General features: G+C 43.4%; 2 protein-coding genes across 4 annotated transcripts; one reads left to right on the top strand and one right to left on the bottom strand.

Moving 5' to 3' along the window:
- Positions 1 to 14,787: 14,787 nt before the first annotated feature.
- HMGCS2 (3-hydroxy-3-methylglutaryl-CoA synthase 2) lies at positions 14,788 to 36,849 on the top strand. Of its 2 annotated transcripts, XM_025389385.1 has the most exons (10): positions 14,788 to 15,166; positions 19,823 to 20,277; positions 24,862 to 24,987; positions 25,570 to 25,734; positions 27,427 to 27,592; positions 29,272 to 29,442; positions 31,462 to 31,568; positions 32,175 to 32,300; positions 33,939 to 34,050; positions 36,011 to 36,849. In XM_025389385.1, exons 1-9 carry the CDS (start codon positions 15,063 to 15,065, stop codon positions 34,043 to 34,045), a joined length of 1,527 nt encoding a protein of 508 aa, XP_025245170.1. In that variant the 5' UTR covers positions 14,788 to 15,062; the 3' UTR covers positions 34,046 to 34,050; positions 36,011 to 36,849. The 2 variants fall into 2 exon arrangements, with proteins under 2 accessions (XP_025245170.1, XP_025245172.1); XM_025389387.1 differs by lacking the exon at positions 24,862 to 24,987 and having other exon boundaries at positions 14,986 to 15,166.
- Positions 36,850 to 40,621: 3,772 nt separating this feature from the next.
- PHGDH (phosphoglycerate dehydrogenase) lies at positions 40,622 to 73,746 on the bottom strand. Of its 2 annotated transcripts, XM_025389377.1 has the most exons (13): positions 73,701 to 73,746; positions 70,538 to 70,958; positions 61,418 to 61,569; positions 59,307 to 59,372; positions 55,846 to 55,900; positions 55,649 to 55,747; positions 48,453 to 48,585; positions 47,776 to 47,924; positions 45,977 to 46,129; positions 44,327 to 44,459; positions 42,954 to 43,084; positions 41,799 to 42,036; positions 40,622 to 40,958 (listed from the first exon to the last, which is right to left on the bottom strand). In XM_025389377.1, exons 2-13 carry the CDS (start codon positions 70,673 to 70,675, stop codon positions 40,804 to 40,806), a joined length of 1,602 nt encoding a protein of 533 aa, XP_025245162.1. In that variant the 5' UTR covers positions 70,676 to 70,958; positions 73,701 to 73,746; the 3' UTR covers positions 40,622 to 40,803. The 2 variants fall into 2 exon arrangements, with proteins under 2 accessions (XP_025245162.1, XP_025245156.1); XM_025389371.1 differs by lacking the exon at positions 73,701 to 73,746 and having other exon boundaries at positions 70,538 to 71,164.
- Between the last annotated feature and the right edge of the window lie 61,886 nt (positions 73,747 to 135,632).

The raw sequence follows: 135,632 nt of genomic DNA, 5'->3' as shown, positions 1-135,632 counted from the left end.
CGGGGTCAGATTCAGCTGTTGCCCGGATCGCGAACGCACTCCGGCAACTCTGATCGCAATTTAAATCAGAAGAGAGCCAGGGGACGTCTCCCACTGGTCTCCACCGGCCGTCCTATAGCGCGTCCGCCAGGACTGTGCCAGCCTCAGTTTCAGACCTCGCGAGTCACAGATTCAGATTCAGAACAGACACTCAGACACAGACAGACAAACGGAGACGAGCCAGCTCACCTATCAGTAGATCGATCTCAGCAGATCCGTTGACCAGGGGTCTGGTGGGCTTGGGGAATCCCGGACGGGCCCCCAGATGTTATGCCCAGACTGTTTGTTCCCCAAAGAAGACCACCAGAGTCCAGAGTCAAAGCCAAGCGGCAAGGATCTTTACTGCAAGTTCGAACTCGGTCCCTCCTTTACACAGCATACAAGAGGGCCCCGAACAATGCGAGCGTTTGCTTTTTATAGCCCGAAAGTTGCAGGGGAACAAAGAAATTCTTTTGGCTCTCGCGCTTTCAGTAACCTTGAATGGCTGTCTCCTTATCGGAGACTTTCCAGGTGGTGTTTGTACTGGGCTCAGGGAGTTGGAGAGATATATGGCAGTATGTGATGGGATGGGAGGATGAGATGTGTTTGTACTAGGCTCAGGGAGTTTTGAGCCCGGGGCTGAGGAATGTGCCCAGCTCCTTTCAGTCTATTTGGGAGCTGATCCTAGGAAATGCCTGCAGGGCTGCAGGGGAATGGGAAATTGCGACAGTGAAGAGAGGCAGCTAAGAAAAGATGTGTTAATAAATTATAAACTGTGGACTTCTGGAGCTTTCATCCTTCTGGTAACTCAAGAAGCCCACACAATACACATGCATCAGAGTATTACCTGAGGGCTGGGGGCTGCAGTGTTTATCCCCCAGCAGCAGGTACTGAAAACAGTGGAACTGAGAGGATACAGGCAGAGGCCTGAGGGCGACTCCATGAGCACAAATATCACAAGGGCGATGACTAGACTATCAGCCCTGGTACTTAGCATGTAACTTTCTGGAGAGAAGGAAAATGAAGAAATGTGTTTGCACTGTAAGTCAGTGGACTACTAGGTCTCTTCTCCTAATCTATCCCATAGGGAGATAATTTTTGAATCCAAAATTGCAAATATTTTCAAATACTTTCCTCAGGTTGAAAACGTCATGAGATGGAGGACATTTCATTTACAAGATCTGTGGAAGAACCAGGGAAGCCAGAAGGCAGGGCAGGGCTGCCCTCCCACAGAGAAGCGGTTACAGCACAAGACTGCACCTGCCAGGGAGCTGTACAGAGCAGAGGTGGGCACACGTTTAAAGCAGGACCCCTGAGCATGAGGGGTGCAGTGGGGACACAGCTGACAGATGACAGCAGAAGCATCCCTGATTGGCCTGAGAGCCAAGGAGGCACTGTGGGAAGAGCAGGACTGTCAAAGTTGCTTTAACTTTTTATTGAGTATATAATACACAAACAGAAATGTGCACATATCATAAGTACACACCTGAATCAATTTTCACAGACAGGACACACCCATGGAACCAGACCCAGATCAAGAAGCAGAACCTGAGCAGCACCCCAGAAGCTGCCTTTGTGCCCCCTTCCACTCTTGATGCCTCCCCCCAAGAGGCAACCACTATCCTGACTCAGCACAACGTGGACTTGCTTTGCCTGTTTTCATATAGACAGAATCACATAACATATACTCGTTTTTGTCTGACAGTATTGTTTGTGACATCATCCTTGTCATTGCATAGTTCTAGAGCATTTATTTTCATGCTATGTAATATTTCATTCTGCAAATATATACATTTTAATTGTTCGTTCTATTGTTGGTGGGCATTGGGGTAGTTTCTTAATAGGATTTGAGTTTGGTCGAGTTTGTTTGCTCTGTGGCATACAATATAATCATTTTCTCTGTCTCAACACAAAATCTTTAATCAATGATGTGTGGCATGAGAGGATTTTGTAAAGTCAAAGCAAAGAAGTACCAAGTCGAGTGTCAGGGATAGTGTGGCATGGAACAGAAGCCATGTGCGAACCAGCCACATCAAGTTGATTTTAATTTCTTGAGTTACTTATTAGATTTCATTCAACAAAAGTGCATCAAGTTACCTAATCAGGCTGACTGGGACCAGGCAAATTTAGACAAATGCCTCCAGTGGACATCTTGTATAATTTTGCTTTTTTGCTTCCCTTCTTTTTTTTTTATTTTTTTATTTTTTTTATTTTTATTTTTATTTTTTTTGAGACTGAGTCTCGCTCTGTGGCCCAGACTGGAGTGCAGTGGCCGGATCTCAGCTCACTGCAAGCTCCGCCTCCCGGGTTCACGTCATTCTCCTGCCTCAGCCTCCCAAGTAGCTGGGACTACAGGCGCCCGCCACCTCGCCCGGCTAGTTTTTTTTGTATTTTTAGTATAGACGAGGTTTCACCGTGTTAGCCAGGATGGTCTCGATCTCCTGACCTCGTGATCCGCCCACCTCAGCCTCCCAAAGTGCTGGGATTACAGGCGTGAGCCACAGCGCCCGGCCTTTGCTTCCCTTCTTGAGAAATTCCATGTAGTCCAGAGCTGTTGATTATAAAATCCCACTTACATACCAAGAGAATGGACATGTGACCCAAAGTAGAACAATTAAAGTTTCGTTCTCAGAAATTTTAATTTTGCGTGTGTGACTTTCTTAGTTGTTTTGTTTGTTTATTTGTTTAACGAGACAGGAGGATCTCACGATGGTTTCGAGACTGGTCTTGAACTCCTGGGTGTAAGGGATATTCCCACATCAGCCTCTGGTGTAGTTGGGATTATAGTCATGTGCTACCACACCCAGGAATTTGAATCTTGAGAATCAAATGTTTTTGAACCTGAATTACCGAGTGCACACTCAGAGCAGATGGTTCTCGAATAACTGCTACTGCAATTCCCTGCCTGCCTGCCCTGGTTCCTGCCCCTCCTAAGAACATGAACAGCCCTTCTTTCTAGTCTGCCAAAGAACTGGAACTGTTGAAGCTCTTCTGACCCCAAATTTCTTCCCCATTACCCTAGCATAACCCTTTTTTAAAATCCCCACATTAGTGACTTCTTGAGAGTCATACAATGAAAACATACAATACTACAGCTATTGTATGAAAGTATTGGGGAAGGAAACTTTACTCAGCTAAAATTAATATTAGTTGTCATGATATCCCTGTGGCTGAAAATCGCTAGAAAACTGGGAGACAGTTAGGAGGATGTAGGGAGTTGAGTGGGTGGAAGGAGGCTGTTGAAGACAACAGCTGTCAATGTCATGGCTTTGGTTAGGTCAGTTTAACCTATTGTAGGTAGTCAGGAGTGTGGCCTCTTATCCACAATAAATGGCACAGAAAGAGTATTCTCTGTTTTCATTTTTGTTTCCAGTGATTCTCATGTGCTACAAGTCTGGGAACCATGGAGTTAAATGCTTTATAATAACTTCGCTTGGGATTTTACCTCGGTATATTGTTATGTAACATTATCTTTCCTGAACTTCTAGAAGGTGGGGTGGTTAGAGACCACTCATCCAACTTTGCAGAGCTCCCTGTTCTTTGTTTTTTGGGTAGTGTTGTGAAGCATGGCCGCTTGCTCTCTGAAATGCCCTAGCTCTGTTCCATCCCCACTTTTTATCTCAACCTTCTCTTCCCTTCATTGCTGTTGTCCTTATTCTTGCTCAGTTTTTATTTGACTCCCAAAGGTCCAGCCAGTCCTGGAAAAGAGCCCTGGCTCTTCCCAGAGTTCACAGCTGGCTCCAACCTTGCAAAAGTCAACTGTGTACAACACTTCCCAGCGTCGTGTTCATGTCAGTAACCTGCAATCGCCCATGATGAGAGTGTTTATATCATGGAAATCAGTAAACACTACAAATCAGTTTGTTCAACAGTTATCAACACACCACTGTTTATGCTGTGCCAGCGCTTCAGATCTTATGTGGGGTTGGAGAGTGGAGCTTAAACTCATCAGCATTGGGGTAGGCAAAACTACGTCTGATTTGAGCTACTGCTACTGAATCGGTCTGCCTGCTCTCCAGTGAATTCTCTGGCTATTCAGAAATTCAGATTCCTTAGACATATCATCGCTGCCCTCTGCTTCCTCCCTCTCAGATGCTGCTGCAGGTTTCATGACTGTTAGTTTATCCTCATCCTCTTGTTTTTGCGGGGCTTCTACTAACGAGACATGCTATCACTTAGCTTTATTGCAAATATTGATTTGCAAATTTTTGTTTTCTTGTGTTTTTATGTGGGGATTCAGAGATTTGAAAACCATGCCACCACCATCTTCCCACAATCTATAAGATGGATGACTTACAGATTCGTTCTAAGCTTTGTTCCCATTCTGAAATTGTCCAGATTCAAATCCCTGAAAACTCTTGCGAAACAGTGAGTTGGACTACAGCTGTAGCTGGCCTCTCCTGAGGCCCGCGAAGCCCTCCTGGGGGTTAGGGCTGGAGTACTAGTGATCTTTCATAGAAAAGGCCTTCTGTTAAATTTTTATAGAAGATACTTCCCCGTAGCTATCAGCTCTCTGGGGTCCTGCTGTTTCCACCATTCAACTTGATGCCCTTTTGCCTGCTTCACGCAGCCTCTGATGTTCTCTTGACTTTCTGGTCACTGTTTAACTCAGCAGATGCCAAAGTAATTTAAAACAAAAACAAAACAGGGTTTAAAGTCTTTACCTCCAGAACAACCATTTTTCTGGAATTGTCTCCTCCAAAAAAGAAGGTTCCAAGACTCATGGTCAGGAAATTTCTCCTCAGACTTAGTGTCAGTTTCTCACTTTGCAAATTAAAAAAAAAGTGGGGAAGGCGGGAGTGGGTTGTGCTAGAATTATGGTGTGTTTTGTTTGTTTATTTACATTTTTCTGAAATGAGTTTTGTCTTTAGATTGAGAAGGGAACAATCAAGGAAACTTTTGCTGTCCAGATGCTTTTGCTAAGAATTCCAGATATTTTACAATAATTTGCAGGCACAAGAGTTTTCACAAGAGTAGGAGTCCGGAGTCCTGGCACCACCACTTAACTAGCTACATGCACTTGTACAAAGCATTTCATTTTTCTGAGGCTGTGTGCTCTGTCCAATGGCTTTAATACCTGACTTTTCCTCCAGATCCCATCTCCCCATAACCAAACACGTCCTGATTTCAAAAGGAAGGGGAAAAGAAACGCCAATAAGCACACACAAAATGTATTCTTTATCACCATACTATCAAATCATACAGCCATGGATATAAACTTTATGTTTTTATGATTATTTATTTTTCCATTTCCAGTTCCCTCCCTGATCCCACTGTGGCAACTATCCTTATTTTTATCTGTTTTTGTGAAACGCATATGTTTGTTTTGTGGATCTTTATTTTAAACTTATATAAATGTTACTTTGTATTACTTTAGCATTGCCTTTAAGATGCATCCATGTCATCATTTGTACATTTAAAGTGCTTTTTCTATTTCATAGCACTCCGTGTCATACCTCCAACCACATTTTACCCATCTCTCCCCAAAGATGGACACCCAATTACCCCCATCTCCTTGTTTGAGCTCAATTTTAGTTTTCTTTACATCATTTATTAAATAATCCATTTAATTTTCTGCCAACTGACTTTGGGTACGATATTTGTCGTTAAAATGTCCGTCTATACATGAATTTCCTTTTGATCTCTCTGTTCTACTCCAGTGTTTGTGTGTGTGTGTGTGTGTGTGTGGAAGCGGGGACAAGGTCTGGCACTGTCTCCCAGGCTAGAGTGCAGTGGCTCTAACATAGCTCACTGCAACCTCCGACTCCTGGGTTCAAGCAATTCTTTTTTTTTTTTTTTTGAGACGGAGTCTCACTCTGTCGCCCAGGCTGGAGTGCAGTGGCCGGATCTCAGCTCACTGCAAGCTCCGCCTCCCGGGTTTACGCCATTCTCCTGCCTCAGCCTCCCGAGTAGCTGGGACTACAGGCGCCCGCCACCTCGCCCGGCTAGTTTTTTGTATTTTTTTTTAGTAGAGACGGGGTTTCACCGTGTTAGCCAGGATGGTCTCGATCTCCTGACCTCGTGATCCACCCGTCTCGGCCTCCCAAAGTGCTGGGATTACAGGCTTGAGCCACCGCGCCCGGCCGGGTTCAAGCAATTCTTATGCCTCAGCCTCCCAAGTAGCTGGGATTGCAGGCACCCACCACCACACTGGGCTAATTTTTGAATTTTTAGTAGAGCTAGGGTTTCTCCATGTTGGCAGGGCTGGTCTCGAACTCCTGGCCTCAAGCAATCCACCTGCCTGGGCCTCCAAAAGTCTGGGATTACAGGCATGAGCCACTGTACCTGGCCTAATGATATATTTTTTCTTGCACCAAAACCACACTGTTTCTATTACTAGAGATTTGTACTAAGTCATAGTGACTGGTAAAGGAAATCTCCCTCATTATTCCTATTTTTCAATTTTAACTTATTTCTGAATATTTATTATTTCTTTTCAGTGTAGTTCAGAATAATAACTCAAGTTCCTCAAAAAATCCAACTAGAATTTGTATGAGGATTGCATTGAATTTTTGGATTAATTCGGGAAGAACAAATACCTTTAAAATAGTAAATTGTGCCATCCAAGAGCACAGAATGTTTTTTAAACATTATTATTTTAAAATTAACTGGGCATGGTGGCTCATGCCTATAGTCCCAGCACTTTAGGAGGCCGAGGTGGGAGGATCGCTTTAGCCCAGGAATTCAAGACCAGCCTGGGCAACATAGGAAGACCCTTGTCTCTACAAATAAAATAAAATAAAATAAAATAAAATAAAATAAAATAAAATAAAATAAAATAAGTAAAATTATTTTCTATATTACTTGTTCGAGTTTTAAAAGTTTTTCATAGAGGTCTTTTAGAGCCTTGGTTAAAATAATTTCTAGACACCAGTTTTTGTTGTTATTGCGAATTGCTCTTGTTGGTTCATTTTTTCATCAAATTTTCTAGTTGATTAATGCAAATGTAAGGAAATCCTACGATTTTTATAAGTTGATGTTGTCTGTTGGAACTTTGCTGCATCAGCAATACATTTACCAAAGTATTTGATCACCCATGTTTTTTCTGTACTTAGTACTGCATCCTCCTGAATTTGTTTTTCTCTACAAATGTAAAGAGATTTAGCTTCTTCCTCCGATTCTGTTTCCATTATGAGTCTTTGAGTGCCTGAGGACATATTTGTTATGCCCCTATATTTGAATGACAATTTGGTGTGTCATCTTCATGAGTTCTTTAAATATATTACTTCATTGTCTAATTGAGTCCAGTGTTGCTGATGCGTAGTACAATGCCACTTGACTTTTTTCTTTTTAGATGATCTTTCTCTCTAGCAGCTTTTAGAATGTCCTCTTTGTCTTTGCGTCCATTTTCTCCTTAACTCTTGTTTGCTCCTTGATGAGTTTTTTTTTTTTTTTTTTTTTTTTTTTGACTGAGTCTTGTTCTATCACCCAGGCTGGAGTGCAGTGGTGTGATGTCGGCTCACTGCAACCTCCACCTCCCAGGTTCCAGTGATTCTCCTACCTCAACCTCCCAAGTAGCTGGGATTACAGGTGTGCCCCACAACACCCGGGTGTTTCTTGTATTTTTAGTAGAGCAGGGTTTCTCCATGTTGCCCACGCTTGTCTGGAACTCCTGGCCTCAAGTGATCTGCCCACCTTGGCCTCCCAAAGTGCTGGGATTACAAGCATGAGCCACTCCACCCAGGCTTTTTTTCATTTTTCTTTTTCTTTTCTTTCCTTTTTTTTTAAATGAGCTGTGTCATCATTCTTTAAAAATGGAAATACATCTTTATTAGTTCTAATTTTTCCCCTGTGGGGATCCCATTATTCAAATATTCCTGATACTTTTATATCTAGTCTCCCAACATCTTAGCACTTTTCTAAATGTTTTCTCTCTTTGCTCTTTCCTTTTCTGTAAGAGTTCCCCAATCAAATATGCCTCCTCACTAAAAATATGCCTCCTCACTAATTAGTTTTAGTTACCTCCATCCTGTAATATTTCTCATTTAGCATATTCTTTATTTCAACATTGTATTTAAGTATTTATACATGTAATTCTTAGTTATGATTTCTTTTTAGTGCATTATAGTAGGAAATCTTTCTTTGTGTCCTTGAGTATATGTACTAGATTATTCCACATTCTTGGTCTGTTTCAGGCGGTGCCTGTTGTTCAGGGTGCTGTCTTCCTTTTGCAATCCTCAGGCGTCTGATTATGTTGGTGTGTGAGTTCATGTTCCTTGGCGGTCATGGCTGGTGCTTCTGGGGAAGCACAGAAGGCCTGGTCCCAGCCTATGTCCCTCCAGGCATATTTAAGGTGAGGGACGGGGAGGAAACCCACAGTGGAGAGCCCTAGACACGGCAGAAGACCATGCCTGTTTGCTGCCTCTTCAGCTGGAGATTCCTGTGACCAAGGTTTCACATTTAAGCTGCTAGAAGGCAAGAGTACCAGGAGGAAATTATTGCTGGGACACCCATCTGGGGGTTGGACATGGAGGTTTGTTGGAGTGATTGTCAGAGTGTGATTGCTCAGTCCGCAACTCTTATCATCAACGAGGCCCCACTGTAGGGCTTTTACAATGTTCCTCCTCTCACTGTCACCCCCTGCCACCCCCAGCCATCCTCCACCTCAGGCTCCAGCCCTTCCTATTCCCAGCCCTGCCTCTGACCTTTACACATCCAACTCCTCAGAGATTTTGTGGCAAGTCAGGTCTCATTAACGCAGGTCTCAGTAACAACTGCTTCAGTACTGACGGAGTGGTTCAGTTAAATATTAAAAGCTGATTGAGCCAGTGCCCTTCTACAAAGGCTAGATTGTAACAAAAGCCCACCAAGAGTTTTGCCCAGGCCTCTCCTGGGCCTTGAAGCTTTGCAAGATAACCAAGGAATTCTTAACAGGACCCTTTTAGGATTAAACAAGTTTTATTGGGGGTCTGAAAAAATCTTCCCAGGCCTCCACAAACAAGTTTACTGGGGGTCTGAAGGAACTCCCCAAGTCTCCATGATTTAGCAGGAGACAAGGTAAGGCTAATCACCCTAGCACCTGGACCCATTTAGATTAAGTAAATTTACGAGGCTCCTGAGGAAGGTCTTCAGGACTCAGACCTACATTAGAAGTTAATCACTGATGTCTTTAGATGAATGCACACTTACACGTTGACATATAGCTTTGAAGGTATGTAAGCCCTGGAAAAGTTTGTAATTTTGAGCTGGTCTGGCAATATTTCCCAGGCCTTCTCCCTGTACCCGGTTACAGAAATAAACTCTCTTCTTTCCCAGTTCACCAGCATCTCGTTATTGGGCGGCAAGAATAAACAGCCCAACCTTCCGTTTGGTCCAGGAACAATTTCTCTCAGATTTTTAAATAAATTGTTTTTCAAATTAATACTTCCTTTTTTTTTTTAAGTGCCTTCCAGTTTGATTTTGGGAGAAGCACTACGCAGCCTATGACAGTTTGCCATATTGCCAGGTAGAAAAGTGATGACATGATAAAATGTTATGCAAATAGAAACTGTAAGAACTAGGACAAATACTTGATAATTATCTATCAATCAACTTCTAGAGCTCAAAAACAAAAAAAGAAAAGGAAGTTTGTTTTGGGTATCTTTGTGACATTATTTGTTTGACATGAAATGGCTGTGAGAACAGATTTTTTAAAAATTGTTTAAGTGTCTGTGAAGATGAAAGCTTGACAATAGACACCAATAGTCAGAAGGACTGACACGGGGCGATGCCAGGGTCAGGTCCTTGAGAGCCATGGGCAGCTGCACACTAGGTCACCCGATGCAAATACTTAATTCCCACTTGAGACTCCAATTAGCTTGTTAGGTTTGCTCTCTAGAAGATGCACACTAGGGAACACCTGGAAGGGTGAAACTTGAGAAGCATCAAAACGCCAGTACTCGTTGCTTTTGTTTGGGGAGATCCCATCAGACTCCATGCCCTTTCCCCTACTTTCCTCTGAACCTTTCACCTAATTAGCTAGGAATTTATATATACTAGTCACAGGGTTCAGGACTCCTCCCTCACCAAACTCTGCAGGCTTTGAAATCAAAGGTCTGAATGTCTCCCCAGGCAATCAGAAAAGGCAAGACCTGGCAAATAAGAGATTGTACTAACCAGTGACAAAATCACAGACAACATGTGCTCTTCCCCTTCCACAGACTCCACAAGTAGGTGCAGTGAAAGAGCCCTAGATCTGAAGCCAAGACCATCAAATGCCCTCCCAGCCATTGTCACTAATCACATATCCACAAGCCAGGTCACTTAATCTCTCAAAGCCTCAACGTCCATATCTTCCAAATGGGGCTAACAATTCAGGTTAACTCCATGGAACTTTCATGAGAAAAGACTGTATGCAAAAGCAACTGAAAACTGATAAAGCACCAGATATGCTAGTACCGCATTACTATCGTGAAATAAACGGGGCTCATTTCCAAAGGTACAAAGACCCGGCAAGTATAAAGACTTCTTCCTAGGTCTAGACTTTCCATAGAAATAGCTTTCCTATCCACTTTCTGATGCCGAGAATTTTGAAAGTTCTTTTCCCTTAGGTTGAGATGTAAAGGGCAAATCTGCATGGGAAAAGATTGCTTCAATTTATCAGTCATGGGAACCTAGGGTAAACGCATTTTCAGAGCATTTATTGAAAGGAGAAGAGTGGGCTTCTGAGGTAGAAGAGTTGCAATCTTTATATGGGCTAAAAGAGGCAAATCCAGGTGCCTGGGAACCTTGTTTATAGTTTTGCTCTCCTACACCAGCTCTTTTGTCAGAATTGCTTAAAAAACAAACATTGTTTTTGCAAGACCTCACCCTAGATGTCTAAACTTCTAAAATCCCTAACAATCAATTTTTCTGACTTTTAATGCTTATCTAGCAGGTAACAGGCATTTTAAATTAATCCTTGTATCAACACTTCAGCTGAAAAACTGAAGTCTGGGAGTTGAAGGACCCTAAAGTCTCAAAGCAAAAATAAATATACGTCTGTTTTCATTTAAGAAGTATCAAAATGTGGGTTTATTTAAGTATTTGGGAGGTAATGTCTTCTTCAGACACAAATGTTGTGTTCCATTTTTCTTCAACACTTTGAGCAATTAGTAGACAAACCAATTACTTGATTGTACTTGAATACAATTATTGACTAAGTCACATATATTTCCTTCAGTATGAAAAACTACCACCTAATGGTGTTTTACTATTATTTCCCTCAATTTATACTTTATATAATACATTCCTGGTGCTTCCTCAATCTACAAGTTCCCTTATCCCAAAAGATCAACTTAATATTAGATTGGCCATATAAAATTTCTGCCTTTCCAAGTCAAAAATGGTCATGATTGACTCAGGTTTTGTGTAGAGCCAGATTTCTGGATTCAAAGCCCATTCAAGCCATTTCCTAGGTCTAAAACCGCAAATGGTTATATGATTTTTCTGAACCTCAGTTTCCTCATCTGTAAAATGGGCTTAACAATAGTGCCAACTTCAGACAATTGTAAAAATTAAGTGAGATAATGAACGGAAAGTACTTAGTACAGTGCCTAGCACACAGTAATTACTTAGTACATGTCAGCTTAAAAGAGAGAAGGGAACGAAATTGATCCATCTATCTGTATTCCCAATGCTTATCACAGTGCCTAATTCGTTATATACACTAATTAAAATTTGTATTGGATTGGATGGTTTTGGTCTTCAATTCTATCAAACTGAGCCATGACGTATCCATAATCCCATGTGACGTTTGTGTAAGAGTTTAATGTTTCTAGTGTTGAAAGAAAATCCTTAAACAAATTAAATTTCGTTGAATTTATTTGAGCAAAGAAACCATTCATGAATAAGTCAGCACCCTGAATTAGTAAAGGTTTAGAGAGCTCCAATATAAATATTGGACTGTCAGTATTTAGAGACAAAAATAGCTTGATTGGTTACAGTTGGCATTTGCCTTTCAGGAACACGTTTTGGCAGTTTGCAGCCTGTGATTGACTGAAAGCATGGCTGCTATGATTGGTCAAGACTCAGTTACTTGTTACATGAATATACTCTCAGGTTAAGTTGCAGTTTGTTTATATATTAAGTTAAGTACCCTACCTACCTAGGCAGTTTTGGGCCACATTAAATTTACTTGAATGCTATTGAGTTGTATCCATTTTCTTAGTGGAATAACGAATATGTGGAGACTACCCAAGTAGTCCAAAATTTAGAGATCAGAAAGAGGGGAGCACCTGTGGGGAGTGACCAGGGATTTGGAGGAAAACCATGGGATTGTCAGGTCTAAGGGCAAAGTGAAAAAGGTGCTTTGAGAAGAAGGGCGAGCAGCCTTGCCATTTGCTGCTGAAGGTTCAAGACCAAACACTGCATTTGGCAATAAGGAAGCCACTGGTGACCTTGATGAGAGGGATTTCCTTGGAGCACTGGGGGCAAAAGCCTAAGTGGTCAATTAAAGACAGAATGAGAGGTAAGCATGTAAAACACCGAGAGCAGACATTTTAAATAAATTTCGCTATAGATGACAGCATACATTTGGTGGCATTCAGTAAGACATATAGGGTCAAGAGGAGGTATTTAAAGATGGAATTGTATAAGAACACTAAGAAGAATATAGTAGAAAGGGGAAATAGATTATGAGAAAGAGAGGGGAAAACTGCAGGAGCACAGCCTTATGTGAGAAACAAGCAGTACAACCAGTGCACAAGTGGTGGTGCTGGCCCCAAGGCCAGAGCAGGGACTGTTCCTCCACATGGTGGCAAGGCAGTGACAAGGCAGTGTGTGGGGTATAAAGGCAGGCAATCTGCCAAATTTGCTAATGGAAAATGGAGTTGTTCTTTTCTGATTGTTTCTATTTCTCAGTGAATTGAGAGTCAAAGTGATTAGCTGAGAATGAGTAGAAAGGGGCTATGGCAGAAGAGAAGTTGTGACTAGCCCTCTTGGGATGGGAGAACAAATGGACTGGGAAAAGGTAGTAGAGTTACCAGGCCATGGTGAGGGTCCACTTGAGATGCATGTTTGTACATTTAAAGCTAACAAGTTAGTACAAAGTTGTGTTTTTCTTCGTCTATGTTAGCTGCTCAGATGCAGGCATAGAGTAAATTAAGAGTTGGGTTTAACCAACATTGAAGGTTTGGTAGGCCAGTCCGACAGAGAGCACAAATGGCAAAGTGTGTGCAAGGGATTGCTTATGGTGAGGCACCATGGTTAATCTGAGCTGCGTAAGGAGAGAAAAGAGGTGATGAGGTGTAATAAATGGTAAAAACGTAGAGGAGTCAGTGGTGGTCTCAGTGGGAGAAAAAGGTGTGGGGGTACTTTAAACAGGAGCTGGGAAGATAGAAGTGGTTGTAAATTGCAATGCATGAAATTAAAATGTTGGAGGTGGCATAAACACTGTAATAACAAAGTCCACATTATGACTGTGGAGTGGGAGGCTAAAGTCATGTCCATCAACATGGACATGGACATGGGAGCTTCAGTGAGAGGCTAGGGCAGGTGGTTTATCTTATGTGGAGACTGACATCTCACATCCATTGTGATGTCTGATGGTGAAGAGGAAAGCGGTGATCTATGTGCTTAAATTTTATGAATGAGGGACAGTGGAACATGACAGTTAGTTGGCTGCAAGAATAAAGGGCACTGGGTGGCACAGACTGCAGCATGTGCTTTAAGACAGCAGGGTTTTTGAGAGGAGGAAGAGGAGATATACCCTGGAAGTAACAGTGTGAAGCAAAGAGGACACAGGCCTTGTGGTAAGCACTTAAAGTGTGTTGCACTGACAAGAAGCAACTGGTATTTCAGGGAAGAGATTGGAAATGAAGAATTTCACGGATGACAGAACTTTGCAAAAGGCTCAGTGTAAGAGCAGGAGGTGACAGAGCAAGGTAGGAGATTGAGTTAGAACACCACCGCACCAAGATATATGGAGATAAGAATTTAAAGATAAGATGGAAGACTTAGATATCCTGGACCGCTGGGGGCACCTAGACATTCTCTGTCTGTAGGAACATGAAGTCAACTATATCCTCCTAAAGCAGGAACCACTCCAGCTCTTTTCTGTGTTCTCTGCAGGCTCATATTAGACAGGGGGTTGGTGGTGGGGATAATTGAATGAACTAAGGAGTGAATGCATGATTCTTGTAAAAGGTAGAGGAAGATTGGTGCTGTGGGAGGAGTGGAGGGAGACATTCATTTGGAAAATCAGATGGCAAGAGCCTTTTTATTGAGTAATAGAAGAGCAAAGCAGAAAGACCAGAATCTGGAGTCAAAAGACATGGTTGAGTTCTCATTCTGCAGCTTCCTAGCTGTAGGTCTTTCGGAAAATGACTCCTTTATACATAACTCTGACCTCATCTATAAAGTAAACCTTTCCTCCTTAGGAGATTGAGCTTCAAACTGTCACCTCTTTGAGGCTCCTGTCCCTTTACTACAACAGTAATTGCATCCACTTGGAAACTGTGTAGAGCTGTACAAATAAAAGGGTGGACAATAAACAGAAGAAATATAGTAGGTTCCACATACTCTAATGCCCAGCCCTTGGCCTGTGTGCCAGCATTGACTCCCAACTCCTTGAAAAGCTACTATTAAAAGAGCTTCCCTTTGGTTTTGAAAGATGTTTCTTGTAATGCATAGCACTTTAAAATAATAACAACTAACACCACAGAGAGGAGTGTGGAACACGCAGTGAGAGTAATACAGATAAGGAGCCAGGGTCTAAAACAAGCCACATAGGATTACCTTGGGACGTGATACAACAGGGAACATCATAACCTCCCTGCTTAGATGGCAGGGCAGACACAAGGCTGCCACAGAGCCTGATGGAGTAGGAGGAACCACGCCCAGCCATTCCCACACATGCTCAAGAGCAGCGCAGCTATGTACATGTTGGAGAGATGCTGTTTGTCTTTGACTCGCCCATGTTCTGAGTGAGCCCTTTGGCCCAGTTTTAGAAGCAGACTGAGCCACGGTGAGCAGAGGCGGGGCTTAAGGAGGCAGGAGTCCTGGGGCTTTATAAAGCCCTGTTGGGCACTGCTGGGCATCTCTTTCAAGGTCTGTGAGCTGCTGGCTTTCTGCTTGCTCCTTTGGAGATGCAGCGTCTGTTGACTCCAGTGAAGCACATTCTGCAACTGACAAGAGTGATGCAGGAAGCCTCCCTCACACCTGCTCGCCTGCTCCCAGCAGCCCACCAAACGTGAGTCACTTTTTGATAAGCATCTTGTAACTAGTAAAAGAGACAGAGGGCCTGCTCTTGGGGAAAACTCACTAGAATCCCACTCAAAATTTGGCAAGGCTTGTGCACAGCAGCCTTAGACAAGCAAGTTAACTTTACAGGGTCTCAGTTAGCTCACCTCTAAACAGACAATCCCTTTCAGCTGTAGAATGAGAAGAACCTAAACCTCTGACACATGCTGTGTTTGTGAGCAATGGCATCTTTTACTCCACCAACTGCATGAAGCAGTAGAAATATCAGTACCAGGGCCACAGCTCTCCTCTCTCCACCACCATTCCAAACTTCACCCCTAGCCTCTGCCAAGACCCTCAGTACCCTGCGCCAACTGCAGTGTTAATAAAACCAGTGACTTTAAATCACTGCAACAGGATCAGAAATGGACCGAGGATAAGAAGCTATGTTTGTCTTGTGTTCCAATTTTATGAAAAGGGGAAATGTGTGTTTATGTGTGTATGTGTACATGTTCTTTGCAAGAACAGGCACACTCCTTTTCTTTGTAAATACTGCCTGAATGTGGCTCAAGTGCTTATGTTTTCCATAGTCAGCGATGATGGTAATACAGCTGTCGTTAGTGCCTCTGGCTCCCAGCCACCTATGTGTTGCTGTCTAGTCGCCAAACAATTCATTACACATTGGGACTAGTTTTATATTCTATGACTACCAAATATTTAGAAAAATGATTTTGATCTAGTGTCTTTCCTTGCCAAATACCCAGGGAACCTGGGTGTATAGATGTGCATGGTAGGGGCTGATACACGTAGCGTTCTTATATTCTTCATTGTGCTACCATCGCCTCACTCTCCCTATGCACTGCCAAACCCTGCACGTAGGTTAAATGTCCCAGCTCAGGATTTAACCTGTTTCTGTATTTGTGAAGAAGAGATTGATGTGGGTTTGCTTGTTTCGATAGCAATAGTTGGCCATCAGCCAAAAGACACACATCAATCCTCCCCGACATTCTGACTTCCTTGGTTCAAACTCTTGGAATCATTCACATTTCCCTTCTGGTGTATTTACAGTTCATCCCATTATGCATGGCTTGAACTAATATTGCTTTTCATGAGTCATCTTTTCTCTATATGGCTAATCGCCTTTAATCCAACCCACATTGGCTCTAACTCCAACCTAAAAGTGATTTCCATCTCAGCATCTGCTTTGCTGTCTTCAAAATTAAGCAAGACTTGTGCTCTCCACGTCCTGTATTTCTCACGTATTGTCTCCCTGCTCCCCTACACACCTGCATCTCCAGGGTTCCTTAGTTGTTCAGTCACCCCCTGCTGTGGCCACTGCCCCTTCATTCCCCTCCAGTTCTTCACTGGCAGAAGTCTGTCATCCATCAAGGTTTGCCTCAAATGCAGTCTCTTCCACGAAGCTTCCCTGATCCTCCAACCCACTGAAATCTCTGCTTCCTTTGAACACCTGTGGATTTTGCCCACATCCCTCTTGTGGCCCTGACCACATTCTGCCTTGAAGTTGGGTTATATGTGTGCTTATCATTCCTCACACTCGTCAAGGAGGTCTCAAGAACCTCGCCCTCTTCTTTTCTTTGTCCAACCTCTTTGTTCAACCCTCACAACCCCTTCCCAGCACAGTGCCTGAAATGTAGTAATAATTTTGAAACACAAGGGAAGGAGGCAAGATGGAATACAGAAGGAAAGATGTGGTACATGTTCTTGAAGTGGGCAACACCAGGAGAAAATGATTTAAAATTACACAAAGTGATCGTTCTTTAGAGAAAGCACAAGCTGAGAAGGATACTCTTAACTACGGTGGGCTGAAGCTTCCGAAGCCTCAACGTGTTAGTTTTCTTCAAGGCTTTATAATCCATTTCTAGAAATAGCTCCCCACCAAGACAGCTACAAAAGTTACCAACTGACCCGTTCTAAGCTTCTTCTTGCAAGCTTAGATTTCTAACTGGGAAGAAAGGGAGGGAGTCAGCCCAGAGAAGGCAGAGTGAGAACGAGGCTGAGAGAAAGGCAGCCAAGCTGGCAGTACAAGCACTGGCTAACCATTAGCTCCTAGGTACTGGGGAAGCTCCTCTGTAAATATTTGAGAGTACAAACTCCAGTTATTTGGAGGGCATCAAATAAACAGGGCAGATAAATAAACTCCAAACCTCTCCTGTCAGATATAATGTGTATTTATCACTTTGCTTCACTATCTTGTGATCATATGATCCACTTTTGCCTGACAGCTGTCCTTAAAAGTGACCTTCCTGCTGGGAGAATTGGGGTTACCAGAGACTCAGAATCCCAAAGGTGATTGATAGACACATTCAATCTGAGTTTCAGCTCCTGTAGAATGGAGCTAAATTTATAAGCCTGGCACCCAAGGCAGCGAAGGGACAGATTATTTCCAACACATGATAAACTATGAAGTTACCCTGAGTGCATCACTTTACCAGTGTGTGCCCTGGTTTCACTATCTATAAAATGAAGAATGTTGCTGAAGTGAACAGAAGGTAGGAAGTACTTTTGTATGGTAGCAGTACAGAGATCACCAAGTTCACCTCCCATATGCTCCCATACAAAAGGGAACACAGATTTTCACCAGGGATATTAAGAATCTGGGTTGAAGAAAAGTGGATGGTCCAGAAAAGAAATAGATCATCTCTCCCCTCTTTTTTTTTTTTTTTTTGAGACGGAGTTTTGCATTTTCACTAGGGATATTAAGAATCTGGTTGAAGAAAAGTGGATTGGTCCAGAAAAGAAATAGATCATCTCTCCCCTCTTTTTTTTTTTTTTTTTGACGGAGTTTTGCATTTTCACTAGGGATATTAAGAATCTGGTTGAAGAAAAGTGGATTGGTCCAGAAAAGAAATAGATCATCTCTCCCCTCTTTTTTTTTTTTTTTTTTGAGACGGAGTTTTGCTCTGTAGCCCGGGCTGGAGTGCAGTGGCCGGATCTCAGCTCACTGCAAGCTCCGCCTCCCGAGTTTACGCCATTCTCCTGCCTCAGCCTCGCGAGTAGCTGGGACTACAGGCACCCGCCACCTCGCCCGGCTAGTTTTTTGTATTTTTAGTAGAGACGGGGTTTCACCGTGTCAGCCAGGATGGTCTCGATCTCCTGACCTCGTGATCCACCCGTCTCGGCCTCCCAAAGTGCTGGGATTACAGGCTTGAGCCACCGCGCCCGGCCTTATCTCTCCCCTCTTCTGCTGACCCCTTTCCCCCGCCTTTTTTTTCCTCTGCTCTCATTTAGAATTGCTCTTTCTGCTCTCTGTGTTCCCTGTATATTTAGCTGTAAAAATGTCTGCCTCTATCACTGGGCTGTGCTCTCTTTATGGGCACAATGCATGTCTTATTCACTACTGTGTATTTGGACTAGAACTGTGTTGGGTGTGCTCAATAAACACTGGAAGGCCCAATCAGAAAAATCAGCTAGCAGAAAACTTACTTATAAGCAGGAAAACAGTGGGTATGTTCTTGTGTAGAAAAAAAGAAAGAAGAAAGAGAAAGGCATATAATTAGAGGTATACTTTAAAAATGAGTAAAGATTATATTTTTACTCATGGTGATGTTGAAAGATTTATACAAGCCCTATAAGGGCTTATAACACGTAGAAGTAAAGTATATGATAATAATAGTTCAAAAGGATGCAGAGAGTAAATAAAGGCAACCTAAAGTTTTTGCAGTGTTCCAAAAGTAAGAAGTATTAATTTAAGTAAGATTTCAACGAGCCAATTAAGCATGTTATAATCTTTAAGGTCATCAGTAAAAGGAAAAGAGGGTATAAGATGAATAATAAATATTTGCTTAATCAAAAAGGATATGGAAAAGGAGGAATAAAAGAACAAAGAACAAATGAGACCAATAGAAACAAATAAAAACATAGACTTAGTTCTGGGTCGTGGCTCATGCATGTAATCCCAGCATTTTGGGAGACCGAAGTGGGCTGATCACGAGGCCAGGAGATTGAGATCATCCTGGCTAACCGTCTCTACTAAAACTACAAAAAATTAGCTGGGCGTGTTGGCAGGCACCTGTAGTCCCAGCTACTTGGGAGGCTGAGGCAGGAGATTGGCATGAACCTAGGAGGCGGAGCTTGCAATAAGCAGAGATCACACCACTGCACTCCAGCCTGGGTGACAGAGTGAGACTCCTCTCAAAAAAAAAAAAAAAAGAAAAAAACAAAGACTTAGTTCCAACTATATCAGGAATTACAACAAATATAAATGGATGAAATACTCAAATTAAAACACCACTATTGTTAGACTTATTAAAATTTTTTTTAAAGGACTAAAAATATACACCGGTTACAAGAGACGTATGTTAAAGATAAAGACTTTAAGAAGTTGAAAGTAAAAAGGGACAGAAAAAGACATACCATGCAAACAGTAAGCAAAAAGCTAATGCAGCTATATCGATATCAGGAAAGGAAACTATGCCAAGAATATCACAAAGGCGAAAAGGGATATTTAACAAGGATAAATGATATCCTTTTATCATTAACAAGGATAAATGTCAATGAAAAGATATAACAATACTAAATTTGTAGTCATCTGATAACATAGCTTCAAAACATCTAGAAAATTAATTAAATGATTGCTATATTACTGTCTTTTGAGGAAACTATCTACAGACCATTAGTGGGAGTTTGATTGTTATCTCCATCACAGGTTTTCTACAGCCTCTGCTGTCCCCCTGGCCAAAACAGATACTTGGCCAAAAGACGTGGGCATCCTGGCCCTGGAGGTCTACTTCCCAGCCCAATATGTGGACCAAACTGACCTGGAGAAGTATAACAATGTGGAAGCAGGAAAGTATACAGTGGGCTTGGGCCAGACTCGTATGGGCTTCTGCTCAGTCCAAGAGGACATCAACTCCCTGTGCCTGACGGTGGTGCAACGGCTGATGGAGCGCATACAGCTCCCATGGGACTCAGTGGGCAGGCTGGAAGTAGGCACTGAGACCATCATTGACAAGTCCAAAGCTGTCAAAACAGTGCTCATGGAACTCTTCCAGGATTCAGGCAATACTGATATTGAGGGCATAGATACCACCAATGCCTGCTACGGTGGTACTGCCTCCCTCTTCAATGCTGCCAACTGGATGGAGTCTAGTTCCTGGGATGGTATGTACTGCCACGAGCCTTATGTAAGAAAGGTGCTGGGATTGGAGGCTGAATATTATCAGTTTTGCTTTTCAGTTCCCCAGGTGGCTTCATCTAGTGAAGGAAGGACAATATATTCACACAGCTGCTGCTATCATCCAACAATAACCACTTAGACTTATATAGCTTTACACAGTTAGGTAGCATGTTCACATAGCCATTCATTTAATTCTTACAACAGCCTAGGAAGTGTGTATTATACCAGATTTATAGATGAGAACATGGAAGATCTGATATCCTACACATAGTGAGTGGCAGAGGCAAAAATGCCAAACCACATCTGATGTATTTCCTATTTTACTGTACCTGTTTCTCTTAAACATGTCCTAAGTCTCTGAGAGAGAGATTGGTGATGTTGAAAGATTTATACAAGTTTAGATGTTCAGGAAAAAAACACCCTCATAGAAATAGGCCCAGAAAACCACAGGATAGACTGTGAATATTTCTCCTCTTTCTTCCTTAGCTGGCTCCTCGGATATTGTTTTTTGCTTAACATATTGACATTACCTTGTATCTTACTTATATCTTCTCCCAATGCTGTATTGAAGGACTAACCCCTGTTGTTATGGCAAGAAACAATTCAAGGGAAACAGTACAATATGAGAGTTTGAAGCCATAGCTCTATCAATAAACAATGATAAATTCCTTAACCTTTTGAGCCTCAGGATTCTTATATGCCTATCTGCCTCGCTTAACTCATAAGAGGATTGAATAAAATAATTCATAGAAATGTGAAATTTTCATAAAGATATAAAAAAGTATGTTGGCAGTAGTTAAGACACTCTATTTACTAAGTTTGAAACTAGGATTAAAAACCTTAGAAACCATGATGAGCATTAATTATAAAATTAATCAAAAAGCCTTAATATTGGCAGAGTCCTCAGAGATTATCTAATTCAATATCTTTTGCTTTAGAAAAAAGAGGTCAAGAGGAGTTTAACAGTTTATCTCTGTTCATGCAGCAAGACAGTGCAATTCCAAAAGTCCATTCCATGCTTTTCCAACTGCCCTACCTGGCTCCATCATTAACAATTCCACTGACATGGGATGGTCCAGTCTACATCATCAAGTCTGTTCTTAAAGTGCCTCTCCTACTTGATACTTGTATTACTACCTCTCTAGTAACCCCTACCACCATTACCACCAGATATGTCCAACCAATTATTTAGTTGAGGAGTAGAGATGAAAAATAAGGGGCATTCACTAGCCTTTAACCAAAAATCAAAGAGCCTATTCTTGAGATCATTGTCAGCCTTAAGCACGCCATTTCAAATGAGTAGATTCTTCTGACGGACTGGGTATTTCACAGATGGGGTTGCAAATGCATCTTTTAAAAAAAATATGGTATCTTGGTATAAAAGTAAAAATTTTAAAAATAAGTTATTGAAATGTGAATTTTTAGTTTGTATTTAAAACAAAAACACCTAAGCTTGAGCCCAGACACTCGGACTATATACCCCGCAGGTGACAGCAACCACCAGGACCAGAGGATGCCAGTGTGAATGAGAACTCTGCTTCTGACCTAACCAGTCATTCACCTGGGGACCCTCAGGTGGGAGGGAGTGGCTCTGAGACTCAGGGAGTTCTGAATCACTCCAGAGAAAAGAGGAGGGCATGAGGAAAGAGAAGAGTATTTCTGGCTCAGATTGGCTGGGAGTCCCCATGTGTTCTTGTCTTTTTTTAAAAAAATGAAAGTAATTAAAATTTGTATTTGGAAAAAAACATACCCATACACAAAAGTATATAAAGTGAAGAAAAACTCAGCCGGTCGCGGTGGCTCATGCCTGTAATCCCAGCACTTTGGGAGGCCAAGGCCGGGGAATCACGAGGTCAGGAGATCGAGACCATCCTGGCTAACACGGGGAAACCCCGTCTCTACTAAAAATATAAAAAATTAGCCGGGCATGGTGGCGGGTGCCTGTAGTCCCAGCTACTCAGGAGGCTGAGGCAGGAGAATGGCTTGAGCCCAGGAGGTGGAGCTTGCAGTGAGCCAAGATCACGCCACTGTACTCCAGCCTGGGCGACAGTGAGACTCCGTCTCAAAAAAAAAAAAAAAAAAAAATGATGAAGAAAAACTCCTCATTTGACCCCCCTGCCCCGTTACCACTTCCCAAAATTTAACACAAGTGGTTTCTTTGTATTCTTCCAATATTTTTTCTAGGTCCTGCAAGTATACACGTATTTATTCCATTTTAAACATTGTATAAAATATTCCTCATCTCTTAGATCTTAGAGGTAATTCTGTATCAACATATATAAGGTCCATCTGATTCTTTTTAAAACCACAATATTCTTTGATGGATATACCAAATTTTATTTAATTAGTCCCGTATTGTTGGATATTTAGTTTTTTTGCGATGATAAATAAGGTTTTAATGAACATTGTACAATAGCTTTGTATGCTTTTGGCATTGTATTATAAGAATAAATTCCTAGAAGTGGAATCTCAGGATAGGTTGATTTAAAAGTTTGATAAAGTGTGCCAAATTCTTCTCCAAAATGTTGTACTAACTTACATTACTACAATGTATATATTATCAAACTTTCCAATCTTTGTCAATTTAACAAGTAAAATTATAATATTTTTGATTTGCTTTTCTTTTATCATAAGAAATCTTGAATATTTCTATGTTGTTTATTGGCCATTTTTCTATTATGTAGTTTGCCTTTTTTTTAAAATTTTTTTATTTTTTTAGACAGAGTCTCGCTCTGTTGCCAGGCTGAAGTGCAGTGACAGTAATCTCCACTCACTGCAACCTCTGCCTCCCAGGTTCAAGAGATTCTCCTGCCTCAGCCTCCTGAGTAGCTGGGACTACAGGTGCCCACCACCGTGCCCGGCTCATTTTTTGTATTTTCAGTAGAGATAGGGTCTCACCGTGTTAGCCAGGATGGTCTTGATCTCCTGACCTCATGATCCTCCCGCCTTGGCCTCCCAAAGTGCTGGGATTACAGGCGTGAGCCACCATGCCCGGCCTAGCTTGTCTTTTTAGTGAAACTTTTATAAATGAAGATAAACTGCTTTTTGTTGGTTGTAAGTACTGTAAATACTTCCCCAATTTGTCTTTTGACTTTGTTTCTGATAGAAGGCTTTGATTTTTAGGTAATCCAATTTACTGGTCTTTTCCTAAATGGATTCTAAATACTTTTCTATCATTTCTAAAATTTTCAAAATGTGTGTGTGTGTGTGTGTGTGTGTGTATACAGGTAGAAAAAAGTATTGTTTTCCCTTAATTTTATGTATATAAAATTATATATACTTAAATATATATTTATATATATTAAATATACCATACATATACTAATATATTTATATATACTAAATATATATTTACATTTATATATTTTACACGAATTATTTTTTATACGTATTTTTATACATATTTTTATATGAATTATTATATATATTTATATATATACACACACATATGTATATACACACACGTGCACATAACATTGGGGAAGAAAACAATACTTTTTCATTGATGTTGGAGTTGGGATTATTATAATTCTTAAGAGAAGGTTCCTGGATTTCAGTGAATTTGGGTTGGAGTCCTGACTCTGAATCCTTATCCTACCATTTATTAGCTATGTGGTTTTTGGGCAAGTGGCTTAAATTCTTTAGGCCTCAGTTTCTTCATCTGTAGGATGGGGATAACTATATCTGCTATATAGATTTATCATGAGGATTAAATTATATGGAAATACGTCTCCCAAAGCAGTGCTGTGGGTGAATACTGGGAGCTTCCTCACAGGTCAGAATACTAAAATTACTACCATATCTCACCCATGAACTCGAGTTTTTGGGACAGCACTTCTGACAGATGAAAGTGGAACACATAATAGTCAAGACCACAATTATTTATTGAATACTAGTCTGATTATCATAAAGTTAGTGACTATGGATCATTTACTCTACATAAACTCTTTTCACACTGAAAGTAGTGCCATGCAATTCAAGGCACATGGCTCAGGATCCAGTCAGAACTGGGTTTGAATATCAAAATCCATATTAACTAGGTATGTGACCTTATACTAGTTACTCAGTCTCTCAGGAAGGCAATGTGTTTGCTTATGAATGTGGATGTTACCTACCTCATTGGATTGTTTGAAGAATTGTTTAAGGATAACTAGTGTCCTACTAGTGTTTTAAGTGTTAGTTTCCCTCCCTGTCCTTTACCTTCTATGATTTAGGATATAATTTCAGGATCATGGAGTGCTATAAGGAGATGAGTACAAACACAAACCTGAATTTTCTCCAAAAGTGTCAATTAACACATTTTTCACTGGAGTCAGAGATAGAATTCTGTATAAATGAGCATTTTACAGAGTGTCAGGATGCTAAATTTTGACTTTACATTTCAAATGTATTTTCAAATGTATCATGTATCATGAATTGCACTAGAACATAAGCTCCATAGGACTGGGATTTTTTATTTTGTTTATCACTCTATATCGAGGACCTAGAATTGTGCCTGGTACACAGTAGGCACTCAGTCTACTCCAGATTTCGTAGTGATGGTAATTATTTCTTGTTTCTCTTTACAGGTCGTTATGCCATGGTGGTCTGTGGAGACATCGCTGTCTATCCCAGTGGTAATGCTCGTCCCACAGGTGGGGCCGGAGCTGTGGCTATGCTGATTGGCCCCAAGGCCCCTCTGGCCCTGGAGCGAGGTTTGTAGTAAACCATTACCAAGAGGCTGTGCGTGGCATAGCCAAGAACATAGATCCTAATCCCACATTGGCACACCTGCTACTCAGGGCTGGGGTATGGGTTTGAGGATGGTATTGCTTGCCTCTAAAAAGGGCTGATCTGTGGAGCAGAGGGAGGAGAGGAGAAATAGGAGAGGGGAATCCGTGAGGTTTCCTCTCCTGTGTCATCAGGCATTGGGATAATGATGCATGAAATGAGTGGTGCAGATACTGGTGAGGAACCTTAGGGAACTCTTCTGGCAACTGAAGATTAAAATAGATAACTGGATATAAAGCACAAGTCTTTCCTTTGAGACTCTTGGCTTCTATTCCAGGTTTTGTTAAGCCCATGTAGGTGAGGAACGGGAAACGTACATCTCATTTGTGTAATACCAACAACCTGTCCAACTCCTTTTGAATATGCGAGGGATGTTGAATGGGCTCGAACTTGGACATGGGACACAGATAATGACCAGAAAGCTCTTTTTACATGGTTCTCTCTTCCTTTGTGCTCAAGGTAGGCTGCATTGGATGGTCTCTGAAACCCTCTGTGTGCCTTTCCAGGACTGAGGGGAACCCATATGGAGAATGTGTATGACTTCTACAAACCAAATTTGGCCTCGGAGTACCCAGTGGTGGATGGGAAGCTTTCCATCCAGTGCTACTTGCGGGCCTTGGATCGATGTTACACCTCATACCGTAAAAAAATCCAGAATCAGTGGAAGCAAGGTATGCGACTCAGAGGCCAGACAGTAGGGGCTCTATTCACATAGGCCAAGAGTTTGTACCCAAAGGCCATGGCAAGGTCTCTTCTCTCCTGCCTTGAAAATAATGTCAAGAGAATTGTTTCCTGTCCTCTTTCTTACACTCTTCCCTGGGTCTATGCTAAAATCCATTTGGATGTCATTCAAGGTCAGATGTAAAATGGCTTCTAACTTGAGCTAAATAAAAGAAAGTAAACAATCCAGGGCAAGGCCCCCAGTATGAAACCCAGGGATGTCAGCCACTCGGGGAGACGGCATTAAGAGGCCGGGCAACCACATTCCACAGTGGTTGGCATTTGTTTCTGGTTAAGTCAGGCATGGTTTGGTGCTTGGTTTGTAGTTTACCATCTTTTAAAGTCTGACGTTGGGAAATCGTACCTATATTTTCTATATGCTAAAGTGTTGTCAGTGATTTTTCTCTTTGTGGTGCTATTGCAGGTTGATTTTATTTTCACCTTTAGTTTTGAAATTTCCCTGCTGAGAAATATGTACTGCTTTCATAAGCAGAAAAGAAGCAAATAAGTCTTCCTTTTAAAATACAGAGAAGCAGGGAGTGGTGGTTCATCCCTGTAATCCCAGCACTTTGGGAAGCTGAGGCAGGAGGATCACTTGAATCCAGGAATTTGAGACCAATGTGGGCAACAAAGCAAGACCCTGTCTCTAAAAAAAAAAAAAAAAATAATACAAAAGTTAGCCAGGCATGGTGGCATGAGCCTGTAGTCCCAGCTACTCAGAAGGCTGAGATGGGGGTAATTGCTTGTAGAACAGGAGCCCATACAGTGAGCTATGATCAAGCGACTGCCCTCCAGCCTGGACTACAGAGTGAAACAAACCCTGTCTCTAAGAACATATGAATAAATAAAAATAAATACAGTTAAATCCACTTTAAAGAAATAAATAGTATTCTTGTCTGCTCAGGCATGACCAGATGGGCATCCGCAAAAGACAGATTGCAGTGTGGGAGAAGGCATGGATGCCTTGGGGGTGGCATAAAGAGCTACCTCTTGTCTCTTTCCACTGCAGTGGGTGGGGGACCACCTACCAGAGGTGAACCTTATGGGTAAGAAGTTGCCTTGGGCCTCTCTGCCTCTGTCTGTCTTCTGTAATTGGTTATTTGCTCTTAACTCCTCTGAATTCTTGTGGCATTTAAATTTTACTCCTTATTTGCATATATATTGTGACAGATGAGGCTTTGGATCCCAGCACTAAAATGTAATCTTTCCTAAGGGCAAAGATTGCATTGCACTCCTCTTCAGAGTGAGAGAGACAGTCCGTAGAGTCAGAGACATCTGAACCTGAATCCCAAACTAGCCTTTTAAAGTTGGGTTACCTTGGACAGATGACAATGTTTTGGACACTGGTTCCTCCTCTGGAAAATGAAGAAAATTATATAACACAAGGTTGATTTGAGATGAGTATCATAGAGACTGGTAATAGTAGACACAAAGACTTTGTTTCTTTCCCTTCTTTCCTTATTAGTAGAGAGTGCTTAGTAAGTGCATGTAAAATGAATAAATAAAGCTTATATGCGTTTGCAGGAGGTGGGAAGTAGTTCCCTGGGAGGTCTGGAGAAACTTGGCACAGTTAAATCTTAGGGAGGAGATCTAAATGGCTCGCCCCTCATGCCCCATCCTTGCCTTCACGCTTCCTCTTCCAGCTGGCAGTGATCGACCCTTCACCCTTGACGATTTACAGTACATGATCTTTCATACACCCTTTTGCAAGATGGTCCAGAAGTCTCTGGCTCGCCTGATGTTCAATGACTTCCTGTCAGCCAGCAGTGACACACAAACCAGCTTATACAAGGGGCTGGAGGCTTTCAGGTGAGTCCTCTTCTTGGGGATCCTAAAGGCTGGTGAGGGGTGAGCAAGAAGGAGGCTTCTTCATGCCTTGAGTCTGGACCACCAGCACCCCTGTGGGGGACAAATGGCAATCCTCCAGCAGAACAGGAACCATCCTAGGTCCTTCTGCGGGGCAATGGATTATTGGCTGGGTAGGGCCTTCCATGAGTTAATGCAGGGAAACACGGGGGATTTGGCAGCACTGCAGGATAAAGGGACAGTAAGAAACTGCAGAGAAGAAAGAAAGAAAGAGAGAAAGGCAGAAAGGGAGAAAAGGAGGAAGGGAGAAAGAAAGAATAGCTAAATCATTCAGTCAATAAACATTTTCTGAACATGTTATGTGCTAGACATCGTACTAACCTCTCAGGGTACCAAAATGAATGTGACTCCATGATCCCTGCCCTAGAGGATCTCACAGTCTAAACAGACACAAAAACATAGACGTAGATGATCACACTACAGGGTAGCAATTTGCGAAGTGTCAGGTCCCATTCTCACTTATCATTGTCTTAATTCATGTCCTGCTTTTTGCTTCACTTTCTTCCATCTATAAAATGGGGATATTCCAGCTCACCCCCTTAGATGTGAAAAAGCAGAAGGAATGCTGTTTATTGATTCACCACACTAATCACTAATATTTACAAAGAAATGTCTTCAATACAGTTTCCACTGGGAAAGGAATCTTTCCCTTTCTTCTTGGTACCTGTTTATTTCAAATTTCGGTCAATTTTATCAACCGTAGAATAGGCTACCAAGTGTAGCCCCTGTTACTAACTAGTACTCCTAACCCTGCCACTAACTAAAACATCAAAATTAGCACAAACACTGCTTGTAAGACCGGCCCTATTGAAACAAAAAGTATAACGTATACCAAATATACTAGCTTAATATCTTTAATATATAAATATATTATCAATAATAAAATAAATACCCTAATAGAAAAATGAGCAAACAACATGAACAGAAAATTTTCTCAAAGAAGAAATGTATATGATCACATTTTAAATGTGCATGTTCATTAGTAAAATGTTTACTCAAGTTACCATTTTCTCTAGATAGTCTTTTTAAAATGTGAATACCCAGAATTGTCAAGGCTATGGGAAAATGGGCAGTAGTGGATGTGTAAATGGATCAGGTGTTTTGAGGAGTAACAGAAGAGCATGAAGCCAAAGCCTTAAAGATGTGCAACCTTTGGGCTCAGTAATCCCACGTGTTTAAAAGAACACCTACCTATTCACTGTAGTGTTTTAACTAGCAAGGAACAGGAGCAGGAAGATAGGTTAACATGGGGTACATCCTGTCATGGACCATTCTTCAGCCTTTACAAATAATGTTATAGAATGTCATGGGAAAACACACGCACGCGCGCACACACACACACACACACACACAGAGTTAAGAAAGTATGCTAACCACAACACATAGCATGATTTTCTTTCTAATTTTCTAGTAAACTATAAAAGTAGGGATGGATTCCACCAGAAAAATATGAATGGTAAGTCCATTAGTGGTATGTTCTCCTTTGGGCTGTTCTGTATTTCCAAATATTGTAGAAAAGACATGCGCCAAAAGTCTTCTCTCCAGAAGCTGTTACTTTTCCTTCTTGCTCCCTCCCTCTCCTCCCCTGGCCTCTCACGTGGCTACCTCTGGTTGCCTCACAGGGGGCTAAAGCTGGAAGACACCTACACCAACAAGGACCTGGATAAAGCACTTCTAAAGGCCTCTCAGGACATATTCGACAAGAAAACCAAGGCCTCCCTTTACCTCTCCACGCACAATGGGAACATGTACACCTCATCCCTGTACGGGTGCCTGGCCTCACTTCTGTCCCAGTGAGTACTGTGTCTGGCTCTGTGTCTTACATGCACACCCCCAGCCTCCACCACCATGGTCTGTGGGGTCAAAAAAATTGGGTTTCTCTTCTGGCTCAGAAATTTAAAAGAAAGGAAGGGGACTAGTATGGTGGCTCATGCCTGTAATCTCAGCATTTGGGGAGGTTTAGGTGGGCAGATCACCTGAGCCTAGGAGTTCAAGACCCGCCTGGGCAAAGTGGTGAAACCTCATCTCTACAAAAATTAGCTGAGCATGGTTGTGTGCACGTGTGGTCCCAGCTGCTGGGGAGGCTGAAGTGGGAGTTTGAGCCCAGGAGTGGAAGGCTGCAGTGAGCCATGATTGTGCCATTGGATTCCAACCTGGATGACAGAATGAGACCCTGTCATAAATAAATAAATAAATATAAAAGAAAGGAGGGGAGGGAGAAGGCAGGAAAAGGAAGGAAGATGAAAGAAACTCGTACCAAAGGTGTATGTATAGGCGGATTTACAGTCTGTATCAGACAGTGGTCTCCAAAGTGAAGTACATGATGTCAAGGGATGGGCAAGATCTGCTCGGGTGCATGAAGAAAACAGTAGCTTTTGTATGCATATTTTTGTCTCATTTATTTAAAATCTCTATACGTAGTAGAGCATGGTGGTTAAATGGGTCTGACTTTAGAGCCCACAACGTGGGTTCAAATTTTTTTAACCACTTATTAGGGTTGACCTTGGACAATACTTAACCTCAATGCGCCTCACTTTCCCCATCTGTAGCATATGTGCAATCATGATACCTGTGTTCTACTGCTTTTATGAGCATTAAGTGTCTAAAACAATTAAAACAGCAGTGCTCAGCAGGTGCTCAAATGTTGGATGTTATTTCGATTCGTTTTCTGTTGTGTGGGTTTTATAAGGAAGTACTGCATATAACATAGGAAAGGGCTAGGTGAGGTGGCTCATGCCTGTAATCCCAGCGCTTTGGAAGGCTGAGGCAGGAGGATCTCTTGAGCTCAGGAGTTTGAGACCAGCCTTGGGAACACAGGGAGACCCCATCTCTACAAAATTTTTTAAAACAATTAGCCATGGATGTTTGCAGTGGCTCACGCCTGTGATACCAGCACTTTGGGAGGCCAAGGTGGGAAGATCATCTGAGGTCAGGAGTTTGAGACCAACCTGGCCAACACGGCAAAACCCCTTCTCTACTAAAAATACAAAAATTAGCCAGGCATGGTGGTTCGCGCCTGTAGTCCCAGCCATTCGAGAAGCTGAGGCATGAGAATTGCTTGGACCCGGGAGGCAGAGATTGCAGTGAGCTGAGATTGAGCTACTGCACTCTAGCCCAGGTGACAGAGTGAGACTCTGTCTCAAAAAAGAAAAAAATAGCTGGGTGTGGCGGCTTGCACCTGTAGTCCCAACTACTCAGGATCCTGAATCCTGAGGTGGGAGGATCACTTGAGCCCAGGAGGTAAAGGCTACAGTGAGCCATGATCACACCACTGCACTCCAGGCACTCCAGGCTGGGCAACAAAGCAAGACTCTGCTAAAAAAAAAAAAAAAAAAAAAAAAAAAAAAAGGCAGGAAAAAATGCTTATGGGTGAACTTGATCAAATTATTACTCACAGGGGATGATCAAAAAGTTATGACTGTTATGACTGCTGAACCATTACCAGTCAATATGTGAACCTGAAGGGTGAGTCCAGTGGTCTGATCTCCACTTGGAGGCACTTTCAGAAGGTGCTGAATTTATCCTGTCCTCATGAGAGGGTAGAAGCTCTATGTACACCAAAAATTATCTTGTTGTTTCTCTGCCTTATATAGCTGGGATATTAGCTGCTTTCCTTTTGGCAAGGTTTCCTACACATAGGCCTGTCCCTGAGGTCTACCAGAAGTCCCTCTTTATGTAGGGTGCCTGGAACCCATTTCTAGTTGTGTGAGGTAGACAGGGAGAAGATCGGGATGATAGGCTAGGCTGTTGTTCTATTTGCAGTGCAGAATATATTATATAATGTGTTTTTTATTTGATTTTTTTCCCCATAGCCACTCTGCCCAAGAACTGGCTGGCTCCAGGATTGGTGCCTTCTCTTATGGCTCTGGTTTAGCAGCAAGTTTCTTTTCATTTCGAGTGTCCCAGGATGCTTCTCCAGGTGAGTCTCATCTTTCTAGTAGGCATTCCTGACAAGATTCTTCTGGTAGAATAACCATCTTCTTCCCCACCATTGCCGAGGCTGCCATCTTGAGAGAGTTAATGTTATTATTAATAGCAAAGTAAATCACTGAAGGGATTTAAGCATGGAGTAAGTTGGTTTAATTTATGTGTTTAAAGCACTTCTTTAGCTACTACTTAGAGACTAGATTGAAAAGGAACAAAGGTGGATATGGGGAAACCACTTAGATTGTTCCAGTAAATAGTTCAGGCAAGAGGTAATGGTTGCTTGGTTGCAATTGATTAAAGAGAAGTTGATGGATTTGAGATACCTAATAAGAATTTATTGATTATTTTGTGATTGATGTGATTAAGGACATGCATCTAAGTACCATGTGGCATACACCTTGATCAAATCAGTGTGTCTGCCTGCCCGTTTTGCTAACAAGTATGTTTGCTTATCATTTCGTGGTATTCTAAGCCACACACACTGCACATTCCTCCAGGGTGTAACCTCCCACAGAACCTGACTCTCTGTTGGACTCGTGATTGGCCATAGTGATAATGACAATGAAGAAGGTATAACAATCTTGCTTTTGCTTACCAGGCTCTCCCCTGGACAAGTTGGTGTCCAGTACATCAGACCTGCCAAAGCGCCTAGCCTCCCGAAAGTGTATGTCTCCTGAGGAGTTCACAGAAATAATGAACCAAAGAGAGCAATTCTACCATAAGGGTAAGAAAAGGGGCAGGAAGAGAGGAAGAGAAGGTAACTCATCTCAGACCCCATTCCAGTAGCTGGGAGTCAGGGATTCCTCAGAAATCTAGAATGTGGTAGTCCAGGGTCAAGACTTCTATGAGATATGGTTGGGAGAAGATTTGCTAGAAGATCTGTTGTCCAAAGGGGCAAGAAGTAGTTGCGAAAACAGAGGATAGAGTTGGGAAGAGGGAGGCAGGATGCAGCTTCCCAGTATAGAATATAGCTAAACACCCAGAATGTGTAGTCCCATGGAAGCCAGAAGTATAGTCTTTGAAAATACTGTCTGCAACAGTTGACAGAGTGCAGACTTTAGAGCTAGATATCCAAATCTAACCCTGAGCTGTGCCACTCACTAGCTGTTTATCTTTGCAAAAGTTGTTAAACTTTTCTCAGTGGTCTTATTTCTAAAATCATACTGATTTTACAGGATTTCCAAACAAATTAAATGAATTACTCTACATAAATATGTTATCAACTAATATTACTGTCTCCTCCAAATTGCCCTCTTTCTCCACCAAACATAAAAACAAAATATTGCCCCAAAAGTGACAAATAAAAGAAAAATGAAACCCAAAGGTAATACTAGAGAGATTAGTTAGTGGTTTTAAAACCATGGTACTGCACAGTTTTACCATGGTTTCTATAGGTTTTATATATATTCTCAAGCAAAACTTGAGATACATGTTTGTAGCATGGTCTCAAAAGAAGACAGAATATATGGAATTGGAAACATTCCAGAAAACCTAGACCTAGTGGTCATTGATCTCTTCTGGACCAATGGATATGTTATAGCAAAGAAAGACAATGAGAATAAAAATAGACCCAGGCGCAGTGGCTCACGCCTGTAATGCTAGCCCTTTGGGAGGGAGAGGCAGGTGGATCACTTGAGGCCAGGAGTTCGAGACCAGTCTGGCCAACATGATGAAACCCCATCTCTACTAAAAATATAAAAAATATAAAAATATGAATATAATATGAAAAAATAAAAATTATATAAAAATTAGACGGACGTGGTAGCACATACCTGTAATCTCAGCTACTTGGGAGGCTGAAGAGAACTGCTTGAACCCAGGAGGCAGAGGCTGCAGTGAGCTGAGATCACATCACCACACTCTAGCCTGGGTGACAGAGCGAGACTCCGTCTCAAAACAAAAAAAAAGAAAGAAAGAAAAGAAAAACAGGACCTCTAAGACACATTAATGGACAAAGCACTGAAATACTGCAATGAATCAGAACCAGAAAATTTAGTTTAGAAGGAAGTGTCTGTTAGGAAACAGGAAGCTGGGAATTACATCTCAAAGTAGGAACTATTGGCAAAAGGATGGGATGAAGGTTGCAGTGGAGGAAGGCTATGCTTACTGTAGGAAAATTTTGTACTCTTATAATAAAAGTCTTAATAGCCTTTTATTAAGGCCTTAAGTGGTAGATTCAAGATGGCCGCTCCTCTGGTTCCGCGGGTCCAGTGTTCTATTTGGTGGACTGAGGGTGACCTTGCAGCCCCTTTCAGCACAGCCAAGAGAGCTTCACTGTGGAGGTGCAGACATCTTCATGACCATTTTCTCTTCCAAAAACTCATACAACTCTTTGTGAGTACTGCCTCTTCTCATTCCACAGCGAATTTCTCCCCCCCTGGTGACACAAACAGCCTTTTCCCAGGCACTTGGTACCTGGAGCGAGTGGACGAGCTGCATCGCCGGAAGTATGCCCGGCGTCCCATCTAAAGGTGGTGAGTGAGAGTTTGCAGAGTTGGTGGCATAAAACCCTAAAGTCTTCCTCTGGGTAACAACACAGAGAGAGAGGGTGGGGACATGTGCAGGGAGAAGAGAGTTTAATGGAAGAGGATTGGGGTGAGAGGAGAAATGGGAGCATTATTTGTGGTATTTTTAAAAGGAAAAGCAAGTATTCAGAATAGGAATCTTGTAGCTTGGGAACATTAACCAGGCGAGGGAGGGTATATAGCTTTCAAACTAATCAGAAGTGGAGATTTGCACCATAAAGACCAATTAAAACTCTTGAGGCTCTTTGCCTTGGAAGGCAAAAGCTTGGGGGGAGAAACATATTCTGAAATCTTGAATGTGAGAAATAAGAGTGGGATTTGTTTTCCTGATCTGCTGAAGATAGGAAGCTCTCCTAGAAGAAGCTTGACAGATTAGCATTCAGAGCATCCGTTGAGTGAACAGGCTATGAACCTGAACCTACAGAAATCATTACTCTAGGGGGATGAGATCAACAGATCTGATGAGCAACAGAACAACCAAGATGAGCAGCCCCAGAGCCTCAGAAATGGTACACACCAATGTGTGGGAGACAAATTCATAAGGAAATGGGTGGGTTGAAGAGTCCCTTAAAGCCAGGCACTTCCGCTGGAGGGAGTTTTAGGCTAAGGGTCGTGTAACAATTCTTATGTCATGGGATTCCTTCTGGGGAGAAGCAGTGAGGTTCAGGAAATTCATGGACACAAGGATAGGGAGAAGAGAGCAAAATGAAAGAGGATTGTGGGGAGAGGAGAAATGGGAGAATGCTGTATGATCGTTTTAAAAGGAAAGCAAACATTCAAAATAAGAATCTTGTATGAACCCAGGTAGCTGCCTTCAGTTGACCAAATAGGTAGGATAAACGGAAAGGTAGAGTGAGAAGAGATTTATTTTACAACCCGTACATTTTAATTAGTGCAGTCTCCATGCTCAAGTTTTTAAGATTTTCCCCTCCTTTTGGTAGATGGAGAGGGAAGAAGAAAAAGGTGTGCCGAGGCAGGGATGGAGCAGAGGAAGAGAGGGAAGAAGTCAGTGGGAGGCGGAGATGCACAGATACAGCCACCTCAGAGGAAGCAGAAGTGCAGCTGGAGGGATCCTGGGTTCATTCCTCACCGCTGGGATATTCGCAGGTGCTAGGCTGCTGCAGCCCAGGTGTTGTTAGGGCTAGGAGAGGTGGACAAGCGGGCTGAGGGCCGCAGGATGCCGTTGAGAAGGCGAGCTCAGTTAGCAGGCCCTGAAGACTGTGGTACTGCCTGGGAGCCTATGTGCGTGTTGGAAATACGTATCTTAAGGGCAGGTCAGTAGCAAAGAGGGGCTGTTAAATGTGTCGACTTAGTTCATTTATCAGAAGAAGAGTGGGAGAAATAGGGAGGGAGTGGGGAAAGGGAGGGAGAAAGGTTGGAGAGAGACTCAGAGGGAGGGGGAGAGAGAAAGAGAAATTTGGAATTTTTAAAGGAGAATTTCCACATCGGGCTCCTTCCCTCTCATAGTAGACAAGCTTCTCACAAGTGCTTAGGCAGCATTATACCTAAAAAGAAAAGCTGGAACTCTTGAACTTTTCTCATGTTGATTATTAATATGAGCAGTGAACTTCCAACAATGAGATTTTAGCAGAAATGAAGGGCTGCTGTTGATGCAGAGCTCGTGGTGGTGCTCTGCAGTTCTCTGCACTGCCCTAGCCTGCCCCTCCTGCTTTCCTATCACAGGCAGATGTGTGATGTGGGACCCTGCCTACCCCCAGCCTTGGCTCCAGTAGCATTGGGCACAGATCCCTCAGGTGTCCAGGCTTGGCACTGGGTACATAGTGGGAGCACCCTCAGGATACATTTAGGAGAGCCCCTCTGCACAGCCACACCTCGGGCAAGAAGCAGGCACTGGGGGCAGGGTGCCCAAGAGGAGACCCATGATTGAGTGACCTTTTGTTTATTTAAGTTCTATAGATCCGTGGAGAGCTTCCTGGGAAACGTATGCTAGCAGAGCTTCTGCCCGTGAATCATATTTTGAAGATCCCACTCTTAGCTGGTAAATGAATTTGAATCGACATAGTAGCCCCATAAGCATCAGCCCTGTAGAGTGAGGAGCCATCCCTAGCAGCCCCTTCATTCCTCTCCATGCTGTAATCACTGTCCTGGGCTTGTGGTGCTAAGGACTAGGGGTCCTTTGTGAAAGAGCAAGATGGAGCAATGGAGCAAAGATCTCTTCATGAATCACTGGCCTCCAGAAATGTGCATGCGGATCAGCTGTTGCCTTCAAGATCCAGATAAACTTTTCTGTCCTGTGTTATAACTTTATTATTATGAATATTGTTAAACTTCTGTGCCATTCCTGTGAATCTCCAAATTTTGTATCTTGTTCTAAGCTAATATATGGCAATTAAAAAGAGAGAAAGAGGAAATGATTCCTGTGTTTCTTGGAACCCAGAATACAAACCCAGCTAACAGGCAGCAAGCCTACTAGACCTCCTGGGTCAGAGGGCTGGGTCCTTGCCTCACAGGCTGCCTCTGTCCCCTCGCAATTCCATTCTATTTCTGCCACAATGCCAAGTACTATGACAGAGACAAGGCAAATAAGAATGGTAGAACACAGCTTCCCCCAGCCCTGATCTAAAGGCACTGCATAGACAGAGAGCAGCAGACAGGGGCCAGCAGGAGCTGTAGTTAAGATCTTCTTGGTCATTCCTTGCTGCTGTTATTTGAACAAATAAACACAGGGCAAAGGTTAACAAGTTTTTGCCTTCTACAGTCAAAAGTAAAAAACTAAATAAATGTTGATACCTGGCAGGAAATTATTCCATTACAGGATCTTTCCCCCTTTGGGGAGGGCACTGCTTCTTCTAGGGTCCTCTTATAAAATAGCAATGGTTCAGGGAGGTGGGGATTGAATTGAGGAAGGGAGTGGGAGGAGAGGGAAAGTATCAGGGTGTTGTCATCACTTCCTTTTAGAAAGTTTCCTCAGCCACCCCCGTGAGGAAAGGGCACCATGGAAAACAGAGAGGATCTTTTCTATTGGAGGGGAGCAGAACTGGTGGGGTCAGGGGAGGAGGCCTCAGGGAGCGCTTAAAAACGGCCCCACGGGAATAAGAAGCTGGATCTGTTCCCTTCACTGTTTTTCTCAAGGCTGGTCATGCCACAACAAATCCCGGATAAGCCCCAATTTGTTCAGCGAATCCAGCATCAGCTGACTGCCTTCCTAGGCCTCTCTCAAGGTGCCTGCAAAACTCTACTCATCACACCAGCTGCGGCCACCACTTAGCAGCCTCTCTTTGCTTCCCTCCTGCTGCCTGCACCTCCTCAGCAAGACGTTTAGGGGCCCTCAACCTGGTTGGCATCCCTAGCAGAATGACATGTGCCTTTCGGTGTCCGTGTGCAGGGGAGAAAAGCCAGCATTCATCTTAGCTCTGGAGACAAGAGGCCTGGGGCCTGGCCTTCTATCCACACAGGAGCTCACTGTGGGGTGTTGGTGCTGAAACTGGCTCCCTCAGCCTCAGTCAGCCTCAGCAACCAGAACTTCCCATACGTCCTGCATCAGAGGCCAGGCCTGTCTCCACTAGGGAAGCATTTGAGCACAAATAGGATATTAAACATACTCGACAACCAGGTTGTCAAGGGCTGACCAACTGAATGGACACTGCCCACACCCCGCACACCAGCTGGGCATCAGCACTGGTTCACCCGCAGGGCATTAGTCTTTGCCACCATTGCACGTGCAGAGGGCCCGGCTCCCTCCAACTTCCCTTATTCACCAACTTTTATACTGAGCCCGAGGCCTTCCTCTGGCAGCTCTGGGACACTGACGCCTGCCTGCTCTGAACAAAGCCCTCTCCCCCAGGTAAGGTCAGCACACGAGGGAATGAGCTGCCAATGACTCTGTCAACATTTTCACTCTAAAGTCTACAGATATCCTGCAAATAAAGACTTTGCCTGTGGGCAAAAATTCACGCAGGGTGACCTAGGGCAGGAGAGAGGATGGCAGATTGGGCAAGAATTGGGCTATGATACACTCATTCAAACGGGAATACTCAACATGTGATGTTAAAACTGATGCAAAGGATGGGCCCGCCACTGACTGTGAGACAAGCGCAGGCTCTAGGGGGACACACTGCACACTGATCACACCTTCAGGAGTCAGCACGCTGAGGCAGATTCTGCGTGTGGCCCAGCTTTTGCCCTGCCTCCACCCTGAGCTCACAACCAGCCTTCTGCTTCCCAGCCAGTGTGCACAAGAATGAACTTCTACTCTAAAGGGGCAGTGAAGAGATGCCGCATGCCACAGAGGGCACGAGGGAGTCCATGGCACCCTCCCTGTAGCACTAGCTGGATTTTTCAGAAATTTCATTCTATATATTTGAGAGTTAGAACATGATGTTGTAAGATACATATGTGTAGTAAAATGGTTACTGTAATGGAACAAATTAACATGTTCATTATTTTACAAAGTTAACCATCCCCACTGCCACCATGACAAAAGCAGCTGCAATCTACTAATTTAGGAAAAATCTTCAGTACGATACAATATTATTAACTATAGTCCTCATGTTGTACATTAGATCTTTTGACTTACTCACCTTATGTATTTTCTACTTTACATTCTTTGACCTATATCTCCCTAGACACCCCCCTCAACTGCTTTTCCAGTCCCTATGTCAATATATGTGACTTTTTTTTTTGATTCCACATATAAGTGAGTACGTGTAATAATTTTCTTTTTGTGTCTGGCCTATTTACTTAGTCATCAGGGAAATGCAAATCAAAACCATGGTGAGATACCACCTCATGTCTGTTAAGATGGCTATTACCAAAAAGACAAGAGATAGCAAGTGTTGGTAAAGGTGTGGGAAAAAGGAGAACCTTTCTGGACTGTTGGTGGGAATATAAATTGATGCAGCTGTTATGAAAAATATCACGGAGGTTCCTGAAGAAACCAGTTGAATTTTACAATGAATCCTGCCCTTTAAGTTTGGGAGAGGTCATGTGGACAGCCATGGGGCACGTGATACCATGAGATCGTCCCATACCCTCGTTCATGACCCAGTGTAGGAAGATATTTTGAGATGCTCAAGTAATCTGGGTTTCTAGTAGTGTTCCGACCACGTTAGTGCACAGAACATGATTTGTTTAGGGGCTGATGAGGAAGGAGGCTGAGAGGCTAAACAATGAGCTCAGTTTTTAACTGAATTTTTAACTTCATCAGTTTCAGCCTGTTTTTCTACCCATCATTGCACTCAAGTGACCTCGGCAGATACCATGTGAGGCACAGGTATTTTTCCAGTTGGAGAGAATGGGTTGTCTGATGTCAGGACACCCAGTGTCTAGATCTGACTGAACATAATTGTAATGAGGTCACGTAGAGAACTCTTTGGTTCATGGGGTTGGTTCTATGTAAGGAATTGAGACCTGCCTGTCTGCTCTCAGACTAGCATAGGACGAAGAAACCAACGTTCACCAAGTGCTCCTGGCACTTCCCATAAGTCACTGTTTAATCCAGTAAATTCTCATTGCAGTTCTGTGAGAGGCACCATTAGCCCTCCCACAGGTGAAGAAACAAAGGCTTAGGAGAATTAAACACTGAACTCATGGTCAGACAGCTTCCAAAGTTGACCGTGGCATTCACACCCAGGCCCATTCCCTTCAAAGTTAGCTACAGCAAGGACAATGCCTCTGAGCTCACTGCAGACTATAACACAGCCCTTAATGCTGGAGTTCTTACCGACGCCTAGCTCCATCACAAAACGAAGGAGGCCAGAGTGCTGGACTCGCCCCTGCCAGTGCCAAGCAACTGCCCCATGTTAAGCCTTCTTAGCCAGGCCAGGAATCTCAGAAACAGACACTACTGGGCACACACTAAGAATGGATCATCCCTTATTAATGGGGGAAAAAACTCCCTGAAGTGAATCTTTTGGGTAGAGTACTGTTTAGCTGTATTTTTCATGAAAATAATCTTTCAAAAAAAAGTGACATGTTCATCAACCCACACTGAACTTACTTTGTGAACTTGCCAAATATTCTCATATCCCCATGATTTTACACTTTCCTTCCCTTATGAAATCCTTCCGAGATACAAATATCCTTAGCTCAAATAACTTCCTCCTCTGGACTCAAGAGAATTTCCTATACGCCTCTGTTGTAGCATCACTCACCGCTTCCAGTGACCTCTGCATGCTCTGTCCCTCCCACCAGACTTCTATGGAAAAAGGGTCAGGTTTGAATTCTCCTCTTAAAGTAAAGCACCTAGCCCAGTGCCTGGTACATAATGCTGGGCTTGTATGTTGTATCTTACTTATTAATGTGCATGTACATTCCCAGATGGAAGGGATCTGAAATACCATAGCACTGTGAAATACATTGAGCTGTGTAAAAGTGCCTCTGAGTAGCCTTAGACAGACAAGAGAGAGATCATCTTCAAGGAACTCACAACTAAGCCATTTGCCCATCCCAGTCTTCCCCCACATCCACTACCCTCCTGCAGTCTAAACCAAACCCTACATCTGCCTTTGGACGCCCTCTGGTGGCTCTTTAGGATAATGACCACACAAAGATGCAGGAGGAGTTGGGGGTTGGCTCTTTATTAGGCAGTTATTGCTGTACCACAGGGTCAGAGTGCAGTGTAAGCAGTGTCAGAGGCCCGTGTTCAGCCCAAGAATGTGGATCTTCTCTCCCTGTTGATCACAGTGGGTAGGTTTCTTCAGAAAAGCCCCAGATGCGGGGACTAGTGAGTGAGCCCCAAGGTTAGAAGTGGAACTGGAAGGCCTCGGTCACGTGCGGCTTCCAAGCTTCCAGGCTGGGCAGCAAGGAGGAGATGCCCATGACGTGCCAGGTCTCCCCATCTGACACCAGTGATGTCTGGTAGGACAGCAGCCGCACGCCTGCTTCTGCCAGGAGGCCTGGAAATAGAAGAAACTCCTGGATGGCACAGGGCATAGGGGAAAAAGGAGCGAGGGATTGGGAGCAGAGTCAGAAGTTCTAAGCTTCTGTGATCAAAGGTGCAATGAGGGGACGATGGTCTCAGTCAAAGAGCTGAGATGGGAGAGCAAGAGGGCATCTGCCCAGCTTCCATGGATATTCCTGACTCTCTGGGAACACCGTGACCATCAGCTGTAGCTCTTGACTTCCTGATTGCCAGTTTTAGCCAGCCAACAGCAAGGGAGAAAAGCAGGAAAGTTCCCTTGGGCAGCCAGCAAGAATAGTGAAATTAGGCCCTTCAGGGTTTGAAGGCACACCCTCCACCAAACATGGATGTGCTCCAAAACGCCTACAGCCCAAGTCCCCGTGGACTGGGGCAGGTCCGAGATGCCCACCGTGGCTAGAAGCTTTGTAGGCTTTGCTGCAGCTGGGCTGGCCACCAGGGACGGCCATGGGGCCAGAAGGCAGGAGTAAGAAACCTGCTCTCAATGTCCCTGAACTCCTGGGCTATGGCTCCACAGGCAGGTCCAGTGTGCTTAACACGGCGAGCTGGGAACCCACAACTGGGCAGGAATAGAGGCTCTGGCCCCACCCCTGCCGTGCTGCTCTATGACCCTGGATAAGGCACTTTCCCTCTTTGAACTGAGTATCCACTCCCTGAATGTTCTGGAAACTGGCACGATAAACTCTCTGTATGGTGCAGATCCAGAGACACCCTGGTGCATGAAGAGGGGCTAAAGGACGGTGGGTAGGGTCCAATTCCAGGGCAGACTCCACCCCAGCCTCAAGGACACCAGCCAGCCCTACAAGGCCCTCCTCACCAATCATGGTAGGCAGCATTGCAGGGTCAGAGGTCTGAGTTCGGAATAGGAGTAGGGGCAGGCCCCTGCGGAGAGGCACTTCTGGCCTGAAGACAGCTCCATTGAGCCCCTGCAGTACAGGTGTAGTGCCCTGGACCAAGCCCACAGCCTGGTAAGGGGCGCCTGCCAGGGCCACGGCCAGGAGGCATTCCCCCAAGCCTTGCTCCCCTGGTGCAGCGGGGCTGTGAGAGGTGGTGACCTGTGTGGAGAAGGCGAGGCGACAGTTACTCCTCCTGGCTGCACCACGCCCACCCTCCTCTCTTGGCCGAATCACCCATTGGTAGGATGTAGGGCTCCAGCCTGGATAATGTGCTCAGTAATTCAGGACCAGAAGGAAGAGGGCAAATGGGCCAAGCTGTGTGCCCTTCGGCATCAGCTTCCTGGAACAGCCAATGATCTCCTTAAAGAGAGGGCAAAGTGATCTGCCAGGCACAGGCGAAGGCTTGGAGGGAAATAGGGAGGAAAGAAAAGGAGGGAGGCAGGGCCGTGAGGAGACTCCACTCTGGCCCCTCCTGCTCTGATACTGCTTCCTGCATAGCATCAGTGGCATGACTGGCATGCAGGAGTGGAGTGGAGCAGAGGGGTGAGGACGTGGAAGTTTTACTGCCTATCCCTTCTGCCAGCTCCCACTGGCTGAGCAACAGGCTTTGAAACAGACTTTGATCTAAACAGGGAACCAGAGGGGAAGGCGCCAATAGGAAGCTGTGCGAGGCAGTAGGACATGCTGCTTGCTCCCAGAGCTTGCAAGTGAATCAAGAACCCGGGTACTACGGCATGAGGAGCCCTGAGGGGAGTTAGGCAGAGTCAAACACGGCCTGGCAGCCATGTCGGGCAGAGGCAAACACACTGGCTCGTCATTTTCTTTGGCTGTGAAATGGGGACGCTGCTACTGCCTCCGTTCCCACAGCACTCATACACAAAGCAGTGCCATTAGCAACACTCGGGGCCAGGCAGTCTCCATTTTGCAGATGAAGAAACTGCAGCTACCCCTCACAGGTAGACAGGCCGATGCAAGGCTGGCACCTAGGCCTCCGCTCAGCGAATGGGCTCTGGAAATGTGGGGGAGAAGACTAGGGCTGACAGGGATGGGGAGGTAGCGTCGGGGAGGGGGCGCACATCGAGGCCAGCCTCTTTCACCAGCAGCTTGGCGTTAACCAAATTCACATCCGCCTGCTTGGAAGCCTCTTTCAGGAGGCCGACAATGACTGCGGGGCTTAGGCAGTTCCCAGCATTCTTCAGGGATGTTCCTGGGGACAGAGAGAAGCCACCATGAGGTCACTGTTTGTTGAGCACCACAGGAGGGGGGCAGGAAGCCACTGGCACCTAGCTCTGGACGATAGGCTCCTCGCTATCCTGGGGACCCCAAGGGCAGCCTGCCCCAGGCAGGTCCACTTGCCCTTCAGTGGGCTCAAAGGAGGCATAATCTGGGCCCAAGCCAGGAAACCCAGGATGTTTTAACCACCCTGAGAAACTCCTCTCCAAAATTCAGTCCAACTCCACTCCACTCCCCAACCCTGCACTTGGCTTGGCCATCCTGGCCTACCTCTTATTCTCCCAGGGGACACTGGCAAATTCCCTACTCTTACCCCTCCCTGACACTCAGAGCCTTGCCAGCCTCAGGAAATCGAAGCAGAAAGAAGCAACCGAAGCAACTGCTGCCCAGCTCCCGGCCTTGTTTCCTTCAGGGCTTGGACACCCAGGCCAGTGGGGATGCCCGGGCTCTGCCCTTCCCTGGTATTGTCAATGCCTGGGGTTTAGCTGCCCTCACCCTGCAATCTCTCCCCAAGGGTGAGACGCTCAACAGTCCGTGGGGAAAGACACACTTCTACAGGGTTAAGGAAACTGGAGCCCTCCTCGGTCACTCAACCACATCTGCACAGTACTGGATCCACCGCAAAGGGGACCACAGCCTGCTCAGCAGCCTGAGAGGTGGACAGAGGACACTGCTCTCATTCACACTCCACAGCTGAGCAAACACCCTCGAGGGCTGTCAGACGGCCCAAGGGACCACCTTGGTTAGTCACAGAGCACAAAGTGTCCTCCCGCCTTCTGGTTCATCTGCCCCTAACTCTCACTTTACAACTGAAGAATCCAAGCCTCAGAAGGCAGAGTCACACAGCAGGCAAGAGACAGGGCCCAAAACCAGAATCCAGCATCCTGTTGCTCAATGAGGGCCTCCCTCCAGCTATCCTACGCCCTCTCACACGAAACTCTATCTTTTGTAGAGGTCTCTCTTGTACCCAAAATATCTACGTCTTAAAAATGCTACATAAACATGATTTATGAATATTCAGTACATATTTCCAATGACTTTTTCTACCCCTCCCTTTACCACCCTCCCACCAGTAGTAAGGGAGCTATACTCAGGGCCCAAGCCACCCCCACTGCCTCTCACTAACGCTGTGTCCTGTAGCAGATACACCCAGCAGGGCAGATCCCACACCCCCTCATGCCCTCCTCCCTCTCCCTCTGCAAGGTCCCCAGCTCACCCTGTGTTATCACCTGGATGGTCCCTTTGGGGGACCCAGCCCAGGCTCGCATCAGTGTCCCCAGAGCTTCTGCCAGACCAATCCAAGGCTTGGTGTGTGGAGAGAAGGCACTGGTCAGTGCCTGGGCATTGACCTGCAGAGGATGGAGGAGTGGGGCTGTGGTCTGGAAGAGGCATGGCAGAGCCTGAATCAAGATCTGGCCGCCAAGACCCAGCTCCACCAGAAAGACAGTATAGAGTCACTCATGCTTGCTGCCTGGTGGGTGACAACTTCCACCAGTCACTAATAACAGGACAAGGACTTGTTCCTACAGATGAGGAGAGCTGTAGAGCCAGCAATGGACACAGAAGGCCACAACCACTCAAAATGGTTCCTTTCGCCGAACTGTGTCCGCCCCAGCCCCCTCCATGGAAGTGGTGGGGCGGTGGGGGCGGGGGGAGTCCATGGAAGTCAGCAGGGCTAGGACCAGCAGCATGCGAGGAGGCCAGCAAAGGCTCCGAGCTGTCTGCATCCTCTGTCCTCTCTGCTGTGCGGGCTTCCTCAGGATGGAGGAGGCAGAGAGGCCTGGAGGGCTGGGCTCTCAATCCAGAGGTGGGAGGACAGAACCAAAATCCCCACCTCTCCTGCCACAGTGCTGTCCTCACCGGCAAAAACTGCCCAGCTGAGGGTCAGCCAGGACAGCTGAGAATACCCAGCCCATCTCCCTGACTCTGACTCCATGGCCTGGGCCCACCCACACAAGCTGCAGAGAGGCTTGCGTCACGTTTTTCTGTCCTCAGGGAACTTAGAATTTAGGTTAAGTAGGAAGATTAGGAAAAAAACAAAACAAAACAAAACAAAAAACAAGCACACACCCCATGGGACTGAACCTTAATAACAAGAAAGAACGTGGTTCTCAGAATTGAGAAGGAGCTGGAAAGGCCAAGCAAGACTGCAAAAGGAGGCAGCAAGCCCCTGGAAGGAGAGCTATGCCTCCCTCATGCACCTGCGTCTCCCAAGAGCTATGACAACGTCTGGTACCCAGTGAAACTTAAGGAATATCCACAGACTGAATGAATGAGGCAGGACTTGAAGTGTAGGTCAGGTTAAGCTCGTAGGAGACGCACATGCCAGGAAGCGCTTGACGAAAGCAAAGACAAGAAGTGGTGATCTTATGCCATGATTTGGGGAAAACAAGGGGGTCAGCCAGCATGGCGGGTTCATTTGGGAGTAGGAAGGGCAGGCTGTCAAGGCAGGGTCTGGGGAGCTTACAGGGTGCAAATTTTCTACACAGGCCACCCCCTCAACCACGTCCCCACCTGCTGCGTCCAGCTGGCACCTAAACAGCACTCCTTCATTCCCAAGGCATGTGGAGAACAAAGGAGCCTTTCTCTAGAGGCTGGGCCTGGGAAGGGCCACAATCTCTGCAGCAAGACTACGATATAACAGGCCTGAGCCGGGCTCTCTGCTGCCAAGGCCTCTGCTATCAAGGCTGGAGACGGGAGGCTCCCGCCCACCCACTGCGGAGAGTGCTGACTCAAGCAGATTTCCCTTATCTTTAGCTCCCAGGGCTGAATCTGTTCACCCATGCTGCCACCAGCCCCTACAAGATGCCTTCCTTCCTCTCCTTCCTCTGACTCCTGGCCCCCAGCCCCAGGTGGTGATACTTACAACCCCCGTGAGAGATTTCCCCTTCACCATGTCCACGAACTGCACAGCTATCTCCTCCCCACAGCGGCTCTGTGCCTCCTTGGTGCTGGCACCCAGGTGGGGACAGCTGATAACATTCTCATGGTCCACCAAGGCCCGGTCCCGTGGTGGCTCCTGTCCAGAAAGAGATGCTTCTAGGCTGGCTGCCATGGACTTGTCACACCCTCTTGGACCACCCCAGGGAACAGGGAAGATTGGAGGGAAGGCAGTCAGGAGTGCCAGTGCCTTCCACTTCTATTTTGTCAGAGTGGTCACTGGACTCAATAGTGGGTTTCCTCATGAATGTTCCATCTCAGCAGAGTGGACAGAGCAGAAAGTGTGAACCAGATTCAAATCTCACCTTCACCACTTAACCACCTAGGTGCCTTGGGGGTGAACCTTGATCTAAGCTTCAGTTTCTTTGTCTGTGACATGGGTTGATCCTATCTCCCTCATAACATTACTGTGGGGATTATGCATGTTTAACATGGGAGGTTGTCAACCCATGGGAGCTACTGTTGTTGTTACTGGGCTTTTCCCTGAAACTCACCCCCCTGCATCCATGCAGCACTTGCTGTCGATGTGCGTTGCTGGACTTTTAGCACAGTGTCCTGCTCTTCCAAGACACTCCACGTAGGTAACTGCATCTTGGCTCTCATCAGAACAGGTTGTCCATCTGTGGCACCTCCACCCCACCCTCCAGGGTCTTTTCCACCCTTTTGCTCACTGAGAAGATTGCCCTTGGGAATGTTATTTAGGCATCTTCTGGCCATTCTCCTCAGGGCTCTGTTGGTCCCATTGAATTTTGACCATTTAACCCTGTGAGTCCTGGCCACCTGTAACCATGTAACCCTGTGAGTCCTGTACCACCAGCAAATGGTACAAGGATGCTGAAGAGAGCAGGAGGAGATGCTATATTAGGGAGGATGGCGATACAAAGATGGACAAGGCTTGCCCTGCCTTCAGGGAGCTTATGATCTAAGAGTTGAGAAAGATGACCAATGTTACAAACCAAAAGGCACTGTGTGCCCTGGGCTGGGAATACACGATGAGTGCTACAGGGGCTCAGAGAGGGCCAGTGACCTTCCAAGGACACACAGCTAGTAACCTGCAAACCACAACTACCTAATCCAAAGTCCATGCCCTTTCCCCTTCCTCACCGGGGGAAGATCCAATGTTGGGGGCAGGATCTTTCAGGAGAGGAGCCAACAGGATTCAAGTGCAAATGCACTCTTCCCTACTGGATCTGGCGTGAGGCCGAGCCTCTGCTCCCGCTGGGAGAGCAGCCCACCCCGAGGACCCTGGGGGAATACTGCCAGTATCCTTGGGCTTCTGTCCACCCAGGAAGAGAAGAAGGAAAAAGGAGTGCCCATGGACACTGAAAAGGACATCTTGGCAATGGGACTGCATATCCATCAGTGTCCCTCAACTATACACTAAAGCCCCCTCTCTCCCTGCTCCAGACCCTCAACCTCAGAACTGATTTGTGGCTCTATCTTTGTCAATATGTTAGCAGTCTGAGAAGCCTGGAACCAGGAATTGGGTCCCCTTTAAAACCTGAGTTTTGCAGAAAACCACATAGCTGCCTCCATACGAGGCTCTGCAAGGACTCCTCAAACCACAAAGGTGTGTTTTCGGCAACACAGTTTTCACCTGTTTACCATGGATGAAAGAGACTATAAGCTAGAGGCCTTCTGTAAAACGCCAGGCTTTCCCTGCCATGGGCCTCTCTGCTCCCTATCTCTCCCCTCCTCCTGACTCTGAGGCTGCCAGGCACTTACTTCCGTAAACACGTCCAGTGCAGCCCCGGCACACTGGCCAGACTGCAGGGCCCGGAGCAGGGCGCCTTCATCCACGATTCCTCCACGGGCACAGTTCACCACACGCACCCCCTTCTTGCACTGGGCAAAGGTGTTGTCATTCAGCAAGCCTGGAAGAAAGCGAAGCATCTTCCTGCTGGGGCAGCACTAGGATCCCCACACTCATCCCTGGCTGCCAGAGGTCGTCCCTTTCCTCGAGCCAGCTCTTTCTCAGAGCCTCTCTCCTGTAGGATGGCAGCTTCTTTGATCTCATCTCTTCCTCCTCAGATGCTCTGGGGCAGGAGTCCCTGTTAAGGATCTGGGCCAGACTCAGTTTAGAAACATCTTAGAAATTCTTGAGATATTACCGTTTCAAGTGGGTCTGGGAATCAGAAAGCCCTGCAGGGGCTGCAGAAAGCATCCATGGGGGTCACTGGTCGTCCCTGTGCTCAGCTCACCTAGACCCCAAGCACTTCTAGCTGGCTCGCTCTCCCCTATCCGATGCAGGGGTGTCTAACAAAGAATCAGGCTCTGCAGGACCCAGGTGGACCTCTCCCCGCAGCTCATTACCACTGTCTGGAGAAGGCTGAGATGGACGGCCCATTTGTTAACTGGTCTGTGGCTTCTGTGACCAATCCACAATGTAAGGACACACCTACCTGTGGTGGAGGGCAGGAGAGGAGTGTGCACAGTGATGAAATCACAGAGAGGCCAGATCTCCTCCAGGGGCAGCTGCTGAACACCAAAGGAGGCCGAGACCTCTGGGGAAATGATGGGGTCATACCCTATAGTCTGGTAGGAAGTAAGAGAGAGGGAGAGTGCCATTCTTAATTATTAGTAGTGTTATTATTAAGAATGGCAAACATTTTTTGAGCATTTACCATATACTAAGTACCATGCTCAGCTTAATTAATTCTCCAGTTAATTTACCATACACTAAGTACCATGCTCCATATACTAAGCACCATCTGCCATATACTAAGTACCATGCTCAGCTTAATTAATTCTCATGACAACACAATGATGCTGGGACTGTTCTTGTCTGCTTGAGAGCTGAGGGAAGCAGGGCTTCCACAGTGAGGAGGTGCACAACCAGAGCTCAAAAGAAGGTGCATCTGCCTCCATGCTCTGACCACCCACAGATGCAACAATAGCGCATGTACGTCTGGACAAGTTGGAGCTTGGAAGTCCTTAGAAAGCGGGGAGCCCTGAGGGAGGGAGGGCAGTCATGTGGGGAGTGGACAGCCAGGAAAGGGAGGAGGAGAAATGGCAGCTGCAGCTGGAGGGTCCAGTCCAGAAAACAGACAGGTGCATCAGGTACTAAAACAAAGTGAGCAGAGGTGAAGGAGGAGGGCAACAGGGGTACAAGGCAGGACCCGGAGTGGGAGTGAGACTGCATGTCCTCTAAACCAGGAAGCCTGGCCTGTGTCCTCCCCCAGTCACTGCCCACTGTGTGGAAAGGTACAGGTCAGTTCCCCTGGACCTGGGTCGTCAATCCTAAATGAAGGAGCTGGGCGGATCATTGCAGCCATCCCTCACCCTCACGTGCAATCACTGGGAATTATTTGAAGAAAAATCCCCCTTAACCCCGAGAGAGAATACAAAGAGTGAGCCCAGGATTAGACAAAAACAAAGAACACACAGCATAGTACTTTCACAGCGGTTGTCTCTGGGTAGTGGAATTATTTTTCTCCTTTATACTTTCCTGTGGTTTTAAGTTCTCTACTACATTATTCATAAATTACTTTTGAAATTAGGGATACAGAATAGATACTTTAGAACATAATGGGAAAGCTGGGTGCTATGGCTCATGCACTTTGGGAGGCTGAGGCAGGAGGATCATTTGACCCCAGGAGTCGGAGACTAGCTGGGGCAACATAGTGAGATCCCACCTCTACAAAAATTTTTAAAAAATTAGCCAAGTGTGGTGGCACGCACCTGTGCCACTCAGAAGGCTGAGGCAGGAGGATCACTTGGGCCTAGGAGGTTGAGGCTGCAGTGAGCCAAGATTGTGCCACTGCACTCTAGCCTGGGTGACAGAACAAGATGTCTCAGAAAAAAATAAAATAAAATGAAATAAAAAAGAACATAATAGGAAAGAGGACTTCAAATTCAGTAATTCTAAGGCAGAAGCTAAAATGGTTATGACTAAGGTGAAGCCTCTGGATCCTTTTCTTCATCATTAGCCTTGTGGAATAAGGAAAGCCAAGTGGCCCCACACCAGCCTCCAGCTCAGAACGCTGGTGGTCTTTTTCAGACACTGCGGCTCCCCTCAGCTCTAAGCTACTCATTTCTGGTGGGAGGAGACAGTGTCCAGGGGAGGAGACGGGATCCCTGCCATCTCCTGCCATCATTGTCACAAGTCTTCTTTGTCTGCTGGTCCTGAGGCTGGCCCGAACAATGGCCCTGTTCATCTCTAATCCAGATGTATTTTTTTTTTTTTCTCATATGGAGCGGGGAGAGGAAGGGAGCACCAATAGAGATCACAAGGTCCAGGCTGACTGATGTCTACTCCATGCTCAGGAGCCAAGAACAACCTGGGGGCTGGCAGGAGGAAGGAGCCTGCAGGCTGAGCCTGACCTCCCCCACAGACAGGTGCCTGGGGCTGGAGGGAGGGGGCTGGGGAGAGGAGCAGGTGAGCATCTTCCTCCGTGGTCAGCGAAGCACTGACCCAGCTTCCTTCTTTCACAGAGAGTATCTCATTTATCTGCAGATGACTGCAGGGAAGGAATCTGGCTGAGCAAACCTCTGTTCTCATTTTCCACTTGAGATAACCAGGACAGAGAAGAGCTGAACTCAGCTGGGGGTTGGGGTTCTGATACTAGGAGACAATGTTGAGGGGATGGAAAGGGTGACAACAGGCCCAGGACACACGTGCCTGCCAGGGTCCTGATGTGTGCTGGAAAGGGTCAGATGTCCTAATATACAGACATTGGAGCACCTCTGGGTACACACGATTCAAAGACTACTCCCGGAGAGAAGCCTTGGGGAGAAACATGAAGGAGTCCCCTCACCTCAATCCCAGCCCCAGGCCAGACTCCTGATGTTGAGGCAACAGAGGAAGCCTCATATTCTAAGCAGGACTCCAGGGCAGCTGGTGGCTCCTACCTGCCTGAGGCCACAGAAGGCAGCCCTGAGAGGCTGGTATGCTGGCTGCAGGGCCTTGCTGGCTTAGCAGAGCAAAGAGGAGAGCAAGGAGGCCTCCCAGTTAAAGAGGCTCTGAAGAAGAATCCTCACCGTCACCTGCTCTCTCTGCCCCATAGCTGAATTTTCGGTTTAGCATGGGAACCCTCCCTACCAGGGCAATGAAATCTTAAACAGAGACCCAAATATACAAACAGGTCAGTTCAAAGCTGCAGAGGTGAAGGCTCACAGTGCCACCACCTGCTGTCTCCCTGGGCCCCTCCTGGCTCCCACCTGTGTCCTGAAGGCACCTTGCCAGAACCTGAGGCTCTGAGTTTGAGAATCACTGCTCTGGGCAGTAAGCATTCCAGGTAACACACTGAGATAGGAGCTGCCTATCCTGAGAGTGTCTGTCCTTGGAATAGCTAAGCATACTGGCACGGCACAGCGACTGTTTACCTACAATGGATCAAGAATAAAGTCAAGTGGTACTGGGCAAAGAACGCCAGCCTGGAAGGCTGAGCCAGAATTCACCAGTTAGTAGTCGCATTATCTTCAGCATATCATAGAACCTTCCTGGGCCTCAGTTTCTTTATCTATAACCCTGGGATAATAATTCTGACCCCGCAGAGTCATTTCAAGCACAGGAACTGACACAGCAGACCTCAGCAAACATTAGCTGGACCTGAAAGAATCTGTGATAACTGGTGCCTCACGTTCAACATCCATCCCTCTGGGCTAAAGCTGGATTCATCACAATGCTGGCTACAAAGAAACTGTTAAAGAGATGCTTGTCTGTTCCCTCTCCAAAAACCTTGATAAGAAAGCACAAGGCTCGCTTCTTGATTGGTTTGTGCCTCTTAACACATTCTAAGGAAAAAGTCTCACGCAGACAGAACAGTCTAGAGCGTAAGACCTGTATGACTCAGACCACAGGCAGGCTGCAGGCTGATCAGGCCAGAGCGTGAGGAACGTCACTTCCCTTGCTCCGGGAGCCATACTTCTTTTAATGCTGCCAAATGTCAGGTTACCTTTTCTATCAGCTATGCCGCTGATAACCACACTGCTCTTTTGTAAACCAAAGTCCTGCTCCCCTAGAAAAGCTTTTGACAAGTGCTTCTACACCTCAAACTTGTCTAGCTGCTTTTTGGACCCACAAGTAGGGTGCAGAAGTGCATTCTAGCTAAATTTCCTGTGAGAGTGCCCACCCATTCTAGCCTTCACAGGTCTTTTCGGACCTGATTCTGCACCCTTAAGTATTAACTACCTCTCCTTGCTTCCTGCCATCCACAAATGACACATGGTTCAAGCTGTTGATGAGAACGGTGGGCAAGGCAGAGCCTGGCACTATCGCATACAATCTCCCTCCAAACTGAGGTGGCCCATTCCACAAAGCACCAAGCACTAATCCCTTCAATAGCACCAAGCTCAAGGGGCTCCATCTGAACCCCGAGGGAATCATGAAAGATGTCTTACCGAAGTCCACATCTATAAACAAGCTAAATGCCCATGATTGAGAGACTGGCCAAATAAAAAGCAATTTATCTGCGCAACAAAATTCCACACAACTGTTTAAAAACATGCTAGATTTAGTTGTTCTGAGATAAACATGTTTTTTTTCTTAACATCACCAAACAATATTCTATTCTTTGCAGCCATAGAATCCTTCCACGGGCATGGAACTGTACGCATTCTGTGCAAATGCATAGAAAAGTCCGGGACGCTAAACTGATGTTTACCGTTCAGGTGGTAATCAAGTATAGCCTTGTCTATGTTTTAATTTATATGAGAATGCACTCGTTTATTGCATGATTAAAATATAATTTTAAATAGTCCAGGTATATGACACCTACGGATTTCCATACCTTACCAGTTTAATAATGGTTTCCAAAGGCAGAATGAGGTTAGTTTGAAATAACTTGTGTTTAATAAACACTTATCCTCTTTTCCTGTCTGGATGCTTATACGTCTCTTTCACAATATGTTCAAGAATCTTCCTTTCCCTTTAGAAAATCTTGTTCTCCAAGACCACTAGAACTGGTGAGCTCTCCGCCCTGAGACAAAATTCATCCAGACTCAAAAGTATGATAATGACGTGGTCGAGGTAAGCAGCTGAGCATGAGGAGAGGCCACTTAGACCCTCCGGAATGATGAGGTCCAGGCAGCCCCGGAGGGGCTGAGGTGGGAGGCAGAATGATCCCAGCCATGTTTCCGGGCTTTACAAAGAGCATGTTCTGGAAGCAAGACAGTTAAGAATGACCCTCCAGAGACATCTGGACAGAAGAAATGCAAAGCGAAGGCACCGGCACCCTCCACACCGTGCTGGGAATGGGAATTAAACATTCAGTGGGTCACCTGCCCTGAGGCACAGATTAACACTGAAATAAGCAAGCCTTAGACATCTCTTTCAATCAAACACATGCCTGAGAGGTGTCAGACATTTCCTGACACTGATGCTCAAGGTCCCAGATACCCCTGCACCTCTCGGAAGCAGCCCAGGGTAGAGAGTTGGGCAGTGCCAGATGGACAGACAAGCTTACCTATCACCTCAATCATTCAGGAATGAGGTGGGGCTTTTCATTTGGTTTAAGTCACTGCCGAAGTCTCCATGATGAAGAATGTTGCTGAGCCAGGAATTTGATGTGTAGTGGTGCCATGGAGAAGGAAGGCCCGGGAAGAGGAGTCATGGGGAAGAGGACCCCCTGGGGAAGGGGGCAGGAGCCTTGGAACGGCCACTGGTTTGGAGCCTGTCTCCAAGTTACTGCTTCATCAATGAAATGCTCACCCATTTGGCTATGAGTGCTCTTAGTTTTACTTAACCCCTGACCTCTGCCTTTTAGATCAAAACTCTCCATGGGCTAAACCTTGACCCTTGATCTCTTACAAAAGAGGATGGAGGAGGGAGTGCTCTTTGTGGCTGATGGCATCCCACCATCCCTGCACAGAGGGCAAGGCTGTGGTTTGTTTACATGATCAATGATCCTGCTGGGCTACATCTGCCTCTCTCAGGAGTCCAGGGGTCAAGAATACACCTGGCCCTTCTCAGTGCAGAGGCTTAGGAAACATATCTTGCTGACTTAAATGAATAAGGTGGGGAGTGGAGGCAGGAGGGAGGGGATAATATTCAATGTGTACAATACGATGCGCACCAGGCTCTAGGCTACTGTCCATTTGCTATGAGTCCTTAGGCATAAGCTTACAAATTCTAGATGTCAGTGTAAAATTAAAGGTTAATCTATTAAGATCCCTTCTAACTCTAAGAAGGTAGGAGGGATGTAGAAAAAGGGAGAGTTCCATAGCAGTTCCATGTACACTTTTCTAGATCTGACATGATCTGGTTGTCAAAACTAATTTCCCAATGTTTAAATAAAGACTCCGTGGCTGCCGTTTGACCCCATAATCCCTGTAATTCCCTAAAACAGAAAGTGAACAGAGAGATGTCCGATAGCAGCCTTAGTGGGTTCATCTCTTTGGCCTATCTGGGAAGCCCTGCAGATCTCCTCTCTTAGCTGAATTGCCTCTCTCATTTGCAGGGGCTGCTGGATTAGCCCACGTGGATGGTACTGCTACCAACTGCAACCCTCCCTTAGCCAGAAGCCTACTGAGCTCCCAGAGTAGGAAAAGGAAGAGGCCTGGGGGAAGACAGGAGTCAGGTGTGATTTCTGAGACAGGTGTGAGGTCTTCCAGCCACCATAGGCTCTACAATCATATCACAGTGTACATACAAGCATTTTAAAATCTTTTCTGAAATATGGAGGGAAACTGGAAGGACAGATGGACAATGGATGTAAGGCTCTACTGTGAGGCCATAAACCTGTTCCTGTTTTCTGAATTATCACAGGAAAGCAGACACAACAAAACCAGGAAGGAAAGAAAGAATGGGCAGGACACAAGCACCCTGCCTGTGATGTAGGATAGGTAATCACGGAAGTGCAGCAACCTTGGTAATCCTATAGTCAACACAATAAGCCTTGGAATTCATATTATAACTGAGCTCATTCAAGCAAAGCGGTCTTCAGTAGGGAACTTCCCATCTAGACAGTCTGTGCACTTTGATTTTTCCTGTCCTCAAACTGACCCCTGCTCATTCTAATAGTAAAAAACACACTCCTGGGTGGAGATTTAAGATGCTGATAAGACATGCGCCAAATGAACAAGCACGTACAGCTACTACTCATGTGCACCTAGAGGACCACCCGAAACATGATTCCTAGTAACAGCTCTTCCCACCTCCTTATGAATAATCATGTAAAACTCCCATAAAGGGAGTTTCTCCAGCAATAATCAACACTGCCTCATTCTTATGAGCAGCCCACCCTAAATTCTCTCTCTCTCAAGAGGTACTGTCTGCTCTGCACTGAACTTTCAAAATATTCTTTTTCCTTTGCAATAAACTCCTCAATGCTGCACTGCATCTCTTGTTTAAATTCTTTTAAACTAAGAAGACAAGAACCAAGGTCTCAAAACTGCTATCAACATCTGGTTCACTGGGACTCAGGGCTATTCATTCATCAGAGAGCTAAAGGACCCCCACCAAGTATTCCCAGTTTTTGAGTCCAGATCAGCAGGTCAGTGTTCCCTCCCTCCTTGGCTTTAACGCTTATTTAGATGGGGGCTCCAAGGGAGGGTCAGACCCTCCAAGAACAAAGCTTCTGACTTCTGCCCAGACATGCTGCCTTTTCCAAAATTGCTGCAGAAAGTTCCACATCACAGGGTTCCAGCAACATCCTACCTTCATCCCAAAGGACTGCATCCGGGTAGCCACCTCTCTCCCAATCCTGCCCAGGCCAAGAATTCCCAGGGTCTTTCCATTCAGCTCTGTTCCCATGAACTGCAACCAAACAGGCAAAAGGAAAGAAGCTGAAGTCAGCAACATGAGTGGACCCTGGGCCCTGAGCCCAGGTGGGGCGAGTCAAGGCCGCTGCTCACCTTCTTCCGCTCCCATTTGCCATCCTTCATCGAAGCCGTTGCCTGGGGAATCTGCCTGCAAGGATAGACACAGGTTCAGAGGGTCCACCTGGACTCCCGCCAGCCCAGGAAGGAGACACAACAACTGGTTTGAGCAGTCACTGTCCGTAACAGCCACTCCCCCAAGAACTGGGTCTGGGGGTTCAGATTCAGGAACATTGATATAGGGTAAAGGGAAAACAGAAGAGAGAAACCCTTGGCAAGATCTGACTTAGAAAGCCTGGGATTTCTGTGACCAGTCAGGCGTCTGGGAGGAGGTACGGATTCCACCTCAGCCACTGAGGCATCAATCAGAATGAGTTTTTTACTTTAAGCGATTGCCAATCCTCCAGGGTCTGTAGGGATAACTGAGTGGGGTACTGGGCAACTCTGATGACATCGAGTACTCCAGAAGCTCAAGGAATTATTTTCATCTTCCAATCTCATCCAGCACCATAACCTACAACGTCTACTATTATTATGAAGAGAACACCTAATGACCTATGCTTCCTTGAGAGTTTCTTAACTCTGAGGGCCTTAGACTAGTCTGGAGTGGGTGGGTGGATGCCAAAGCTTAGACACTTCCATTCTGTCCTGAACGCGTGGTCCCAACATTTTTAAACATCCACACCACCTTCCTGTCCCACCACCACCAAAACACACACACACAGACACACACACACACACACACACACACGCTTCACAGCCTGTCTCCTCCTATTAGTTCAGATGGAAGTCTGTGTTTCTGGAGGAGACAGAGGAAGTGGCAATTAGGGCAACGTTAGAGGTGAAAGGGCGATATGTGTCCTGTGGGCATGGGTCATCAACACATCTCTGGAGGCCAAAAAGGAAGAAATGAGGAACAATGTTTAAGGAGCACTTTCTCTATTTTAGACATCCTAAAATAAATGTTTAGACACACATTAACTCCTCTAATATTCACAGCTGCACGGAGGGAGGCACTGGGCGTTAAACAACTCACCCCAGATCACCCAACTGGAGGCACTTGAACAGATTCAAAGCCAGCAAAGTCAAGCCCAGCACGGCCAGCCTCCTGAGTACTTAAATGTAGGCCTTTAACCTCCTGCCAAAAACCTCGGAGTGAGCGAGCATGCGAAAAGAGAAATCTCAAGACGCTACTTCTGTGCTTTCACTTCACTAACTTTTAACACAAAAACATTCTCTCATCTCTACACATCACTAGGACATCCATCTCCCTCTGAGGGTAAGGCTGAAGGTGGAGTCTGTCCTCCTCAATCACAGAGGCGCACCATCTTATGGGTAAACTCAGAAGAACTTCAGTACCAAGCCACATGGGGGACAAGCTGCATTCACCTCACTGCTCTGACCCACCAGGCGGGTAATAAGGACAGGGACTTGCCTTGAGGAACTGTTCACTTCTTGGGAAAGCTTGCCTGATAAAATGCCTTTGACCTAGTGAGACAGAGCCCCTGCCTGGCCCCTCTCTCCTCTCCCTCACATTCTGTTTTCTTCCCACCAGACTCCACAGTGCTATCTAAGATGTATGCACGCGACACCACAGAACACAAGAAGTCCCTAAACCCTTTCTCTGGCTGCTGCCCCCAGTTGATCATGGAGCCTCTCCAGGTTTCAACACTTTGGAATCCTTATCAGGCCAGACTGGAGAGGACTCTAATGTGGACGAGGGGCCTCACAACAATTAAATGGTTGCTGGCCTGACTTACTAGAGGAAGAGACGGTAAAGCAGGCAAAAATGGTGAAACCTACATTTGTTGATTCTCTCCTTCCTTCTTTTCTGTGTGCTGTTCTTCTGCACCTCAGGAGCCTCCTCCATCAGCTCAAAGTCCCCACTGTGGGGCCCGGCCACGCCTGCTCTCCGCCCACATTGCCCAACCCTGTACAGTCTACATATAGCATCCACTCTCTCCTACAGTCCCCCCTGCTAGGAACAGCCTGATGGAACGAACGTATTCCTTCCCAACAGGGTGTGTGCATTTCCTAGTTTCGATGCATCTTTGATGAGTGAGGGCATGGGAAGCCGTTGACAATGGGGAGCTTCTTTTAAACCACAGCACTTCACCGATTCCTTTAAACAAAGCTCGTCCTGGAAAAGGAGGGAAAAGTATTGCTGCCTCCCAATCCTTTCCTTCCAACTCCAGAAAAAAAGTGAGGTAATTAATTAGAAAGCCACATTGAGATCTTTTCCCTTACTCAAAAAAAAAAAAAAAAAAAAAAAAAAAAAAATCACTGAAGGTAATAGCTACAGTGAAACCAGGGCACCAGGCTTCTATACTTCTCCAGGGGGAGAGACGCTCAGCCTAGATGTTCTGGCAGAACCAGGCTGCCAGCTTGGGAGCCCCTTCTAGGCTGAGACCCTACTGCTGTGTAAGCTATCCCTGTTTCTCCTTTCCCCACACTGCCTCCCTTCATCTACCAGTGAATATCAGTGAATACCAGACAGCTCAGATGGAAACTGTGGGGGAGTTAGAGCAGAGGTAAACTCCTCCAGATCCTCCTCCAGCAGGAGGGAAAGCAGGTCTTGCTGTGGGAAAAGTAATTTCTTGGTCCCGGAAAGTTTCAGGACCGGGGAGAGAAACAAGGAGTGCTTGATGCCTATGTCCCCTGGTGGTGGGAATCCATGGAGCTTCAAAGGGACCTAGAACAGCTTCCTCCCCTGTTTAGTGGGAGGCTTGTTCTTCCCCTTGACCACATAAATGCTTGAATTGCCTGTTCAACAGAAGTGCTCCATGCAATCAGTTTTGCCAAATTACTAACTGACATACTGAGATTCAAGTACATTCTGTGCCATATCCATTTGATTTCTAGGCTGCCCCATCCACTCAAGAGGCCTGGGACTCCTGCTAGAAGAGCAAGAGTCTTGCCCATTTGAGTTCCATTGCGTTATGAACCCACAGGAACACACAGGGACCCTGAAGCAGGTTCTTATTCCAGTCTATTACAATACAGATTTGTAAGGGCAGTGGCAGAGATAAGCCCTGAGGGCCAGGGGAATCAGAGAGGGACATAGTCTAGCTGGGGAAGCCAGAGAGCTTCTTGGATAAATTAACACTGAAGCTTAATCTTGAAAAGTAAGCAGAGGGTACCTAGAAGTTGTCCATACCCTGCTGCCTGGAGCATCCTTCCTTGTTATCTCCAGGCAGCAGGGTACGGAGAACATTTGCAAGAGTTGGAGGCTAGAGAAGGCAGAGTGTCTGCCGCATGGAGAATAGAACACGAGTAAAGAGAAGTGCACCTTTGTGCACTAGGGAACCTGTGTAATGAATGTTGAATAGAGGACCTGATGGTCTTAAAGGTTCTTTGCAGTCTGCATGTCATCTTCTCAGCAGTCCGCATGTCGCTGAGATGAAATGTTTCTAAGTTTTTCTGGGTCCGTTTGCTTGGCAAATGGTAATAATTGGCAGATTGGAGAGACTAGCTTTGCTGAGAAGTCAGGGACTTACCTGGCCAGACACATGATCATCCCACAAGTGAGTTCTGCGGCACTGAGGCTGTTCCCATTGGGGGTGCTAAAAATAAAAAAAAGGGGGACATCAATAGGCACAGACCCAGTATTCCCACTCCTGCCCCAAGAGAAAGCCTTGAGTGCAGGCTGTGCTCGTTCTCTCCTGCTCCATGAGCTGACCACGCCACTGTCCAGAGTTCTCTGATGTACTCTTGCCCTAAGCAAAGGGCTGGAAAGAAACCCCCTTTCCCTGGGTTTATGTTTCCTTGCAGAGGGACCTCCATTAGAGAAACATATCTGGCTTCTCTCTACCCAAACACTCACTTCTCCCAAGGCAGAGAAGTGTCTTACATGATCAGATTTGCGTGTGGTTCAGCCCTTTTCTTTCTCCTATTTCAGGATTTACCTGCCTCCAGAAAGCACAAATTCCCTGCTGCTCTTACCATTGATCTTACCAAGGCCGAGTCTCTCAAATTCAGGGCTCAGCCCATTGCCTGCATATCTTCATCAAGTTACCCAACCTTTTTTTTTTTTTTTTTTTTGACAGGGCCTCGCTCTGTCACCCAGGCTGGAGTGCACTGGCATGATCACAGCTCACTGCAGTCTTGACTTCCCAGGGCTCAAGCGATCCTTCCAGCTCAGCCTTCTTAGTAGCTGAGACTACAGGCTGGTGCCAACATACCTAGCTAATTTTTTTTTTATTTTTATTTTTGTAGAGATGGGGGCGGGTCTCACTTTGTTGCCCAGGCTGGGTTTCGAACTTCTGGGCCCAAGTGATCCTCCCACCTTGGCCTTCCAAAGTGCTGGGATTACAGGTGTGAGCCCCTGCACCCAGCCCCAACCTAGCTTTTATTAGTAATCTCCGCCTGTCTGACTACTCTTTCTATCTCTCAACAAGTTCTGAACTGAGAAAGCCTCCTCATACCCTAAGTCACAGGGCAGTGCAGACTCTGCCCATTTTATAGAAAAAAGAATAGAGGTGGCAACCCACAGAACTATTTTTCTTTTCTCAAAGGCTTTTTAGGTTTTTGAAAGAATTTCATATACGTGTTCACCCTGATTATTCTCCTACTGAGTCTGTCTTTTTCATCTCCAGAATGAAGGTTAATAAGGTTACAAGAAGAAAAAGTCAAGAGATCCTGTATAAGATAAAGGGACTCTCAGAGTCATCTGTTTGCAAAACCATCTGGTTTCTTATCCTCCCACAGCAGACAGGCTGTATGGGGGAGCAAGTAGAGGCGCAGAGGCTGGGGCCTGGCTGCCTCTGGGTCCAAGGCAAGAATGTGGGATGGGTTACCGTTTAACATTTCTACTGTTGAATATTGACCTCAGTCAGGTGACCAATTAACCTCTACCCTACAGGGGGAAGTGCAGCGCAGGGGAGGGGAAAGGTCTTAAGGACAATGAAGTCCACAGGAGAAGAGAAAAGTCTTAAGGACAAAGAAGGCTGCGGATGGCCTTGCCATACCATCTAAGTGACAGAACAGGTACAGTACAGCACTGGCGTGCTGATGACCTCTGCCCCTTGCTTTTGCTGAAACAGCTTTAAAGGGGACCCTTCTCCTCTTGCCCTAGAGCACTGAAAGAGAAACTAGTGTCTTAGCTCCAGAAGGTGGCAGGGAAGTAGGGAGGGCAAGGATTCTAGTCACTAGTCTACTAGCAAAGGTTGTGCCTCTGTACAAGCACAGTAAAGTAGAGCTGACAAAAACCTGCCACAAACAGCATTAATAGAGGCAGAGGGGGCTGGATGGGAGCAGGAAATGCAGATAAATTCACTGACCTTCCGATTCCTGAACCAGGTCGCAGAGGTGCAAGCACTGCGCATGGAGTGGGTCCGTGAAACATTTTGAGATTACGCAGGGACTCTCAATTTCAAAAACTCTGGAACCCCCTGATGGTATTGGTGACGTAGTGGTGAGCATAGCTGCCTTCCAAAAACCTTGGAATCACTATGCTGTGTGTGTTGACCATGCAGGCCCCAGAGCAGGCATCCTCCTGGAAGCCCTTCCAATGGACTCAGCTTTCTCTCAAGTGAGTTTTTTCTCCTGTGGTGCGGTCAGTCTCCTCACTCACCACCGCTCCCCGCCCCCCGCAGCTTCCATGACTTACTTCATAACCAAGACGCCCTTCCTTGTTGCAGCCTCCAGATCCACATTGTCCACACCTGTGCCAGCCCTGCCCACCACCTGGAGTTTCTCAGCTGCGTTGATGACATCAGCGGTCACCTTGGTGGCAGAGCGAACAATAAGGCCTTCACAGTCCTGAAGCGGAAGAAACATGTGGGTCCAGAAAGTCATTCTGTGAGAACTCCTAAAACCTCAGGCACATCGTTGCTTACTCCTGAGTAAGAGATGCATTCCCAGAACCTTAGGAAGTCACTGATGACTGCCAGCTCATAGACATCTTTGGTATACTCACTAGGGAAATGTGGGCTAGGACTCATGCTGATTTTTACTTAGAGTGGAGGAGACTGTGCCTCTAACACACCAAGTGCTTTGTTTGGCATGCTCAGGAAAGGGCAGCGTTGGCCCATGGGCTCTGGGCACCTGGCTCATCTCTCTAGACAGCACCATGATGCCTGTAGCCTGGATGTCCATCAGACACATGCTGGAAGTCAGGGGCCATTTCCTGTGCCTCTCTGTATACCCTATCATTCCTGCATACTGCTTGCTCAAAATGGGGGTTCCTATAAGCTGACTGATTTTGACATATCCAAAGAAAGAAAGGCAATGTCATCAGTGCACACATCTGATAGGTTCTGCCATTGGTCAGGCCTGGGTTCATATCCAAGGCCCCTGCCTTCCCAGCTATGAATCAGCTTCGGCCTCCTCAAGTGTGTGAGGAGGAAGCAAGAGAGAACAGGCACAGCACCTAGCACAGTATCTGGCCGTGCTTAATGAACACCACTGCTTCCATTAGACACTGAGCTACTGAAGGGCAGAGGTGGGATCAAATTCTACCTTGTAAGTCCCTGTCTCTGACACAGGGAAGGCACTCAATAAATGTTGGTTGGCTGAATGAGTAAATAATGAATGAAATGAAATGTTGAAAGAAAAACATTTCCTAAAAAAGAGACCAAAGGAAGAGGGGCAGGGGAAGAAGGAGAGCAATTAAATTCATCTAGGCTTGCTCAGACACTCAGGCAATATTAGACTAAAAATATACATATGCAAAAAATAAGACACTGAATTCATCACAGCCACTATACGTGAGCAAAGTTAGATCCCCAAGACCATCTTCCTTATGTTCACCCAGAATCCTGTGGTATGTGGTTCCTTCCAGAATAAGAATATTCTTGCTCAAACACAGAATGAGAATCCCTAGGAAACGGAGCAGGTGAGCAAGTCCACACTCTGTCCCAAAGTGGCAGACCCCAGGCCGGTGAGAAAGCAGTAAGTGTACTTGCAAAAGCACCAAGCTAGGAATCAGGAAAACAGAGTTCTAATCCTAAGTCTGCCAACAATGAGTGGCTCACTGTGGTAATTCACCTCCTTCTATACCCCTACTCTCTATCTGTAAAATAAAAGAAATGGCTCCTCAGATCCATTTTCCCCATAGAGCTCTCCGCTGGATCCCATGAAAACCTTCTTTTCCCTTCATTCCCACTGCATGGATTCTGGAGACAGGGAAAGGCCATGAGAAGTTGGCTCCTAGGGTAAGGGCCCACATTGTGTTTGTCGTGCAGAAGCCTAGAGCACAGGAGCAAATATGGACACAGTAAATGTAAGGAGAGCAGTGGGTAATTTTATCTCCACTGAGAAGAGAAGAGGAATGATGCTTAGGTCGCTGCATAGAATATTTAAGCCTTAAGAGCGTCTAAATACTGGAATAATTGTTCAAGGGCAATAGTAGAACGATTCCTCCGGAGATGTTTATGCATCGCGTATCCTCACTGCTTGGGGGCTGTGCCTACCAGCAGAGAGAAACATGCAGGCTGCCTGGAAGACACTCCAAGCCCTTTTATGTCTGAGGTTCTGAACTAGAACCTCAGAGTGGGAGATTCGAAGAAATGTTCCCCAGCATCTGGTCCAACCCCATTGTACAGCAGAAACACTGAAGCCCAACAGAGTTAAGCCCGCCCACTTCCCCTTCCCCTCCCCTGTACTTCTCTTTCTTCATTTTATTGGATGCCTGCCATGTATGTATCTGGCATTATGCTAAACTGATGATGATCTAGGTTTATACAAGTCACACGGGCACCCAGGGCTTAGAGGAAGCAAACAGAAGCCACCTCAGTGCTGACTGCCCCAATGCTGAGGCCAACACCAGGTGAGCATCTGGAGGTACTCTGATTTCCCCCGATAGCAGCCTAGTTAAGTATCAGCCAAGCCAGGCAGAAAACGGGATACTGACATCTTTTTCACATTCAGGTCCACCACACAGGCTCCAAAGAAAAGGATTTCCCTGCCTGGACACACTTTACTGACTTTTCAAGGCACAATAAAGTTATCTTTCAGGAAACATTTGCCAACGACCCTGAACTAACTGTCACTGCCCCTACACCCCACCATTTTTGTTGTGATCACCAATATAATATGTTTCGTATCAGTTGTCCTCTCTTAGACCTGCAGTTTGGTCTCCTTAGTTATATTGTCTATGCCTAATGCAGGGATTTTGTATTAAAACTTTACCTACTCTATACCATATATCCATAGTACCAGCCTCACCAGCACATAAACCATTTATCGAGCCCCTGCTGGGTACCAGGCATTACACCATTGCTTTACATTATTCTCTCCACAACTCCAAGGAGAAGGGGTATAATTATCCCCACTTTCCAGATGAAGAAACAGAGGCTTTGAGAGGTAACCTGCCCAAGGCCACTCTTACAGATCAAAAACCAGCCAAGAACTGGAAAGTCATTGCCACTGGCTAACTCTGAGTCTGTAACTGAAGAAGAGTGGGTGGACCTGCCAAGATGTCAAGAAGATAAGGCCAGAGCCAAGGCAATGGCCAGTTAGGTGCAAAAACCAAACCATAAAATCCGTTGGAGAGATTTACTAGTAACAATAGCTACCATTTTTTGAGCAAGTACTTTACGTCCAGCACTGTGCTTCACAACAATCCTAGGACAGATGTTACAATTATCCCTATAGTACAGACAAGCAAATTGACAAAGACTTTAGAGAACTTGCTGAAGTCATATAGCTAGCATATGGCAGAAGCTGGAATCAAGTCCAAATCTGTTGAGTACCAAAGTCCAAGTTCCAACTACCTTCCAAAAACAGCATTGAGACACCTAAACCAGGAGAGACACTGCCAGAAATCATGTGGCTTCTCCAAGATGGCGGAAGCTCCCTAACAAAGGTCCCTGGATCTTCTGGTGACCTGCTCCTCCCAGCCAGCCTGCCTACCGAGGGATAATAGAAATAGGCACAAATGCCTCTGTCGAGAAGAGCAAGTTGCCTGTGGCCTGTAGGCAAGCTCACAGTTGGTACTTCACAATGAAGTGTTTTATACACTTCCATTGAATAAATGAATTCAGTGACGAGAGGCCCATAGAAATCACCCTCATCAGTCCCCCATCCTCACACCTTCACCCTCCTTCCCAAATAACTTTAACACTTTACATGCCTGAATATCGCCGCTCAGAAATCCCTTCCTTTGACGGCGATAAGGAAGCATAAGTTCTATTTCCAAGAGTGCTCAAGGATTTTCAAAAATCTTATTAAAAGAAGCTGAAGAAAAGCAGGAAAAACATGTTCAGAAATTGACAAATCAGTCAACAGAACTAAACAGACACTAGACAGAATACGTGAGAATTTAGAAAATAAAAAGTAGAACTCAAAGTGATGGGGAAAGGAAGAACTAAACAAGAAATAGTGTTATGAAAATTCAGGAAGAAAAATAATAGATGGCTACCTCACTTCAGATTTTTAAAAATCCAGATGAATTAAAGAATTTTTTAAAATACAAGCATTAGAAGAAAATGTCAGGGGATATTTTTATGACTGGGATTGGGAAAACCTTTCATAAACAAGGCACAAATCCCAGAAACACTGGAAGAAAATATTGACAAATTCAGTTACATTCAAATTTTAAACTTCTGCATGGAAAAAGATCCCATAAACAAAGGCAAGTAGTGGTCCTGATATGCAGAGAAAACGCCTTTCACCATATGTAACAGAACAAGGATTCATTGCCATAAGTGAAGGAATTCCTACAAATCAACCTTTTTTTTTTTTTTTTTTTTTTTTTTTTGAGACAGAGTTTCGCTCTTATTGCCCAGGCTGGAGTGCAATGGCGCGATCTCGGCTCACTGCAACCTCCGCCTCCCAAGTTCAAGCGATTCTCCTGCTTCAGCCTCCTGGGTAGTTGGGATTATAGGCATGCGCCACAAATCAACTTTTTTAAAGGATAAAGAACACAATAAAAAAATAGGTAAATATATAAATAGGCAATGCACAGAAGAACTACAAAGTGGTCACTCGTTTCACTAGTTTACAGACTCCTCAACACTAGATATCAAGGCAATATAAATTTTTAAATGTGATATTTTCAGGCATTGTTTTGGCAAAAAGAAAATGAATAATATTCGACATTGGTGAGCATGGAGGGAAACAGGAGTGTACACCGCACGGCCTTTTTGGAGGGCACCTGGACAGTGAGTGGGTATGCACATTTTAATGGGCATTTCTTTGCAGCCAGCAATGACACCTTAGATAATTGGTAACACACTGAGGAAACACAACCTCCTTTCAAGTGGTGAGCCAGGACCAAAAGTCAACCGACAAGAAGCAGGCATGGCGCAAGAGGAGAAGGGACCACCCAGAGTCATCTATCTTATCATCTTTGTCTCTTTAGCATCAAGTTCCGGAGCCCACATCTCAGGCCCAGTCCTGCTCCAGAGGCTCTACCCAATCATTCCATTGGGCCTTAAGGGTCCAGCCTTCTTCAATGCTCTCTCCAAAGCTGCCACAATGCTCCTCAAACCTTGCAAACCTACTCCACACAGACAACACTAGCTGGAGAGCATGCAGATTCCTCAAAGTCCACCCGCTCTTGTAGCCCCTGAACAAGCACAGAAACAGCACTATTTTTCCTTTCATGAGCACGGCCTCTCTGGGTGGATCTCCCTTGTGAAGATTTACGCTGTAGTCTCTGGACTTTTCCCTCAAACCAGCTTTCTTTGGTGCCAGGGAATCTAAGAGTCCCCAGTCAGACTCCTACAGATGAGCATCAGGTCTCACCTGTCCCAAGGGCAGAAACTGTCACTCAGGAGACCTTGGTCCCACATGAGAACCAGATATCCCACACCAGTCAGAGTTAATGAGCTCCCAAGGCCTCTTACAACTTCAACTACCCACTCTATCCACTCATTCAATCAGCACATATTCACAGACAGCCTGAATCCAACCTACCTCCTGCTGAACCCTCAAACCCCCTGCACCCAGGCCCCTTCCCTCCTCAGGCCACAACTCACCCCCAAGCTGCCTGCTCCTGTCCTCTACTTATGCAAACTACAGCCCTAACCAAATGCACACATCCGCTCACATCCTCTGCAGTTTGCGATTAAAACTTCTCCAGCGCCCAGAGATCCTTCCTCCTCTTTGTCAGTTCCCTGGGTGAGGAAGCAAGTCTCTCTCTACACAGCACCAAATTCTGATGTTCACTGCCCTCTGCGTGTGGCTTCTGTGCCTGCACTGTGGCTGGAACAGGCACTTCCCACACCTCCTACAGGTCCTCCCTGTTCTTAGCTGCTGTTCAGCTAGAAAACTGCTTGATTTATGGCTGTTCCAGACAAACTGCTAACTCAGCAGTGGGAACCCATTCCCGTTCCTCAAGTTCACACATGCTTCCTTTCCCAAGAGGACAAGCTTGGCCTAGGAGGTAAATCTAGCACGGCTGTGCCTCCGACTTAAATCACAGGACAAGACAATGAAACTATCCAGGTCATGTTCCCCAGCTATAGGGGAGGCAGGTCTACCCTGTTCTGCACAAGATGTGTGATCCTGATTAATTTGGTGGTTATTTAACTTTTGCAAACTAAATCCTTGTGTAAAGTCTGGGAACTTGCTATTTTAAGGAGGCTTTGAAAAGAAATCTTGCATGGAAAGATTTACTCCCTTCTTAATCTTTCTTAAAGTTCTGATATGAAGATATGGATGTGCTTCAGTAAATTAAATACCATTACCAGTGTTTAGTTTAGTGGTCCTGACCAGCAATGCTACTTAATGAAACAGAAGAAAATACCAGAATGCATCATATGTAAAAAGAGTAAGTATTTCATAAAATGTGTGTGTGTCTGTGTGTACATATATGTATGAGTGTTTAAGTTATGACATAAAACAAATTTCTTATTGTGGGCCACAGTCAAAGTTTAAAAGCTACTGATACATGGTAATATTATTTAAATATTTTCCTGCATATTAGGTATATTTAAGATGTGAGTTCCAAACAAGATGCTTTATTATTTTAAGCCAACGTTTTCCAAACTTTTTCACTGAGACTCATTGTAAGAAACACATCTTTTTTGGTGGAGGGACAGGACAGGGTCTAGTTCTGTTGCCCAGGATGGACTGCATGGCGAGATCATGGCTCACTGCAGCCTCAACCTCCTATGCTCAAGCGATCCTGCCACCAAAGCACCAGGTTGGGAAGAGTGACAGCAACCAGGGCCTCAGCCCTCCACCCTGCTCCCCAGTAGCTGAGACTACAGTCTTGTGGCAGGTTGCTTAGCTAATGTTTGTATTTGTGTAGAGACAGGGTTTTGCCATGTTACGTTGTCTGATCTCAACCTCCTCGGTTCAAATGACCTGCCTCCTTTGGCCCCCACAAAGCATTGGGATTACAGGTGTGGGCCACCATGCCCGGCCAAGAAACACATTTTTAAGTTGTAATTTCATACTCACATACCACACACATACAACTACACACATAATTGAAACAAAATTCATGAAACAATACTTATGGCCTTACTATCTGCATTGCTGTCTGATATTTCCTACTTTGTTTTTTAAAATGCTAGTCATGACCCATTAAACTGAACTATGACTTGCTTCAAGTCTGAAAAGCACCACTGAAAGGGCAGGGAGGAATGATTATACTTCCTGACCAGGGGGTGAGTGAGAGGAGACTGCCTGCCCAGAATACAAGGCAGTGGGAACCAACGCCAGGCCGAGTTCTAGCAATGGGGCCAAAGCTTCCTTCAGCATTAAAGAGATTTCAGTGGGGGAGGGCAGGAGACACTATGCCAGACACCTCTTCATGCAGAATAAAAAGGCATAGTGTAGAAATGAGGGCCCTTCAGTGGGCTGACCAAGGAGATTAATTGGCATTCTGAACCAAATGTGTTGCAAAGACAGACACTAAGCTGAGCCCTCCCACCAAACAGTCCAACAATGCCCAGCAGTCAAGTTCGCCAACAAACACCCCTCCTCTCCTGCCAAGAGTTTTCAGTGCCTTTAAAATGTTCTCCAAGTTTCAGCACCAGATTCCCAGCATCCACCCAGCTGATTCCTGACTTCGTAGAACAATCCCTCATAGAACAATCCCTCATTACGGAAGAGGCCTCCCATTTCTCTCAATTCTGCCCTCCTCCCTCCCTATCCCCACCCCCTCATTGGGGTATCAGGTTTCTAATTTCCTTTAGAGAGGTGAAAGCCCTTGATTGCCACCCTCTCCCCAACTTGGAGCTCTGGTGGAGGTGAGAGTCAGAGGCTGTTCTGGAGGACACCTCACTGTCTTTCCTGGTCGTTCCCCAGAGCCACTGATAGCTTTTCACACAAGAAATGAGGTGACAGATGTGAGGAGTCTGCCTACTGAGGTCCTGAGCTCTTGCCCACCAATTCGGTGCATGATGATCGGCCCCTTCTCTCCCTTTTCCAGCAAGGGAGCAGGCAGAGGTTAGGGAGCTGGATGGTCTAATTCGGGGCTATGCTCTGTGTCATCTGCTCAACTGTCTCCTGCGTGTTAGCCACACTCCCTAACCAGGCTACAAACTTCTTGAAGGCAGGGACCAAACTCTTCTGAGTACAGGGCAGGACTGGATACTTGGATATAGTGCCATGCCATGGTGACAGCATCCATGCCAGCAGATACAAAGGCAGACAAAGAGAGTCAGGCAGTTTCCAGGACCACGTGGTTGTGGCACAGCTAAAGCAAAAGCAGCAGCCTCTGCAGTCTAAGGGGTCCTCGGAGGAGGAGATGGCTGAAGGTGGTGGACAGAGCTGAGGCTGGCAGAAGGCGGCTGTGCGATTTGGAGGGTGGGGGAGAATATACCGGATGAGGTGAGGTAGAGACTGGGCAGCTGGGTCGACTACAGAGGTCGAAAGTGCAGGCACTGGAGTGAAGAGTTCACAAAATAAATATCCTGAACAAGGCCACTAAGCGCAGCAGGCCTTTTCAAACACGGTAGATAAAAATTTGAAGTAGATTAATTATATATCACAACAAACGGAGATAAAAATTTGCTAAGACTATAAATCATCTGGGAGCGTTTGGGATCGGATTCTAGTCGAGTCTGGTCACTCCCAACCAGCGATAAACCAAAGGTGGGGAGGAGGCTAAATCTGGATCCCAGCGCTCCCCGCCCGTCCCCCTTTCCTCCGAAGGCTCCCAGGAGGCAGAGGCGCGGCGAAAGCACGGAGCAGTCTTGCATCAGACGAGGGGCGGGTACGTGTTTGCTGCTTTACTAGGGCTGCCTTCCCCTGCAGCTGCCCCAGCAGCCACGAGACTGGCTGGGACTCTGCCAGCGTTCCCCCGTCCCCCGACTCCCCCGCCGCCAAGGAAGGCTGGAATCGGCGGGGTCGCCCAGAACTTGGCTGGGAAGAATCGCCAGTCCCTGGGTTCTCCGCAAGGAAGCCACTTTGGCCCCCCTCTCCCGATCCCCTCTCGAGGAGGCGGTTGGGGGGGGGGTGGGGAGAAGAGGCAGCCCGAGGCTGCCAGAACAACTGCGTGCGAAGGCACAGGGGCGCCGCGCTGGCATCCGCGAGCAGCCTGCAGGACCAGTTGGAGCAGCCTGAACTTCGCAGTGCTAGCGGGGGCATGCCAACGTGAAAGACGCGGTTGCAAGCTAAAAGCAAAGTTTGCTTCTCGCCGCCGTTTGTTCTTCCCTCTTTCTGCCTCCCCCCCCCCCCCCGCCCCCGTTCCCCACTATCCCCCAATCTCAGGAGGCCCCAGAACTAACTGATACAGGGGCTCGTGAGGGGGGCGCCATGGCCAGGGCGCAGTCAGCCTTTTCCCGTGGAGGTTGCCCTGGAGACCTCAATTTTCTCTCGCTCGCCTTACCTGCAGCTCGGCTATCAGCTCCTCTTTGCTAAGGTTCTGCTTTTCCACCACCTGCAGCCCTCCATCTTGCAAGATTTTCCGGCAGCAAGGGTCCAGGCTGTCACTGATGAGCACTTTCCGCAGATTTGCAAAAGCCATTGCTGTAGTTGGCCTCGGAATCTGCCGCTGTGAGTAGAAGTACCTAAGTCAAGAAGTTGCGGTTCGGCCTGGCGAGCTAGAGTAACTGGGCAGTATTCTTGAGCTCCCGCTCCCCCGTCATCTCCCCCTCCTCCTCCTCCAGTCTCCTTTTGATTGGACGGAAATACTCAAACTCTCCGCGACTCCGCCTCCTCCTGGCGGCTCTGAGCTTGCCAAATCCCCTCCCGCTTTATTATCCTCCCGCGATGAATTTCTCCATCTCAGCCAAAGCTCTTACCTACACCTGGTGAGCGTATAAAAAGCACAATTTACGCTGACTAGCTGATGCATATCTGAAAGGAACGGAGAAATACACCTTCTCATCGTGAGAGAAAACCTTCATTTTCACTTTTCCTCCTAGGGATTCATTTATTCCTTAAGAAGCATTTTTTTTTTTTTTTGAGTGGGTAAATGTGCAAGGCACTATGCTAGACGTTGAAGGGAATTCGACTATCAAAAAAATATATCCTCTTTCTTCTGGTGGCCTAACATTCTAGAGTATCAAGCACACAGACGTGGAAAGTTACGTAGTGAAAAGCAATAGGAAGCTTTCTGAGACACCACGGAGCTGTGATTAATTTCAAATTAGTGATGCAATGAGAATTATGAGTTTATAAAAAGAGCGGGGATCCGGTACATTTAAACTAGGCATACTTTGTTAAAGTTATTTATTTCCTTTCCCTCCACTTCCTCTCTAATTATGAAAAAGAAGAAAAGGAAAATGGGATGTCAGTGTGGTTTAATTGACCAAGGAGGCACTTCTCAGTTGCCCTGGAGAAGCAAACTTTGCTTTTAGTTTAAACCCCATAACCGACGTGCTCTCTCATGCCCCATTTTACAGAAATGTCAGAAAATTCAATTTGGGATTAAAGTCACCTAGAATCAGAAGCAGAATCAGAGATGCTCATAGTTGAAATAGAATTCAGCTTTATGGACATATCCAGTCCAACTAACCACTGTATGTTGTGTCATCCTGAGCTATTCATAACTCAAGTGCTAGATCCTTATCCTACATAACTATGCAATATCAATTCAATAAAATAATGAAAATTCTATACTGATAATCCCTAGGCACAAATCAGATTTTTAGACCCCATGTTCCCAATGGGGGAAAAATTGTCTATCTTGTTTACTTGTTCAGATGAATTGTTATTCCTACATTCCAAGACTCATGAGTATTCAAATTATCTGCCTCCCTTGAAGTGCCCAGCAGTACCCTGGGGTCTAGGGACAGACAGGAGACCTATCCCAGGAGGCTTAATGGAGGGCCTTGAGAAGCATCCATTTTTGTAACCGCTTTCCTTCAACTCCTCCTGGGGCTCACTGCCTGCTTCCTTTCTATGTAGAATCTAAACCCTGCTATCTCTAACATGTAATCCCACCCCTTCACACCAAGTCAAACTTCTTGGATACTGTCTGAATGCACAACCCAGAGGGCCTCCTAAGCCTGATCACCCATTTTCTTTATTTATTATTTATGACCCACCTACTTTTAAAACAGATCCAAGACACACAATAAAAGACACTTCTAAACAATTAAGAAAATAATTAACAGATAAGAGTCCGTTTCCAAGTGAAAAGGAGGGTGTGTGATAATTGTTACATAAGTCAGAAATGTTCTCTCCTTTTAAATTTCTGTAGAATTAACTTCGAGTTATCTCACAGTGCCCTAAGAAATATATTTATGGACTTTTCATGTTTTGTTCCCCATGGACTCTCATTTCCTTAAGATCAGAGACATGACTTTGTATACCCCCAGTAGTACCTAGCACCATGCCTTCCACATCACAAAGGCTCAGAAGAGGTTTGATTCAAAACTTAATTTATCCAGTGCCTCCTATGTGCTAGGCCCTGTGACACATAAGACACAAACTCTTTCCTCAAAAAGAAAAAAGAACATTTTAAGAAGAGTACCCCAGCATGGTGGCACACTGCTACAGTCCTATCTACTTGGGAAGCTGAGGCAGGAGGATTGCTTAAGCCCAGGAGTTCGAGGCTGCAGTGAGCCATGATTGTGCCACTGCTCTCCAACCTGGGCAACAGAGTGAGACCTGTCTCTAAAATAATAATAATAATACAATTAAAAAGGTATAGTTTAAGAATTATAAATAGAGGTGTGCTGGAGTGCTTTGGGAGCAAGGAGGAGAACCACCTCCTGAGGTGCCAGGAAGATTTCCAAGCAAGGTTGCCTTTCAGCTAACCTTCTGAAACTCATTCAAGGCAGCTACTTTGAGAGGCTCAAGGATACAGAGATTGGTAAAACATAACCTGCCTCGAAGCTGCTCATGGTTAACTGCCTAATCTTGAGAGCTGAATATGAATTAGCCAGGGGAAGAAGAAATGACATTTCCAAAGGCTTAGAGTTGTGAGGAGTTGCAACATGTTCATGTCTTCTCTACCATGGCTGATGGGGGATGTCAGTGGGACACCAGGAGGTGAGACTGCAGAGGGGCCAAGGGTTGCTCACGAAGTGCCTTGCCCTGAGGAAGAGTTTAAACTTGACTCCAAAGTTAGTACAGAGGTACCGAGTGATTTTTAGAAGCGATATCATTAATTGTGTTGCTGGCCAGGCTGAGACCTGATACTGCCAATACAGATATATCCCTCACCACTACATCCCAGAATCTCCAACATCAATTGCAAACTAAGGGTTTTTCTTCGCTAATTGAGGGTTGGAGTTGGGGAAATTTCTCCCTCTCCCCGTGTTATTGCATCCACCCATTAAACAGGAACTTTGGCCCACTTGGAAGTATTAGGAAAACAATTCTGCCCTTCTCCTCACACCCCTCCTTCTCTCCCTTCCTCTGGCCCCAACCCCTTGGGAAGAGAAAACCATTCTGATTAGTGAAGTCTGGGGAAAAGTTCCTAGTGCGTGCCCAGGCCAGCCCCTTTTGGCTCTCTCTTTCAAAGCTGGAAGCCTAAGATAATGTGCACGCTCCTGCTTCCTTGTGTGTAGTGAATCTGTGAAGGCAGGACCTACCCCTACCTAAGGTTGCAAGCTGTCCAGCTGCTCTGCCTGTAACTCTGAGGATAAAGTTAATGGGGTTAAGGGGAGGAGAGTAGGAGCTCTGTTTTTCTACTTGGAGACCAGCTATGATATCCAAACTCAAATCATGAGAAATAAAACATATTTTAAGATGTAGAAAATGAACTGTCATTCACAAAGCAGGCATATCTTGATTTGAATTTCAGCTTCTCAAGTTATGAACAATGTGATTTTGGGCAAATTACATTGCCCCTCTAAGACTTAGTTTTCTCCTCTGTAATATGGAATGAGTAGTATGATAGTGCTTCCTTCATAAGGCTTTTGTAGGGATTAAATAAGGCAAAGCATGCAAGTGAGTGTAATCTCTAGTGCTTGACTTTCCTTCACTCATTCACTCAATCAGTGTATATTTATTGAAACCGTAATATATCAGGCACTGCTGAGGGGGTTGGAAATGAAGCTTTGATTAAGACCGTCTCTGCTCTCGGGGAGCTTACATTGTGTTTGAGGATAGAAAATAAATAAATAAACAAAAAAATTGAACTGGATAATCTCAGGGCATATATAATGAATAATGTAAAACCAGATGATGTGAGAGACAGGATCGGGGAGAGGAATCATAGACTTTATGATCAGGAAAGGCCTTCCTGAAAAGGTGGAGCTTGGGTTGAGACTGAAATAAGAAGAAACTGGCTATGCAAAGAATTAAAGAAAAAGAATTCTAAGCAGAAGGAAAAGCAGAACAAGTGTGGCACATTCAAGAAGCCTGCCCAAATATTTCTGTAGTACTTACTATGTGCCAGGCACTGGAATAACAATGCTGAACAAGTCACGTGTAGTCCCTGCCCAGAGGGAACTTGCAGTCTAGTGTGTGAGCATGTATGTGCTATGTGTGTAGTCTGTGACAGAAAAGCCTCGGAGAAGGTAACGCTTCGGCAGAGATCTGAAGGTGACGACAGGCAGTGAAGACCATTTAGAGGAAAGAGAACAATAAGAACAAAGTCCCTTGGGTAGGAAAGTACATGGATTTTTCTAGGAACTGACAGAAGTCAGAACAGCAATGATATAGAGAACATGGGGGAACGTGGCAGAAGACGAGGTGGGAGACATCAGCAGGGGCCACACCACTGGACTTCGGGAGATGCTAGTATCAGAAACCCAATGTAAACTGGTTCAAGGAAAAAAGGGAATGTATTGGCTCAGGTGTCCAAAAAGATCAAGTGTGGACAAAAACATGCCCAGATAGTGTCATTGGCAATCCACGTCTCACTCACCTGTCTGTTTTCCTCTGGCTTGCTTCACTTCCAGAAAGGCAAAATGTGGCAAGAATGTCACAAGTTAGTAAAGAACATAAAATTCAGCCATATTAGTCTAGCAGTTTAGCAATCCTAAAAGATTGCACTGGTTTTCTAATAATTGCCACAAAATGTCCAGACCTTATCCTCATCAGACTCCCCTGGGCCACATATCTGTCCTTGGATTAGTCACAGTGCCCAGGAGGATGGATATGCGATTTGTCAGTCCTGAATAAAGCAACCATTTCAGATCTGAGGAAAGAATTCATTCTATCTGGAGTATACACTAAAATTGTAAGAAAAGTGGGTCCCCAGAGGAAAATTCAGGGTGCTGAGCTGAAAGAAAGGAAATGGGGATTAGAGGACAAGCTAGGAACACCAACAGTGACTACTCCACCATGGTTAAGAAGTTTAGATTTAATTCTGAGTAGACAAGAAACAATTGATGCGTTAGTTTTAAGGAGGGGACTAATACTAAGTTTTTTAAAGAGCACTCTACATTAACACAGAAGCTACATTTCACAGTGTTTTCGTTATCACAATGACAATGATGATGATGGTGAGCAGGGAGGTGATTCCCTTGTGGGGCACATGAAGGGACAGGATAAGGCACACCTATAACTTGAAAAGGCAACTCTCTGATAGTGAAAACTAAGAATCAATGAATCGTGAAGGAAGTTAACCATCCAAGAAAGTCACCTATCCTGAGAGAAGGCAGATGCAGGAAAAGGGATTGAGGAGACACCAGATCAAAAGAGACTGTTTCATTAAAATATAATTGAACATTAAAAAAAAAAAAAGCAACCCTGTAACATAATGAATTATAATTTTTCTGTGGAAAGAATATACTAATAGAAAGGGCTAGTTAGCATATTCAACAAAAATGAGCCAACGAAAGTCTTGGCTTTTACTGAGAACTGTTCTGAGAGAAAGAAGAAGATCGTGCGTGTGGCAGACGGGGGTCCTGTGGTCATTAGTGAGTTGTACTTTGATGTGGTACAGAGGGAATTCATCAGATGTACAAAAACATGCCTTCTGATTCTACAACTCCCTTTCTTTGCCACGCTTCTGAGTGGTTATTTTGTTTTCCAGATATTCTGATGCCAGTAAAGAGCTGCTGGGTGATCTGTTTCCCACCAGTTCCCGTTGTCTTCAAGTCTTGTGGCAAAAGGAGAAAACAGGCAGAGCTACAAGATGGTTTAAGGGCTCCCTGTCTGCAGGGAAATGCTGCTCAGGTACCCCGGCCAGCCAGTACGGGAGAGGGGAACTGGTAGCATGGTCACAGGATGGGCAAGCTCCACCCTCACACCACTGAACATGGTGGCTTTTTTGGTTTGTATACGAATCTCATGTGAGTTAGTCTGAAACTCTGCTCAACACGAAGGGCTCTGATAGGATCACATTCTTAAATTTATTGATCTGAGGATGAAGCCTGAGCTGTTGCCTTGGAAGTCTCATAATCAGAGAGCTTTCCTCTGATATCTCAAGTTGAAGTTCTTCCCTTCAACTATTGTGCCTCCAAACCTGTTACGGTCACTGAATCCAACAGGAATCTAATGAAAGCTACAAACCTTCTCACCTTCTAAGCTGTGCACTCAGTTTTGAGGATACATATACCTCCTGAAACCTGCTCATGGGCCTCCTAGGATCCCATGAACCTTTTATTGGAATTCCATATGTGATATGGTTTAGGCATGGTAACAAATGCAAAGTAGGCCTAATAATATGTAAACCAAAAAGTATCTGAGACAGTTCTCAATCAATTTGGAAGATTATTTTGCCAAGGTTAAGAACATGTCCGGAAGACAAGAACACGGAAACAAAGAAACAGTCTGTAGTTTGTGCCTTTCTCCCAAAATTATTTTGAGGGCTTTGATATTTAGCCAGGAAAAGTGGACCGGAAGGGAAAGAGGGAGGGTATGGTAATCCACACGCTGCAAGAGAAAAGGAGCAGAGAGGGGAAGAGTCAATTCTGTTTACATCTGGCACCCAGTAAATGCACAACAGGCAGCACAAATCCTTGATTTCTGTCTGTCATTAATATGACATTCAAGCCTTTTTGTTTCTAAACTTAATATAATAGTTTAGAGATTGAAGGATTTTAGATTACATTTTGAAAGATTCAAAGGACAACAACACAATTAGAAGCACTTTCTTAACATGATGGCAGGAGAGAGACAGAGAGAGTGAAGGGGAAAGGGCTACACACTTTTAAACAACCAGCTCTTGTGAGAAGTAATTCACTATCATGAGAACAGCAAGGGGGAAGTCCACCCCATGATTCAGTCATCTCCCACCAGGCCTCTCCTCCAACACATGGGGATTACAATTCGACATGAATCTTGGTGGGGGCACAAAGCCAAACCATATCATCCTGCCCCTGGCCCCTCCCAAATCTTATGTCCTTCTCACATTTCAAAACAGAATCATGCCTTCCCAACAGTTGCCCAAAGTCTTAACTCATTCCAGCATTAATTCAAAAATCCAAGTCCAAAGTCTCATCTCAGACAAGGCAAGTTCCTTCTGCCTATGAGCCTGTAAAATCAAAAACAAGTTACTTACTTTCAAGATACAATGGGGATACAGGCATTGCATAAATGCTCCCATTCCAAATTGGGGAAATTGCACAAAACAAAGGGGTTACAGGCCCCCTGTAAATCCAAAATCCAGCAGGACAGTCATTAAATCTTAAATTATCTCCTTTGACTTCACGTCTCACATCCAGGCCACAATGACACAAGGGGTGGGCTCCCAAGGCCTTGGGCAGCTAGCTCTACACCTGTTGCTCTGCAGGATACAGCCCTAGTGGCAATTTGCACAGGCTGTCATTGAGTGTCTGTGACTTTTCCAGGAGCATGGTGCAAGCTGTTGGTGGATCTACCACTCTGGGGTCTGGAGGACAATGGCCTGCTTCTCAAAGCTCCAGTAGGCAGTGCCCAGTGGGGACTCTGTGTGGAAGGTCCAACCCCACATTTCCCTTCTGCATTGCTCTAGCAGAGGTTCTCCAAGAGGGCTCTGCCTTTGCAGCAAACTTCTGCCTAAACATCCAGGCATTTCCATACATCCTCTGAAATCTAGGTGGACATTCCTAAACCTCAACTCTTGACTTCTGTGTACCTACAGACACAACATCCTGTGGAAGCTGCCAAAGTTTGGGGCTTGCACCCTCTGAAGTCATGGCCTGAGATGTACCTTGGTCCCTTTTAGCCATGGCTGAGACACAGGGCACCAAGTCCCAAGATCGCACAAAGTAGCAAGGCCCTGGTGCCCTGTGTCCTAGGCCTTTGGTTTTTGGATGGGAGGGGCTGCTGTGAAGACCTCTGACATACCCTGGAGACATTTTTCCCATTGTCTTGGCAATTAACATTTAGTTCTTCATTACTTGTGAAATTTCTGGAGTCAGCTTGAATTTCTCCTCAGAAAATTGGTTTTTCTTTTCTATCACATTGTTGGGCTGCAAATTTTTGGAACTTTTATGCTCTGTTTCCCTTTTAAATATAAGTTCCAAATCCAAACCATGTATCTGTGAATACATAAAACAGAATGCTTTTAACAGCAGTCAAGTCACCTCTTGAATGCTTTGGTGCTTAGAAATTTCTTCCACCAGATACCCTAAATCATTTCTCCCAAGTTCAAAATTCCATATATCTCTAGGCTGGGGGCAAAATGCCTTCAGTCTCTTTGCTAAAACATAGAAGGGTTGTCTTTATTCCAGTTCCCAACAAGGTCCTCATCTCCATCTGAGATCACCTCAGCCTGGACTTCATTATCCATATCACTATCAGCATTTTGGTCAAAATTATTCAACAAGTCTCTAGGACGTTCCAAACTTTCCCACATCTTCTCGTCTTCTTTGAGCCCTCCAAACTGTTCCAACCTCTGCCTCTTACCAAGTTCCAAAGTCTTTTCCACATTTTCAGGTATCTTTATAGCAGTGTCCCACTCCTGGTACCAATTTACTGTAGTAGTCCACTTTCACACTGCTATAAAGAACTACCTGAGACTGGATGATTTATAAAGAAAAGAGGCTTAATGACTCATAGTTTTGCATGCTTAACAGGAAGCATGACTGGGAGGCCTCAGGAAACTTACAATCATGGTGGAAGGTGAAAGGGAGGCAAACACCTTCACATGATGTCAGGAAAGAGAATGAAGAAGAAAGCACTGCACACTTTTAAACAACCAGCTCTCGTGAGAACTAATTCACTATCTTGAGAAAAGCAAGGGGTAAGTCTGCCCCCATGATTCAATTACCTCCCACCAGGCCCCTCCTCCAACACATGGGGATTGCAGTTTGACATGAGATTTGGGCAGGGGCACAGAGCCAAACCATATCATCAAGTATCTATTTCCTGGAATGATTAACTGATTAAGCATGCCTGAGGCCAAAGTTGAGCAAGATAGAAAATGTTTCCTATTCTCCAACCAGTTCAAGGGGCTGGAATTTTAGTCTTTGGAGCTTGGTACTATAGGCAAAAAATTTGAAAGAGCTATTTAAGGAGGTGCCCCTGAGACACAGGGAAAGCTGCTTAGGTGCACCTAGGTAGTAGAGAGGAGAGAGGTGAGGGGATGCATTGTCCCCACTCTTCTATTCATTCTTTCCACCGGAGGGAAGTTCAGATTTTCCCTCTGAATGTTCTAGTCTAAGTCTGTTGAAGTTAATTGACAATAGATGGAGTAACAGGGAAAAAAGGCATACAATCTTATTAACAAAGCACAGTGAAAAAGCAGGAAAATAATAATAATAATTATTATTATAATTTATTTATATTTTTTGAGATGGAGTCTCGCTCTGTCACCCAGGCTGGAGTGCAGTGGCCGGATCTCAGCTCACCGCAAGCTCCGTCTCCCAGGTTTATGCCATTCTCCTGCCTCAGCCTCCCAAGTAGCTGGGACTGCAGGCGCCCACCACCTCGCCCAGATAGTTTTTTTTTTTTTTTTTTTTTTTGTATTTTTTAGTAGAGACGGGGTTTCACTGTGTTAGCCAGGATGGTCTCAATCTCCTGACCTCATGATCTGCCCATCTCGGCCTCCCAAACTGCTGGGATTACAGGCTTGAGCCACCGCGCCCGGCAAGCAGGAAAATTATTATCCAATAACCTAATGGGAAGAGACGGAGGATGTAGGCAATTCTTCTGAGGTACAGTAAATGATTATTAGAGAGAATGAATGGACCCAGGAAACAGAAATTAACTTGTAGAATGCGAATGAGCCTGAGAGACAGATTAAAGTGAAATTAATCAAATAATCACACAAATGAGAATATATTTATAGCCTAGGATAAATGTACTATAGAATTGGTTCTTTTAGAGTTTTTAACAAAAGAACTTAATCAAGACTTGTGGAAGAAGGAGGAAGAAGAGAATTGAGGTTTCTTTGAGGGAATGAAGATCCAGATGATATCTGAAGAAAGCTGAGATATAAACTAGCCCTCTGAATCTTTCATGGGGAAGAGACACAAAGGGGGAAAGAGTGCTCCAGGCAGAGGAAACAGAGTGAATGCAAATACTTTGGGGTGGGAGAATGGGAAGTGATCATGGAATGTTCATGAAACTGAAAGAAGGCCAGTGTGGCCAGAGTCCAGAGAGCAGGGTATGCATAGGTATGCACAGACTGTCATTCTATTATCTCCAGGACTGGTGACTGTGTCACTGACAGAGATCGTTGTATCATCACTGTGATCATCAGCAGAGGAGCAGAAAGGAGGCAAACTCAGTTGTGTAGGCAAGTGGGGCAAGAACCTGGAAATTCAGACTTTCACTGTTAATATAATGTAAGAACGTGGAAGTTATATCCAAATGAAAGGATCTTCTGCAGTTTGAGGTGTAGTCCTCTATCACAGCATTGAAGACTCAATCATTGTCATCAATGCGTAGAGAAGATGCAGTCTGATCTCTTGATGCCACTAGAATCTTAGGCAGGACTGGGTTGGAAGAGGGCCCTGGCACTGTCACTCTTTTGATAATTGCCATGCACATAGAAAGTGGAATTCAAGACAAAATGAGCATCTCTAAGAAGACACCAGCCAGAAAGTTTCTTCCCATTCCATTTCTGCCGTTCCTCAAGATGAATCAGAAAGACCTATGGAGAACAGAGGTACTTGCAGCAAAATGTACTTTCCTGAAAAACCTTTACCATCCCACGCCCCCACCCCCAAAAATTCCAGGCTCTAAAGTCAGATTTCCTCAACACATATCAAGTCCAAGATACTTCTATAGCTCAGTACACATGAGATTTCAGAATACAAATATATATATACAAATATTATATATATGGATGAAATTAGTTATAAATTCATAGTCCCCATTTATTGTATGCATTGATTGTACTGGAGGCATTAATCTTTCTTTTTTCCAAGTTCTTCTAGTTTTACTGCTTTTCCAGACAGCAAACTCTCTTCTTCATTCCTTATCTTGATCTTGGAATTACTCTTCTCTCTTTTTAGGTTGCCTTCTCATACCTTCAGGCCACAGTTGCCCTCTCTCTAAGCCTTCATGTCCTCAAAGAGGCAGCATTCTTTTCTAACCAGGCTCCATGTCCTGTTCAGTGACTTCTGATAAAACATTTAACATTACATTTTAGGGCAATCTGGAATAATTCTTTGACCAACCTACTATCATCTAGGCTCATTCTTCTGTATTGGAGCCCTAATCTCTTACTTGTATTTTGGGGAGTGAAAAGGCCTGGGGCAAAAATGGGTAGCTACCTGCAGTTCTACTACCAACTTTGAATCTGTTTCAGTAAAAGCTCTGACTAACACATTCTTACTAAAGTACAAATGACTGATACAATTTTAATATAACTTCTCTCACACTTACTTGTATGCACATTCCATTTATTCAAATAAGATCCTATATTTATGTATGAATTATATATTTCACAAAATAACAATAACTTGGTAATGTAGAACAGAGTGATATTATCAGCACCATTTTCAAAATGAGAAAATTGGGGCACAAAGAAACTGCTTAGGACTTCTGCTTCCAGCCAAATAGAGTAACAGAGTCCAGGTTTACCCTCCTACCTGAAACAACTGAAACAATGGACAAAATGCATGAAGCAGTGGTCTTTGGAGATACTGGTCATTGGGTGACAAAAGACAGTGATCTCTGAGACACAAGAAATACACAGGGTATATCCTATGATTGCCCGAGCTTACTGTATAGAGAGAGTAGGTTACAGGGCAGGTATGAGGAAACCTGGTGGAGTCCAGTGGTCTCCCTGACTTAAGGAAATCAAGCTGTGTGACAGAGAATGTTGCAGAGAAGAGAGGTAAAAGTTGAGATAATTCTGGAGATCAGCAGAGGAGTCCCTAAGAATTTTTAGCTGAGACTAGCCATGGCATGCATGTGTTAACACTACTGGAGGAAAAGGAAAAACCTGCAAGGATTAGAGGGAGCAATCTCTAAAGCTCACACAGGCCAGGAATCATTCCTATTCTCACCAGCCAGACTGAAAACTAAAACCTTCATAATTTATGGGCCGCTGGGCCTTGCCTCAGTAAAAGGGAAAAATTAGCTCCAAACTAAGCATGGCTTACTTCCCGTCTAAAAAAGCTTAAAAGAAATTCCTGAAAGGATCAAATTGTTCCCAATTAACTTGACCATGTCCCAGAACAACTTGAGAATAGAAAAAAATATATATATACACACACACACACACACAATGAAAGCCAGCATGCAACAAGGTAAAATTCTCAATATATAGAATTCAATTTTTAAAATTACCAAACATGAAGTTCCAAGATGCCCAAATAGGAACAGCTCCAGTCTGCAGCTCCCAGTGTGATTGACCCAGAAGATGGGTGATTTTTGCGTTTCCAACTGAGGTACCTGGTTCATCTCATTGGGACTGGTTGGACAGTGGGTGCAGCCCATGGAGGGTGAGCTGAAGCAGGGCTGGGTGTTGCCTCACCTGGGAAGTGCAAGGGGTCAGGGGATTTCTCTTTCCTAGCCAAGGGAAGCTGTGACAGATCGTACCTGGAAAAACAGAACACTCCCACCCAAATACTGTGCTTTCCCCAAGGTCTTAGCAACTAGCAGACAAGGAAATTCTCTCCTATGCCCATCTCAGTGGGTCGCCAGACCACGGAGCCTTGCTCACTGCTATCTCAGCAAACTGAGATCCTACTGCGAGGTGGCAGCCTGGCTGGGGGAGGGGTATCCAACATTGCTGAGGCTTGAGTAAGTAAACAAAGCAGCCAGGAAGCTCGAACAGGGTGGAGCCCACTGCAGCTCAGCAAGACCTACTGCCTCTAGACTCCACCTCTGCGGGCAGGGCTTAGCTGAAAAAAAGGCAGCAGACAACTTCTGCAGATGTAAATGTCCCTGTCTAACAGCTCTGAAGAGAGCAGTGGTTCTCCCAGCATGGCGTTTGAGCTCTGAGAACGGACAGACTGCCTTCTTAAGTGGGTCCCTGACCCCCGTGTAGCTTAACTGGGAGACATCTCCCAGTAAGGGCCAACAGACTCCTCATATAGGACAGTGACCCTCTAGGATGAAGCTTCCAGAGGAAGGATCAGGCAGCAATATTTGCTGTTCTGCAGCCTATGCTGGTGATACCCAGGCAAACGGGGTCTAGAGTGGACCTCCAGCAAATTCCAACAGACCTGTAGCTGAGAGACCTGAATGTTAGAAGGAAAACTAACAAACAGAAAGGAATAGCATCAACAAGCTGGATGGAGAATAACTTTGACAAGTTGACAGTACTAGGCTTCAGAAGGTCGGTAATCACAAACTTCTCTGAGCTAAAGGAGCATGTTCGAATCCATGACAAGGAAGCTAACAAACCTTGAAAAAAGGTTAGACGAATGACTAACTAGAATAAACAGTGCAGAGAAGACCTTAAATGACCTGATGGAGCTGAAAACCATGGCATGAGAACTTCATGACACATGCACAAGCTTCAATAGCTGATTAGATCAAGTGGAAGAAAGGGTATCAGTGATTGAAGATAAAATTAATGAAATAAAGTGAGAAGACAAGGTTAGAGAAAAAAGAGTAAAAAGAAACGAAGAAAGCCTCCAAGAAGTATGGGACTATGTGAAAAGACCAAATCTATGTTTGATTGGTGTACCTGAAAGTGATGGGGAGAATGGAACCAAGTTGGAAAACACTCTTCAGGATATTATACAGGAAAACTTCCCCAGCCTAGCAAGACAGGCTAACATTCAAATTCAGGAAATACAGAGAACACCACAAAGATACTCCTCGAGAAGAGCAACCCCAAGACACATAACTGTTAGATTCAACAAGGTTGAAATGAAGGAAAAAATGTTAAGGGCAGCCAGACAGAAAGGTTGAGTTACCCAAAAAGAGAAGCCCATCAGACTAACAGCAGATTTCTCAGCAGAAACCCTACAAGCCAGAAGAGAGTGGGGGCCAATATTCAACATTCTTAAAGAAAAGAATATTTAACCTAGAATTCCATATCCAGCCAAACTAAGCTTCATAAGTGAAGGAGAAATAAAATCCTTTACAGATAAGCAAATGCTAAGAGATTCTGTCACCAGCAGGCCTGCCTTACAAGAGCTCCTGAAGGAAGCACTAAACATGGAAAGGAAAAACCAGTACCAGACACTGCAAAAACATGCAAAATTGTAAAGACCATCAATTCTATGAAGAAACTGCATCAATTAATGGGCAAAACAACCAGCTAACATCATAATGACAAGATCAAATTCGCACATAACAATATTAACCTTAAATGTAAATAGGCTAAATGTCCCTCTTAGAAGACACAGACTGGCAAATTGGATAAAGAGTCAAGACCCATCAGTGTGCTATATTCAGGCAACCCATCTCATGTGCAAAGACACACATAGGCTCAAAATAAAGAGATGGAGGAAGATCTACCAAGAAAATGGAAAGCAAAAATAAAGCAGGGGTTGCAGTCCTAGTCTCTGATAAAACAGACTTTAAACCAACAAAGATAGAAAGAGACAAAGAAGGCCATTACATAACAGTAAAGGGATCAATTCAACAAGAAGAGCCAACTGTCCTAAATATATATGCACCCAGTACAGGAGCACCCAGATTCATAAAGCAAGTCCTTAGAGGCTTACAAAGAGACTTAGACTCCCACACAATAATAATGGGAGACTTTAACACCTCACTGTCAATATTAGGCAGATCAATAAGACAGAAGATTAACAAGGATATCCAAGACTTGAACCCAACTCTGCACCAAGCAGACCTAACAGACATCTATAGAACTCTCTACTCCAAATCAACAGAATATACATTCTTCTCAGCACCACATCACACTTATTCTAACATTGACCACATAATTGGAAGTAAAGCACTCCTCAGCAAATGTAAAAGAACAGAAATCACAACAAACTGTCTCTCAATCAAATTAGAACTCAGGATTAAGAAACTCACTCAAAACCACACAACTACATGGAAACTGAACAACTTGCTCCTGAATGACTACTGGGTAAATAACGAAATGAAGGCAGAAATAAAGATGTTCTTTGAAACCAATGAGAACAAAGACACAACATACCAAAATCTCTGGGACACATTTAAGGCAGTGTGTAGAGGGAAATTTATAGCACTAAATGCCCCCAAGAGAAAGCAGGAAAGATCTAAAATCAACATCCTAACATCACAATTAAAAGAACTAGAGAAGCAAGAGCAAACAAATTCAAAAGCTAGCAGAAGGCAAGAAATAACTAAGATTAGAGCAGAACTGAAAGAGATAGAGACACAAAAGACCCTTCAAAAAATCAATGAATCCAGGAGCTGTTTTTTTGAAAAGATCAACAAAATTAATAGACTGCTAGGAAGACTAATAGAGAAGAAAACAGAAAACAATCAAATAGATGCAATAAAAAATGATAAAGGGGATATCACCACCAATCCCACAGAAATACAAACTACTATCAGAAAATACTATAAACACCTCTACGCAAATAAACTAGAAAATCTAGAAGAAATGGACAAATTCGCCAGGCGCGGTGGCTCAAGCCTGTAATCCCAGCACTTTGGGGGGCCGAGATGGGCAGATTACGAGGTCAGGAGATCGAGACCATCCTGGCTAACACGATGAAACCCCATCTCTACTAAAAGAATACAAACAATTAGCCGGGCGTGGTGGCGGGTGCCTGTAGTCCCAGCTACTCGGGAGGCTGAGGCAGGAGAATGGCATAAACCCGGGAGGCGGAGCTTGCAGTGAGCTGTGATCCGGCCATTGCACTCCAGCCTGGGTGACAGAGCGAGACTCTGTCTCAAAAAAAAAAAAAAAAAAAGAATAATTTCCTGGACACATACACCCTCCTAAGGCTAAACCAGGAAGAAGTTGAATCTCTGAATAGGCCAATAACAGGCTCTGAAATTAAGGCAATAACTAATAGCCTATCAACCAACAAAGGGCCAGGACCAGATGGATTCACAGCTGCATTCTATCAGAGGTACAAAGAGGAGTTGGTATGATTCCTTCTGAAACTATTCCAATCAAAAGAAAAAGAAGGAATCCTCCCTAACTCATTGTATGAGGCCAACTTCATCCTGATACCAAAGCCTGGTAGAGACACAACAAAAAAAGAGAATTTTAGACCAATATCCCTGATGAACATCAATGTGAAAATCCTCAATAAAATACTGGCAAACCGAATCCAGCAGCACATCAAAAAGCTTATCCACTACGATCAAGTCAGCTTAATCTCTGGGATGCAAGGCTGGTTCAACATACACAAATCAATAAACAAAATCCATCACATAAACAGAAACAATGACAAAAACCACATGATTATCTCAATAGATGCAGAAAAGGCCTTCAACAAAATTCAACAGCCCTTCATGTTAAAAACTCTCAATAAACTAGGTATTGATGGAACATATCTCAAAATAATAAGAGCTATTTATGACAAACCCACAGCCAATATCATACTGAATGGGCAAAAGCTGGAAGCATTCCCTTTGAAAACTGGCACAAGACAAGGATGCCCTCACTCACCACTCCTATTCAACATAGAATTGGAAGTTCTGGCCAGGGCAATCAGGAAAGAGAAAGAAATAAAGGGTATTCAATTCGGAAAAGAGGAAGTCAAATTGTTTCTGTTTGCAGATGACATGATTGTATATTTAGTAAACCCCATCCTCTCAGCCCAAAATCTCCTTAAGCTGATAAGCAACTTCAGCAAAGTGATACAAGATCAATGTGCAAAAATCACAAGCATTCCTATACACCAATAACAGACAAACAGAGAGCCAAATCATGAATGAACTCCCATTCACAATTGCTACAAAGAGAATAAAATACCTAGGAATCCAACTTACAAGGGATATGAAGGACTTCTTCAAGGAGAACTACAAACGACTGCTCAACAAAATAAAACAGGACATAAACAAATAGAAGAACGTTCCATACTCACAGACTGGAAGACTCAATCTCGTGAAAATAGCCATACTTCCTGAGGTAATTTATAGATTCAATGCCATCCCCATCAAGCTACCAATGATTTTCTTCACAGAATTGGAAAAAACTACTTTAAAGTTCATATGGAACCGAAAAAGAGCCCGCATTGCCAAGACAATCTTAAGCCAAAAGAACAAAGCTGGAGGCATCATGCTACCTAACTTCAAACTATACTACAAGGCTACAATAACCAAAACAGCATGGTACCGGTACCAAAATGGAGATATAGACCAAGGGAACAGAACAGAGGCCTCAGAAATAACACCACACATCTACAATCATGTGATTTTTCACAAACCTGACAAAAACAAGAAATGGGGAAAGGATTCCCTACTTAATAAACAGTGTGAGGAAAACTGGCTAGCCATATGTAGAAAGCTGCAACTGGATCCCTTCCTTACACCTTATACAAAAATTAATTCAGGATTAAAGACTTAAATGTTAGACCTAAAACCATTAAAAACCCTAGAAGAAAACCTAGGCAATACCATTCAGGACATAAGCATGAGCAAGCACTTCATGACTAAAACACCAAAGCAATGGCAACAAAAGCCAAAATAGACAAATGGGATCTAATTAAACTAAAGAGCCTCTGCACAGCAAAAGGAACTATCATCAGAGTGAACAGGCAAAGTACAGAATGGGAGAAAATCTTTGCAATCTACCCATCTGACAAAGGGCTAATATCCAGAGTCTACAAGGAACTCAAACAAATTTACAGGAAAAAAACAAACAACCCCATCAAAAAGTGGGCAAATTATATGAACAGACACTTCTCAAAAGAAGACATCTGTGCAGCCAACAGACACATGAAAAAATGCTCATCATCACTGGCCATCAGAGAAATGCAAATCAAAACCACAATGAGATCGTGTCTCACATCAGTTGGAATGGCAATCATTAAAGAGTCAGGAAACAACAGATGCTGGAGAGGACGTGGAGAAATAGGAACTCTTTTACACTGTTGGTGGGAGTGTAAATAAGTTCAACCATTGTGGAAGACAGTGTGGCAATCCCTCAAGGATCTAGAACTAAAAATACCATTTGACCCAGCAATCCCATTACTGAATATATACCCAAAGGATTATAAATCATGCTACTATAAAGACACATACCTTCATATGTTTATTGATGTTTATTGCAACACTATTCACAATAGCAAAGACTTGGAACCAACCCAAATGCCCATCAATGATGGACTGGATGAAGAAAATGTGGCACATATATACCATGGAATACTATGCAGCCATAAAAAAGGATGAGTTCATGTCCTTTGCAGGGACATGGATGAAGCTGGAAACCATCATTCTCAGCAAACTATCACAAGGACAGAAAACCAAACACCGCATGTTCTCACTCATAGGTGGGAATTGAACAATGAGATCACTTGGACACAGGGTAGGGAACATCACACACTGGGGCCTGTCGGTGGGGTGGGGGCCTGGGGGAGGGATAGCATTAGAAGAAATACCTAATGTAAATGACGAGTTGATGGGTGCAGCAAACCAACATGGCACATGTATACCTATGTAACAAACCTGCACGTTGTGCACCACATGTACCCTAGAATTTAAAGTATAATAATAATAATAATAATAATAATAATAAATTTACCAAACATGCAAAGAAGCAGGAACATGTGACCCATAATGAAGAGAAAAAAATCAATAGATGGAAATCAACCCAGAACTTGACACAGATGACAGAATGAGTAGGCAAGAACATAAAAACTATTATGATAACCATATTTCATATATTTAAAATACTAAAAGGAATATTGGGCCAGGCGCAGTGGCTCAGGCCTGTAATCCCAGCACTTTGGGAAGCCGAGGCGTGTGGATCATATGAGGTCAGGGGTTTGAGACCAGCCTAGCCAACTTGGCAAAACTCCATCTCTACTAAAAATACAAAAAATTAGCCGGTTGTGGTGTTGGGCGCCTGTAATCCCAGCTACTTGGGGGGCTGAGGCTGGAGAATCACTTGAACCTGGGAGGCGGAGGTTGCAGTAAGCCAAGATTGCACCACTGCACTCCAGCTCCAGCCTGGGCGACAAGAGCAGAAGAACTCTGTCTCAAAAAAAAAAAAAAGAAAAGAAAAGAAAAAAAAAGAAAAGAAAAAGAAATATTGAACATGTTAAGTACAGACATGAAAGATATATAAAAGACTCAAACTTCTAGAGATGGAAGTAACAATGCCTGTGATGAAAAAAATCACTGGATGGGGGATAACAGCAGATTAGACATTATGGAAGAAAAGGCTGGTGAACTTTAAGATATATTAATATAAATGACCCAAAATGAAACACTTCGAAAAAATGATGAGAAAAGTAAATAGAGGATCAGTGAGTTGCTGGAAAATATCAAGTGGCCTAATATCAATGCAATTGGAATCCCCAAAAGAGGTCAGGGGACAAAGTAGGAGAAAAAAAATTTGAAGTAACAATAGCCAAAAGCTTTTCAAGTTTGTTGAAAATTGTAAATCAACAAATTCAGAATCTCAGTAAACCCCGAGCATAAAATATAGGAAAAAAGACACCAAGTATCACATAATAAAATTGCTAAAAACAAAAAAAAAATTCAAACAGGGACAAAGAAAAAATCTTAAAAGCAGTCAGGGACCAAAAACAAAACAAAACAAAAAAACGTGCTAAATATAGAAGAATAAAGATAAGAATGATTGCAGATTTCTCATCAATGCAAGCCAGAGGAAAGTGGAGCAACATCCTTAAAGTACTGAAAAGGGAAAAAAATCTATCAACAAGTATTCTATAACCAGCAAAAACACCTTTCAAAAATAAAGATAACTTTTTCAAACTACAAATACTGAAGGAATTAATCACCAGCATACTTTCACTATTTAAAAAAATCTTAAAGGAAGCCCTTCAGCAAAGTAAAATAATACCAAATGGAGATCTAGATCCACACAAAGAAATGAAGAGTCCCAGGAATGCTATCTATGTGAGCAAATACAAAGATGACTTGCCCAAAGTCAGAAAGTGGTAGAGCTGGGACTTGAGTGCAGGGCTTTTGACACCAAGGTCAATCTTAACCCACTACACTGCAGCTGCGTGTAACTCTGCCATGAATTTAAATTAACAAACACTGATTACATTCTTATTCTATACAAAGTTGGTACAACATTGGTAGTGTTGCGGGGGAAATCTAAGAGTAAATGAAGTAAATGCTCTGCTCTCAAAGGAGCTTGTCTTCTATTTGGAGAATCAGAGATAAAAAGGAAAGGGAAGTTTAGGGAAGAGTGTGGGAAGGTCTGAATATGTCCTGAGAGTGCAACTCTACCATCAAAATTAGAATGCTGATAAAGTGAGTCCACTTTCAAATCGAGAGCAGGGTCATGTCATCCATTAAGGATTACAGGTCCAAGAGCCCAAGATCTGTGATGATCTTAAAACACTACTCATTGACAGTTGAAGCTGATTCTGGCATTAGAATATTTAAATAAAAACACAATACCTGTTCTTTCATTTGACAGACATTTATTGCCATGGGCTGTAAAGAATGCTGAGAATGTAAAAACTGGAACAAGGCACAGTGTTACTACGATCAGTATTATCAAGCATCAACAAAGTGGAATGGGCCACATGTCAGCTGGTTAGTTCAGAGGAGGGCTAGATCACTGGGGGCTAGCATTCCTGGAAGCCTCTATGAGCTAAGCCTTAAGAAGGATAGACTAGAATAGGCAGTGAAGCGGGATGAACCGGTCCAGGGGGTTCTGAGCACAGGTGTGGAAGCAACAATGTGCATAGGAGGTTGGTGGAAGTGAAGAGAAGGACCCTAGTGTGCCTGTTGAAAAAGGAAAGAAAGGAGAGTAGTTTGAAAGAGTAGGCTATGGAGAAGCTTTTAATGTAGAGATTGACAGGGGGCTCAGGCTATTAATAGGCAAAGAAAAGACAAACTAATGGGTAAATTCTAGAATCAAATCCAAGATTACATATTCATTGGTAACTTGCTTCAACTATAACCAGTTATTAGACAACGTATAATCTATATAGTAAGCAATATGTTTTTTATTCTGCAGAGGGCAAACAGGTACTCTAAGGAAATTAGATTGGCAGGTAAGGTATAAATTAGCAATCTAGTAATCAGAAGCCATCCCAATGACTCGACTCCATGTTGACTTACAGACTGAGATGTTATCCATTCAGTTAGGCCACAGTGGCTATATGATCTTTGATCAATCGCTTCTCCTCTATGTGTCTCAATGTCTTCATCTGAAAAATAGAGTTGTTGTAAACATGTCCTGAAAAAAAAAAATGGATGTGAAAATGCTTTGAAAACATAGTTCCTAAACAACTGTTATTTGTTATTATTATACAGTAATGAGGACTAAGAGACATGATTCCACACCCATTCATCATTTATTCTTCTGTATAAGTTTGAAGAGTATATGCTTGATATAAAGAAGGCAAACATACTCAAAGATGACCATTTTTTCTATTATTATACACCATTGTCATTGAACCTGTTTTTCTTGCAGTCATTTTATGTATTGATCTTTCCTTTGCTACAGTGTCGCTTCTTGCTTCGTCCAGCTATACAAGATTATAAAATATACATTGAATGCAAGTCAAACAAACGAAAGAGTTGAAGTGTGTGGTATGAACATTTATTTAACTATTTGTTTATTCACACTAATTGTTCAATTGAAATAGTCCAGAAATTATGCAAATAAGAAAAAAAATCTACATCCTTAAGGAGCTCACAGTAGGAGGGTCACATAGTCATGTAAATAAACACTATCACAAAAGAATGTAAAAGGGCTTTGGAGGAGGGTGCTCCCAGATGCTCTAACAGAAATCAGATTGGCTGGGAGGCAGGGCTGGGCTGAGGAAGCTGCCAAAGCCAGGGACCACTGGAGCAATCTAGTAAGTAAATCAGGCTTTGTGCAGAGGGAATGAGATGCCTAAAAGGATCAAAACATGACAAGCCATAACATATCCAGGAAACTGCAATAAGATTAGTAATTTCAGAGTATAGGTTATAAGGGAGTAGTGATGATGTCCATACAGGATAATGGACATCAGCCTGGTCAAGAAGAGCTGTGCAAAGGAGTATGCACAATCAAGGGGAAAAAAAGTGCAGCAGTGAAGGAATAGATTGTACAATAAGGTGGTGAGGTTTCATCTATGATATGTAAGAGAGATTCCAGGTGTGGATGTGTTTACAGTCATTCGATTATTATATATTGAGGAACTTTTTATCCTATTTGTATTGTGTGGTCCTTTTACTTCTCTTACTGGCCATCCCTACTGAACGTCTTTTGACCATTTCAATGTCAATTACCTTTGTAACAAGAGTAGGATGGGGAAAAAGATCAATTAACTTTGAACATATTACTCTAATAAGCATGTGAACAAGTGAAATAGCTCTACCACTGGTCCTCCAAATGAATCATGTGAGGGGGTAGACCAAATAGAATTATGTACGTGAAGGCAATTTGTGTGCACCAGTGCCCAACAAGGGCTAGCTGTTATTATGTATGTTTTGTGTCTAGCTGCTTTCAACAGAGAAATGATAACATAGGCAGCATTTTCAATCCACTTAATACTCAAAGAACTATTACCAATAAATCTAGCAGCACCATTTAGGGAAGTAGGAAATTCACTAAAAAATCAGAAGCATTGGTTTGTGAATGGCTCTAGAATGGAATGGTGTAAATAGTCATGAGTTTGGTGTAGAAGCAGAGCAGAGGCAAAGAGAGAGCTTGCAAGTTAGCATCTTACCCAAACCCTGGAGTCCATAAATAATTACCCAGAGAGTGGAAAAACTGGTTTGTTGAAGTTTGGAGGACATCAGTAATGCTCTGTTTCTCCAGTGATCCCTTCCCTCAGGGGAACTGGCAGTGCTTGGCAAGCAGCCTCATTACTCACAACCCTGCTTCTGCTGGGCTGGCAAGATCTGGAGATATCATTAAACACATATAGCGGGTAGTCTTCCCCAGGCCACTCCAAGAAATCAGGTCCATTCAACAGTCAGTAAACATTTATAGAGTCTATATATGCTTCACACATAGTAAGTGCTCAATAAATGCTAGCCTTAGTTATTATGGCTCAGTGTCTAGCATATGATAGGTACCATGATTGTTTATCATGGAAGGGATCTAGAAATAGTTACCATGTCCCTGGGCCAAAACTTCTGCCACTCCATGTTCCTTCTAGGTCCTTCTAGGCCCTGCTAGATTCCTTCTAGCTGATAGTGCTGGCTGATCACTAACCCTGTTCCTCTCCAGGGCACACTACCCTGTGGGCACAGATAGATCACATTTTCTACCCTTCCTTGGTGTTAGGTATTGTCACATGACTAAATTCTAGCCAATAGGGTGTAAGCAGAACTGATGAGGGCCAGTTCTAGTCCTGGCTCTTAAAACCTCTGTCATAGTTTACATTTCCTGTAATGATACACTAAGATTCTGCAAGACCAACTCCTTCATACAAAACACCTATCAAATCTGGACATAAGGCAAAAAGCAATAATGAATGTACTGGAAAGTACTAGATAGAGAAGAGTACACTCTTTGCTCATATCCAAAATATTTAAAGAACTCTTACAACTCAGTAATAAGACAGACAACCCTATTTTTGAAATGGGCAAAATATTTGAACAGGCATGTCACAGAATAAAATATACAAATAGCCAATAAACATGTGAAAAGATGCTCACCTCACTAGTTAGGATCATGCAAATGAGAAATAAGATTCTACTACACATACAGTGATATGGCTAAAATTAACAACACTGACAATGCCAAGCATTGACAAAATTTGGAACAACTGGAACTCCCAGATATTGCTGGTGACAGTGCAAGATGGTCAGCAATTTTGGTAAATAGTAAGGCAGTATCTTACAAAGTTAAACATCCACTTGTCATACAACCCAGTAATTCCACTTGTAGATATGAGAGAAGTTAAAGTATATGTACACAAAAGGGCATATATGCAAATCATAGCACCATTATTCATAATAGCTAATACCTAGGGCTTATCCAAACATCAAAAAACAGTGAATGAATAAACAAATCATTGTGTATCCATACGATGAAATAATACACAGCAACAAAAATCAATGAAGAACTAATACAATAATCAACATGGATTATGCTAAACAAAGGAAGCATAACACAAAATAATACATCTTGTGTTCCATTTGTATAAGATTAGAGAACAGGCAAAGTTTATCTGTATTGACAGAAAGTTGCCTGGGGCTAGGGGTTTGTAAGAGGGGATCAGATGTAAAAAGGCAACAGGAAATTTTTAGGATGTTAGAAAGCCTATATTTTTATTTTCACGGTGGTTATACAACTATACACAATTAGCAAAAGTAAATCAAACTGTACCATTAAAATCGGTGAATTTAACTTAAAAAACTCTCACACAAACCCGTCTCTCCTACTCATCTGGTGGCTGATTATGGTGCCCGGAGAAACCTTGAAAACCGTGTGCTGATGATGGTGGCTCCCCCATCCCCTGGGTCTCTTAATGAATGTGTGGGGCAGAGCTCTCCCCAACATTGCTGATAAAAAGCCCCACACCGGACTGGTATATGGCTGAGAAATAAATGGTTAGAGTTTTGTGCTCTTGAAATCTGGGAGGTTACAGAACCAAGAATTCCCTTAACTAATATATATGTCTCCAAAATAAAACACACAATCAAGACCACCTAATTTGTCCTTGCTCAACTCACATTATTTAACTAGAGATAAATCAGTGATAACATAAATGTCCAAATTAAGAGAACAATTAGGTAAATTATGGCATATCCATCCTATATAATATTTATTATATAACCATTTACTTAATAATTATGAGAACTCTCTAGTGACCTGCAAACACACTCACAATGTGAAATGAACAAAGCAAAACTCAGAATTCTATCTTTGCTATTGTATTAGGATGCCCAGACACCTCAAACTGCATTCACACAAGACTTTGAGCATATTTAGGCCTGTCTGAAGAGACCTACCTGGCATATGTTTGCAGGTGGTAATGAGGAACCTATTGAGCAAAAATTCATTATAAGGAAAAGAGAATCAAGTATTATAAGCTCAGCTTAGGAATAGAATCAGCAAAAAAAAAAAGAATAGGTGGTCCTAAAAAGACTGTCAGCCATTTAATTTTCTCTCCCTCAAACTGTGGACTCACAGATGCTCAAAGGAGTATGGGCTGCAGTAAAAAGCCTGTAAAAACCACAAGGGCAGTTCCATTAAAATCTCCACGTTTGCACTGCTTGATAGCCCATGTCCCTGATTCCAACACAGTGGACTTGCTGATCACAAGCAAGCTAACCAAGGAGTCAAACCAGCCTTTGCTGGCTGCTGGAAGAAGAATGGAAGAGGGCATAACACTAGGGCAGAGGAACTGGGCAGCTTTTGAAGTTTCTGCAGCAGCACCAGCAACAGGAGACATGCTGAAAGGGAGATGCTAAAAAGGAGAGGAAAATCAGAAATGACACATGATAGCTGAGAGGATTAGTTCCTGAGAATTCAAAAACTAGTTAGGAAGGATGTGAGGAGAACTGGAATTTCTGCAGAATGAGTAGGGCTAGAATCAGAGAAACATTGTCTGATTATTGCTAGTGTGACCTGATGTCTACCCCTAGGCTGGCCTAGCCCATATACACATAAAATCTGTCTGTGCTGTTTTGCGTGCATGAGTTCTTTTCATTATGTGTTTGAAAAATACAGACAAACATATAAAGCGTAAAACAGACCATATAAAAATTAAAACAGGCCAGGTGCAGTAGCTCATGCCTATAATCCCAACATTTTGGAAGGACAGACTGGAGGACTGCTTGAGGCCAGGAGCTCAAGACCAGCCTGCACAACATAGTGAGACCTCATCTGCAAAAAATAAAAAAGTTAGCCAGTATGTGAGCATGAGCCTATAGTCCCAGCTACTCGGGAAGCTGAGGCAAGAGGATCATTTGAACCCAGGAGACTGTGGCTGCAGTGAGCTGTGATTGTACCATTGCACTCCAGCTTGGGTGAAAGAGTGAAACGCTGTCTTGAAGAAAAAAATTTAAAACATTGTAAGATGGTAGCATTATAGATAATTTTTTCTTTTGTTTTGATTTCTGTACATGTTATCATTACTTTTTGCAGCTCACTGCAGCTTCGACCTCCAGCGCTCAAGTAAGCCTCCTGAGTAGCTGGGACCACAGAGGTGCACCACCATGCCCAGCTAATTTTTTAAGGTTTTTTTTTTTTTTTTTTGTAGAGACAGAGTTTCACCATGTTGCCCAGACTGGTCTTGAATTTTTGTGCTCCAGGGATCCTCCTGCCTCTGCCTCCCAGGATTATAGGTGTGAGCCACCGTGCCCAGCCTCATTGTTTTAATAGAACCAAATGTGATACAGAATTCAATCCTCCAGTTATTTGTTCTATAATTACTGAATAATTGATTCCTTCTGTTTTCTGCTCTCATAGCATAGGCATTACAAGAACAGGAAGAATAAGACATTGGGATCTCTTATGTTCTACAATAAACATAGATCTATTACAAAGAATATTTTGGGGTTCAACAAAGGCTTATTTTTATATTTTTTTGTATCCTGTATATCATCTCAGCAGCAATTTACCATTCTCCTGGAGTTTGATTATGGCCCTTTTTATAGAAATAAATCTGATGCATCGAATAAAGGAAACTTTTCATTGGCCAGCAGGGACATTGTGAGTAAGCAAAGCTTAGAATTTATTACATATCATTTCCAGTGTGTATTGAAGCCCTGGCTCACCAGTGACTTACCTTGATGAACAACTAACGTGAATCTCTTCACTCAGAGGGAAGGAAAGGCTCTCACAACCTTTAGAGATGCCATATGTTTATAGCCAATCCTATTTAGATGAAGTCTCAGAAAAGAATTCCCTGACCATTCATTCATTCATTGGGCATTTATTCATTCATTCATCCAACCCATATTTCTGGGCCTGACATTCTGTTAGATGCTGGGGATAAACAGCTCCACAAAGTAAATGTTCTGAGGAAACATACAGAAATAACTAGGTATCCAAAGTATTTCATGTGTGTTGTGGAACATAGTTGAGAGAGACATTAACTTTCCCTAGGGGAAAACAAAGGACAGTGGTCTGTCTTCCACAAGGCTCACCAGTTTTCTGGGCTACAATATCTGTTCTTATTGCCCATCCCTGACTGCTAGGATGATGCTATATATTTAAGGTCATTTTATGGCTGCATCCATGTCTAGGTATCAGTGGTTTATATTATTTACTAATCAAATATAGTACTTAAAAAATTGGAGTCAGGCACGGTGGCTCACGCCTGTAATCCCAGCACTTTGGGAGACCGAGGTGGGTGGATCACAAGGTCAGGAGATCGAGACCATCCTGGCTAACACAGTGAAACCCTGTCTCTACTAAAAATACAAAAAATTAGCCAGGCATGGTGGTGGGCGCCTGTAGTCCCAGCTACTCAGGAGGCTGAGGCAGGAGAATGGCGTGAACCCGGGAGGTGGAGCTTGCAGTGAGCCAAGATTGCACCACTGCACTCCAGCCAAGGCGATAGAGCGAGACTCTGTCTCAAAACAAATAAATAAATAAATAGATAATAATAATAAAATTGAAGATTTTTTCTTACACATACAGTGATCTCGCCACAAGCAGTCTTAAGTTGGTAGGCAGCCCTACTCCATGAGGTAATACAAGACTCATGTCTTTCCACCTTACTGTTGCACCGTCTCCTTTAGTACCACCGTTACTTTTATAATTAAAATTGCTTTTGCTGGAAGAATTTATTGTTCTTTCCCAAACAATACCCATTTTTTCCAACACAAATACACTAAAAGCATATGTTAGAAAAGAACAGTGGAGGCAGGCACAGTGGTGTGCACTTGTAACCCCAGCTACTTGAGAGGCTAAGGCAGGAGGATCACTCGAGCCGAGGAGTTTGAGGCTACAGTGAGCTTTGATCATGCCATGGTACTATAGCCTGGACAACAGAGTGAGACCCCTATCTCTAAAATAAAATAGGAAAGAACAGTGGAAAGATACTAAACGTGTTTATTTTCCTTCAAAATAAGGGTATAAGAACAATAGATTATTTTTGATCTTAAAGGGGACTTAGAGTCTGTGATGGTTCATTCTTTGTGTTAACTTGGAGGATGTTATTGGATGAGATTAACATTTAAAACCTGGAGTGTGTTTATGGATAAGATTAACATTTACATCTGTGAATTTTTGAGTAAGCGCATTGCCCTCTGTAATGTGGATGAGCCTCATCCAATCAGTTGAAGCCAAATAGAACACAAAGGCTGGCCTCCCTGAGCAAGCAAGAATTCCCCAGCACACTGCCTTCCAGCTTCATCTGTACCACCGGCTCTCCTGGGTCTCTACCTTGTCAGCCACTCTGCAGATTTTGGACTTGCCAGTCTCTATAATCACATGAGCAATTCCTTATAATAATCTCTTTCTATATGTATATATTCACATCTTATTGGTTCTGCTTCTCTGGAGAACCTTGACTAATACCAAATCCAATGCTATTCTGTTTAACAACATGCTATTTAACACAGAATCATTGAATCAAAGTCCTTTTCTTATTGACAGGGAATACAAACAGGAACTGAACATTGTTCTAGACCTGGAGATACTGAGATCAAGTGGGATTAAATGGTATTTGGATAAATCTGGTGTTTCTTTTTTGCAGGTCTAAAATGTGGCAGGTCCAAGTGGATTGTACTGCGTGAGATAAATAGCATTAATTCCATTACCTTATGAATTTTCCTAGACAGTTGATTCTACCCATTGATGTATTGACTGTAATTCTTCACTCTTGGGCACACTTTTGAATTCCAGAAAAGCAAGACTCAACTATATTAGGGCCAAGTCTCAACAGGAGCCTGAGTCTTGTGGTTATCACCTCTTGGCGCTCTAGCACTATTCCATTCTGGACAATTTCCTTACTACCTCCTTGTCCACAGAGATTTCACTTGAGACTCAGGATTCATATTGAGGTGGCCTGAATCATAAAATGTTTTCAATCACCATTTATATTTCAACATATAGTGTTTATTATATTCCAAGCATTGTCACAAGCACTTCTACAGAATTTATTCATTACTCCTAAGAACCCTAGGAGGTGTGTTCTATTATTAGCATCCATAACATAATATAAATTATATTCAATCTCTAAATGAGTAATACAGAGATTTAAAGACAATTTAAAGAGATTTAAAAAGCCAATTTTAGGCAGCTGACCTCATAGCAGTGATGAGATTCGAATCCAGGCAGCCTGGCTCCAAATTCAGTTATAACCACCATACTCTGTTGTCTTTCTACTTGCTTTAAGGTAAACAAGAAAATATCCCTAGACTATCTGCCTCTGGCCCAGGAAATGTTCAGCGCTGACTTCTCATATTAATTGTTATTTAAAATATTACCAAAGATGAGGATGCTGATGGCATCCCTCTTGTTTCCCACCTGGCTCTCTACCACCTGAAGACCTCTAAAACCCCCTACTAGATCCATTTGGTCCCCACTTGCAGGTTCAGCTCATCTTGATTCAGAGATGAATTGATCCCTAAGAAGTGTGTTAAGAACTATAGGGTCAAAGCTCATTGACTTCGGATCAAGCCACCTTACTGCTAGCTCAGCTTAGATGTACTTTGTTTATGGATTATTTCCTTGTGTTATTTTAAATTTTACTTATGTATTTATTCATTTATCGAGGTGGGTTTGCGCTGTGTTGCACAGACTAGTTTTGAACACCTGGGCTCGAGCAATCTTCCTACCTCAGCCTCCCACGTAGCTGGGGTTACAGGCATTTGGCACCGTGCCCATCCTTATCTTAAATACAATGCTTGTACCACAACATTGGTAACTGGGTGCCCGCTTTTCCCTTGTGTCAATTTCCTACTTTGACTCCTGGCTTCAAACTCTATTTCCTGTCTTGCTCTTCCCAATTCTAGAGATTAAAGTCCTGGCCCTGAACTGCAGTCCTCTGGCTAGGTTCCTGCTTCTAGCCATCTCTAATGCCACCTGCTATCCTGCCTGGCTTTTGGGGGGTTCTGCACTGCCCACGTGCCTGGTTATTTATTTCCTGCATCTCCCTGGACATCGTTGTGTTACCTACTACTGGAGCCAGTCCCAACTTGATAGAATGATCAGGCTTGGAGGTTTTAGCCTTCTCTTGGTTGATCCATCACCAATGCCAAAAGAACCCTGGTTCTGACCCTAAGCCCAGTCCTAATCCAGTTGAAGACAGAGACATACAGATGAATGGAGGAGATGGCAATCAAGCAAAAAGTTAGAGGTGGGAACACTGAGTAATCAGTTATGATCTTAGTAAGCACAGAGAAGCTGTGAGATCATTTTAAAAATGTATTTGGTCTTCTTCCTGGGTTCTTGGCACAGAGCTCCTAAAATGCTTTGAATTTCATGAATGATAGGATTACCTTTTGTTATTCATAATGAGCCCTGTTAGATCACACTGAAGCTTGTGTTAACAAGGTAACTTAAGATGGGGTCCCTAGATAGCTTCAGAACAGGATGGTCACTAAAAAGACCAAGTGATTGGAGGGTTGGAACTTTCAGCCCCACCCTCTGACCTCTAGGAAGTGGTATTATACAGATTTGAGCTCTATAAACTCTTGAACAACAGATTCAGAGAGCTACTAGGTGCTGGGAGGTGACACACCCAGAGAGGGCACTGAAGCTCTGTGCCACCCTCATCCTATCCCCCCCATTCCTTGCCCTCTGCGTCTCTTCCATTTGGCTGTTCCTGAGTTGTATCCTTTATAATAAGTCACTAAATGTAAGTAAACTGTTTTTCTGAGTTCTGTGAGCTCTTCTAGCCAATTATTGAACTTGAGGAGGGGATCCTGGGAATCCATGATTTATAGCTGGTAGGTCAGAAGTATGGGTGGCCTGGCCCAGATGAGACTGACATTTGAAGTGAGGGAAGTCTGATAGGACTGAGCCCTTAATCTGTGGGATCTGCACTAACTCCAGATAGTGTCATAATTCAATTTTTGGATATCTGTTGTAAGTAGTTAGACAGGTGTGACTGGGGCAGGAAACGGCTCTCCTCCACCCACCAGGAATGTCAGGTGTCTCTTTAAGTAATAAACTGGCAGCCAGCCTCTGGAGAGAGGTCATTTCTTGATGGTCCACAACCGTTGCACTAAAGTGTTGACTGACTGCAGACGCCAAGAGAGGCAACTTCCCAGGCATGCGCATTAAGAGACAAAATGGTGGAGTATGACCTTCTGGGGGCACTCCACAGGAGAAAGGAAGAAAGCCTCAGACGGGCATGCGTACAACTTCCTAAACACACTGCATGTGCTCACTTCCCAAGGGTAAGGAGGGCACTGTGCATGCAGGCAACCCAACCTAAGGGAAGAATCATGGAAAGGGGGCGCAAGACGCCAGAGTTTGCTGGCCTATAAAGTCCTAGGATGATTGTTAAACGGGGCACTCGACCTTCTCAGTGCCCACTTGCATCTCTTCCAAAAGCACTTTCTTTCCTTTCCTACTCTAAAGCTTTTTAATGAACTTCCACTCCTACAATGAAACTTGCCTCAATCTTTTTCCTGCCTTATGCCCCTCAGTTGAATTCTTTCTTCTGAGGAGGCAAGAATTGAGGTTTCTGCAGAGACATATGAATTTGCCACTGATAACCGGGATATCTTCCACTGGTAACATACCCAGTTGATATCAGAGAATTGATGAGCATCAGAAACCACCCCAGAGAAGCTATACATGGTAAGGGCCCTAAATTCCCAAGGGAGCATAAAAAGGGTATCTTAGAGTTTTGGTTCAGTTCTACTGGAAGGTGTGATGTACTGAGAAAGAGCTTATGGTCAACAAGCCACCTTCAAATCAAACGAGACCTACAGGCTCTGAGCAGTTGCCTTGCCCCTCACTGATATAACAGGAGTTCTTACCTGGGGCCCAGGTATGCCTAAGGGTCTATGCACAGACTTTGGGAAACTGTTTGCTTATGAGTGTTTTTTTCTTGAGGGAAGGCTGAGTTGCTTAGATCAGATTCTCATAGGAGCTTGTGTCTGACAACTCTAGAAACTTTCCCATAACTGTCAGCAAGGCTAAGTTAAGGGGCCAAACATTTTACATATATATAAGTACGTGTATATCAGGGTTGAATGTAGACCCCAATGTATTAAATCCCTCATAATTATAGATTCAACACAACCCATATTCACAATATATTATATAATACATTAGGATGTACATTCAAACCTGTTCTTTTTAAAGCCCAACTGGCAATGCGATTCACTACCTTCAGCATGTAGTGCTTGATTGGAATGAGTTTAATCAGTTTGAGAGCATCATAGACTTTTTAAGTTAATGAAAACAGAGAGTTTGGAAAAAGACAACACCACGGGGAAATGATCAGAATGCAGAGGTCGATCTAGTTTTGATGCATAAAACAAAACATGCTGCAGAGATTTGTAGCAGAAAGAAGCACAGGAAATAGCTGTATTCAGGTGACTTTCGGGTGGGAGTGGGGGCTGCTCTGGTAGATACCTTACCTAAAGAGAAGTTTCGTTCTTTTTCCTAAAGATAAACTGATGAATCTGAAACTTCAAAGAAAGAACACTCCTGACCCTGTGGTTCCTGCTGACCTAGGATCAGCAATTGACCCGATTTAAAAATTAGCCATGTAGAAACGTGGGCAGAGGTCAGAGTCACAGTGTGGCAGAAACATTGGGAAGAAGCTTAGAAATCTGTTTTTAATTTTTTACTTTTTTAAATTCTTGAGACAGAGTCTCATTCTATCACTTACACTGGAGTGCGGTGCCAAGAATACAGCTCACTGAAGCCTCAACCTTCTGGGTTAACCAATCCTCTCACCTCAGCCTCCCAAGTAGCTGGGACTGCAGAGCCATGCCACTACACCCAGCTAATTTTTTAAATTTTGTAAAGACGGGGTCTTGCTATGTTGCCCAGGCTGGTACCAAAGTCCTGGGCTCAAGTAATCCTCCTACTTTGGCCTCCCAGGGTGCTGGGATTACAGGCATCAGCCACCACACTCAGTCCAGGGAGCCTCTTTGATGGGTTACTAATTGTTGGCCATAAACACAAGTGCTTTTTGGCCCATGGAGTGTTTCAAAAGTAATTGGAGCCAGTATTGGCTCCAAATTAAGGGATTTCACAAGATAATAAAGATTTCTGTTTCTTTTGAAAAGTCTGAAAACATTGCAACACTGGCCTCTAGTGCCCACTTGGGACCACTCAGTGACAGCAGTCCCCGTTAGAAGGTGATGAGTTTGCAGACTCTCCGGGGGCCCACTCTTAGGAGACCAGGGATTTGTGTTATTGCGGAATTGAGAGGAGCAGAGCTGAAAGGCAGGAAAGAAGCGCTGAGATTTTTTTAAAGCAGAAAAAAAGGGGTAAAGAGGAAGTACCTAAGTTTACTTTGGGGTCTGGCCACTGTACTTTCTATTTTACCCAGGGAAGTGTCAAATTACATATTAGAGCCTTTGTGTACCTCATGGCACCTCATCTGGGCAGAGGGCCGAGTCCACTCCGAGCAGAAGTTCAGTAGGCTCCAGGAAAATTCTACTGGGCTCCCTGTGTGTCCTTGGGGAGGCTGTTGGGAATCTTCAACGCTCTTTGGCCTGGAGTTGGTTTCATTCCTCAGTCCGGCATTGCACTCACCCTTCGCAATCAGGACAGCTTATTCCTGGTTTTCAGTTCCTCCTTCCCAATGCCAGTTCATACATGACTTCACTATTCACTCACAGCTTCTAATGGACCAATGTTTACTACTTCAACAAACAGACTCTGGTTACCCATAATGTGTCAACTGCACAAAGTGCTGGGGAATTGAAGACAAGACATGATCCTGCCAGACAGTGACACAGTGTGACTAAAACGTTTGTGGGGAAGGCTGACCATCCGATTGGGTGATGGAAATCTGTCCACCAGATGGCGGTCAAGAGACTCCAGTGTAACAAAACAACTACAGAAAAATTAAAAAGGGAAATTTGCCCCGTGGAAGAATAAATAGCGCTATGACTTCTATTTCACGTGTACTTTTATGTTCTATTAAACACCTAACAGTTACATTCTCCAAACCCCTGGACTCTAGGTGTGATGTTCAGACAGGGCACAAGCTTCCACACCCGGCCTCTCTACCCCTTCAACCACTTGTAATCTCCGAAGACAGAGCACTGCCCCGTGAGACTAGGAAAGAACTGGCTATCGGTGAGGTGTGCTCTCAGGAGGAAACTCCTCCGTTTGAATGAAAGGCTGATTCTTACTTGAGTTCTCTCCCAACTGGGTGTCCCTGGGAGGGGACGTCTCTCCTCTCCTAGATTCTGTGGCACTGCTCTCTCCCTATCTGCTCCTCTTCTGTGTAATTTGATTAGAAATTTTTTTTTTATGTGCAAGCCCTTCCAACTGTTTATAGTTTTTCACATTTTTTTTCCTGATTATAATAAGCTCGTTACAAGAAATGCAAAAAGATTAAAATTTAGGAAAAGTGTAATTCAACTCTTGGAGATAACCACTGTTAAGAGTTTGGTGTATATTCATCTAGAACAGGGTTTCTTAATCTCAGACCTGTTGGTATTTGGGCCAGCAGATTCTTTGGAAAGCTGCCCTGTGGACTGTGGAATGATTAGCAGCAACCCTGACCTCTGCCCACTAGAGGCCAGTAGTAGCCTCACCACCACTACCACCTAGTTGTGACAACCAATAATGTATTCAGACATTGCAAATGGTTTCGTATTACACATACTTTCGGGCAACCGGCTTTTTAACTTACATTTTGTTGTTGTTGTTGTTGTATCTTAACAACAGATTTGGTCATCTTTCCATTTCAGAACATCTGGACCTATTACATTCTTCAATCTACTGTATCATGATTTATTAACCTGGTATCTTCTATTGATGATCATTTGGGTCATTTTTAATTTTCTTACTTTTACAAATGTAGCTTGGTGAAAAAAAATATTTAAAATCCAAACTGTCTGTGGCCATTTGTAAGGGAAGAGGAAAGGCATATTTCATAGCAGAGGGAAAACGAGTATCCATATTGCTTCCTTTTACTTATAAATCTTGGTGGGTAAAAGAAAAGGAGGTCTGAAATGTGGAAACCTCCACCGATTTTCTGTACTGTTAAAGCTTGAGGCCAAATTAATGGTCCCTCCAGTAGTCTAGATGTTATCAAAGCTTTAGAAATGCAAAGAAGGTGGAGGAATGGAGAGGGTTAGAAAGCAGAATTGTTCTGCATACCGCGAGACAAAGTAGCAAACGGAAGGAGCCTGTTTGCCTGTTTCTGCTTGCCAGGGTAATTTTACAAAGCCCCTGACTGTGAGGCCTGCAGCTTTCCAGAAAGATACTTTGACAAAAACGGATAGAGCACATGATCCCCCATGCCTCTTGCCTGAGTCACTGTATTTCTTAAAAGTTAAGTGACTCTAGTCCTTGCTTTTTCTTACACACGATAACATCTCATGGGGTTAGTCATTATGCTTCCACTACCTATAACCAAATGTACTTTAGTAAACTATATTCAAATGTACTCTTGCACCCAAACTTAGATGTGATTTTGCACATACTCAACCTCCACCACCTACCTACCAATGGGCTGAAACACTGTTTTAGAGGAAGGAGTCCGATAGACCTCCCTAAAAGACTCCTCCCGAGCTATGGGCCTCAGTCTATAGTCCTCAGTAAGAATCGTGAATAAAATTTATTTTAATTCTTTAAAAGCTTGATTTTTTTTCCCCTTGGGTATTTTAACTGTCCCTAAATAGTCCATGGGAAAGCAAATCCTGAAAACACAGAACTGATAAGATGTCAGGAAATGCCTGAGGTGGAGAGAGAAGGTCAAGTGACAAAGCAGGATACCAGAGCCCATGGACAAAAGTGGTCAGTGAGAAATTCTTCATGGGAAAGAGAACAAAAGGCCTTTATGTATGAGAAGGTCTAATATTAATTTTTGAATGAGTCAGTTTGTGTGGTTGTAAAAAATCCACATTCACATGGCTTGGGAGGTGTTTTTGTTGTTCTGCTTTGTCTTGTTTCGTCTTGAAAAAATAGAATGGTAAGGAAAAAGGGTTAAATTTCACATGTACGTTGGTTCAAATCAAAAAGACAACACAGGCTAAAAGAGGTGAGATGCAAGTGGGCTTGAAACAGAACCAGAGCCCTGAGCAAGATAGAAAGAACTGTGAGAAAATAAAACTGGCAAAACTCACAGAAATCACAGGGAGGGCCATGTACATTCCACAGGGTTAGGATTCCCAGGTGAACTTCATTTAAATATCAAGGCCTAGGGTGACTGTTGGCTACTGACTCACACAAATGGCACCTCTATGACATCCTTTCTGAAAGTACACCTTTAAGTTTTTGTGCAACTTCTTTTTAAATTCATATTTATTGACTTTCTACCACCCGCAAATGTAGCAATGAGCAAGCCAGTCAATTGTCTGAGATCCATAAAAATGATGTTTGCATTCTTTTAGTTAAATTGCCGAGTCAAAAAACATGATAATTTAAAAATTCTGCAAGCCATTTCGAAATGTTCTTTCTTACCTGGAGATTTGATTTTCATCCAGGCGTTGCTTTTATATTTACTAATGGTTTGATGTGTTTCTCTATATTTAATTCTTATCCATCAGAATTGCATATTGACGTGTCATGTGAATTCCTAAATTGATTTTTCCCCAAAACATCCAACTAGTTTTTCATAGCCACAATTTATCCAGTAGTTCAACCTTTCACCATTGATTTGTAACACTTCCCTCATGATATTTTAACTTCTGTGTTTTAGAATCTGCTTCTGAGCTATTCTTTCTATTTCATCGATTTACCTATCTTTTCTTATGCCAGAACCACAATTATTGTTTTAGCTATTATAGCTTTATGACTAATTTAACATCTGCTAAAGCAAGTACTTCCTCTTTCTTTTTTCTGCTTTTAAAAAACTTAGTGATTCTTGGCAATGTACTGTTCCAGTAGAAACCTGCCATTACATGAGAAGAGCCCTGGGCATTTTTCTATTTTTAAAATATTTTTTAAAGAAAATTTTCCTTAAGGGAGACATTATCTTTATTATACTGGACAGTAAACAAACCCGTCCTTTGCTCTGGAAATGAGGGAAGAGAGAGACCCTCTCATATTGTTTTATATTGTGTTATACTCCTAAAAGGAAAGAGAAGCGAAACTAAAGGCAGGTAGCCCGGTGCCTAGGAACCAGACTTGAAACCAGGCCTGGGCCTGCCTGACCTAAGCCTGGTAGTTAAAATTCGACCCCTGACCTAACAACTGATGTTATCTATAGATTCTAGACATTGTATGGAAAGACATTGTGAAACCTCCCATTCTGTTCTGTTTCACTCTGACCACCGGTGCTTGCAGCCCTGTCACGCACGTACCCCCGCTTGCTCAATCGATCATGACCCTCTCACGCGGACCCCCTTAGAGTTGTAAGCCCTTAAAAGGGACAGAAGTGGAGCACCTGACTAGCTGGGATTTTAAGATGCTAGCCTGCCAATGCTCCCAGCTGATTAAAGCCACTCCCTTCACTATCTCGGTGTCTGAGGGATTTTGTCTGCGGCTCGTCCTGCTACATTTTTTGGTTGCCTGACCGGGAAGCGAGGTGATTAAGGGACCATGGGACCATCGAGGCAGCTCCTTAGGCGGCTTTAGGCTGCCCTGTGGAACATCCCTGCGGGGGACTCCAACCACTCGGATCGACACGGATCCTGAGAGCGCTCCCGGGTAGGTAGGTGCCCCGGTGGGACACCTCGCCAGAGCAGTGTGTGGCAGGCCCCCATGGAGGATCAACTCAGTGGCTGAACACTGGAAGGAACTGGCACTTGGAGTTCAGACATCTAAAACTTGGTAAGACTAGTTTTTGGAACTTGCCCACTCCATTTGAGTGGAAGTGTGGCCTAATCACCCACGGCGTGCCTTTATCGGCACTTTGGTTTTGGTTTTGACTTGGTTTGAATTGCTTGACAGGATGACAGGACTGGTCTTAGGAACTTGCCCACTCCATTTGAGCGGAAGCGTGGCCTGATCACCCATGGTGTACCTGTATTGACACTTTGGTTTTTGTTTTTGACTTGACTTGGATTGCTTGATACTTTGGTTTTGGTTTTGACCTGGCTTGGATTTCTTGATACTCTGATTTTGGTTTTGATTCTGGTTTGGCATCAACTGTAAAACCGTGTGTGTGCCCTTTTTACCTGTTCTTTGTTTTGTAGTGTGCATGTGGTGTGAACATGGTGTTTTGTCTTGAGGAGACGTGGGTCAGGCACAAAGTAAGCCCATCCCATTAGGAGCTATGTTGAAAAATTTCAAGAAAGGATTTAAGGGAGATTACGTTGTTACTATGACACCAGGAACACTTAGAACTTTGTGTGAAATAGACTGGCCGGCATTAGAGGTGGGTTGGCCATCAGAAGGAAGCCTGGACAGGTCCCTTGTTTCCAAGGTATGGCACAAGGTAACCTGTAAGCCAAGGCACCCAGACCAGATTCCCCTACATAGACAGTTACAGCTGATTTTAGACTCCCTTCCCCCCCCGACAGTAGTTAAGAGAACAGCAGCATAAGCGACTGGAAGAGGCAAGGAAAGACCAGCAGAGAGAAAGAGAAGAAAGAGACAGAGAGAAAAAGAGTCAAAGAGAGAGAGGAAAAGACAGAGAAGAAGAGACAGAGAGACAAAGAAGGAGTCAAGAAAAGAGAGAGACAGAAAAAGAGAGAAGCAGAAAGAGAAGAAGAGACAGAGGCAAAAGGAAAGTCAAAGAGAGAGAGAGAGAGAAAGTCAAAGAGAGAGAGAGAGAGAGAGAGAAAAGGGCCATCTATACCAATTCTAAGTTAATTTGGACTGAACAAGGTCTTATTAATAGCAAAGGATAATTGAAATCCCAAACTTAGAAGGTTTTCAACAAAAGTAAAGTTTGCTAAAAGTTAACAGGGTAACATGTATTACAGTAACTTCTAATCTTGTGGCCTTAGACAGTCTAGTCCACAGACATAAAGAAAGTTTACTTAAAAAAAAAAAAAAAGAATGGTTATCTTCAAAAAAAAAAGGGGGGGGGAAGCGGGGAGGCAGAATTTACGTAAAAAAAGTGTCATATAGTAAATTCTTGTCCTGAAAAAAATTAACTGGTTGTTTAAAGAAAGAAATGTTTGTAGTAGGTCAGAAAGTTGAGACGTGTCGAAGAATTGTCTGCGAAAGTTGTGAAAGAAAAAAATGTTATAAAAAAATTTTTATGCAAAAAATGTTGTATAATTTAAAAGTAATAAGGCCTCCTGAGTACTATTGAAGAAACAGTTTATGTGCAACATGTATAAGGAAAATAAAATATACCTTTGATAAAAGAATTATAAGGAGGCATAAGAATATAAATTTTTACCTATATTAAAAGGTTAAAAATATGTATATTTGTTTTAAAGGTTTAATCAAGTTTTAAAATGTTAATTGGAAAGAAAAATCTGTGTATAAACATTGGCTAAAGTTAAAGAGGTATAATCCAGTTTTTCTGTAAATTGGACATTAAAATAAGAGCATAGCAGGCTTTTCTTAAAGCAACAACCTGCTCTTTAACAAAAATTATAAAAGGTTAAAAAGAGTCTATAAAATCTTACCTTATGGTCAAACATTAAAAATTGGATAAATATGTATACAAAGCTTTATTAAAACTAAGATTAACCTTAATAGCACATTAATACAAAGGTGAAATTTAGCTTATCTGGTATAAAAATCATACAAGAAGCATTATTAAATATAAAATGTGTTTAGCTTTCTGTGGTCTAAAGACTAATAAAAATAGGTGCTAAAGGAAATATTCATTTAACTAGAGGATCATAGAAGTTAAAGACTTAAAACAAACTTTGGCAATTAAGACAGCACACCAAGATGCAAATGCCTGGTTGGAATGGATCAAATATTCCATCTGCGCGTTAAACAAAAGCAATTATTATGTTTGTGCACATGGCAGGCCAGAGGCCCAGATTGTCCCCTTTCCACTAAGGTGGTCTTCCAGTCGACCTAACATGGGCTCCATGGTAGCTCTTTTTCAGGATTCTACAGCCTGGAGTAATAAGTCATGCCAAGCTCTCTCTGCTATATCCCAAAGTCCGGCACCTTGTGGGTCAGCCCCCAAGGGCCATCCAGCCTCTGTCTCCCAACACTAAGTTCACTTCATGTCTCTCATGACAAGGAGGAACCTTAGCATTCCTTGGAGACCTGAAGGGATAGGATGAGCTTAAGAATTTTCAAGAGCTTATCAATCAGTCAGCCCTTGTTCATCCCCAAGCAGATGTGTGGTGGTATTGTGGTGGACCTTTACTGGGCACTCTGCCGAATAACTGGAGTGGCACTTATACTTTAGTCCAATTGGTTATCCCTTTCACCCTGGCATTTCATCATCCAGAGGGAGGAATAATAAGACATCATAAAGCGAGAGAAGCCCCCTTATAGGTCTTTCGACTCTCACGTCCACTTAGATGCAATTGGAGTCCCACGAGGAATACTGGCTCAATTTAAAGCTTTAAATCAAGTAGCTACAGAATTTAAGTCAATATTTTAGTGGGTGATAGTTAATAAAAATGTAAATTAGATAAACTACATCTATTACAACCAACAGAAACAAGCTTTTCATGAGTTAAAAGGAAAACTCAGGTCGGCCCCAGCCCTGGGGCTACCTGACCTGACAAAACTTTTTGCACTCTATGTGTCTAAAAAAAAAAAAATGGCAGATGGAGTTTTAACCCAGACTGTAGGGCCCTGGCCAAGGCCAGTGGCCTATCTCTGAAAACAACTAGATGGGGTTTCCAAAAGCTGGCCCCCATGTCTAAGGGCCCTAGCAGCAATGGCCCTGTTAGCACAAGAAGCAGATAAGCTAATGCTTAGGCAAAAACTAAATGTAAAGCCCCCCCCCGCCATGCTGTGGTGACTTTAATAAATACCAAAGGACATCATTAGCTAACGAATACTAGACTAACTAGATACCAAAGCTTGCTCTGTGAAAATCCCCACATAACCATTGAAGTTTGCAACACCTTGAACCCCACCACCTTACTCCTGGTATCAGAGAATCCAGTTAAACATAACTGTGTAGAGGTATTGGACTCAGTTTATTCTAGTGGGCCCAATCTCCGAGACCATCCTTAAACATCAGTAGACTGGAAGCTGTACATGGATGGGAGCAGCTTCGCCAGCCCCTGCAAAGTGACTCTGAAGAAAACGACAAGCTCTGCTCCAGTCACACGCGGAAGCTGACTGGTCCACACATGGCCGAAGCATGAGAAAACTCATCACAGGACTCATTTGCCTTAAAATTTGGACTTGTACAGTAAGGACTTCAGTTGACCTTCCTCAGACTGAGAACTGTTCCCAGTATATACATCAAGTCACTGAGGTAGGACAAAAGATTGCTACAGTCCTATTATTTTATGGTTATTATAAGTGTACCGGGACTCTAAAAGAAACTTGTTTGTATAATGCTATGTAGGCCACAATGTTATGTTTGTGGAGGAACTGTAATAGGAGATCAATGGCCATAAGAAGCCTGAAAATTAGTGCCTACAGACCCAGTTCCTGATAAATTCCTGGCCCAAAAGAATCACCCTGATCATTTCTAGGTTCTAAAATCTCAATTATTAGACAATATTGCATAGCTAAAAAAAGGAAAGAATTCACTCATTCTGTAGGATGACTTAGTTGCCTAGGACAAAAATTGTATAATAGTACCAAAAAACAGTTACATGGCGGAGTTCAAACCACACAGATAAAAATCCATTCAGTAAATTTCCAAAGTTGCAGACCACTTAAACTCACCCAGAATCCCACCAGGACTAGACGGCCCCCACTAGGGTATACTAGGTATGTGGACACAGAACCTACACTAAGCTGCCTGACCATTGGACAGGTAGTTGTGTTATTGGCACTATTAAACCATCTTTCTTCCTACTGCCCATAAAGACAGGTGAACTCCTGGGCTTCCCTGTCTATGCTTCCCACAAAAAGAAAAGCATAGCTATAAAAAAATTGAAAAATAATGAATAGCTCCCTAAGAGAATCATACAATATTATAGGCCTGCTACTTAGGCACAAGACGGCTCATGGGGATACCAGACCCCCATTTACATGCTCAATCGAATCATACGGTTGCAAGCTGTTTCAGAAATCATCACTAATAAAACTGGTCAAGCCTTGACTGTTCTAGCCTGGCAAGAAACTCAGATGAGGAATGCTATCTATCAAAATAGACTAGCTCTTGACTGCTTGCTAGCAGCTGAAGGAAAGGTCTATAAAAAATTTAACCTTACTAATTACTGTCTACACATAGATAATCAAAGGCAAGTAGTTAAAGACATAGTTAGAAATATGACAAAACTGGCACATGTGCACGTACAAGTGTAGCGCGGATTTGACCCTGAAGCCATGTTTAGAAGGTGGCTCCCAGCACTAGGAGGATTTAAAACTCTTATAATAGGAGTTATAATAGTAATAGAAACCTGCTTACTGCTCCCTTGTTTGCTACCTGTACTTCTTCAAATGATAAAAAGCTTCATCACTACCTTAGTTCACCAAAATGCTTCAGCACAAGTGTACCATATGAATCATTATCAATCTGTTGCACAAGAAGACATAAGTAGCAAAAATAAGAGTGAGAACTCTCAGGACCCTCTCACACTGACCCCCTTAGAGTTGTGAGCCCTTAAAAGGGACAGAAGTGGAGCACCTGACCAGCTGGGATTTTAAGACGCTAGCCTGCCGATGCTCCCAGCTGATTAAAGCCACTCCCTTTACTATCTCGGTGTCTGAGGGGTTTTTGTCTGTTGCTTGTCCTGATACAGATAGAGATACCACTTCTAGCTTCCAAGGCTATTCATTATACAAACAGCCTGGAAAAGACAGTCAGGAACAAAGGCTATCAGTGGTGCCCCTGCTCACAAGATGAGCAATGGGAGAGACCCATAAAAAATTGCCCCCACGCTTTCAGCACATAATAATATCAGTCAAGATAATAATAACAATGATTATTGGTATGAAGAAAGAATAATGAAGAGTGAAGCTTAGTGGATTCTAGCTTTGTTTTATACTAGCTTTGTGGCCTTAAGCAAGTTAATTTGTATCCCAAAGCCCCAGTTTCCTCTTCTATAAAGTGGAGATAATGGTAACACATACCTTATAAGATTTGTTGTAAAGTTTCATTAATTAATGGCTGAAGGACTTTAAGAAGGTTAAATCAGATGGTACACGTAAAGTATTTGGCACAGTGCCTACCACATAACATGTGCTTGTGTAAAATGGGTTTTATTATTATTTGCAAAGTAAACTATCAAATTATATTTACCTTGGATCTGGCCACTGTACCTTCTGTCTGTATTAATTTAAACTTTTTTTTCAGTTTATTTCTTCGAGGTTCCTGGTGGATACTATCACTTGTAAACAGCAATTATTTGTGCTCTGCTTCCTAAATGTCACCCCTTTTATTTTTGTGTCATATCTTAATGTATTAGCCAGGACTTCTCAAATGACAATAAATAATAATAGAGATAATAGGCATCACAATGGGATGACTTTCAATGATTCACCATTGAGTACAATGTTGCCTCTTGGTCTGAAGTATATATTCTTTTCCATTTTTAAGGAAGCTTTCCTCTATGAGTAAGTTTTTAAAGCCTTTATCAGAATGAATAGTCTATCAAATGCTGTTTCAGCATCATTTGAGTTTGTATGATTTTCTTTTTTGGCCTATTATTGATATTAATAGACAATTTAGCAGTACTTTCTCCTTCATTATGCTAAGTGAAATAAGGCAGCACAGAAAGACACACATTACATGATCTCACTTATTTGTGGAATCTAAAAAAGTCAAACACAACCAGGCACGGTGGCTCACGCCTATAATCCCAGCACTTTGGGAGGCCAAGGCAGGTAGATCACCTGAGGTCAGGAGTTTGAGACCAGCCTGGCCAACAAGGTGAAACCCTGTCTCTACTAAAAATACAAAAATCAGCTGGGTGTGGTGGTGGGTGCCTATAGTTCCAGCTACTCAGGAGGCTGAGGCAGGACAATGGCTTGAACCTGGGAGGCAGAAGTTGCAGTGAGCCGAGATCGTGCCACTGTACTCCAGCCTGGGTGACACAGTGAGACTCTGTCTCAAAAACAAATACATAAATAAATCAGTCAAACTCATAGAAATAGAGAAGGTGAGACTAGCGGTTACCAGAGGCTAGAGGGCAGGGAGGAGAGGTGGAAGAGAAAAGAGGAGATGTTGGTTAAAGGATACAAAATTCAGTTAGGAGGAATAAGTTCTAGTGATCTATTGCACAGAATGGTGGCTATGGTTGATAACAATTATTGTATATACCAAAATTGTTAAAAGTAGATTTTAAACATTCTCATCACAGATAAATAAGTATGTGAGGTGATTAATATGTTAATTAGCATGACTTAATAATTCCACAATGTATACATGTATCATAACATTGTACCCCACAAATATATAAAAGTATTATCTGTCAATTAAACATTAAAAAAATTTAAAAAATAGTACTTTGTCTTTTCATTCCTGAAATAAACCTACTGTATCACTGTGATTTTTTTGGTCACTTTTGATTCACTGGTATTTTTGGTCAAGATTTTCATATGCAAGCTCATGAATGGGTTGGGCTGCAATGTTCAATTGCAATCTCTCTTTTCAGATTATGAAAAGACTGTTCATCAGAGCCTTCCAAACATGTTTGGAAATAATTAGTATTTAAAAATAATTAGTATCAATTATTCACATATTCTTCCAAAAAAAAAAAAAAAAAGAAGATGAGTAAACACTTCCCAACTCATTTTTCAACACTAAAGGCCAAACCAATATTCTCTATGATGATATACACAAAAATCCTCTGCAAAGTACTGAAAACCTGAATCCAACAACATGTAAAAAGAATTATATACCATGACCAAGTGGGATTTATTCCTGGAATACAGTCAGTTTAACATCCAAAATGTAATTAATGTAATATACTGCATCAATAGACTAAAGGACAAAAATCATACGATATCTCAATAGATGCAGGAAAAGGATTTGATAGAATCCAATATCCTTTCATGATAGGAATACTGGGGAACTTCCTCAACCTGATAAAGGGAATCTGTGAAAAACCCACAATTGTTAACACCATATTTAATGATGGAAGATTGAAAGCTTTCCCTCTAAGCTTGGGAATAAGACAAGAATGTCTGCTCTCACCACTTCTATTCAGCAGTGTGCTGGAAGGGCAAGTAGGCAAGAAAATAAAATAAAATGCATCCAGATCGGAAAGGAAGAAGTAAAACTGACTCTATTTGCAGATGACATGATCTTGCATATAGAAAATACTAAGAAATTTACTTAAACTATTAGAACGAATAAATGAGTTCAGAAAAGTTGTAAGATTTAAGATTAATACACAAAATGGGCCAGGTATATTACCTTGTGCCTGTATCCCAGAGCTTTGGAAGGCCAAGGCAGGATGATCTCTTGAGGCCACAAATTTGAGAGCAGCCTGGGCAACATAGTGAGCTCATATCTCTAAAAACAAAAAAAAGAAATAAAAATAAAAAGATTAATACACAAAATGAATTGTACTTCTATATGCTTTATTAAAAATCTGAAAAAGTTAGAAAATAATTCCATTGACAGCAGCATCAAGAAAACAGGAATTATAAAATAGAAATAGGAATAAATTTAGTAAGAGAAAAGTAAGTCATTTTTGTTGTTGTTTTAGAGACAGAGTCTCTCTCTGTCACCCAGCCTGGAGTACAGTGGCATGATCATAACTCACTGCAGCCTCGAACTATGGGGCTCAAGTGATCCTCCAGCCCCAGCCTCCCAAAGTAGGGTAAATCTTGTACTCTAAAAATTATAGAACACTGTTGAAATAACTTAAAGAAGATCCAAATAAATGGAAAGACATACATGCTCATGGATCAGAAGACTAGATATTGTTAAAATGACAATTCTCCCTAAATTGATTTACAGATTCAACACAATCCCTAAAAATCCCAGCTGGCTTGTATGCAAAAATCGACAAACTAAACACAAATTCATGTACAAATGTGAGGCACCCAGAATAGCCAAAATAATCTTGAAAAAAAGTAAAAAGTTAGAGGATCCACACTTCCTGATTTTAAAACCTACTACGGAACTATAGTAATTAAGACAGTGTGGTGCTGGCCTAAAGATAGACTTATAAATCAATAGTGCAGAATTGAGAGTTCAGATATAACCCCTTATAATTATGTTCAATTGATTTTCAACAAGGGAGTCAAGACAATTCAATGAGAGAAAGAATAATCTTTTCAAAAATTGATGCTGGAACTGCTGGGTACCTACATGTAAAAGAGCGAAGTTGGACCCTTCCTCATACCATTTATAAAAGTTTATTAAAACAGACTGGAGATCTAAATTTAAGAGCTAAAGCTACAAAAGTCTTAGGAGAAAATATAGGAGCAAATCTTTGTGACTTTGGTGCAGGCAAACTCTTCTTACATACAGCATTCAAAGTACAAGCAACAACAGCAACAAAAATAAATTAGACTTCTTTAAATAAAAAATTTTGTGTTTCAAAGAATATCATCAAGAAAGTAAAAAGATAGCTTACATAATGGGAGAAAATATTTACAAATCATAATTTGTAAGGGATGGTACTGAATTCGTATAGTTTTATGTTGTCTCAGCATCCATTTTAAATACAAGTTGGGCTTTTTTGTACCAGGTGGCTCTCCATTCCTCTTGGTATGCTCCCCTCCTCCCTCTGGGACCTGTGAGCAATACACTGCTTCTACTACTTCATGCATTTTACTGTGCTGCCTCTTACATGGCTCCCCTGACTGACACACTCAAATCTAACTTCTTTACTAGACAGGGATCTCCTAGAGAGTGGCCATCTTGGTAGGAATAAACTGGACACAGATCAGACAGCAACAAAAGCATCTGTCAGGATAAAGAAGTATCTCGTGAAAGATACACTGTAAGCAGCCATGACCAAATTCCCCAAAGCCCAGGGCTAGAGTTTATAGCCTCTATCCTAAGAGAGACGTCAAGACTAAATTAGAAGGCCCTGGCATGGTGGCTCATGCCTGTAATCCCAGTACTTTAGGAGGCTAGACCCCAGGAGTTTAAGACCAGCCTGGGCAATATGGTGAAACTCTGCCTCTACTAAAATTTCAATAAATTAGCCACCTGTGGTGGAGCGCACCTGTAATCCCAGCTACATGGGAGGCTGAAGCAGGAGGATCGCTTGAGACCAGGAGGTTGAGGCTGCAGTGAGCCATGATCACATCAGTGCACTCCAGCTTCGGCAACACAGTGAGACCCTGTCAAAAAAAAAAAAAAAAAAAAAGGCTAATTTAGAGGAAATCACATAATGAAATAATAGTTCATTACATGTATCCATAGCACATAATGAACCCTTACTACTCAACAATACAAGAATAAATAACCCAATTTGGAGATGAGACCTAGATACCCTCAGATAGCTTGTCTTGCCCTCTCTTCTGTCCAGTGCTGCCCGATCTCTAACCAGCAATGCAGTGTGGTCAAGTGAGAATGTCAAGAACTGCTGTAGAAGCAGAGATCTAGTTGAAGCTACTTTATCTAATGTTTACTCATGAAATCTTACCTGCCCACCCCAACCTCATGGAAAAATTGATCACCTGCGTTTTGGTGCCCCTCTATCTCATTAACACATCTCTTGAGGCATTTGTAGAATTTTCTTATACATTCTTATTCACATGCCTATGTTTTTCTTAGCAGCCTGATAACCATTAACATGTATCTTTATCACCCGGCACAGCTCCTGGCACTAAGTGGAAGCTCAATGAACACTTGTGGAATGAAAATCTTTATGAGTGAAGTAACATAGCCCAGAAAGGAGTCGGATGGGAAGCCTAATAGCGTCTAGAACCTTGAAGGAGACATACCAACAGAGAGGGGCAGTTAGAAGTGGGGGTGGTAGACTGGCTCCAAGGATGGGGAGAAAGGTCTATTAGGCAGAACGTATGTTGAGGCAAACAACAGGTGCTGATCCAAACAGACAGTTGGCATCATGAGGGCTCAGCAAAAAGTACAGGGTGTCTCTAGAAGAGGTAGTACAGGGTGTCTCTAGAAGAGTGTAGTTCCCAGGAGCTGGCGAACAGGCGCTAGTCAGGGATGCAGGCAGGTGGCTGGCGTAGGAAGATTTGATGGCAGGAAGTATCAACTTACCATCCCCAGCATCTAGCAGGTGCCTAACAAAAATGTTTGAGTGAATCGGTGGTCCCTGCCCTCCAGAGGATTACAGTCTGGTTGAGGAACAAGGCTATGATACATAATCTTTGAAATTAAGAGCTGTTAAGAGGAAGTCCCTCAGATAACAACTGGGTGAGTATGTCCTGAATTCTCTCCTTGCAGCCAAACCAAAGGTTTCCTGCAAAGCTTTATGATACTTAAGTGATTTTGAGGAAAATACCAATGATAACATAAAATTCTTAAAACTTTTCAGGTCACCTTTTTCCTGTTTCATTTCATGTCCTTCCTCATCTACACAGTCATGTATTTTAGTTTGTCCTTTCTTTCTTTCTTTCTTCCTTTCTTTCTTTCTTTCTTTCTTTCTTTCTTTCTTTCTTTCTTTCTTTCTTTCTTTATTTCTTCTTCTTTTTTTTTTTTTTTGAGACAGAGCTCACTCTGTTGCCCAGGCTGGAGTGCAGTGGCATGATCTCAGTTCACTGCAAGCTCCGCCTTCCGGGTTCACACCATTCTCCTACCTCAGCCTCCCGAGTAGCTGGGACTACAGGCGCCCGCCACCATGCCCAGCTTAATTTTTTAATATTTTTAGTAGAGATATTTCAGTAAGCCAAGATCACACCATTGCATGCCAGCCTGGGCAACAAGAGTGAAACTCCAACTAAAAAAAACAAAAAAAACAAAAAAAAAAGCAGAAACATGGTCTCACTATGTCACCCAGGCTTGAGTACACAGACACCATCATGGTGCACTATAGCCTTGAACTCCTGGGCTTAAACTATCCTCCCATCTCAGCTTCCAGAGCGGCTGGGATTACAGGTATGCAATACGGCACCTGGCTCCGTGGTTTCTTAACTGTTCTTGTTATCAGCCCTGAAGAATGAAGCCCATTTTGCACATCGGCACAATTTAGTTTTAGTTTTAGGTTTTTTTTTTTTTAATTATTTTCAGGCCAGTAGGGGAGATTCTTTCTTTCAAGTCAACTGAGACCAGTAAGTTCATAGAACAGAGAAAGTTACTAATAGAATTTGAGACTCCCTCATTCCCTTTCAATCTTTTCAATGCAAGTATGCTAACACATTGGGGACAGCTAGGTCAATAATCCATTTAAAGGCAAAAATGACTCTGCAGAATTCAAAATCCCTAGGCATCCCAACGATGACATTAAACAGAGAAAACCAATCATGCATATTGTACACATTGATCTCTAGGGTAGAAATCAAAAAAACTCCCATGCCACTGCCAGATTTGCTTTATTGTCTACAATTTGGTTATGATAGATTCCTTCCACTTATAGTCACACAGCGGCCCCTAGAGAAATGGTCTATGAGAAAACAGTCTTCCCTTGTGAGAACAAATATATGAAAAGCCTTGCAGTTCCCCTGCTAATAGTGCCTGCAGGTCTCCAGCAATTATATTCTCTACTTTGGGATGTGCAGATTAAATGAAAGGTTCATACGTTATGGTATTGTGGCCAGACATCTAAAGAGACAACATGCATCTATTAGAAAGGGTGTAAGCATCAAGCCTTACTGTAGTGTATTAAAGAACCAGCTCAGCAAGGCCAGGCTTGGCGGCTCATGCCTGTAATCCCAGCACTTTGGGAGGCTGAGGTGGGCAGATCGCTTGAGTTCAGGAGTTCAAGACATGCCTGGGCAACATAGTGAAACCCTGTATCTACCAAAAATACAAAAAACTAGCCAGGCATGGTGGCACAGACTGTAATCCCGGCTACTCAGGAGGCTGAGGTGGGAGGACTGCTTGAGCCTGGGAGGTAGAGGTTGCAGTGAGCCAAGATCGGGCCACTGCATGCCAACCAGGGTGACAGAGTGAGACCTTGTCTCAAAAAAATAAAATAAAATAAAGAACCAGCTCAGGAGGAAAAGGAAATGTTCTTGTATAGTGTATAGCTAACCTTCCATAGCTATAATTGTGAGCCTGCAGTCACAGCTCACTGCAGCCTCAACCTCCCGGGCTCAGGTCATCCTCCCACCTCAGCATGTCGAGTAGCTGGGACTACAGGAGTGCGCCACCACGCCCGACTAAGTTTTGTATTTTTTGCAGAGATGAGGTTTCGCCACGTTGCCCAGGCTGATCTCGAACTCCTGGGCTCAGGCAATTCTCCTGCCTCGGCCTCCCAAAGTGTTAGGATTACCGGTGTGAGCCACTGCACCTGGCCAAAACTTAAAGTTTTATATATAATTCACACCCACTAGAATGGCCAAATTGAAAGTGTTGAAGAAAATGTAAAGCAATTGAAACTCTCAAACATTATTTGGGGGAATATAAATTGCATGATCACTTCAGAAAACTGTTAGGCAGTATCTTCCAAAGCTGAGCATACATATGCCCTATGACATAGCATTTCCACTCTTAGGTATACGCCTAGCAGAAATGCATCATATATTTACCATATTTCACATAGTAGAAGGTCCATGGCAGCACTATTCAAAAGAGCTTCAAACTAGAAATAACACAAATGTCTAACAGAAGTAGAATGGATAAATAGATAGTGGTATTTTCATAATGGGATTCCATACAGCAATAACAAAAAATAAATTACAACCTCAGGTAGCAATAAAAATGAATCTCATAATGTTGAGTGAAAAAAGGCACATGAAGGAGTTATATATGTTGCCATTTATATAAAGTTCAAAAACAGACAAATACAACAACTAATGTATGGTGTTATAAATCAGGATACCTGTTACCCTTGGGAGGAGGCAGTGACTGGGAAGGGCATGAGCTGGGCCTCTGGGATGATACTAGATTCTTCATCTAGATTTTGGGTACACAAGTATGTTCTCTTTGGGAAAATTCAGTGAGCCGTGCACCTGTGATTAGTGTGTTTTTCTCTATGTACTTTTACTTCAATAGGAAATTTACATAAAATGGTTTAATGTAATTATAGTCTGTATGTTTACTAGGCAGTTTTATGTAATTATAGCCCAGGATCATATTTGCCATAATAATCCAAATCTCAATCCTTCATGCTGCCCATAACGGCTGATTAGTAGGCTTTTATTTTTTCAGTGTTCAATTCTCCAGCTATATCCAAGAATTCCCAGAAAATACATAATTTGGGGGAACCATCGGTTTTTGGTGATCTCTTCCTCATGTATAATCAGGGGCTCTGTGGACCCTTTTCTCTGTTGTCCACTGTTACTTTCATCATTTTCCGTGCTGGTCTTGGCACTGCCGTCCTTCTCTTGACATCTCTTTCTCTCTCCCAGTCTCCTGTGCCCTCTTCTCTCTGGCCAGTACATCAACATGTCCAGTTCTTTCAGAGAGGAATCCCTCAGCTCTGCCATGTGAGCTCTTAGATACAATTCTAGCATTTCTACCAATGCCTTACCCTCCCAGAGCTCACAGGTACCCTGGGACCAAAGGGGGACTGCATGGAAGGGTAGCAAGTACCACTGGGCATTATGCCTGGAGCTCCTGCTCCTCGGACTCCAGATGCTACTGCTCAGTTGACCCACTCTATATACGTTTCTTTATTCCTGGTTATCTGCTCTCAGGGGACCAGTTGAGAGTCCCTAGTGTCCCACATCCCTCAGGGTTCTCTAGTTCTTTAGATAGCTCAGTAGACCTCTGAACCACAATTACAGACAAGGCTCTAGTCCTTTCTAACCAGCAAAGAGATCAGCTGAGCCTCTTGTACCCAGGACTTTACCATCTTTGGAACTCAAAGTCCCATGAGCCCTTCAGTCCCAGACAAATCAGGATGATTGGTCACCCTACTAATCTGGCTTCTGGGTCCCAGAATGGGCCCCACTAGAGACAGCTGGACATCTAGTTCATTTTTTTTTTTTGAGACGGAGTCTTGCTCTGTCGCCCAGGCTGGAGTGCAGTGGCGCGATCTCGGCTCACTGCAAGCTCCGCCTCCCGGGTTCACGCCATTCTCCTGCCTCAGCCTCCCGAGCAGCTGGGACTACAGGCGCCCGCCGCCATGCCCGGCTAATTTTTTGTATTTTTTTTTTTTAGTAGAGACGGGGTTTCACCGTGTTAGCCAGGATGGTCTCTATCTCCTGACCTCGTGATCCGCCCGCCTGGGCCTCCCAAAGTGCTGGGATTACAGGCGTGAGCCACCGCGCCCGGTCAACATCTACTTCGTTTTTCCCATATCTCCATGGTAGTTAGGAGGCTAATATGCCCAGAGCGCACACAGGACCTTCAGAGACAGTGTTGCTCATGTCCACATGAATGTCTGTTGGTGAGGTCTGGACAAGCAAATTAGGAAACTGAGAATTAAAAAAAAAAAAAAAAAAAAAGAACTTGGACCCACAATCAACTGAAGATTCTAACCTAAACATAGCAAACCTAATTATTCCTGTTCAACATATCTAGCCAGCACATCTAACATCTCTAGCCAGTTCTTGTCTTCTGGTTTTCCAAGTTAGGTCCCTTACATAAAGACAAGGCTCACAAGGAAGTCAGCCCTATGATAAGGATTATCAGAGATCAGCAACAGAGGGAGGTAACTGGACACTGAATATCCTGGAGATCCATCAAGGAGAGAGCCCAAGCCTTTAGAATGAGTATCAACCAACGAGAGAAAATTCTCATTCTAACGGGCTGCAGACTGAAGTAAATAAGAGATTGATATGCTAAAATTGCATTCAAGTTGGAAATTTGTTTTGTCATTAAAACAGAAGAATAATGAAATACTACCTAGCCTGTTGTTCTTAGATGACACTCTGTGAGTAGTGTTGATTTTAATGGTCCTTAAATACGTTAAGGTGAAGAACAGTCTGAGGTGAAAGTGCTCTTCACCAAAAATAAAACAAAATAAAAATAGGATAAAATACTGCTGTGTTAAATGTTCACTAAAAGAATACGTTAGTGCTCACACTAGATTTATTGTAAGTAAATAGTAAACAATTATAGATAGAACTGAGAAAATTTTCCCATTAACTTTTTTTTTCCTGGAGAAATGCCATTATTTGATTCAAATTCAGTTAAAAAAAATTCCGGTTTACAGAATAAGTAGAGGCTGAGTTTGAGAACTACTGCTTTAAAGAACAAGATTCCTTAGGATTTGTGCTTGGGTTTGCTTCAGATCTGTCTGTTTTCTTAAGCTAATAAAATACTTCCTACCACAGTCTTGGTTTTGCTCTTAACTTACCTTACAAATTCTATTATTTATACAGTTCAAAGAGGAATCAGATGGTCAATTTATTGAGGTTTAACTCCAGTTTCCCCTTCCTCAGCATGGTTGGACTTACTTCTTATCTTCAGGCTTCCAGTATTCCCAGGTGATGACAGAGGGCTCCTGGGTGACTGTGTATCCTTGCAATGCAGAGCCCAGGGATGTGGTCCAATAGCCAACAAGCCTCATTCAGCAACTAAGGAGGTGATTTACTGGCGTGGGGAGAGGGGATGAAGAACAGCCAGTTGCAAATGAGTGTCCTGTGACTCCAAAGGACGGTGTTGTTGGTAAAGAGCCATTAAGGTCACCCTGTTGGCTAGCTTGGCTTACCAGCTGGAGGGCTGCTGTGCCTAGAGCTTAGCAAGCTCAATTACAACTCTTTTGCAGTGGGAGAGGCTTCAGTGAGAAGGGCTGATGATATCTTACTGTATTTCAGCGTGATATGGTGTTGACAACAGGTCCTACATAAAATTGTGGGGCCTGGCAGAGCATCCCACTATTGGCCCTGGTAAGCCTTCTCCGCTGTGTCCACCTCCAACACCTCGTCTGCTCTCTCTCAATTGCTTTGCCTTATGAAGGGCAGCCTTGGCCCGATTCGTAACTACTTCTTTTTCAGTTTCCTCAGGAGCAAAATTATCTTGCAATGCAGTTGTTGACCAAATGAGGTAACACAACCAGGGATGGTGGCTCATGCCTATAATCCTAACACTTTGGGAGGCCAAGATGGGAGGATGCTTGAGGTCAGGAGTTGGAGACCAGCCTGGGCAACATAGCGAGACTTTGTCTCTACTAAAAATAGAAAAATTTATATAGGCATAGTGGTGCACACCTGTGGTCCCAGCTACTCAGGAGGCTGAGGCAGGAGGATCAATTGAGCCCAGAAGTTCAAGGCTGCAGTGAGCCATGATCATGCCATTGCACTTCATCCTGGAGGACACAATGAGACCCTGTCTCAAAAAAAAAATAATAATAATAAAAAATAAAAGAGAGAGAGAGAGAAAGGTAACATGAGAGGCTTGGAAAGAGTAAACTGCTCACAAGTTAAATTCATCTTGGTTAATCCTAGTTGGAGTAGTGAAACAGAATTCAACTGTGTTTTGTAAACTTCCATGAGGGGGCTCCCTTTCATTCCAAATTCCCTGCACCGTTCTATTCCAAATTCAGTGTGTAGACGTCCAGTGCTTTTTTCTTATAGCCTTAAGTGAAGGGAGGGGACAGCACATGTTGCCTCATATCCCCTCAGCCCAGAAATTGGACATGGTTCTCACTTAAGATTATGACTGGCAAAAGTCCCTTTTCTGTATGCCTTTAGCAAATAATACTCTTAAGAACCTCAAAAACTCTGTCGGTTTTGAAATCCATTTTTATGGGGCAATATTATGGCCGCACTACAAACAAGTGATAATATACACATAAGTCTCAACTACAACAGAGTGTGGGAATGGAGATAGAAGCCACTGCATGGGGGGACAAAAGAAATTGTCAAAGGTTGGAATGCTTATGGAAAATCTATTTTGTGCTAGGTGTTTCATAGATGTTTAATTTAATCTTCTGTAACAGAGGTTGGTAAACTGTGGCCCAAAGATCAAGTTCAGCTAGCTGACTTTTTGTAAATAAAGTATTATTGGAACATAGGCATGCTCATTTTTGTTGACGTATTGTCAATGTGCTTTCACCATACAATGGCAGAGACTGCGTGGTCCATAGACTAAAATCTTTACAATTTGGCTCATTACAGAAAAAGGTTGCTGATCCCTGCTCTATAGCTGTGTGAGATGGGAAGTATTTACATTTTATGGATGAATAAACTGAAACTCAGAGAAATTCAGTAGCCCAAAGTCACACTGCTAATAAATGGCAGAGCTAGAATTTGACTCAGGCTGACCTTATTTCCAAAGCTCTCACTCTTTCTGCTATTGTTGCACACAAACCTCCCTGGTTTATTAAGTGCCTATGTAGGCCTGGTGTTTTATGTTGTGAATCTTTTTTAATGAATTCAAACTGCTGTGCATTGTTTTCAAGGATCTGCACAATCCAATTTCAGCTTGCCTTTCCTGCCCCATCTCCTACTCCTCCCCTAGTGGGCCTAGCTAAAGTCAGCCTGGTGCTGTTGCAGTTCCCAAACACACCTTTCACTTCCTGTCTCTGTGATTCATTTCATGATTCTACTACCCAAAAATAAATAGCTCTCTCAGTTTTCAGAACCAGCCGTGTCCTCCAGGAATCCTACCTTGACCACCCACTGAGAAGCGCTCTCTCTCCCTCTTCCAACGTGAAGAGCAGTTATTCTTCCTGGTGGTTTAGTGCTTATCATATGCTGCCTTGGATTACCTTTTTATAGGCATGTCTTATCTTCCAAAGGAGGTTGTAAATTTCCTGAGTGTGAGGACTGTGCACGCTGCTCTCCACACCCCGGTAGAGTGTGTCATCTGCATTGCTGTTGTATAATGGTAGGTCAATTTGGTGAATGAACACTCTTTCATTGAAATAAACCTGGCTTGCCCTTCCACACAACTCAGCGTGTAACCGAAAGCACAAGACCAGCATCTGGATATGGGGTATAATGCGTGATGAAATGAGAAAAATGCAGGATAAAGGGTAAGGAAATAAGCATCTCACCTCTATTTTTAACTCTTTAACCTGCAAGGTTAAAAAAAAATGTAGCATTAACTTTTCTTTCAGCCATGTGAGCTAACAGTGCCTTTCCTAGGACAGCAAGGTGATTTCCAGCATGAGATCTGGAGGCAGGCCTGGGTTGGAAAATCTCTGCTACTTATTGGCTGTGTACCTTGGGCAAGTTACTGAACCTCTCTAAGCTTCAGTGTCCTCATATGTACAATAAAGAAAGTAATAACTGTCTAATCAGATTGATGGGAGAAGCAAATGAGGGAATACCTTTAAGACTTTTAGATCAGTCTCTGGAATATATTACACTCTTAATAATTACCAGTTATTATTTTTCCATAGTACCATCCCTAGACGGGCACTAGATCTAAATATTTAATACCAACTGAACTCTGTCCACCTATTGCTGTGCATTAACCATCCTTCCTGACTGTGTCATCAAACAATACTACTACAAGGTGGCCCACTGCAATCTGAGGACTTACCAAGGAAGGGGATGATGAATACTCTACCCACAGCATCTATATTTCAATGAGACATGAGAAGCAGGAAAATACATTTCATCTCTTTCCCTGCCCTCTGAACACCATTTATAGCAGACATGTAGTTCCTTCTTTAATGTTAGGTTTCGTTTATTTGTTTGTTTTGTTTTGTTCTTTTTCTTTTGCTTCTGTCAACTCTACCTAACATGTAGTTCTAAACTGGAGATAGAATTAAGAAACAGTCATGTGTCCTGGTCTGCTAATGCAATGTCTTAGGGTCTCTTGGGTAAACTCTCTTTGGTAACAATAGGTTCCTTCATCGGCCACCTTCTAGAGAACCCAGTATCTCTGCTTTTCTCTACTGTTATCTTTAGCCCTGCCCACCCATTCCTTTCTTCCCTACACTTTCTCAGCTGGATATCAGTTCAGGGCACACCTGAGTTTTCAGTTGGTAAGTACCAACTCTACAATAGGATGAGGAATTGGGGTTGATGTAAGCAACACACAGATAGAGAAGCTACTGGTGTTAACCATTAACCAGCTTGCTTAGCTGAACTCTGGCTTGACAGCTCGTATCTCTTTCTCTTTCCACTTGGTCTAATTTTTCAACATTGTTCTTAATAGCTGTCTGAACTCTTACAATAGTTACTCCCCTGGATTCTGTGCTTACAAAGCCTGTCACATAATCCTTATCTCTAGAGATCCCAGCCTGGTATAAATTCTTGTTCTGGTTTTCTAGCCTCTTCACATGGAGGAATCCCAAATATCCTAACAGATGTACCTAAGAATATAATGCCAGGTAATCATCCGTCTCCCACCTGGCCCTGCATTCCATTTCCCCTCCAAAAAAGCCTTGATACAAGATATACAATAACTCTCCATAATGCTTCCATTTATTTTTAATGAGTACGCAGGGTGACTGTTTCCTTTTTCAGTTGACCTTTTGAAGCTGTTAAACTGGTTTCTCTATATCAACAGCTGAAACAAATGGCCATGAATAAAATCTCACGGGGGAAAAACATGCATGGGGAACATGCTGGTATAATTTAAGCCCATAAGACACAATTATACGGGACAGAAGTCCCCATTGCATGGACAGGGATGGAGGGAAACATTTTATAGCCTAGTCTGGGAAATCTCTATACATCACTGTAAGCATTGGTAATTAAAGCAACTATTAAATAATCCATTGCTAATGGATGAAGTGCCTCTGGAAGCAGCCAGGAGAAACTGAAGCTGTCATAGTGAGTCCTACAGTAGGAAAGGGACACAAAGTTTGAGAAATAAGAGAGCTAATATAGTTAAAGTTGTGAACCAGAAAAGATTGCTGGTTGAGAAGAGTCAGGAAGTTAAGCTGGGAAGTGAGTGACGCTGGAGTACTAACTACCCGACAAGGGAAAGTCTACTTTGGGAATCAGGCCCAGGAAGAGGCTCAGCGAGGTTGTGGGGAGGGAGGCTCATCTGTGAGGCCTCAGGGCACCGAGAGCCAGCCGAGACTTTACCTCTGCTGGACGAGCACCAGCTCTGTGTCTACTCTGGGTTGTTTTCCACCTCTTAAAAAGTTTCTGCTGGATGAGAGCGTGTGGCTCCTGAAGAGTCCCTCTGAGTTTTGTCGAAGAGAGAGGGGAGGGCTACATTCCTGGAGGGACTCCTGAACTGCTCTGTGTGCAGCACAGCTGGAAGCACTTGGTGGGACAGGCAAAGCATGAAGCAAGATCCTTGTGCCAAAGAGCTTCAAATTGAGGAGACAGAAGCAATACATGGCATGAAGCATCCCAAGAGCCAATGAAAACAGTATAAAATGAAACACGAGTGTTTTGTGGTCCAGTTTATCGGAAGGATAGGCATTCACAGGGTTGGGAAATATATAGTAGTAAAAGGGGAATTTAGAGAAAAAACAAAACAAAACAAAAACAAAAAACCTGTCAAATGGAAAACTGAGCCCCAGCCACTGAATAGAAGCCTTAAGAGCGAGATCCAGTCCCTGGATAATTTGGTATCCCTTCAAATTAATGTCCTTTAACAGCAAGAGATGTGAAAATTGACAATTATTTTCATTAATAAAATAAAATCTCTCTTTACGCTCAAATAGGGGATTTGCTATATGCACTAACTAGAGCAGAACATCCTACTTATTTGGAATTGTCCTTTGTTTCACAATTTTTCTAGTGCTCATAACTAGAAAGCATTAGTAACTCACGCTCACCAAGGGCAAAGATAACTGACTTGGCATAGTTACACGGGCTTGGTCAAAATATTTTTTCTGAAAGTGCTATGAGGATAGCAAGGCCACTGGGGGCATATGAAAAGTGAATTTTACTTTTTTTTTTTTTTTTTTTTTGAGACGGAGTCTGACTCTGTCGCCCAGGCTGGAGTGCAGTGGCCAGATCTCAGCTCACTGCAAGCTCCACCTCCCAGATTCACGCCATTCTCCTGCCTCAGCCTCCGGAATAGCTGGGACTACAGGCGCCCGCCACCTTGCCCAGCTAGTTTTTTGTATTTTTTAGTAGAGACAGGGTTTCACCGTGTTAGCCAGGATGGTCTCAATCTCCTGACCTCGTGATCTGCCCGCCTCGGCCTCCCAAAGTGCTGGGATTACAGGCTTGAACCACCGCGCCCGGCCGAACTTTGCTTTTTAATCTAAAAACTTAATGGTAATTCCTTAATAGTAAAAATGTATTCACACATCACTTGCAGAATCTATACGCAGGAATATGTTTTTACAATTTCTCCTGTATTAGTTATTTACTTATTGGCTCTCATACCAATAAAACATTTGCCACATTTCTATAGTTTTTGTTCTCTCTTCAGTTTTCATTTCAATTGTCCAATTAGATTATCTCAATGGGAGAGATACTAAAGGGATTAAAATTAATAGTCTGAAAAGTATCTTATTCCTCCTGCTATGCCACACATTGTTCAGTTTCAGAATTCAGCTGCTAGCTTCTGGTCTTCTTGGGATTGGGATAGGACTCTAATTACACCAAGAAACATGCATGTATATATCGCAGATAAATCTGCAGCCCTAGGAGTGTTTTTACATTTCTATCCAAAGACACTTCCTTCTTGAGTGGGAGTAAAACTAATTTACATTTCATCACTTGTGTTGCAGTGTTGGTAGAAGCTTGAGTTAAATAGCACTGAATCTCTGATTAATTCCAGTAATATTTTAGTGCCTCCGTGAATTGAGGCCTGGGGCAGCTGAGTCTGCCCTTAGTCTGGTCCTCACTTTGTAACCATGCTCATGTCACTGAAACCACTCCCTAAACTCAGTTTTCGCATCTGTAAAATGTGGATATTAATATCCACAGAATCCACTTCATAGGGCCACTCAAAGCTTAAATGAGATAATGAATGTGAAAACAGTTTTGCAAAGAGGATGATGCTGGACATGTGTAGGTTATTATTTCACTAGTGAAGGAGAATATGAAATTATTAAAGAAATATTACAGTGAGAATCCTGACTTACAAGACTCCTTGACTTCTTGTCAAACAACTCTCTTAAATCCACGGTTCATAATATATGAGGGAGTGGGGTGTTATTGGAGAGAGCAATGGCTTGCCAGTGTGTGACACTAGGTCAAGTCTCCAGCACCGTACTAAACTGAAATGCATGAACTTGGGTAAATCACTTAACCTCTTTATTTTCTTCATTTGTAAAATTAGATGTTTGGATTAAAACCCTTACATATTCTGGAAGTATGGATAGCATGCTTTTCAGACTGAGATACTCAGGATTTGCTGAAATATGCATACTGCAAGCCCAAGCACCTGTCTTCTTCTTCTTCACTGACGTATCCTATAGTGTCATACACTAGGCCTGATATATAGCAGTGCTCAGTAAAAATACATGTTGAATATAAGAATGACAGTTCAATCATTGTATCAACTCATTTATGGGGTAATTTTATGTAATTTAATGTACTTTTGTTTCTTTCAACAAAGGTGAATGGTTAAATATCAAACTCCATGTAATTAATAAGAGCTACTTTTCTGAGACTTATTACCTAAGTAAGTCCACAAGTCCAAAAAATGATTCTGATTTTGGTTTGAAGAAAAAAGGCCAGCATGCCTTAAAAGGGATGTAATATTTAAATTCAGGATTTTCTGGAACTTGGCTCTATTGCCTTGTCTATGCAATTTCTTCTAGCAGTAAAATGTTAAGATCTAAAACAGCCAACTTTATTTTTACTCCTTCCTACCGTCACCCTCACCCCCTCATCCTGGACCCATTTTGGCCTTCCAAAATGCTCTGTAGTTCTTCTGAGTGAAAAGTTGTTTCTAGGCTCAGGATCTTTACACTTAAGATTCCTTTGACCCCAAATTACTTCCCTCCTTCCTCTGTACCTGGCTAACTCCTCCCCCTTCCAGGCTCAGCTAGAAACTTTGTCAGAAAACGTTTCTTCACCCCTAAGACTATGGTAGGTGCCAGTAGCACCCTGGACATTTTTCTAACGTAGTGTGTCTATATCAGGTCATTTATCACATGAGATTGTCATTAAGCAATTAATGTGAAGAAGGTCAGAGCACAGACACTGAAGCTACACTGCTTGGGTTCTAAGCCAACTAGAAGATGAAATGGGCAAGGAAGGTAAATTGGGTGAGGGTGACAACAATCGTACCTGCCTCAAAAGCTTGTCAAGAGTATTGAATGACTAAAGGGTTCATATACAAAGCATTAACAAGACTTAGCACACAGTATCAGAATCAGCAAATGCCAGAATATCTGAGATTCTGATTCTGGCACTAAGTATTATTATTACCTGTTTGGTCAACTCAAGTCTACAAGCTCTTTGAGAGTAGAAACCATATTTGATTCACTGTTGTATTCCTAGCGCTGTAAATGCTCCATAAACATGTATTGCATAAATAGATTTATCTTTTCTCCTTCACTGAAGCCATATCCCCTTAGTTGATCAGAAACAATAAACCTGGTGATGAAGTCACAATGCTTCCAGAGAAAAGAGGAGTAGGTGGGGAGTACTAGTCAAGTCAGTTAGATGCCAAAGCAGTTTTATTGAGAATAGGAGAAAGTTTTGGTGACACCACTTAAAAAGCTGTGACTGGTGATACATTACAAGAAAATTAGCATGCCAACGGAAGTGAAATTGAGACTACTGAGTGTAGACATAGTAAAAGAAAACAAAGCAGGCCGGGCATGGTGGCTCATGCCTGCAATCCCAGCACTTTAGGAGGCTGAGGCGGGCAGATCATGAGGTCAGGAGATCGAGACCATCCTGGCTAATACGGTGAAACCCTATCTCTACTAAAAACACACAAAAATTAGCCGGGCATGGTGGCGGATGCCTGTAGTCCCAGCTACTCAGGAGGCTGAGGCAGGAGAATGGTGTGAACCCAGGAGGTGGAGCCTGCAGTGAGCTGAGATCGTGCCACTGCACTCCAGCCTGGGTGACAGAGCGAGACTCCGTCTCAAACAAAACAAAACAAAACAAAACAAAACAGTTTACTGCCTCATTCAGCCTACAGGGATGGGTCATTTACTTTTAGTCTATCTACTGTTATAGAGAGTCTGTATGTCATTCCCGTGACGCTGTGTCCACTGTCTACATGGGCATTCTGGGTCCGTTCATACTTCTCCAGTCTCATGCACTGTCCTTCATTTCAGCTGACCTGTACCCTTCACAGCATTGCAGGTCTTTGCCCTCACCTGAAGCACCCAGCTCCTCCCTCAGAAAACTTACCTCTATGCTTAAGACTCAGCTCAGGCCTCACCACTGGGGAAGCAATCTCTGACACCCCCAATTTCTTCAGCACCCATTATCTGCTATGCAAGCTCAGTGATAACAGCTCTGTCTCCTTGCCTGGTTATCATTCTTTCACTGGATTGTGCTCACAGCTTGTGTCTTCATTTTGGTGTCCCTCATGCTAAGCACTGTGCAGGGAAGAGAGCAGGTGCAAATCGACACAGTAAGTTTCCTATTATTGAATGAATAAACGGATGGAACCATATTTTGTTCACTGTTGAAGGGATGGATGGATGGTTGGGGCTTCCTGGCTCTCCCCTTCATGCTCTCACTCTGAATGTTCCCATTTTTTCTTCTTGTCACACAGACTTAAACTCAGCCTCTGAATCTGACTGCTGAACGATCTTGGGTAAATGCAGCCTCTCAGAGCCCTATTTTCCTTATTTGTGAAATAGAGATTATGTGAATATTAAACAAATTAGATGGCTCCTGGTTTATAATAAATTTCGTGTAAATGATCAGACCACCTGCAAATAACAGTTTTGTTTCTTCATTTCTAATCTTTATACATTTAACTGTCTTTTCTTATTGGGATGGAATAGATTTCCAGTGCTAAGTGGAAGAGTAGCAGTGATACTGGGCATCCTTTTCCTGTATTTAATCTGAGAGAGAGAGAGAGAGCATCAAAAACTTCTCCATTAAATCAGATACAGATGTGTTTTAAAAACTTCGTGAACGAAATATCTTTCTAGTTTTTGGAGTATAGAGATGAGTAAAATCTACACCTTGATCTGTGTTACCTACTTTTCCTGTAACTCACAACTGATTTTCCTTCTCTTCCCAACCTTGAGGGATTAGAGGTTCCAGGCTATGGGAAGCCCAGCAAGGAAACGGTGTCTTGGCTTTTAGCTAGGAGAAACATTTGTAGAAGGCAGTCTGTTTTAGAACCAGTCTTCAGCCCAGCTAATCCCAGTGATAACATCCCTTCCTCCTCCTTCCACTTCCTTTGGGAAATATTTTCACTTTCCCCCTCCCTAAATTCTCCTCTGGGGAATAAGATACACTTCAAAATCTGAACACATTAATGAAATATGCACTTTTATACATTACATTTCAATAAAAATTTACTTTGAAAAAGTATATCCAAGAGAAGTAGTCCACAAATGAACAACGATGTTTCTCACAGCTGCTTTAAAAATATTCATTAAGTGTCTTCAGCAAATTTCTTACGAGTTCCTACCGTAAAAGCTGAGATTTTACAAGTTAGACTCTTGAGACAAATGTAGGAAGGATGCAAACATAGAAATCCCTACTCTTGTGGAGTTTCCAGCTAGTTTCAAGAGAGAAAACAAACTAGGTAAACAAAATTGAAAGCATTTTGAATAGAAGAAAATAAAGGACTGCAGAAAAATAAAGGAGGTTACTTTGGATAGAGTGGCCAGAGAAAATTGCTATACGGAGGTGACATTTAGGTTTAAGATGAGAAGGAGCTACCCACAGAAAGGCTGGGGCTGGAGGTGGAGTGTTGACTCTAGGTAGAAATGGGGAAGAGGCCCTGATCTGGGTGGGAATAGAATACAAGTCTTAGGACTTAAGATGAAGCAGCTAAATGCCAAGAGGACACAAAACAAAACATAAGATTGGAAAGCGAAGTTGTGTGCTACCTACTAATAAACCAACCAGGCTAAATAATCACTTTAAGGATTGAAGTTGTTTGTTTGCTTGTTTTTAATAGAGACCAAGTCTCACTTTGTCACCCAGGTTATAGTGCAGTGGCATGACTAGAGCTCCCTGTAGCCTTAACCTCCTGGCTAAAGCAAATCCTTCTGCCCCAGCCTCCCAAGTAGCTGGGACTAAAAGAATACACTACGATGTCCAGCTAAATTTTTATTATTATTATTTTTTTGCAGAGATGGGGTCTCACTATGTTGCCTAGGCTGGTCTCAAACTCCTAGGGATCATGGGATCCTCCTACCTTGGCTTCCCAAAGTGCTGGGATTATAGGTATGAGCCTCCATGCCCAGCCTTTTTTTTTTTTTTTTTTTTGAAAGAACTGATACAAGAATGAAAACATGGCTGGGTTCTCCTAATAGGCACTGACTGATCCATGTGTCCCCATCATTTATGTCCTAGAAAGTGGTCAATTTACCACATACAGTCCTAATTCTCCAGCCTGCATTATGGAGTTAGAGAGCAGGCGGTGAGAACAACAGTGTCTCTACTAAGGAAAAGAACATTTCATTGGAAGCTGTTTTTCATGTGAACCTACCCCTTTTCCCCTGGCTTGTTCTCATATCCCTCTTTCCTGAGTAATTTCACCATAAAAAATTCCAAAAAAACATTAAAATTCTGAGTTCGCTCAGAACTATTTCTGTTGCACTAGGCAAAAATCCAATTCAAATCAGATAAATAAAATGGTGGGGGAGGAGAATTTAATGGTTCCCAGAACTAAAAAGTGCAAGGATAGATTTTGGAATGTTTGGAATGAAGAGCTCAAGTCAATTTCTCTTTTTCTGTGTCTCCCTCTCTCAGCTCTTCCACTTTCTGCAGTGACTCCACATTCAGTCTATACATTCCAGCATGTTCAACTTAATGTTACTTTTTTCAACTAGCAATTCCAACAGAAAAAGAGGGCTTCTTTGATTTTTATCTTCTGGGTCATATCTGTCTCGGACACAATTACTGGTCTGTGAGCTATGGGAGGCACTGATTGGCCAGGCCTGGGTTACAGATCCAGCCCCACAACTGGGCAATGAAGTGGTAGAGGTAGAGAAAGATAGACCCTCTTCCAGATAAGACTAAAGTTGAAGGAGGGGTGGTTCCTCAGAAGGAAAATTAGAGTGCTGTTACAAGAAAGTGGGAATGAATGCTGAGCCGTCAAAAAACAGTAGTCGCACTCTACAGTCCATCTCTTGGCTTCTCTTCTTCCATACGGTTTTTAAAGTGCCCCCATTTAACAGCATGCAATTTTCTACATATGCATGAAAATGCATTCACCCACTCTCCAAAAAGGCGAATGCATTTTCGC

This window comes from Theropithecus gelada, chromosome 1 (genome assembly GCF_003255815.1).
Source record: "Theropithecus gelada isolate Dixy chromosome 1, Tgel_1.0, whole genome shotgun sequence".
Taxonomy (NCBI): Eukaryota; Metazoa; Chordata; class Mammalia; order Primates; family Cercopithecidae; genus Theropithecus; species Theropithecus gelada.
The sequence above is the reverse complement of the archived record's forward strand: the minus strand, read 5'-3'. Positions and strand labels throughout refer to the sequence as shown.

Excerpts from the sequence above, each read along its gene's own strand:
- HMGCS2 (XM_025389385.1), top strand. The coding sequence starts at position 15,063 with ATGCAGCGTCTGTTGACTCCAGTGAAGCACATTCTGCAACTGACAAGA. Across the intron at positions 20,278-24,861 it reads GGAGTCTAGTTCCTGGGATG|GTCGTTATGCCATGGTGGTC; the intron begins GTATGTACTGCC and ends TTCTCTTTACAG. Across the intron at positions 29,443-31,461 it reads CTGGCCTCACTTCTGTCCCA|CCACTCTGCCCAAGAACTGG; the intron begins GTGAGTACTGTG and ends TTTTCCCCATAG.
- PHGDH (XM_025389377.1), bottom strand. The coding sequence starts at position 70,675 with ATGGCTTTTGCAAATCTGCGGAAAGTGCTCATCAGTGACAGCCTGGAC. Across the intron at positions 55,901-59,306 it reads ATGATCATGTGTCTGGCCAG|GCAGATTCCCCAGGCAACGG; the intron begins GTAAGTCCCTGA and ends CTATCCTTGCAG. Across the intron at positions 46,130-47,775 it reads CACTGGACGTGTTTACGGAA|GAGCCACCACGGGACCGGGC; the intron begins GTAAGTGCCTGG and ends CTTTCTGGACAG.